This window comes from Amphiura filiformis, chromosome 5 (genome assembly GCF_039555335.1).
Source record: "Amphiura filiformis chromosome 5, Afil_fr2py, whole genome shotgun sequence".
Lineage (NCBI taxonomy): Eukaryota > Metazoa > Echinodermata > Ophiuroidea > Amphilepidida > Amphiuridae > Amphiura > Amphiura filiformis.
The window spans coordinates 34,734,551-34,856,446 of NC_092632.1; the positions used below are offsets into that span (position 1 = coordinate 34,734,551).

Sequence of the window (121,896 nt, forward strand, 5' to 3'; positions counted from 1 at the left end):
ATATAAACTACACATGACTGGTACAAAAGCAGAATAAAGCAGTAGCATACATGTGGAAACAACAGGCATCATACCACCAGCAAAATAATTAGAAAGAAGTGAAAAAAAAAGGTAATTATTTCAAGATTTTCAACCCTGATCCTAGGATTCATATGTAGTATAATTTAGAGTAAAATTAATATTTGGAGTAGTGTAAATTATTTAATAAATCATCCTACCCGGGGGGGCCACTCAAATATAATGATGTAAGCATGCATGACCAAAAAAACGTGTGAAAAGGGGTGTTTTTTCTTGGTTGAGCATGTTACGCGTTTGACGCGTTAAGGGGGCAAAAAACAGTGATTTTCATGAAAAGGGCTAGTTTTAAAATCGTTTGTAACAAATTTAGGGTACCATTTTAATCCGCTTTTCAAATCTGCTGAAATTCCGATTCCAAAAAAGTTTATTCCAGTGCAGCCGGATTGGCGCAAACCTATCCGCACTTAGATTGTAACATCCACCAATTATCTGTGCTGCTCCCCAAATTCCATTGGGTGAACGAAGCTTATGATAACCAAACAACTAATCACCGGTTTTTTGAAAGCAGGAGGAAACCAGAGATCCCGAAGAAAACCTTCGAGAGCGAGCATTGAATCAGGATAAACCAAGTGCACGTGAGTCCTTGGGCCACACAGGGGCTTGAACCCCGGGACCTCAGTGGTGCAAGGCGAGGGAACGACTGCTGTGCCAAATCGCTCTCCCGATACTACTGAGAATGGCCTGACTTTACACCAGTAAATCTTAAATGCATTTTTACATTGTTTGCAATACGCTGGTAGGAAAGGGAAGCTGGGTGTCCTTGGGTATCATTGTATTTTTAGGTGTGCGCCCTCATTTACAGGTCTTTACAAATGCACAAACACAACCCTCGCACAAACAAACACCCCTATATGTGACCATGTACACATATTCCACTAGTTCTTATACATGTATCATTCATTTACAATGTAGGTCTTGCACCGCTATCAAGATGACAGATGAACAAACCTGGAAAAGACGACCTGGCAAATATATGAGAAAGTCTGAATTACAAAACTTAAAACAGATTGACTTCAAAGGTACTGGTGGTGGTGAGTACACTAGCGGTCACCCGTCTTTCGCGGTTCATAAACAAATGCAATTTGCAAATGCATCATCACCCTCCAAGGTTTTTATTAAAAATAATTTTACCAACTTCCTAATTTATTTTACACGATTGATGAGCCTTTTTATTAAATTTACTTTAATCAAATTCCTCTTCATTGTCACCTATAGGCAAAATATTTCATTCTCGATCATGAGAGCCAACTTGGGTACGCACAGGTATTTACGTCAAGCGTACTATGCAAAGACTGGCATTTACGCCGCATACACAGCTTTTGAGAATTGACCAATCACACTGTCGTTGCTAGGCAAGGTCAAGGTTTGGTTATGTAGGTCGTGTGATTGTGTTATTCTATGAAAAGTATGCTGACGCAGAAGGTACATCCCCTCATGATCGAGAATTAGTTATTTTGCCTATAGCATGCCTGCCCTAGCCTCTCCTTCTTTCCTCTGTTCTCCCTAAACCTTCACATCCCTCTTATCCTTTCTCCCTCTTTTATCTGTCCCTGTAGTTCTAGTACCTTTTCCCCATCAACTGTTAACAAATATGTGAATGTAAAAACATTAAATGTACATTTTTTTTGTGGCTGTTAAACAATATCGCCAACCCATGGCACCATGCACTCTCCTCATTCGTTTTGATATTCCATGTTTATTCTTCCCGCTTTCTTTACTCAATTTTCATTTGATTATGGTATGGATTATGGTGCAATTAATGCAGACAATCACGTAAATATGTGTGAAAAACAGTGCAACTAGCGGTCATCATGTAAATGCACGCGCAAACAACGATGCTTATATTTTGGACCCTGGATAATGTATTTTAGGCTGTTTTTGCTCATTTTTAGACTTTAATCGCTAAGAATTAAAAAAATGAGGTGAATATGCAGCGTACCTCGGTGTATGCTTAGCATTGCAAAAATGCAATTTGCAAATGCATCACCACCGTTCGAGTTTTTATCACGAAAAGTTTTCCAACTCTGTAATTTATTATAGATAATGAAGTTGAATATCAGTCTTAAATTGATCTTTCAAATGATTTTGTGCTGAAAGGCACGCAAATTTTTTGACTTTCATAGCTAGAAGGGGTCGCAAAATCGATGCTGAATTGGCCAATTCCCCTCCCGACCAGATGATGGGTTAAAGTTGTTGTGTTAAAGTTTAATCACTATATGATTGTTATTCCTTTCAGGAAAGGAGAGCCCATTAGAATGTGATAGCTTCGATTTAAGTAGTACCTGCAAAGCTACCATCTACCTGTGTGACCTACAGACACAAGTATTACCATATGCTGACATATGGGTCACAACATTTCTAGATCCAGATTTGCAAGTGTTTTGGGATGAAATAAGTAGACTACTTTTCCACTCAGGTAGGTTTGCTTCCATCACCATTTTTGGTTTTGTTTGTTTGGGGAACAAAAAAAAACTTCTGCTCTTAAGCAAATGAGTTTAAAAGTTCTTTAGTTCTTATAAAATAGTTTTGCTAGGAACATCCCAATTGGAAAAAATATTGTGTGCCTAATAAACACTCCCATTCTAATACACATTCCTGTCAATATTTTCAAGGAATGTTTATCAATAAAATGATGAAAATACCACTCAAAATTCTAGACAATTTTGTAACATCAAAATCCCTCCTCAATAAGCAAGTTCATTTGACCAGTAAAAATCTTGAGATATATCAACTACTAAACTCTTTGTTGGTTGATGTGGTAGTTTCTGATACAAAATCAATGCTAATTAATGCCTTCAAACGACTGCTAATTAACAACCCATTTTCATAAAAAGCAAAACCCATGAGTTAGTTCAACTTACATGCTGCAGTAGATTCTTTAACCAGCTTGAAAGAGGTTGAGTCAGGCTGGTGACCCGGCACCCAGGCCAGTCACACAGTAGTAAATGACTACAGACCTGCTGATAGATTAGAAGAATAATATCACTGAATTAAATGGGAACATGTTCACATACTGATGCTTTATTCAGTATATAAAAATACTTGTTTCATGCACAAACATTGTATTGTTACCATGAAAACTTTTTCTAAATGCCTGATAAATACCTATCCACCACATTCAAAAATCTTCACATAGGTATAATTATAAAACCACAGATTAATTAATAAACAGATTAGAATTTTCCATGCCTGTGCCATCTAAGCGTATTCAAATTCAGCTGATGCCGGTACAGCATCAGACATGGTTTCTTTCGTGTACGCTCACACTATTTTTGAGTTTGCCCACGCTGTACCTGACTTAGCGTTGATCCCCATGGGCTATGTTTCCACGGTATGTATAAAACAAACTTTTACTTTCATATATTCTTTGTAAGATGCAGGGGGGGGTCAGATGCAATATTGCCATTTTTGATGCTGTCATTGTATTAAAACATAATCACTGATGAAGTCTTCGCAAACAATTCTAAATTTTGTTATCTTAGCAACATTATGTTATCCATTGGGAGCTTGAATACAAACTTCACTGCAAGTAAGTTGTTTATCAATTTGTACTTGATAACCATCAGCCTTGTATGTCACATGACACATGTTCTGTACCGCCTGGTAAGATGTTTTGCTCATTGTCTAAGTATAAGAATACATTATTTATGAACTTATGTCCAAGTCTACTATAATGGCAAGCATATAAAAGGTACTTACCATACCGTAAAAACTCGATAGTTAGCATATGGGCTTACTATCGAGCGCTTTTAAAAACATGAAATTGAACCGAAGTCCGGCGCTTTACCAACTGAGCTAGAGACACACATTTGCAGGTTTACTTGTTCGTATATAACTGTGTGTATCGATGATTTGCTCAAAACCGTTTACACTTTTGTGGATGGGGCTCTTCATTTTGCAAGTTTTAAAAGCGCTCGATAGTAAGCACATATGCTAACTATCGAGTTTTTACAGTATTTTACGTACCATCAGATTTTGTTGTTTCAATCAACAGGTGATGATCTCCAAAAGCGAATCAAGGCTTCTTCCAAAAAAACACTGACAGTTGGCTCACTCATAAAAACAGCACCAGGAGACTTTCCATGCCAACAACTCTACCATGTTGTCCTCAATCAAGCAGCTCTCCCTTCAAAAACTGAACTGAGAAAACCCTTTACTTCATGCATGGATCAGGCTGGGGCTTCAGAAGCAAAGTCAATAGCATTCTCAGTATTCACTTGTCAGCAAATGTTCAATTATGACTATATAATTGATACAATGGTAGAAGTGGTTACAGCTTATTATGGACAGATAGAGCAAGTATTGTTTGTTACTCATAGGCCTGGCGTGGTACGACAAGTGTCAACCGAACTGCATAAACAAATCACTATGAAAGGTACATCTAACTCACAAAACATTTTCCTACCTGAATGCTTTAATATAGCATCACAATTTTTTTCATATGACTTAAACTGTTTTTAACCTAAAGTATTAGTCTAGAAATCAACAGGTTTTGTTAAGTGTCCTTTGTGGTCATAGAAATCAACTTATCCAACATGTAGGCTATCTAGTTTCTTCACAAGTTGTAGGTCTAAAAAGTAACAAAAAACAAAACAAACATATTTAAATACCAAAGTTAAGTGGAGCTGAGATTCTACAACAAAAAAAGTACACTCTTGAAGATGTTCAGGACTGTTTGTTATATTGTCATCAAACAAGGCTAAAGAAATTCAATATCACATTTTTGATAATCTGTTAGAGAAAAATTATCTGGCAACATTGTTGCTAAGCAGCAGTCAACAGCAGACTCTGTAGTTTGATGAAATTTCAACAAACAAATGTGCACTCATTTAATATAGATCCCTGATTTGTGCCCTTTTAAAGTGTATTTTACAAACTTTGGTTTACTTTTGATATTGTACAGTACGAGCAGCCTCCCACAGGTTTATACACATAGATTCATATACAATAACAGATGGTCCAAAAGTGGAACTTAGCGGTGGAGACATCCTCTATGCATACACAGATGCTATGATAATCTCAACTCACAATAGTTTGAGGGACATGGATTATGTGGTCATATCTATGGCCATGGTAAGTAAATATTGCACTTTCTCTTACACCTGGCTCTTACCCAAATCAAAAGCTTTGGTATTCTTTATTTCATGGAGTCAGTGACATAAATGCAGGAGTCCTGTGCAGTAACTAAAGGCGTGTTTCTATTGGGACCGTTTACGGTAAAAAAGACGGTAAAGGATTAATTCTGCTCAATAGAAACTGAGTTTTTTTCGTAACGCGTTTTCCTTCTTGAGGAAGGAAAATAGCGGGGGACGCTTACTGTAAACGTCAATAGAAACTCACTCCGTTCCGATTGAATGCGCATACAGGGAAGAAAACGGAAGTTGAGTCGCGAAATTGACCTATGCATCATCAATGAGCTCGCTTGTTTATACCATGATTAATATACCATTCCGTTCGCCAAAATTGTGAGGCCTAATCACATACAAATATTTAACTCACTTGTTATAAATAAAGTAAATGGAAGAAATATTCATAATGCATTATCCTTGCATTATACATATTATGCTAAATATTTAACATGAGTTATGATTTATGACCCTAGTAAAAGCCATGAAATAAAACAACAACAACAACAACAACATCACTAGCGGATGAATCCAGCTGTGCATGCGAAATAAATAGAAATCAACTCGGATCCGCGGCGGTGTGTGCTTCAGAAAATTAGAAAGATTTCATGAATTTAATATTATGTTGTTGATGTTAAATTACTATTCGCTAAAAAGAATATTAACCGAAATTAATATCACATTTTTGATAATCTGTTAGAGAAAAATTATCTGGCAACATTGTTGCTAAGCAGCAGTCAACAGCAGACTCTGTAGTTTGATGAAATTTCAACAAACAAATGTGCACTCATTTAATATAGATCCCTGATTTGTGCCCTTTTTAAAGTGTATTTTACAAACTTTGGTTTACTTTTGATATTGTACAGTACGAGCAGCCTCCCACAGGTTTATACACATAGATTCATATACAATAACAGATGGTCCAAAAGTGGAACTTAGCGGTGGAGACATCCTCTATGCATACACAGATGCTATGATAATCTCAACTCACAATAGTTTGAGGGGACATGGATTATGTGGTCATATCTATGGCCATGGTAAGTAAATATTGCACTTTCTCTTACACCTGGCTCTTACCCAAATCAAAAGCTTTGGTATTCTTTATTTCATGGAGTCAGTGACATAAATGCAGGAGTCCTGTGCAGTAACTAAAGGCGTGTTTCTATTGGGACCGTTTACCGGTAAAAAGACGGTAAAGGGATTAATTCTGCTCAATAGAAACTGAGTTTTTACCGGGAACGTTTTCCTTCTTGAGGAAGGAAAATAGCGGGACGCTACCGTAAACGTCAATAGAAACTCACTCCGTTCGATTGAATGCGCATACAGGGAAGAAAACGGAAGTTGAGTCGCGAAATTGACCTATGCATCATCAATGAGCTCGCTTGTTTATACCATGATTAATATACCATTCCGTTCGCCAAAATTCGTAGGCCTAATCACATACAAATATTTAATTCACGTGCTATAAATAAAGTAAATGGAAGAAATATTCATAATGCATTATCCTTGCATTATACATATTATGCTAAATATTTAACATGAGTTATGATTTATGACCCTAGTAAAAGCCATGAAATAAAACAACAACAACAACAACAACATCACTAGCGGATGAATCCAGCTGTGCATGCGAAATAAATAGAAATCAACTCGGATCCGCGGCGGTGTGTGCTTCAGAAAATTAGAAAGATTTCATGAATTTAATATTATGTTGTTGATGTTAAATTACTATTCGCTAAAAAGAATATTAACCGAAATTAACTGTGAAAGATTAAATTCTAAGACCTATTTTTTTGCGCGCAACAATACTGAGTACTCACGTCGATATCACTGAGGGGGATTTCCCAATGGCGTAATTTGATGTCACGAGAACGAATGAAAACGCAAAATAAAAAAACATTATTCTTCAGTCTTCTTTTCTCGTGTTTGCTACCTCATTTTTAGCCAAACAATTAAGAAAATAGTACAATATTAAAATCCACAATGCTTTGCGATTGACCCGAGGATTGACCCCAGTGCACGACCTTTCGCCGCAAACTTTTAAAGTGTGTCAATTGGCGCTGTTCATCGAAAGTGTTTACCGGTAAACAACATGCAATGGAAAATGACAGTTATCCGCCTTTCGCCGCTATTTGACGGCGAACAGTTTTACCGGTAAAATGCAGGGGACTCAATAGAAACACGCTATATGTGTATCATAGAATCATCATGTTAATATAAATATTATTAGTTAGTATGAGATGAGGTTGGGGGTGATACGGACTTTATAGTCAAACCTCATCCAGAATTGCCGCTTCATAGCCTGGAATCGAAAAACCATGATTTTGATTAAACAAATGCCGGTGATACTGATTCAGAGACTAGATGTAATCCATATCACCCCCTAAACCAAGCCTAATGATTTATCATACCATATAAACATCACACAACCTTCCCCGACGGCCTAACCAATGCGTATTATTCTTTTTGACCTTCTTGTTTTCTGCTTTTCCCCAAAGACACATTATTTTGGAATATTTACAGGTTTATTTTGTAGATCACTGAAACACCATGATTGTGATTAAACAATCTTTGCTATACTAGGCCGGTTGCTAAGATACACACAGTGCTGTGCATGCGCATGTCCTACTAATCAAATAAAATCAAAAACTTATTTATTTGTACATACCATGCAGCTGGGTCTACCTTTCGTAATGTGTACAACAATCTACCATTAAAGCGCAATAACATTGGTTCAGCATTTACACTACCTGGAGATGGATTAAACTGTACGATTGTTATAGTGACAGTAGTGCCAGACATGGACTCATCAGATCAAGAAACCTTCATGAAAACAGCTTTACTCAACAGTTTGGCTTGTGCAGAGAAAGTCAAGGCAAAATCAATAGCATTACCGGCCATAGGACGCAACTTTTCAGGTTTCCGTGCCCATCATCACTGTGACCTTCTGGTTGGTGCACTTGTTGGATATTTTCAGCAGAATCCCTCTAGTTGTATCAAGAAAGTCAAATTTGTGGAGCAATCAGAAGTTACTAGGCTGGCATTGAAAGCAATCCTAGAAAATCACACAGACATTGAACTTCTACCTCATGGTATGTTAATACTAAATACATAAAAATAAGTTAAATATGTGTTTATAATAACACTGTGTATACTTTCAGTCATCTGGGATTTGATCAATTAGTGGATAATTAAATCTGGTCAACCAGAAAAACTCACTTTTGGTCAGATGGAACCATCGACGTTTCGGCCAAAACCTTTGGCCTTCAGCTGGGTGGATGATTAAATTGTGGGTCATCGATTGACCTTGGATGACCCTAAATCATCCACCCAGCTGAAGGCCAAAGGTTTTGGCCGAAAACGGCAGTGAGTTTTTCTGGTTGACCAGATTTAATTATCCACTAATTGTGTTTATAATAAGTTCTAAAGAGAGTTTTTGATTCTTGATTAAGCTGCAATGCTCCTTCATATACTGCCTTATGAAGACATCAAGAAATATAATGTACCACATGTTTGTAAAATGCACAAGATTGAAGCCTCAGATGCAATCTCAAATTGTATCCCTTACTGACATAATTGATTAGGAATCTAATAATTGTGCTTAAACATTCCTGCATATTTTGAATATCATTTACAATTAGGTGTTATTTGATGTTCTATCACTTTTAAGTATAAATCAATATAAAAGTTTCTCCTGTTTATCAGATACACCGTCTGAAATCTTAGCTCGTGGGCCAGCGGCTCTTGAGGCTTACCTGAAGGCATCACAAGATGGTACCAAATCTGTGTACAGAACTCGACTCATGCTTGTTGGTCAAGAAAGAGTTGGAAAGACAAGTCTCATGAAAACCATCACTGGACAAAGGTATGTGATGTAACGATGTAAGATTGGGTCAAAGTTTACAGTTTTTTTGAAACACAAAATCAGATTAATTGATATCCATTACACTTCTCTAGTGCAACACTTATTATACATATATTCGTAACATACATAAATACACACATAAAAGTGTTTATAACATGCTTATGCCAAAAAAATATTATCTAAATTCAAACACCAATGGCAAAGCTTGAAAAAGAAGAGATAACATTTAACAAAGCAAAAATTACACAAAGAATCAACAAATCCACCAGTTTATTCAAAGAGTTTTTCATTTGTCAAAACCAATTTAAAAAAACTTACTAGTTTTTTTCTTGCTGACAGTTCCGTCAGTGAACCACCAAAATTATCAAAGCTTGACGTTGTTGTGATTATGATGGCGGGAAGTTATGTCACTTCCGGTAGCAATGTTAGTCTGGCTTGCAGCCTCCAAAAGGGGATCGTACATGTGACTGTGACATAGGTTGTAGATTCCCTTGTCTCTGTTCATATACTCCTCGCCTCCTCTTCCAGATCTGAATTACCTAGCTGGGGGGGGGGGTTTACACCCCCAGCTAGGTACTGTAATGCTATCCGATCTTTCTTCTTTCTTCTTTCTGGCAATAAATTTCAAAATGCTTCTCCACCTACATGTTACACCCTACAGTTACGTAACTTGCACATATGGATCGGCTATATCCAGTGCCCATAGGGTATTTAACAGAATTGGGGTAAATAGTCATTAAGGGGGCATTTCCCGTATTTAACCAAATACCTTCAAAATGCTTCTCCTGCCACATATTATATAGTACAATGATGTCATTTGCATATATGCATCGGCTATACCCCACGCCTAGAACTTGCTTACAGAATTGGGGTCAAAGGTCATTAAAGGGGCAAAATCTTACAATTGCATTATCTTGACATCTGTAAGGGGTATGGGGCTCAAACTCGGTGACAACAAATCTCATGACCAGGGGAACAATTTGCATGGGTCAGGTCAAAGGTCATGCAGAGGTCAAATTTTAGAAATGAATTTCCTGGACATCTGTAAGGGGTACGGGGCTCAGACTTGGTGACAACAAACTTAATGATCAGGGGGACATTTTGGAACACTTTGCAAGGGTCAGGTCAAAGGTTATCTGGGGTCAAATCTTATAATTTCATTTTCTGGATATCTGTAAGGGGTATTTGGCCCAAACTCTGTGACAACAAATCTCATGATCAGGGGAACATTTTGCAGGGGTCAGGTCAAAGGTCATGCAGAGGTCAAATCTTATAAATGTATTTTTTGGACATCTGTAAGGAATACGGGACTCAAACTCGGTGACAACAAACCTCATGACCAGGGGAACATTTTTGGAACATTTTGCAGGTGTCAAATACCTCCACAACACCAACACGCCCCAGCTAGGTTTGTGGTCTATGACCACCATTTGCCACTAGTTGATTCTTTAATCCATCTTGCTTTTCTATCGCTCTCGCTAAGATTTTTCCATTATCTCTAAGATAACTTCCCACCAGTCATAAGCTGTTGGATCATCACAATCATTAAGCTTTGATAAAGGAGGTTCACTGACAGAACTACTGTCAGCAAGAAAAAACTATTAAGTTTTCTTCAAATTGGTTTTGACAAATGAAAAACTCTTTCAATTTGTTAATTACCAAACCTGATGAATTTGTTCCAAAACCACACAGCTAATAAAATGAAGATGAAGACAAAAATGCATAAAAAATGTCAGTGTAAATTACAAAATAAGCAGAATTCTTCTTGAAAAGAATGGCAAATGTGGCTTCCCATATGCTCAAGGGGTAGGCTGTTCCAGATGAATGGTGCAGCAACAGCAAAAGTCTTATACCCAATGGTATTAACAAAAAGGAATGCTTAAATAAAGGGTTTTGTCCAAGGCAGATCTTGTGGGAGTTTATTTCAAACTATTTGTATCCATGAGGTATGGTGGAGCAAAGTCATTCAGACACTTGTTAGTTAAACTTCAGCTCAAGTAAAACAACATAAATAAATTGGGGTATGACCTTATTTTATTTCAGTTTCAAAGAATCTGAAGAAATTACTGATGGTGTAGATGCTGGAACATTTGTGCAGGTCTCACCAGACAAAGGCAATCCATGGACAGTACAAGAGAGAGCCAGCACAGGTAATTTCTTTGAAAACACCAACTGACATTGAAAAGTTGATCAGGGCTCAGAATTAAGGACTTAAAAAGAATGAGGCTGCTTTTCATTATTCATAAAAATTTATGAGGTCATTTAAATATTAATTTCTCAGGCTTGCATCGTTTATTTCCAATCCTCGCATATATTAATTTGTGTCTCGCATTGTCTTACACCCTGCTAGACTGAAGCATATATATATATATATATATATTCATTAAATAACTATGAGATTAAATCAAACTATCATGAGATGTAATTTAGTTATTGAACAATACCCAGCTAGGTGTAGAGTGTTTTAAGGCAAGGCTGTAGTCTGTTGTCTTTGTGAGTGATTTTCTGTTGCGACAGACGTTACAATTTCAATTCTCTGCAGCAACATTCAGTTCTCAGTTATGATTTTCATTTCAGTGATTGGCTAATTTAAGTGATTAGCTTTGTTCAGATTTTTGTTCTCCTTCTCGAAATTTTTAGCAATTTATTTAGCCGCTACGGTAGATGCAGAAAACTAGCTGCTGCGTCCGTTGCAACATAAAAAATGTCTGCAAAACATTGGACTATGCTTTAATAACCATAACCTTCAAGAAGGCATGCAAAATTCATCATCCCCATATACAATACCGGTATTGACAAGAAACTGTGTAGAAAATATCACGCTCTCTAGCAATCATGTGAGTGCCAAGTAACATTAGTCTGTTTACTAGAATGTACCCAATATGTCTCTTCAATACTAAATAGTAATAATTTGTCTCCATCATATCATATGTCCAGATTTTGCCAAACATGTGGATGATCAATACACAGAAACAATCTGTGCCTTAATGGCAACTCGACTTAAGAACTTGGAAGATGAACTTGGTAGCAATGAAGAGCCATCAGAAAGTGACCAGAAAGTAGAGCAACAGAAAATGCCAACAGAGAGCTTGATGCAAGATTTTGGTGAAGATCAAACAAAACAAGTGTTCAATTTGGCAGATGAAAGTGACTCAAGACAACTATCTGATGACACCAAAGCTGAAGCAGAATTTCAAAGTAAGGTGTTATTCTGGGGTACTATTACATTTGTGCTGAGCTCTGGTGTAACCTACAAGTGCAAATGTCACTTTCTTACTAATTAATCCATTAATGACTTGTGTTTTGGTCTTGAAAATGTCATATCCTGGCATGGAACCCACTGTCTTGGGTAATTTTCACTGTATAGTCTTTTTCACCATTTGTTTTGATGCTTTTATGAACTGCACATCGCAAATGTATTATGTATAGCAGCCTCAAGCTCCATGATCCAGCTTTAGTGGTTCGAGAACTGCTCTTGTTACTTAAGCAATGTACTATATCCATGTTATAATTTCATAATATAAGGTATAATATACAATCCCTTTCAACCTGCTTAGTCTTAATTAAAACTCTCTACAGAAAACCCACCAACTCTTGTGCCAGAGACCATATCACAGAAATTACTGCAGCAATTGGAACTGAGTCAGGATATTTCTACTGACCACCAGGGTGTTTCAGAGTTTCAGATTTGGGATTTTGCCGGCCAAGATGTGTACTATACGACACATCAGGTAAATATTCAGTTAAGTAACTTGGTTTATTAAGTGAAGGTGAGTGGTTCAATTCCAACACTCACATGGTGTTTTCAATCCCATGTCAATATTCAAAGTTTCAAATCAAATTGGTTCAGCGGTGGCTCCAGGGGCTACCTTGCTATCACTTTTTTAAACATACTTTCTAAACACAATCTATCCCAGATCTAGACAGGTAATGGGGATATAAAAAACTTTCAATTTTGATACTTTAGTAGGGATGGGTGAGGCTGTCAATTGAGTCTTCCACTTTTAAGCAACAACAAAAAGACTGCCTTTTGGTAGCTTTGGTGTGTGTATGTCATGACAGTAGAAGAAAAATGGAACATATATCAATTCAAGGTGAACAAGGTCTTCAGGATTTGAATCTTTAGACCTGTTTCTGCAGTCATCAGTGCTATTATACAGATATTTTGACAGAAAGTGCTGATCAAATATACTTTCATATCACTTTATTTTATGTACATGTAGGATACTATTTGCATACCCCAACAAGGCAAAGGCAGTTCCATGGAAAAACAGTGGCATGATCAACGGGAATTATATAAAGAAACATAAATTTTCACCAGGTTCGCCATCGCAAATAATAAAGGAGACAAGTAGAAAAAGTGATCCGCTTGGGAATCGAACCCAGGACCTCAGGTTTACGAGACCTGCGCCTTAACCACTGGGCCACGATTAGGCTGGTTGAAATTCGAACCCATAAGCGGTCACTTTAAACTTATCTCCTCCCCGCAAATAGCCCATAGTAGCTAGGGCCGTAAATGCAAGAAATAAATTGCCATTCTCCCTGTGAGGTAATATTACATAGAAAAACAGTGGCATGATCGACAGGAATTATATAAATAAAGGCAGTTCCATTATATTATGAGGATGGTGTGACTTTCTTACTTTGCAGGTTTTCCTAACCAACCGAGCCGTCTACATCCTTGTATTTGATCTTTGTCTTGATCTTAATAAGCCTGTCAAAGTTTATACTCCACAAAACGAAAAGGTATGTGAAGGATATGCGTTAAACCATAACTCGCTAATCAGGTCATTTTGGATTGATCAATTTAGAGTAAGCAACATAATTAACCATTTTTCAGAGATGAATTTTGTGTGGTTCAAAATGTCTTATTTATAGTTATAGAAAATCTTTGTAGTTAAGTCAAATACAGCATTTCTTAATTTTCTTAAACATACACTTTTCTCCCAGGTGGAATCTCGATTCCATGAGTTAACAGGCCTTGGGTTCTTGGATTTCTGGATGCAGTCTATCTTTGCGTATGCTACGACCAACAAGCAAATCTATGATGCAAACAAGCCTCAGCTATCACCTCCAATATTTATTGTGGGAACTCACAGAGATAGTTCTGATATCAGTATTGATCCACAAGAAAGGAAAAGACTGGTAAGTGTATAATATATAATTTCTTAATCCTATTCACATCACAAATTGTTGAGACAAAAAGGAATTTGTCTTGATTCATGGCATTTTTCAACATCTTATTTTTTCAGATAGCAGCAAAGTTCCAGAGCGTAAGTGACATGGTTTCTGGTAAGCCGTATGAACAGCATGTAGTCAGCAGATTTTATGCTGTAGAAAACAGCTTAATGACCAGGCAGATACAGAGGTAAGCAGCATTTAACTTTAGACCAATCCAGGAGACATATGTCTACAGTAAAAGACAGTCAGCTGATGTTATGTGATCGACACCAGCTCCAATAATAGCCAAATGCAGAGATAAACACCAAGCAACATATGTGAGAGATTGTGAACTCCGTGTCAACACCCGGTAATTCATTTAGCACCAGGGATTGAACCCATGACCTCATGCACCAGAAGAGAGTAGTATCCTAACCACTGTGCCACACTTTCACATAAAAATAACAGTTTCATAGCCATTCAACAATAGTTTACCCTACAGATTCAGCAACAGTATTATTCCCATCCAATTTTAATCTTTGTTTGTTTCAGTTGGCTTCACTGAGGGACCATATCATTTCTGCTGCAAGCCAGGAGCCATACATGGGAGAAGTCATTCCACTTAGATGGCTCAAATTTGAGAAGTCTGTAGCAAAGGCCATAAAAGGAGGTCAACACTACATGAAATTGACAGAGGTGAATTAGTAACAGAAACTAAACAATTTTCAATAAAATCAAATCTTAAAGACTACATCAATTTACTCTGTTGCTGGTATGACCAATGAATATTACTTGGAGCAAAAGTGAAATGGCTGGGCATGACTACAAGAAATTGATATAGCTGCTTCTAAGTACACCGCAGCAATATAACAAAACAAATGATACTTTAGCTAAAGAGTCTGTGTTGAGCAGCAGCATAGCATCCAACACCACTATGGCACCTTCATTCAGCATTACTACTGAAAAGGTTTAACTCTTTAGCTAACGTCAAACCGACAGTCCCATATCAGTCTACACACTGCTGAAAGTTACTTTGTTAGGTCTGCTTTAATTGTCTTTAAACTTATTTAATATCTCTATATAAACAGATACAAGCTATGAGCAGAGACCTTGGAATCCAATCAGACACAGAAGTATTCACAATGCTGCATTTCTACCATGATCTTGGCACCATCATATACTTTGGAGGAGATGATAATACCAATAGATATTTGCAAGACATGGTCATCTTGGACCCACAGTGGCTTATTGATATCTTCAAGAGAATCATTACAGTCATACCATGTCAGCAACAGGTAACCAAGTTATAAAGTCTATACTAATGTTTAATTTCAATGGCAAATAATCAACATTTATACAAAAAATGTTTATCTCAAGATCCAGGGACTGCCTTTTGAGGAGAGCGAGAGCGATCACTTTCTACTGTTCTCATTAAATCTGATATAGGAGAGTGATTTTAGCTCTCCTTAGTTGACCAATCTCTCCTTTAAGGAGGGTCCTTACATTCTATTGTAAATGCTCTAAATAGCTATCCTTGAAGACTCCAGAAGAGCAATTTAATGCTCTCCTGCAAATTCCAAAAGACAGTCCCTGAATCTCTAAATATCATTCTTTCAGTGGGCTACACTGAAGACCAAATGGAGAAGATTGAAAGAAGAAGGCATCTTAGAAGATTGTCTTATTGATCACATGTGGCATGATCTCTTACCTCAGAAGCCTGCACTCTTATCTCTCATGGAGATGTTTGATCTGCTCTGTCCAAGAATAGATGCTACAGAGGTTAGTGGAACAAGATATCTTAAATTTTGCTGTGTCTTTATTTAAAGGCATGCGACCCAATCAACAGCCTCATCCCCCAATTTCCTCACCAAAACGTTTGATATCAAAGAAAGCTAACATTATGCTCATTACCCTAGTCAAATTTAATGCCTAAGGTATGTTTTGTTTAGATGGTGTAAATGGTAAAAGGTGGTAAGCACCACCAGAAGTATGTAATATCCTATGGGGCATTGTTATACACATTTCCTCTTCTCATATCCAAACCACTGGAGTAATAAATGCAAAATTTGTTTCAATGGTAGGCCTTATAACACAATATGAAAAATTCAGGACCACCCACATTTAACTACAACTGGAAATATAATTCATGTATGGTATATTCACTCTGAAATCTGAATGAAATTTTATGAAAACAATTGGTTTATAATATGTTATCATTTTCAGGGCAATGCTAGTCAGGCCTACTATGTACCAGCTTGCTTACAACCTTGTACTGATGAGAGAATGAACCAGACACTCACAGGCAACAGAAAAAACACCACATTCTACATAGATTTCCTAGGATTCCTGCCAGGTAATTAAACCCATTAAAGGACAATAAGAGATTTTGCCTAACTGCTCCACTAACAAAATCGAAAACACCAAAGGTCTAGCATACTTGCTTCTAAAGCTATGACATTTTTTGATGTCTATTTTCTTATATATTTTATTGCTTTTTTACTCCATATTTTTGCCTTGATCTCAATTTCAAATTTGCCGCCTTTGGCCCCCATGGACCAGATTGTGTCACATATGTGCCTGATTATTACCTTTTTCCCCCATTTCAAAACTGTAATCTAATATTCACATCTTCATGTCTATTCATAAACTTTTTCCTTCAGATGGGCTATTCTATCGTTTGCTTGTGCATGCTGCCAGATGGTCCCAGCAACAGAGTGGAGAGGAACCAAAACTGTTCTATCGCTATGGTAACTTCTGTCTTGATGATGAGCACAATTTCCAACTGAAGATGGAAACTACAAAGCCAGTTTGTATCAAGGTAAATTTAGGGTTCTATTTTCAACCTAATTAGCACCCTTTCTCTGATATGCACCTACTGAACATTTCCAGTGACAACTGTGTAAGCACACCCTCAATGCACCTGTACCAACTAATTTCTGTCAAATGTCTGTATAATATTACCATCTATACCTTTTGGCTTAGGATTATGATAATTGTGACTTCAGATACACCTTATGCTTACATGTAAAAAATTTATAAATGTAGACTTTCATTTCATCTTTTTTAGTAAGTGCCCCTGACAGTGAGAGTGTCTGTGGCTCTAATTATGTTGAATCATAGACAGTGGAAAAGAACACTGTCTTTGGTTGAATACAATTCATCTGTCCTGTAGACAATGATATGTATGCTACATTTTGGCAATGATGTCAACCCTCCCGCAATTGCATCACAAACCAATACATGAAAATATATAGACTGAGCTTTAGTGTGGTTCCATATGTATATTTCAGGTGACAATAAGCAAGACTCCTGTGATATCTCCAGTAGGTATGCGAGACAGAGGAAACATCAGGGATGCTCAACCAGATCCCAAGGCATCCACTTCTGTAAGTACAAGAAACCTTGGGTGCACTCAATTTTGGTTGGGTGTGTTTGAAGCCCTATTCATAAAAGATGAAAAACAGTATATGATAAAGGCTAAAATTTTGAGATACAACCCGTTACACAGGATAGGTGTTTTGTAGTTGCCCACATCTGAATCCACATTACTATATTATTGAGCTAATTTGTATCTCTATAAAGCCTAAAAATGTTCCTGAAAAATTAAAGAAAGAAGGTAATTTCAACTCAAATAGTCCTGTAATAGCTAGACCCTTATTTATAATTTGATAACAAATTTGCACCAAAATACTCATTTTCATAGAATATTTATTTTTCTCAATTTGACCATGGCAACTGCTGCCAGTTTCAACAGGCTCGATTGCTCTCACATCATTTGCTTCTTGTACAAGGCATCTTGTAATTAAACCCAGTACCCTATCTCTCTGCAGGTGCAAACATTTCTTGCTGATGCTCTCAATGAGCTGACCGAAACCTGGATTCATGGAATCAGGTTTGAGTTCTCCATAGCTTGTCCCTGCAATGCTTTGCATCCTCCATCAGAAGTCTCCAGATGCTACCATCTAATTCCACTAGAAGAATGCCTCAACAAGACAAAGATCAGATGCAATGAGCAACAGGTGTGGGTCACGACGGAGGTTTTCAAATCATGGTTTCAGGAAACTGCAGTGGATGATTCCTTGGAAGGTAGGGCTACCAACTGGCTGAAAATGCCATGTTGGGATTTCACACAGAAACATGAAATATAAACAGGTATACATGACTGTTCTCAAATTTATGAGCCATAGATGATTTCATAATATTTCATAATGTAACATGATCTGATCTACTCAGACCAATGTCGGAAAGTTTGAAAATGACCATTTCTAACTTGCTCAGCACCTACACTTACTGATACTGAAATCCCCCTATCTCTGGCATACTTGGTTGCAAAGTTGTGAACTTCTTGTGCAATGCATGTCATTTTTTGATGTTTTATTGCATTTTTGCTTCTTATTTTTGCCTACAATTATCTCAATTTTATCATTGCCAACTTTTCCAATGGTGAACCATCAGCTAATTTTGTCAGTAAGGGCCCTGGTATTGAAACATTAAAATTGTTGAGAGTGAAAAATTAACAACTTTTAGCACAATTCATCTTCATATCATAATACCAACATAATTGTTTAATACATTTATGTATTAACAGACACCAGAACAATATCAGATGTGGAGCTCCTACAACTTGCTGAAGAGGTCGGGATACAGTGGAAGAATGTTGGTGTGTACCTTGGACTCAAAGCTTGCCATATATTTGCAATAAATTCTGACTATGCCATGACTGAAGACAAAGCATTTAATATGCTGATACAATGGCGTCAGAGGTTATCCAGGGTGGCCAATGCAAGACATTTACTTGGGAAAGCATTGATGAAATGTAATCTTGTTAGTTTAGCAGAAAAAATTCAGGACTCTGTATGGGCAGTGACCTAATTTTACTTGCTAATTGGCATACAACTTGACATTACTGGTACCAGTAGAATTAAATCTTCAGCAACTGCACTCCATCAGTAATAAGCAAGTTCGGTAATTCAGAACAGAGTGCATTGTGGGTAAAAATCTGGTGGTATATCACAGCCGGGCTCACACAGTATTTCAATGGTGACGTACTTTGCACTTTTAAAAGAACATTTAAAAAAAACAAACACCAATTGTTGGGTCTGATTGTCCCCACAGAACTTTCATACGACAAACAAAGATAGTTTGAACCTACCTTGGAAGTGTCAACTGCAGATCCGTTGGATAACGCTTTTTCAATGGGAAATGAACTTTGCTGCTTGGATGATATCACGATGAGGTTAGCATTTATTTTGTACTGAAAAGCGTGTTCCGACGGATCTGCACTCGACCGGCCTCCCAGTGTTGTAAATGAAAAACAAAATCACAGGAATTTCCGATCAAAATTCTTCACCCCAGTCGTCTATGGAAGGATTGTGTTATTATAATATCCCATTTCACGTCTACAAATTTTACCCACAATGCACTCTGTTCTGAATTATCGAATTAACTTATTGGCAAAACAGAGTGTGCAGTGAGATAACATCGTTAAAAATAATCAAGACCTCACCAGACACATTAACCACTCCCCCAGTACAATTTCTTAAATCATTGCATCCAATGCATCCTGTTTCAAATCAAAGTACCCATTTTGCACACATCAGGCAAAGGGTAAACTGGGTAATTAGTAAATCTGCTACTTGTCCACTATTTTGCTAATTCACACAAATTTTACATGCAAAACCTCTATGAAAACCTAAAAAATATGGAAAACAGCAATATTTTTTTTTTCATGCAAGCAGCTCTTCTGAAGATAAATATATAATTCAAATGGCCCATGATGTAAATTGTATTGGAATACAAAAATTTGCTTGCATATTGCATCAAGTACTACAACATACTGTGTAATTAAGTCTTAAAATCATCATAAACCATCAAACAATTTGTATTTTAGTGGTTGGACTCATGGTGGGTTCAAGTATTTACGCTGCATCACAATTATTAGCGAAATAAAGCCTGGGACCTCAATTTGTCATTTATACACTCAACTTGTGCTGAAGAAATGGAACAGTGGTCTCAATATAGAGTAGGCCATGGTCATATACAAAGTAAGCCTACCATATAAAGTATAACACCAACAGGTGGTACTGGTTGATGGGAATGTGACATTCACTTTAACAGAAAATGTAGGGTTACCTTTTTTTACCTAAAAATTGGACTATTCCAGTTGAAATCCATACACACCCTATGGAAGATGTGACCATAATCTCCCACACAAGGAGTGTAGATTGCAAATGGAGTCACCCAATCAAGTAACCCTACTTGAAATTCATATTTAGAATAGCCCATTGTAAGTATGCTTGACCTCTGAACCTGATACGAGTTGCAGGATAGAGCATCTCATTACTAATAAATAGCCGTGTTCAGACGGGCTTAGGGGTAAGTTCGTGTTAAGCTAACACGAAACTACCTCTGAGGTAGCTTCGTGTTAGCGACCGTCTGAACAAGTATCGTGTTAACTACCTCGAAGCTTAACACAGAAGATTTACCACAGAGAAATCTCTGTGGTAGCGCGCTAACACGAAGCGGTCGTTCCGTGTTAGTGTCCGTATGAACAAGATTCTGGGGTAAGCTTGACGTTATGGATACAACACTTACAATTTCGCAGTATTTTGAATTTCTTTAGCATAAATTCACAATAATTTATCTCCGTTTCTCACCGAGAATGAACATGATAAAAGAAGCACCACAAAAGCGAAAAAAAAAAAAAAAAAAAAAAAAACCTAACAAAACAAAACATTAAACTGGTCAAAAGAAGAAACGGAAGAGCTGATATTAGTGTCTTGAAAGACAAAGAAATTGAATGGAGAAGAAAATAACAGCTAAAAAACACGTGTAGGACATAATTGCCCTGAAACTAAGAGACATCGGCTTCCACAGTGTACTTGCAGTATAGCAAACGGCCCTAAAATAAAACTTCCAGGAAATTCCTATATTTACCACGAAGTAAAGACCGAGCCGTGCAGCTAACACGGAGTGCTTAGAGTTAAAGACCACGAGGAAGGACCGTGTGGACAAGTGTCCGTGTTAAGTCATGACCTTGCACTACCTCCGTATTACGGTAACACGGAGGTAAGCTCCCGTGTGATCATGCCTAATGTGACAAAATCTGGTCCATGGAGGCCAAAGCGGCAAATTTGAATTGAGATAATGGCAAACATATATTAAAAAAACAATAAAATACATAGGAAAATACACATCACAAAACTTCAAAACTTCAGAACCAGGTATGCTAAACCTTTGGTTTTTCCAGTATATGATAGCTTAATGCTTGAATAAGGTACATATAAAAAGTTACAATTACAAACTATAACAATATGTCAAATTCTTGTTTTATTTTCATCTGCTGCAATTAAGTTATCAATACAAGCTGCAAGTTTAAATAAATACCGGAAATCGCTCTTACTTTAAACATTTAACCCAAAATGTGTCATATAAAAACATTGTAAACAAAATCAATCTTTCTTGTGAGGAATTGAAATGAATGAATGGCCAAGTGAGAGACTGAAAAGATATATTTTTGACAATATTTCAAACAGTTCATGAAAATGTACTGTATTAGTGCTACAGCATTACATATTTACATGATATTGAAATGTTATTAAAGCAATTAATTACTCTTAGGCCATGGAAAAACAATTGTTTAGTTAAGGTTTCCTACCTGATGGTACCCCCGACCCCAAAAATTTTGAGGCCTCTGTGAAAAAAGTCGCCACATCTGTCACAACTTCCTACCACAAAGACTAGCAATGTTTAAATTTCAGATAGCTAGCATTGTTTATCACTCAAAATAAATCACTAAAATAATATATTTTTGTGACCAACCAACTTTTCGAGCGGCATGTAACCTTAAGGGAACTGGAATGAGCGTTTCGACAGCATTTTTTGTGGGACATGAAGAGCACATCAGACCTATCGAATTGCATTCTGAATACGAAGAATGTCTTTCTGATATCAAATAATTTTCATTTTATGAAATTCATGATATAATACAATTTTATGACAAATTATTAAAATTTGATATTTTTCACATTTTAGAGATATAACAGTCCTCGAAGTAAATTTTATAAATTTAATGATATAGTCTTAAAGTGTATGTAGCTGGGAGGAAAAAGCCGACGATCAATTGAAAATTTTGACCTTTCATATTGAAGATATGGATTTTTTTCCCAAAAAGACCTTATTTTTGTTGGTGTTTTGGGAAAAAAATCCATATCTTCAATACGAAAGGTCAAAATTTTCAATTGATCGTCGGCTTTTCATCCAACCTACATACACTTTAGGTAGAAATCATCAGATTTATAAAGTTTACTTCGAGTACTGTTAAATATCAAAAATATGAATTTTTAATGATTTGCCATAAAATGTGTATTACATTGCGAATTTAAAAAAATCAAAATTATTTGATATCAGGCCGCCATTCTTCGTAATCAGAATGCAATTCGATATGTCTGATGTGCTCTAATGTCCCACAATAAATACTGTCCAAACGTTCATACCCCTTCCCTTAACTAAACAATTATATTTCCACAGGAGAATATGCTTGTACCCTATTGGTGGGTAACCATCAAGTTACAGAATGCTCTGCAAGACCACAAACAGATGTAATGGTCTTGAATTAGAGGAATACACACTATAGGACTACAAAAAAATTAACTCAAATGAGTAACTACTGATTATCTTGCTGACAACTGGCCTAACATATCAGTATTCAGAAGTACTTTTCTATGAGTTTCCATTGCAATAGATGCGTTTCATTATGTTATTAATAATGTGACTTGCTCTCACACCATGAGCATTAAGTTGACAAAATAATTTTACAAAACATTCTAGATTTGAATTCTTTATATTACCAAACATTCTGGCAACTTAACATTCATTTTGTAGGAGCATGTCACCATTATTATCTTAGTCCACAGAGAGAGAAAGAGAGTAAAATTTGTTAATTCTATATTGAATTCCCAAAAATTACTCCCACTGCATAACACAATTGTGTAATTTTTCAATGAATTTCACACTTTGCTGGCCCCAACTACAATTTTTTATATCTCCCCTCCCAATTTGGCAAGTATTATTTAAGGCTAGTGTATATCACAGGCTAAAGGAACATTTGGGCTTTCCCAATGCTAGCTTCTGCATGGTGTATAGCCATATTCTAATTACAAAGCTTAGTTATGTTGTAATTATATACAATTTACGTATTGCATCTTTTTAATACATATAGTGATATGTACTTTGCACATTATTGATATGTTCCTTTTCAAGATGTAAAAACATTTTACCATACTGTATTATACATCGTACATCATTCAAAAACATTTTTTAAACAAACTCGACTTCCGCCATCTGCTGATAATACGTTGTCGAAGTGATGTAATAATCGGATTAACTACCATAGCAATAGGTGAAAACAATTTTTGAATATACCGCGCTGCACTGAGATGTTCACACGGTACCTTTCCATTGAACCATATCATGCTGATCACTTGCACCTGTTAAGATTAGTATCTTTGAAAAGACCAGTATTGTATTCAATCTATGATTGCAGACATACACAGGTGATTAGTGGAACCTGCTTATAGTGCAGTACGATGTATTCAAAAATTGTTTTCACCTATTGCTATGGTAGTTAATCCGATTATTACATAGCGTATAGTTTCAAATCATAGAAACAAAGTTAGCCGAGTAGATGAAACGTCTTGATAAACAGTACAAAGTCCGAGTACAGACACTACTTACAGTACATGACATTTTTACTAAATAACAATGCTGCTTCTGCATTGTTTATTCCTATATTTGAGGTGATTGCAATGCTACATGTGCAGCATCATTATTTGATTGTATCATTTTATACCTTTGTATCTTGAGGTCACTTTTATGCAGGTTTCTATTAAATTGAATAATCTACTCTAATCAGTAGTATAAGTGATTCCACTCTTTCATTATCATCATCTATAAACATTGTACAATTTAGAATAGCACTACTTATCAATGCATTATGATGGTGGGTCCTTAGATGTGGAAAATTATGTTATTCCCAAATTTCTCCTCAAATTAGCTTATTTGGAAGAGTAGCCTGAGTCAGTAAACTCTTGAAACAGAGTGCCACTTTTGAAGGGTCTGTTGTATGGTGCACATCAGTGTGGATTGATTTATGGGTGGAGACCTGGAGTTTGGAGGAAATACTGTAGTCACTGAAACTCCTTGGTTAATTCCATTATTATCATTTGTTCATGCACTATAGCTAGAACCAATTTGATCAAACGTTAGAAAAATTTGAACCATGCATGGATTGTGTAGATGCACGGGCGAGCAATCCGCGTATTACGCACAGTGCTTTCGGACACGTTCATTTTTCTTGTGGGTTGATGCATTTATATTTGCTTTTATTTTCTAACAGTTTTAGTGATAATTTTGTTATAAAAATAGCAAAAATCATGGAATTTTTTCTTGTGTATGAAATAGGTTAATAAATGTGAGTCACTTGTTGAGAGAAATAATGCACTTGTACTGAGATGTTGAGGCACGTAATGCACTCCCCCCCCCCTCTCAGGCTTGAGCATTAGATGCATCAACATCTCTGTACACATGCATTATTTTGTACAATATTTCACTCAGTGACTTATTGTTCAAAATAATAGCAAGTATTCACAAAGGAAAGCTAACTTAAGGGTTAGACAATTTCTTTTCATATGTTTAGGAGCACATAAGATAAAGGAGATTGACTTGTTAAAAAGTGATTACTAGTAGTAGTTTGCAAAGCATATTTTTGTTATACCGTATACTTAGTTTATGGCAAAATATTGTTGATTTAAAAGGGGAGAAAGTCACTACCTTGTTGAACTAAGCTCACTTTGGTCAATGAATACAATTTTTATAAATACTGACCAATTCCTTTCTAAGTCTACAAGATCTGTTAGCACTCCTTAAAATACCTAGTATATGACAATTATCCAGTAACAGCTCTCAGTCTAACAAATCCAATTGTGAACACTATCACTGTCAAATAACCAGTTTTAGCTCAAATACAGAACAGGTAGTTTGTGTACTTTGCATCCGATGCACGGGATATGTGTCATTATATAAAACAATTGCATTGTCCTAAAATGTGAGGTAAAACAGAAAGTAAAGTGGAATAAATATCTTGACCATTAACATGTACAGTTTTAATAAAACACTTGAAAATAAACAATCAAACAAAATATCACTGCAATTTGATCACTGATGATTTTCATCATTCTCTGAATACTTTGAGGATTTGTGGTTATCATTTTGAGGCATTACACCTAAATGCAACTTGATCTTGCAATACCATAAAGATTGGCCTAATTGCGCACTTGGGCTCCTTTGCCTTGGGTATAATTTCAAGTACAAATAGAGAGCTCCTTCCTCTGAAATCCCAACAAGAATTAAGGTTTGATTCTGTGTCCTTATTTGCTGGAGGGAATTTTACAGGAAGGCACTTTTAGGTTGTGTCTAAAATTCCACTTATGTCAAGTGAACCCATAGCGCCATTAGGTGAATCTTTACGGTAGTATACTCCATCCAGTCCAGAGCATACAACATACCTATAGTAGTAAGGTCATGTATGTTTTTACAGAAACTGAAAACTTTCTTTTACAGCTTCTGTGTAAATTCTTAGTGGAAATATTTGTCAACAACTATGCACATCTTTCAAAGTTTTGAATTAAATCAAATACTGGAACTTAAATTTTTTGCAACTTGCTACATTGCGTCTGAAACCATCAGACTTCATCAGGCAACTGACCTGCTGGGCTGGTCATGTGACACTTTGAGACGGCTAGAGATCAAAGTGTCACATGACCAGCCCAGCGGGTCAGTTGCCTGATGAAGTCTGATGGTTTCAGACGCAACGTAGCAAGTTGCAACAAAAAAATGTAAGTTCCAGTATTTGATTTAATTCAAAACTTTGTGATTCTAACGACTGGATGACTGAAAATATTCACTCTTATGCACATCATGGGGAGATTCTTGACTTAACACAACATATGTGCCACATTGTAGCCCACAACCACATGGCCTGTTGAACTGGGAATACAATATTTGAATATGTTATATTATCCACTATATATCCTTACATTACCTTTCACACTGCTGCTGTGGATTCTGAAAGCACTCATAAATCCTGACTTGCACACCAAATGACTTGAATAAATAAATATCTGCTAAGTCAAAAGTGTTTTTGTCATACACACCAAGATTTGTAAGGTTTTTCCTGTAGGTGATCTGAAAACCTAAATGTGAAATTTATTTTTTTATTTAAATATTTTTTATTTTTAGAATCATGATGTATGGTAACATATGACTCAAATCAGTGCAAGGTAATGTACAAATTGATACGTTTAGGAAAATTAGAAATTGATTTCATAGGATATTTAGTGATTTCATATCGCTTGTAAACAAAATGTGAGGAGAAATAATCTTATCACTTTTTGCTTGAAAATGTAATTTTTTTTCTCTTTAAAAAAAAATTGAAATAAGATCAAAAACAAAATTAACCCATCCTACATGAAACAAACTTCTGTTTTTTAACCTAATATGCTATCTACAATGTTGTCATTGTGCAAATTAGTCTTTCGAAATAAATTGTGGCCATCATGGAACACTTGTTACGCATGCAGCTCTGCCACAACAATACATGGGCATACAATTGCAACATACACTATGGTGTATGCTTATAATATGCTACATGTACACTTCTTACGTATGTAGCATCTTCTCTGCACTGAGACAACAATACATGGGCATACAACTGCGTTACTGCGACATACACTATGGTGTATTATGCTTATAGTATGCTACATATATGCGACAGGCACATTCCATAATGCCTACAATTTAATTTGAAATTACTGTAGGTAAACCAAATCACTGTTAACCTTTGACGAGCATATACTACCATGAAGTCGGAGCTAACAACATGTATGGCTCAAAGTTCATTCATGAATGTCCACTTGGCAACATCAGTTCACATTAGCAGCCAATCGGAGACAAGTGCATTCAACGCAGTAAATATGAGATGTAGGCTAAAAATAAGTCAACTATCCATATCAATTCAAATGACTAATGATTAAATTGTGACTAATTTACATTTGAATCAGGTTTCATCCTATGTAAATAGGATCAAATTTAACATTGAACTTGAACCCTACATGTACAGGCACTGTTACATCTTATCATCATCATTGATTTGCTTGACACATACATAACACAATCATCACTACTGAAAGGAAATGAACAAAGAGTTCAGAGGTAATAGTATAAACTTTAACAACAGGCATTTGATATGTTTTTAATATTCTACAGATGTGACAAGATTCTGACAAAAGAAGTGTTCATATTTCTGGTATTTTTCTCAGCAACATAATATACCAAGTATTATATCTTTGAATATTTTTATTACTACAAATCCATTTTTGATGGAATTTTCAATATACACATGATGTATCATGTTAATGGGCAAAAAAAACCGCCACCAAGATTAAATGATGGAAATTTATTTGCTCAATAAATTAATCCTTTGTTTGATCATATCACAGACCTCCATTGAGAACTGGAGTGCTAAAAGAGAAAGACAAAACTCAACTACATGTATTAATTTTGGAATGATAGAACTGCTAGTCCTGAAATGAATTCCTAGCCAAGATTATTATTATTTGTAAATGTAATACCAAACCAAATATAAAAAGGCAATTTAAGTTCAGTTTTAATCTGTAGTACTACCCTTATAGTACCACTAATGTTTGCATAATATTCATTAAAATTAGGTTTTGCATTTTTTGAAAATACTTTTTGCAACTTCCACTGCATGCCAGCATAGACTTTAAGATGCATGTGATACCATGTGCAGATTGAACCACCACACTAAAATATATCAATTATCTGCATACCACAAGTTTCATTGCATTTCTTGAAAAGGGATATACATTAATATTTTTACCGCATTTGCATATTAATGACACTCATATGTATGTCCTTCTAACATCTTGGTCTTCAACTGGTGACATTTCTCCTCTCCTGACAGATTGCAGACTTGTACCTTTGCAGTTTCTGTTGATATGACATACTGATGGTTGTTGCAGCTCTAGGACTAGGAGAAACTCTTATCTATTTTCACTATTTTGAAGCATGTCTGGATTCAATTGCTGTATTACCATCATCTCAGCTACCCTTAGACACAAATGTGTTGGTGTATATTAAATGTCTGTTTCTGTCTTGTCTGTCAGATCCACTTGCATTAGTTTTGTTACCAAAACTGTTTTCAATGTCTGTGCTTGATCATTGTGTGGCACCATCAAGTGCACTCCACTTGACATATTTTATTAAGTAGGAACCATCAATCATTTGATTGAACAAGATAAAAAAGATTTATAGCATAGTTATTTCTTTTTGACGAATCCACAGCTATTTTGAAATCATTTTCAACATACTGACGCACAAAACATGAAAAAGAGTCCATTCACAAAACTCATCTTTGCATGATCAGCGAATGAGATGTTCATATATCATGAAATGATTCAATTACTGAAGCTCCCCTTCTAAAAATGCTTACATGTATACAGGGTGTATCAAAATGATTGGTACCCATCAGTTTCCAGTAATTATGGATAAGATTATCACATCAACAAAATGCATCATAGTAGCTACCTTATTTATAGATGAATGTTATGAAAGGTCATAAAACTATAAATCATGGACATTTCAAGAGGATCCAATGTTGCATATTGAAGAGAAGAACATGTTTATCAATAAACACCAAAAACTGATGGGTACCAAACATTTTAATACAGCCAGTAGCTCTGCAAAATGTTGCATTTTCTTAGTTCTATGGCAGGCCTAGGCTTTTCTGTATCCATATTTTATAGTTTAAGATTTTTTCTTAGCCAATCATCTTCCTTATGCATTATATCGAATAACATTACAAGTATCTGTCCAAATATGACCTAACAGCCAAAGCATAAAATACAAAATCTCTACACAGTACTGACTCGTGAAAGTCTCTTTTACACAACCTTAGCAATGTACAAGCAGCAGAATATATTACACAAAGCCTTGACCAATCACACACCTAAATACCATTACCAGGTCATTGTACACTTACTGTTGATCAGTAAATTGTCCTATACTGTTCTTTGTATAAGAGTTATCATCAACAGCAGGACCTTTGCAAGTACCAATTTCTTATCCTTGCTCACCAAGCATTCTAATCCTACAGCAGTTAAATTACACAATAGTGTTTAACACATGAAGAATTCTTTAAAACCTATACATAAATATAATATAAAGGTAGCAATAGTTGTAGCTAAATATGAATTGTAGTGGTATTCCCACGATCAATTACAAGAAAACAATTTCATATGCTTATACATGCACATATGCTATTTTTAGAGGTCAAGTAGCCCCCTCAATTTATTCACACACATTCAGCCATGAATATTTTGAATATTCTATAGCTACACAATTCTTAAGCACCATAAAATCTGTTACAATCTACAGACGAAATAAGACATTAATGTGTCTACTGACGTTTAGCCCGTTTGTATACACTATGATTAAATAATGTGATATGTGTTGTTCATAAGACAAGCACTTCAATTGTGTGTCTTTTAATATGTGGTTGATGAGGTACTGGTTTATTGCAGCATACAGTTCTGACATGCATAACTAGCACTAGAATTATGTGGGAACAAAACCCTCACAAATGTTACTCTAAAGAGATTTTGTCTAGCATCAAATCTCCAAATTGCCTTTTCATCACTGCCAGTACACAAAAGATGTACTTAAAATGTACATTGTACATGTACCAATGGTTCGGAAGTGCACATACATGTAAGCCATTTGTTTCTAAATGGACAATACACATATATGCATACATTCTACCTTTCTATATTTTTGTGATGCACAGCACAGGTAAACAGGTATGTTTGTTAATGCTACGCAATTTAATTTTGGTAATTAGCTCTGTGCCTGTGGGTTACTTACATCTATTGTAAATATATATATGCAAATTACTGTTTGACAGCATATTCAACTATGTTGGATTTACACATGACATACATACAATTCAGATGTTGCAACATAAGAATTGCACTTTGAAAGAGATATCGAATTCTTCAAATATTTTACTTTAACATTACATTAAAACACTGACAAATGTCCGATTAACGCTACAATAAACTGTGTTCATGTTATCTAGTATTTGAGTTGGTGAAATTAAGGTTCTATCCAATGAGAGGCATAATAATTTGTGGCTCAGAGGTTTATTCCATTGACAAGCACCTCTTTAATCCTCTTTCAGACAATCTATCCAGTGTGTAGCCTTCCTTCACAGCAGGTTCACTGTCGGAAAACTTGTTAGACAACGGTTCTCATCATGTTCGATGGCGAACCAACTAAAAACTTACTAATTTTGTCAGTTCTAAACTTGTCCGATGGCGAACCCACTAAAAACTTACTAATAACAACCATCTTAAATTACAACATATGATTTTCATTTTTTTTTTAATATTGAGGTATTGAGATGATATCTATATACAAATTAACAATAGATCAGACAATAGGTAATATTGTTTGCATGACAAATATATCAACATAAACATATTTTCATATCATTGCGTGAAACTGTACACATCTTTGAGAAAAGTCAATCTTTGTAACCAATGCACATGTATAAATGACTGCATCACCACAGATGCATACTTCAAATTAATGTGCATTAATGGATGCCACAATATTAAACACAGGTAATCCACATCTTCAATAACCAAAACTGCTAAACCTCGGGTTTTTATAATATCAATAATTCTGACATGCATCAAATACACAGGCCTTATAACACAGCAAATTGATGTATAATAATGAAGAGTGCAACAGACTGCAATGCAACCATATCAGACCCAATGCCCACATAAAAACCAATATTGTCGCCATTTATAATTAGACTACCTGGACTCTCAAAATTCTAGCTTACCCCCATGATGACAATGATTATTATGATAATAATGATGATGAAGATTATGATGATGATGACAAGAACATCACCAATGAACAATAATTATGAATGGTTTCAAAAATTGTAAATTATAGAACAATCAAAATCATACTGTCATGTCGTTTTGTACAATGTATTATCTTTAAATATATCCAATTGAAACAACTCAACTAGATTATCTATTTGGCACTTCTTGTGGTCCGGTAATCGTAATAGTAAACCAGATAGGCAAGTTTTCCGTTTTCTAAAAGTCAAATTCTGTGTTCTTTTCTCTTTTCTAAAACTTGGGAGTTTCTAGGAAAATCTAAGCATTAAAAGTTAGGTTCTAGAAACACGATGCAAACATCCAGTAGGGCAAATATCATTTCTATTGTGAGATTGTGGTACTGAAAAGTGAATAAAACAACAAACTTATGACCAGTATGGCTCTAAAAGCAAGTGAATATAAAAGGAACGGAAGAAATTATTGGTAAAAGATGGGCCTTTCACTGACTGTACATTTCAAAATAGCTAATATTTTAGGTGGAAATAAGTTTAATTTTGCAATTATGTTTGATATCCCCATTTGTGTGTTTTCCGTTTTCTACTCCAATTCCATGATTTTTTTCCTGTTTTTTGTAAAACGGAAACCTTGCCACTCTCCAGTAAACGCATCATCAGCTGCAAATATTTCTTGACCACACTTGACAAGGGTCAATGCATATAAAAATAAATTCCCACAAGTCACATATAAACTTTGATCAAACAAATCATTAAACATTGAACCAACTTCTCTTAAATTTCACCTTGAACATCTGGAGTTGCAGACAACCTAATCCTTTCTAGTACCTTGCTTCTTTTTGGTGACTTTTGAGGTGACGAAGCGCACATCTTGCAGCCGTTGCCTTGGCAATTCGATAATTGCGACCAATTCCTTTGAAGTGTCCTTTCCTACCACATTGACTGTTACCCTGGTTTTGCCATCCATGGTTCTCTCCGGTGGCCTAAAATGAGTAAGCAAATTCAAAGATTAAACTGATTTGAAAACTAGGCATGAGCCTACACCACTTTTGTTAGCGAAGCCCCTTCATACTTGGTCAAGCTTTTACAAAATCATACTCATTCTGAAATACAAATTATCTTCAATCACATGCTGACAATAACCTTCTTGTTTGTAATAGGACCTACACATCTTTTAGTAGACTTGTTACAGTAGTGCGAGTATTTTTTCATGAGTACAAGTATGAGTACTTGGTTGTGAGTACAAGTATGAGTACTTAGCCATGAGTATAAGTACAGTAACATCACAAATTATGAGTATGAGGACTTTGGTACTATGGTCTTAAAACTTCAACCCACTCCGACCATATAATGGTGCATCCATAATTGATTTTAGGTTTAATCTCTTGCTGTAATTTTAAAATGTGTAGCATAAGATTTTTGGTTCTATTTATCATATAAAAATATTTATAATAAGTCCTCTTGTTCAACTGACAAACCATCTAAAAGTAAAAAGAAAAGTAAATGCATACACTAGCAAATCATTTGTCCTTCCCTACTACAATCACTCAAATCAATTTGTGTTGTTTAAATATCTTTATAGAAAACCAGAGAAACATTGTTAACATTTAGATTTACCTTTAAATTAAAAAAAAAGACCAGGAAATATAACTTACCCAAATTTGGCTGTTTCTGGCTCCATTTCCAGGAGTTCTCTGACTGGTGAAATGGGCAAATTAGCAGCGTATTGCTCTGAAATTTAAATAAATACAAACTTAGAATTGACATGGCAGGACCAATTCAGACAACTGAAGAGTACTGACGAGCCTTTTGACCCAACCGCCATCATAAAGCGACAAGGATGGAAACCCCTCACAGACAGCTGCTGAAATCACCAACAGATGGGGAGAATATCAAGATTTGCTCAACCCAAGCGGTGATGGTGACAGACAACAGCAGCAGCCCTTCCATCCTCGGTTCCAAGAGGAAGTTGATCCACCCATACTCCAGGAGGAAGTCAGAAATGCCATTAAAACCAGTCCCAAAAACAAGGCAGCTGGAATTGATGACATCACAACAGAAGCCATACGTGCTTGTGGAGATACAGGAGTCAAATGGTTGACAAGAGTGTTCAACAGGGCTTGGGAGGAGCGAGCTGTACCCGATGACTGGCAACGTGCAATAATTGTCCCCATCTGGAAGAAAAAAGGGAGTAAAAGAGATTGTAGCAAATATAGAGGAATCTCTCTGCTCAGCCATACTGGGAAGATTTATGGAAAGATCTTAGAGAAACAAATACGACCAGTTGTTAAACATCAGCTGAGCGAAGCGCAGTTTGGGTTCAGGAAGAACAGAGGGTGCACTGATGCCATATTTGCTCTGAGACAGCTGTGTGAAAGGAGTATTGAGTACAACCAAGATCTGTACACTATATTCATAGACCAAGAAAAGGCGTTTGATCGAGTAAACAGAGATCTACTCTGGACTGTGCTAGAAGACTACGGTGTAAAAGGGCAACTGCTGGACAGTGTGAGAGCCATCTACAGGGACAGCCTCTGTACTGTCAGGACAAGGACAGGACTCACCAAGTGGTTTCCTGTGAAGTCAGGTGTCCGACAAGGATGTGTCCTCTCGCCTCTCCTGTTCCTCATTTTTATGGACAGGATCACCCAAGAAGCATATCTAGATGAAGAAGCTCTCAATGAACTACTGTTTGCAGATGATCAATGTCTCATCCACCAAGACAGCCTTAGCTTACAAAACCACACCAACAGACTGCACGCAACCTGCCAGAAGTATGGCATGAGCATAAGCATCCCAAAGACAGAAACCATGCTGATCAGCCGATCCCAAAAGACCTTGGACATCAAGATTGACAACACAACCCTCCAGCAATCAAAGGAGTTTAAGTACCTGGGCAGCATCTTTACTGGAGACGGGAAGATAGACCGAGAAATTGAAACCAGATGCCAGAAAGCAAACAACATCACCTTCATAATTGGGCCTATACTTTCCCACCCAGCTGTGCCAATGGATGCAAAAAAGAACAATCATCAACGCAATCTATACTCCGACTCTCTGCTACCAGGCACAAACATGGGCTATGAACAAAAAGACTGAACGGAAGATCACCACCTGTGAAATGAAATGCCTACGAAAAGCTGTAAACAAGACACGACGGGACAAAATTAGAAATGAAGTCATCAGAGACATGGTTGGCACCAAGCCTATGCTAGACCAGATTGAAAGCGCATGCCCACAAATCAACCAGCCCTGCGGACCTACAACAGCAAACTGTCCGGTACCAAGCCTGTAGGAAGACCAAGAAGAAGATGGATTGAGGGGTCAAGAAAATCCTGACAAGGCACAATACCAACCTGACAGATGCTACCCATGCAGCCCAAGACAGACGTCCCATCATTTCCCCGCGACTCTGAGAGGAACAAGCGGAGGACAAAAAGTAAGTAAGGTAAAGTAAGAAGAGTACTGAAGAATTATATTTTATTTCACTTTCTGTCTGGTAGTGGCGTCATTACTCAGACACAGTTGCACTGCAAGCGTGCCGCTCTTGTACGCATGCACGTATAACCACTGCCAGACTAGATTGGCGTGCACGATTTCGATACTGCAACCAGCAAACTATTCATTCCCTAAGACACAACCACACTATAGGCGAAACAAAGTATAGAACAGATCAGATAACAAAATATATGTGGTTTCATCATATGGTACTACAAACCAAAAGTTCAATGATGTCCTAGAAGGGGGAGGGGGTCAAAATCAAAATATTGGTCAAAGTTTATCTTTTGGGTTTGGACTTTCAACATTTCACACTTACATTAGGAGGGAGGGGGTCAGCCTCCTAACAAAAGGACTTTCGTTTATCGGACGTCATCCAACTTTTGGTTTGTTCCCTTGCACCTGACACAAATTTGAAGATACCAACAAAGTTTTCAAGTCTATTTGGTTCTACCTACCTATTTGGGGTCTCATCATTGGGTAGTACACAGCCCACACAGTATCCAATGACATGCCACTATCTAGATAGATAGCTCCTGACACAGATTCGAAAATATCACCGAGAGCTTTAGGTACCTCAATGTCTTCAGACTCATCACCATCATCTTCAACATCCAGCATCTTCAACTGCAACAAACATGAAAGAAATGGGATATATTTGCTATTACCTTGAAATATATTTGTTTTCAATAAGTAAATTAATCAATATCAGACGACATCATAGGCTATATAATTTTGAGAAGCCAGAAGTATGTCCTGCCACGGATACTCCCACCTTTTTCTTGGTTATTGTGGTATATGAAAAACTAATTCCAAGTTTTGAAATTCCAGTAGTTAATAGTTATCTTGTTGCATGGCTTTTAATCATCATCATCATTATTATAAGTAATCACTTTGTACAATCGACCACCAACTTCAGTATATTCCTCTTAAAACAACATCAACTTAGGATGCACAAGTTTCAATTTGTTTGCTTCACTGGTGTTGCTATAGACCATTTCAGCAGCTAATCTGAAGCTTCAAAAATTATTTCAGAAAGATGTCGCCTGCCAAAACATATTCAACCAATCAATTTCTGGCGATTTGAATATGTATTCAACCTCACAGTGGACATACATACACTGCGCAAATAAACGTAATGCGATACGTGATTGGTGAGAACAATCATACCACACCACACGCTCATTAAACGCTGTGTCACCAGTGTGTGATTGGGTTAAATGTTTTTGTGCACATGATTGGTGTTTTTCGTAAACAGTCCTCCTGAAAAGATCTATTGTTCTTATTGTTGTTGTTCCTATTGCAATTGGTTAGCACCAACAATTTATCTACCTGTGAGTCCATCCCAAGAGCTTCCTTCTTCTCCTTAACAAATGTGACAAAGTTATTGATGACATTGAACAGTTCTGGACTGAGTGCCTTGAAGTACTTGTGATAACCAAACTTAACAGCCAGCGATGCAAAGATAGTGTTATTGACTAGAGCTGATCTCAGATCTGTCAACGCTCCAGGAGACAGGTGCTGATGATGATCAAACAGGTGCCTTGTGATCAGATAATCCAGGATAGCATCACCTAAGAACTCAAGTCTGCATGGAGCAAAAGTTTACAATTTCATGGTCAGTTTTCATGGATTCAAATTGGTCAGTACTTTCTAAAGCTACATTTTGTGCTATCTCTAATTTTGTAAACTTTATCATAAGGTATAATTTGACTCACAACATCATGAATTAATATACAATGGTGTGGATGTACTTTGGTCACAACACATACACCAAGTGAGCTTTTTAAGGATTCAAAACACTTTTATGAAGTTGTGTGAGTTTATTGACATGTGAATAGGTAAATATTGGTCACAATATGCTGAACAAAGAATACAAAAACTTTTTATACATATCTTGAATTTCTTAATTTATCTTTGATGTTTACAAGACACTTTACAAATGTTCACATACCTTTGATAGCAATCAGTCACTGTGTTGTAGTGGTAGGAAGCATGAGTGAAAGCTTGTAGAAGGTATGCCTTATCCTTGAATTGGTAATTGATAGCCTTCTCAAATTGATCGTATCCAAGCAATAGCTGATGCAGCTTGGTCTGTGCTCCTGGAACACCTGTTAATAGTGGTGACAATGGCTGCTGGAGATGGCCATATTTGCAATCATAATATGTTGTCTTCTTACTCTTCTCATCCTCTGAGGTAGGTACATTTTGGAATAAAGTCTCGTCCACTTTAGGTAACACTGTAAGGCCTACCCAAGACATGAATAGCAAGGCGCTTCTGTAACCGCATGTGACGAGGTAACAACCTAGTAGAGCTTCTGTGCAATCAGCTATGCTCTTATCTGATATGCTGTGTTGGGTGTGGATTTCATACGGCAGTGGCGGTAAATCTCCTGCATCATCTGGTTTCTTGCCTGTGTATGTCAAACCTGGTATATCATCAGGATCTTCTAGTGAGAATGACCACTGCTCTGTGTGGGCAAAAAACTGGTCCGGAGTTTCTGCATAGGATTCAGTAATCTCGACAAAATCCTCCTCGGCATCGACATCTTGATCATCAAAGAAATCACTATAATCTTCATCATCTGAGTCACAATCTGAGTCTAGATCAGCCATGCTAGGATCCCATGTGTCTATGGTGAAATCGCCTCCATCACTAGGTGTCACAATTGAAGTAATGTCTACTGGGGTAACTAATGCAGGTTTTTGCACCGCTTCCTTGACACAAAATCCAGGTGGTAGCCAGTTGATGGCAGGGTCAAATAGTACCACCTGCATCTTTGACGGAAGGTCTTTGTCTTTACCAAGACGATAGAGGTTGTAGTTGCTGACTTGCTTGCTGCGCATGTATGACAACTTGCCTTCATGTAGATTCGGGTAAGTACAATAGAGGTAGATAGTTACTGCTTGTTTCAGAAAAGAATCACCGAGCATTTCTAAACGTTCCAAGTTAAAGCCGTCGCTGGCGTGAGACATTGTAAGGGATTGCAGGATGGTTGTTGGACTTGGTCCAGGAATGGAGGAAGGACACTCACCAGTGTCATCAAGGGACACATTGTCACTTTTGGGTGGAATATAATACCCTGCAGACTTGCGGTTGACACCACCATTCACTTGTTTGGAGGCAGTTTGTGTTGTGTGATTTACGAGGTTAACTGTTGGATTGCCATTATCTTGTACCATGTCATTATTGCACTTTTCTGGACTTATTGCACTCGTAGCTTCGTCGTCTTCTTGTTCAGCACCAGTTAAATCTAATCCTTCCCAACCGAAACTCAGATCTGGATATGGATACTCCTGCGGCAAAGTGGCTGATCCAACACCAGCTTCCTCTCCGATCTGGACTCTCAACTCTTCTGCAATTAGGAGCGAATTGAGTCGGTAGAGAATGCTTGGTAAACACACAGCTTTCCTCCACACAGAGGCGGGTATAGGGTAGACGTAACACAACTCGGGCACCAAGTACTGTTTCTTTTGGAGGTAGTTCTTCTTATTCTGGACATTACTAATAGGCAAGGCTTTTCCTTTGTGATTGAGGTACCGGGGCGTAAGGAGATTCAATCTTGAAGACATACAATCTACATCAATCATCGGCTGCTGGAAATTGGACACTTGGATATCATATCTCTCAAAGTAGTAATCCACAAATTTCTCATACTTCTCCGATGGGAATGGACTGGTCACGATAAGGTCATCAAGAATTTCAGCCACATAGTAGCGTTGAGGTTGATCGATATTCCTATAGATGGGTGTCACTACAGCATCAGAGAAAATTTCTGAAGAGAACTGGTACTGTGTGGTACTGTAGTCAGGTAGTACTGGTGGTCTGTCAAGGTTTCCAGAGCAGGCACTCACTGTCTTCACAAAGTGCCAATCAATTTGAAGCTTACTGCTTCCTTCAACTGAAAAGGAACATAAAATTGAATAATATCAGGAAGATGTGACATTATAAGAAAATAAGAGAGATTGGGTTATTCCATTTGAAAATTACCCAAGATTGAACATTATGGTTCAACTGGCATTGAGGTAGCATTGCTATTGTCCACAGGGGTGTGTTGACTTCAAACAGAATAGCCCATTGCATAATAGTGGATGTATCCCATTATCCTAACAGCTTATAGTCCACACTCCATCATGTTTACTTGTTATGCATTGAGGGCAAAACAGTAGGCCTATACCTCAGGATTCTTTAACCAAACCAAACATATGGCAAACATTGTCAATTTTTTGTGCATGCTTGTTGGCATTCTGCATGCAATGCATCTTGGCAATGGTGAGCACTCTACAGGAGCACGTCTTTAGCACTCAAGTTTAATGTGACTATCAGTGATTTGGCTGACAACCCAATATGTGGGGATTTAACATAGCATTACATATAGAGCTATTTGGAGTCTGGACTCTGATACTTAACCTCTTTGGATTCATTATATGTGACGTGTCATGTCAAAAGGAGATACTTTTGGGCAGGATCGTAAATGGAGATATAGCCAAAAATCTGCCAGGGGTAATTTTTTCACAATTTGGGTTTGTTGCGATTTTGTGATGTTATTAATGTTTAAAATATTGTCTGATAGTTTCAGACCAGAATATAACTGGCATCATGTATTTTTCGAGACATTTTTCAAGGTAATTCCTACTCTCAACATTGTCAATATTATTTTTAAAGGCCGATATCTCAATTTCCAATTTTATAATATAATAACTTACAAACTCAATATCTTCACTTAGGAATGTCTGATTTTATTTGGAAAAACAGCAATGTGGAGCAAAATATCTCTATATTTAAGATATGTAAAAACCTCAAAATTGATAACCTGCCCAAAAGTGTCTCCTTTTGACATGACACGTCACATATGTAGTCTTACAATGATCTCAGAAGTAGTTGGATGTATCACATAGTGGCATATCGTGAACAAATGAAGAATTATAATCAAGAGAAAAATGTGTTTGAACGACACACCGATTTGTAATGAGCTGATTTAATGTTTTAATGCATATTAGGCATCAGTAATAAAAATTAAAAACTTTCTTTGCTGAAAGCACCACGTGAACGAAGCATAGAGAAAGCGTTTTTCCTAAAAAAAAAGTACAGACATCGTCTGCCATCGGATACCTTTTCTCTGATGAAATCGCTAGATGAATGCTTCCGTTTTACACTCTACTAACCAATCACTGGCCATGGAGAGTTTGATCGACAGATGACATCAGACGTGAACTTTTTTTAATTATTTCCAACTTTTATTATAGTGCTAATTTTATCATAAAATACCTCATTATTATGGGTGGCAAATGACTACAAAGTTATCTGTTAGTATGTGAACACAACAAAATGTCGCTTCTAATACCATCTGTACGATACATTAATTATCCTTCACTTCACTATATGCACACATTAATCCTTGGTAACAACAGGATTTGGGTCTAAAAAAATTTTTACAGTGTGGTGGCTCTGGAGAGAGCAGTAGATTGGTCATTATCAGCATTGAAAACCTGTGCTGCCTGATTTTGAACAGAGCTGCCAAGTATGAAATCCCCAATGTTTACAAAATTAATGATCTTTAATAAGAAGGTGATAATCACTTTTGCAAGAAAAGCTAAATTACCTTTGTTGAGAGGAAGAATGAGGTAGTTGGCTTCTGCCTTGGATGGATCAAATTCTAGGTTTGGTTTCTCCAACCGCAACACTTCTGCCAATATGCAACTATGGAACTGCTTGATTTGTTTCTGCTGAGCTCCAGTGATCTCCAAGCCAGAAGTCAAGGACTCAATAGATACAAGCATCTCTCCCGCTCTTGTGTAAACAGGAAATCCAGGGATCTGTAAAGAAAAAAGAATTGGAGAATAAAACATATCAACAATACTGCGATCATGTGTGTGTATCATGCACTATGCATACACCTAAATGTGCTTCCTACGCATGTCTCGACAAGCTTGTTCCACATTAATACTTGTGAAGATGCAAGGTCATCTACGCACCGATAGACGACAACCAAAATCATGCGGTTTTCTAATCAGATTTTGTGTTTACAAACTAGACCACATCCAATGAATAAGAATAGATTGCATAAATATTGTATAGTAATATGAATCAGTACTGTCAGTACTATATATATAATAAACAATACCTTTAGGGTCATTTAACTCAATACCTTATCGTACAAATGGCATAAAACCAAGAAAAACTCAAAACCGCACACAATTTTGAACCCAATGTTTTCAGTATCTACCATCTACTGACCCACTCATTTATAACAAATTTGCAAGCAAATTGTGAGAAAACAAATTGCAGTAAAATATCTGGGGGAACAAGTATTGTTTCACTGTGTCATCAAATGACCCCTCTTCTGCCACTGATAATCCTAGATTCATGTTCTGATGAAATATGCATAGCCACAGCACTATACTGATGAGCTACACTATTCAAACAATTGAATGGATCAGAAACTGACAATTTACTGATTTTAATTCTTTCTTTTCCATTCTCATCTCATGGTGCTGACCACAATGTTTTCAGTGTCATGGGGCTTAAGTACTCAATAGTACCAAGTCTTATCATACCACTAAGGTAAACATCAAAGAACACCGCTAACCTGATATATTTTCAGTATCTAGTCAGTGAGGCGTATTTCGCAAGGCCGATCGTGTGTCGGCGAAGAGAAGCGTATAAAGGCGAATCGCGTAAACCGGGCGCGTAAGATGCACGCAATCTGTAATACGCGGAACAGTCATCTATTTTTTGTAATATTTTTTCCTATTTAGCAGGAATTAAAATGTTTAAAAACGTAATTATTTCAATATTTAGAATGACTTAGTGGTATGTTCGTTATTAGGTTCAGCGTCGGTATAGTGCGGGAAATTATCCTGCGCTCAGTGTCATACTGGGTTCAGCCTTCGGCTTCACCCAGTATGACACTTCGCGCGCGATAATTTCCCATACCATACCGACGCTTAACCTAATAACTAATAATATGCTGCCAGAACATTACTGAATGAAATGAAACTCATCTGATTTCAACTTTAAGGTGGTACTACACCCCTGGCCAATTTTGTGCCTATTTTTGCATTTTTCTCAAAAATTATAGTGCATTGGTGACAAGTAAGATATGTATATTATAGGGGCAAGGACTGCAATTACTGCACTGGAAATGTTATTTCAGCACAGACAACAGTTGTGGAGTTGAGGGAAAACCAATATTTGATCAAAAAATCAATAACTACTTGTCTTGAGGCACTGAAATTCCAGCGTAGTAACTGGATTCCTTGCCCCTATAATATACATAACTTTTGTTACCAGTGTGTTATTAGTTTTTGAGAAAAATGCAAAAATAATCACAAATTTATCAAGGGGTATAGTACCACCTTAAAGTTATATTTGAAAATTGCTCATATGTCTGATCATTCAATTTGCAGTATATATTTGATTCCAGTATTCATCCTTTGCACGGATCTGCCATCTGTTATGAAAACCAGGTTTTCCCTGCAAATCCATGTGCAAAAAGTGCATTTTTATTTATCATGATTTTCTAAAACAACGCACCAGAAGGCTTTTGCAAAGCGTCTGGGGTAATTAAAGCACACGTTTGACAGGCGTACCGTACACACACACACAACACACACTTTGCGGGTAGAACCTCATTTTGAGATGACCATGCAAAGGGTCAATAGAGGTCTAAATCTTGTGTCTGAACTTACAAATCGAAGGGTTAAGATAAGGTCACATCTGCAATAGCTGCCAGGTTTCATATTTTTAGATGTGTACAAAAATAGAGAGAATGTAGACATTATCAATTGTTCATACATACTCACGATATAACGACTTTCCGATTGGATTTGCGCCCATTTTTGCTGGTCATAAATACCGTTTATGACCAGTACGCAGGGCATAAACAAGCTGCGTCACGCAGCGTTGGAACCCAATTAACGCGATCCACGATTTGCTAGTGTTGCGTACACGCGCATGTCACCGCGCCCATCACACGCGGAGCGCAAGAGATAAACATGTTGACTCCCAGCCGTTGACCTCACGAGCTGCTTCCTGCAAGTAGGCCTACTCATTTTCTCCCAATTTTTGAAGGAAAACGGTATGAAAATGTTATTTAAACTTATAAACCTTATTATTTTCATTTGTTTTGGATTGCTAACAATGTTCAGAATGTTGGGTATGTATGAACGGGGTTCATTCATAGGATTTCGGGCATGATCGTTGATTTATGCCCTCGGCTCACGCCTCGGGCATAAACAGCTCAATCCTATGAATGAACCCCTAATTTATAGCCTTCTTGCACTAACCCATCAATATTTAAAAGTGTTACTCAATTTACCATGACAGTGAATAACATATAAAAGATATAACAAGGAAGTTCTCAACTAATAAATAGAATTAGGGAAATTGTACAAGGGAATTAGGGAAATTTGCAAATGTGATTCAATATACCTTTGGTATAGGATTCCTTGTCAAGATGCCAAAACATCGTGCTGTCTCATCTGGTCCATGGAGTTTGCGCTCTCGTATGTTGAGTACTTCAGGCAAGGGTGAGGCTAAGGTCATGTTGATAATGTATAGATGATAGCAACTGTTCTCAGTTGGTTCAGTAGTGACACACTCTTGTAGACATCTTGCAATCTAAAAGAATGTTTGTACAAATGAAGTGTATAAATGAAAGTTTAAAGAGATGTGGCCCGCTAGACAGGCTCTTTCCCTATTTTTCGACATCAAAACTGAGATTGTGGTATCAGAAGAAACCTTTTAATTTTTTTCATTACCCCAGTAGAATGATGACCATGATGTTTGGTTTGGATGGTGTGAACAAAAACATGGGGCATTGTTATATATGTTTTTGCTTCACATGGTAAAAATCGCTGGAGCAATACAACTCTTCTACTATTTTTAAAAACAAATGCTCAGTATTATGATGGATGCTTGAAGCGGCTTTTACCTTTGGGGTAATATCAGATCAAACAAAGATGATTTTAAAAACACCTACATCCCACAATACCAATTTTTTTTTATTTATTCACACCAATGCATGCTTATTTGAGTCTAAAATATGTTAGGACACTACGTTTTCAATGTTATTGGTTCATGATATAATTATATTGAAATAACAAAATGACAGTCAAAATTAAATTACACAATAAAAATATGGAAGTTATAATCATTGTAATCTTAGCCAGTCAAGGTTTTGATGGTAATCTTATTTAGATGATTGACTGCATTTAGGTGTATATGTACCAGTCTATTAAAGGGTACTTGGATAGCTGTTCCTGGGAAAATTCTGTACCACAGGCTAATTGCTGCTAATTAGGTCAAAATAGGATAATACTTTACCATATACTCCAGATTTTGAATGATTAGACCTGTGCCAAGTCTTTGAATTTAATGACTGTTGTTGTCAAAACAACATGCAAAAATTAAAGTTTTCCCCCTTTTCCGAAAAAACCTTCACATTGAAATTAAAATTTTATTCCTAATAGGGATAGGATTCCTGACATATTACAAAATAGTACCTTCTTTGTTTTAATCTTTAAAATTGTGTACTGTATTATTTATTATAGGAACAGAAATATAACTAATGTTCAATTCAGCACAAAGGTCTACAGAGCAGATAGTGTACATGTTCATATATGTGCAACTCACTCACCCTGTACTAATGATTTCCTGTAACATTACTTGGCAGCTCTATCTAGTCATGTTTGTGTGACATTGTTTTCCTGTTTGTACTAGTCTAGTCCAAACAGAGGAAGCAGTCTATGCTTTTCTGTATAACAATCAGTTTTGGTTCTTATCTAGTCTCAAATTTACTGAAGGTCAGAATTATAATTTACCATCTCTAAAAAAACATTTACTTCACATTGCAAATTCTAAAAAAAAAATTGTAAAGATATTTTGTGATTTGAAGCAACAGTGTTACCGTACTGACGCGAGTATAGTCCCACCTTCGAGTAAAGTGAAGTCCCACCCCCCAAATTTTCGAAAAATTTCTGAAATTTAAAAAAAAAAAAATTTCGGCTTTGGAGTGTCCCTGGATCTAAACCTAAATGATTAAAAAAAAAATTGTAGGCCTATGTGTTTTGAATAAATTTGTACTCATGTCATACTCTATTAATGATTTCAAAATGCATACAAAATTTGAATGCATGAATGAAGGATCCTAGCATTTAGGTTTAGGTCCAGGGACACTCCAAAGCCGAAAAATAAATAACTTAAAAAAATAAATTAAAAAATTCAATGCATTTTGAAATCATTAATAGAGTATCGCATGAGTACAAATTTATTCAAAACACATAGGCCTACATTATTATATTTTTTTTTTTAATCAACCATGAATGATCCTAGCATTTATAGGTCTAGGTCCAGGGACACTCCAAAGCCGAAAAAATAAATAACTTCAAATTTTTTTATTTTTTTGAAATTGAGTATAGTCCCCTCCCCCCAATTGTGATTGGAAGTGTGAAATTTGTAAAAATAAACCACTGCACAAACTTTAACAGTAGTTTTTGAATAGCAATGCAAGTTTCAGTTGATGCAATACACACAGCTGGTGATTTGCCTGATCTGTTTGGAAACGACTCAATGAATGCTTCAAAAGTACCCAAGTTCAACATCCAACAAATGGAGATGTTGCTATACTGTGTCTCGTCTCATATTGAGACAGAGAGTAACACTGTATGTGTATTTTTCAGTAACTGTTTCAAATTTGTGTACGCCTACCTAATCTCTCAGGGCTGAAGGCAGTATTTGCAACATTTTATAAAAAAATAAAACATTAACATGAGCTAAAAAAATTAATTTAATTAATATATTTGTTCTCTCTCATTGATCAATTTGTCAAGGAGGGGGAGGGCAAAATATTTTGTACACACTGTGTACCTTTAATTTTTTATTAGGAAGTTCCAGGGTTGATATTAGATAACTGCCAACTTACAGCTTTATCATAGTACTGTCTGCGTTTAGTTGTACCAGGTCTTCCCTGTCCTTCCCCTGTTATTTCCTGTATATAACCACACTCTGCTAACACTGCTATTTCCTTACCAATTGGCAGCAGATTATCATCAAGCTCACCTAAATTAACATACATTAATTCAAAATTGAGAAATATCAATTTGGCCAATTTGTAGATGTTTTTTTTTCACAACATGGTTTATCTATTGCTACTAAAGTTTGTTTGGCTTATATAAGGCAAAAATTATTAGGCTTTTGTTAACGGTGCTTGTCAATAAAGCCCCAACTCACGCTCTCGTAGATTCACATTTAAGCGTGCGCCAGTCTCGCATTACGCAGCGCACAACTAGCATAAGCACTGCACCCAACTGCGTCGAATGCCATTCTAAATCAACACATAGTGTTACAAGTCTTATTTTTTTCACCTTATATAAGCCGCACAAAATTACTACATAAAACAAACATATAGCCTAACTACTACATAACTACTTTGTAAAACAAACTTATATAATGTCAAGGTTTACTCCCAATTCCAGAAAATACAGCACTATTTTGGAGGAATTAAAATAAGTATCATCCTGTTTTACCTAATGAAACATAGCATAATCATCATCTTTTTAATGGACCTAACTGGCAACAGAAGTTCTATTTTATTATTTGGTCCCTATTTAGAAATTAAGGGCCACAACATGCATTTTTTAGGTTGTTCTTTTTTATGCTGGGACAATCAAGCCAAAAGACTTTGACATACACTAACATTTCAGACTATGCATTCCAATTTTAGGCAAATAAAAATTAACTTAAAACAGCAAAATTAAAATTAATATCTTGTCAAGATTCTGAATGTTTAGACTTGTGCCAAGTCTTTGCATTATGTGATTGCAATATTAAGAAAACATACAAAATATTTCCAAATATTAAAATAAAAAACTTTTATTGCCAGGTTTAAATGGAAAAACTAAAAAAATTGGGCTATATTGCATTTGGTAAAATGCTGTGTTTTTTTAAAATCTAAAATCTGAGAGCTATATTTATTGGGAATTGTGAGTTGTTGGTATTTTCCACACAGTTATAATATAATAGAGGCCGTCAGCCTTTCACCATCTTGTGGGTACAAATGATCTGTGTGTTCATGCGTTGGACACAACGCGCAGGGCGCAGCTAGCCATGCAGCTGTTATCGCGCATCAACACGTTGATTTTGCTGTTCACGCATGGAGATCGAACGACCATCACAGCATGTACCCACAAGATGGCGGCATATGACGTCACGCTGACGGCCTCTATAAAAATATGTAAACGTAGGAAAAATGCCACAGCTATTGCAACTTTTATGCCAAGATGATTTTGCTGTGATTCAACTGGTATATTTAATCCTTGTTCAGGCTAAGGGGGCACTTAAACAGGTGCGAGTTAGAACAGATGTGCTAATTACGGGAGGGTGCTTATATTAGGTGAAATAAAGTATGTTTAATTTACCTGCTTTGTACAGAACTTCACATGTCTTCAGTGCACCAGCCATCTGTGCAAACTTTTTACCAGGCATTGGATCACCCTGAATGACAAAATAATATTCAATCATCAAAAATTCAATGTTCAAAAGTCGCAGATAAACTTACTATAGCAGATCCTGTTCTACACAGCAAAGGAAATTGGCCCACAAGGTTAGTTTACCAAATGACAGTCCACAGAATCACAATTTAGAGTGATCCACGAATGTCTACTGATGAGATTATTTCCAAACAGTTTTATTGGCACAATATTTTTTCACAGAGGAGGGGGAAGAGCAGCAGTAAAACAAGTCTCTACCCAACAACTTACGGCAACAAGCATTAACTAAAATTACACAGTGACATAATGCGGCCCACAACAAATGTTTGAAAATGCACAGAATATGCAAAGAAGGTCATTCATGAATGTCCAAATAACATGAGTGTGTTAACATAGTTTTCAATATTTTTTAAGATTTTAAACATGCACTAAATTATGTTACACACATGTGACCCAAAAACATGTGAAAATGGGTGTTTTTCTTATTGGGCGCGTCATACACATGACACGCAGAATTTCATGAATACGGAGTTATCAAAATACCTCTATAGGTTCTCTGACTGGCGAGTTGATTGGTAAATACACGGTAGATTTAAACAAACCATCTGGCATTTGGTAGGTGTCGCATCTTGGTGTCAGATGTGTGAAAGTATCACTAGGAAGTTTGGAACAATATCTGCAAAAAGACAAGTAAATTGAGATTAGAAAAAGGCAATGTTATTGTTAAACCAAAATCATTTCAGAGTAAATTTTGAATAGGCAATTTAGCTTCACACAAGTCAGTAGGAAAGGCTATTTGAAGCAACTTATTATCACTGCCACCATCATAATAATCATAATCATAACCCTAATATTTTAATCCTACCCTAACCCTTATCCTAACCCCTAACTCTATCCCTAAAGCCTAGCCCTAATCCTCATCGCATGGACTGGAGGCAGTGACAACAAATTCCGGATGTCCCAAAAAGATAATGATTATACAATATTTTGATGTTTAGTCACTCTTGACACCTGTCATCTTGAGCTCACAAATTTAAGTTGTTTTTAGATACTGAGTTGAAACTTAGCAGACAGTTACACGAAGGATGAATAAATAATATCCGAAAAGTTTTATTGTACCATCACAAAATGCAGTTTATTTTCTACTTCTTTATGGGACACCTCCAGAGTCTTAGCCAGAAATCAGAAACCACCCGTCTAATCTATACCAAAATTTGACCCTCAAATATAAAACAACTTGTCTATACCCATGGAAGGGTCACTTCAAATCATCCCCAAGTCACATAGTTTAGAAATACAGAGAACATTTCTTAACCATGTGACTTGGGGATGATTTGAAGTGACCTCCATTTGAGGTGAGTCTGGTATTTATTCATAGCTATTGAGTGAAATGAGAAACATGTTGCAGCCGACAAGTGCATCGTTTTGATATGGATGTACACATATGTCCTGATTTGGCCTTTACATGTCACTTTGAATTAGTCCCAAGTTCATACACCCTTAAAATCATCTGTTTTAGAGCTATCACATCTGTAAAATCCATTAAATCTACCCGTCTAAAATTAAATTAGCCTGTCTTAAAGATGGGCAGACGTATGGCTGGCTAAGACCTTGGACACCTCATTATTATTTCCATACACTCTCACCTGTTGACTAATGCAATAGCTGTCACCATAGACACCATTGCTTTCCCATCATTTCCACCAGGTCTGAATGATGGCATTAAGGATTCGGCTACCTTCAAATCAATCTGCTCATCATATGACTGCTTATCAGGGTCATCTTCACATCTCCTTTGTAAGATCTATAAATTGTAAATATTTCAATTATGGTTGATTATACACTGACCACAGAACAAGATGCTCAATCCAAATTTAAATTCTTTGTGGTAAACCTTTTTCAGCTTAAGGTGGTTATGGAGGCATTATAAAAGTGCTTTAAGCATGATTAATTGAGTAGAGCAAAGTACACTAGCATTTATACAAATTAGCTCATTAATTATGCAAATATGCAAATTAGAGGGCGGCTCCACAAAAAAATACATTAGAACATATTAGAAACACTTTGACCAAGTTTCAGGGCAAAAGTATGCAAAATAAAAGTACCCTGAACATTTATGCATTGATTTTTAGCAAAATTTGGCAAATATTACATATTAATGAGCCTTTCCCGTCGTTTTAGCTCATTAACTATATTGATTATTGACAAAAACAATAGGATACAAAGAAAATATAAATTGATGTATTATGGAAACCGTATGTCCGATTTGCTCCAAACAAAAGGCATATTGATCAGTGTACTTTACCCTACTCAATTAATATGTTTAAAACATGCTCAAAGCATTTTCTAATTTCTAGAAAATGCATCCAATACCACCTTAACCCTAGATTATGCAATTACAGTTACCAAAATACATGGTCAATAAAAGCCCCTCTCACTAAATACAATGGTATGTTGTCCTTTAAGAAATGAGAATTTGTAAATGTTGGCCAAAAACAAACTGCTTTTGTAATATGGTGCATGGACTTGTCTTTAAAATGACAAAGTATAATTACCTTTATATTATTAGTATCCCTCTCCCAAACTTGATATCCCAAATGTTTGCTATTTAGCCACATGATTATGTTAATGTATAAACAGTTCAATGATGTCAATTCATACCGACCTTGTCAATAGTTTGAAAGTTCTTCAATTCCAGTAAGAATTTGTCTACTGTGTTCTCTTCAATCAGCATAACATAATGAGATGATGGAGCTCTAGCCCGTCCTTTGGACTGCACATAAGACTGGTAATCCTTGGGATTATCAAAGCGTACCACTAGATTACATTTGGGAACATCCACACCTGTAATACAATTAAAATAATCACAGAAAAAAAATTGAAAAAGAACAATTGAGACATTGAGTATATTGAGTGTATTATGTATATAATACCAGATTAGAAAAATTATACCACATTCTTGTATTGTGGTTTACTGTGTGAGCACTAAATTTGATTTGTTCCAATTTGATTTGTTCCAAGCTTGTTTCAACACACAATGGATGATAGAAAATATAGTGCCAACAAGCAGCATGCTGTTTTATACCTTCTGAACTCGGATCATGCTTTGACATAAGTTGTTGGTGTTTATATGCATGATCAGAACAACTGATTTACTCTGATACATAAACTTCATGTTCTATTCAAATTCCGCACAACACTAATACTGGGGTCTGTTTCACTAAACTTTTAACCCTTCGTAATTCAAGTAATCGTTTATAAAGTTACGAATACCAAATACTAGACGTAACTTTACGAAGGGTCCCTGTAATAAATTCCTATTACTTACGAAGGGTACTGTTTGTAAGTAAGCTTAGTGAATTGGAACTTACGACTCATCGTAAGTTACGAACGATTTTGAGACTTACGAAGCTTCGTAAGTTTAGTAAAATGGACCCCTGATGCAATAAAATTCTTGCAACAACAAATATACATTATCATGTGACACCTTACCTTCTTCAAGAACACTTGTCGTAAACAGAAGATTGGTCTCCCGCCGTCTAAACCGCCGCAACATCTCCTCTTGTTTGCGAGACTGGACCTCAGCATGTACTGATTTGTTGTTGCTGCTCAACCCAGGCCAACCAGGACCCATAATACAACTGCTGGAAATAAAACCTAGACTGGAATCCTTCCGCTGCAATTTCCGCAACAGCTTGTCCAAAATAGCTGCAATGTAACGATGTTCAACAAAGACTATACCACAGAGGTTTGTGTCATTGGTGATGTCTGGTTTTTCTTCCTCCTCTTCTTCTCCCTCACTGTCTTCATCATCCTCATCATATACTTGAAACTGTTGCTGTTGTCTCTGCATAAGTAGACGCGTCGGTTGTTGGTACTGGCTCTCAAAGCTCTTCTATTTTTCATCTGTACAGCATTTCTGGAATGAAAAGAGTCTGTATTCTTGGTGTTCTCATCTGGTTTAAAGTTCCGTAATACTTCAAAAAGCCGCCTGACTTTTGGGGTCACAAACTTCAAATCCAGCAAAGCCTTATCTGCTTTCAAGGCATTGTCACATACTTTCTTGGCGAGACGTAGCTGAGATGCTGCATACTGCAACATCAGACAGTTAATTTCAACTGGTTCATGCTTTTCAAGCTTCTGCAGGTCTTTGAGCAACAATGGTACGATAATCCTGATACCCAATGGTCCAATGATTGACAAAGCAGATCTACACTCATTCAACACTTGAATGACAGGCTGGCATGGGTTACTCTGTCCAGTATTACATATTGTGTGAAAATTGTCGACAAATCTGAAAGTGTTATCAAGGACTTCAGTAACAGCGCAACATAGAACCTTGCCATCACTATATTTCTCACACACAACTATGGCTTCAGCAGGTTTATTGCCAAATTTACCAGCACTACTATTCAATGCTGTCTCCGGTCTACTCTTGAGGATCCTTTCTAAATCTGCCAAGTTTGCTTCTAAATCACAAGGATCTTGTTTACCAAGAAGGATAGATGATGTCATACCAAGCACTCTTGGTTGTGTACTATGTCCACTGTTCTCCTCAATCTTTTGCATAATAGTTTGATATACATTGTGGTTTGACTGGTCTAATGCTAGGTGACATTCATCCAATATAAGCAGGTTGATTTGATGAAGGCTTAAGGTGTCGGTCTCCAAATACTTCACAAAGCTCTCTCCAGTCATCAGCAGGACGTGATGTTGATGTAATGAGGAGTTGGCATAATCTTGAGATGTATCAACATGAATTGCCACCTCCAGGTTGGTGTGTTCCTGGATGATGGATGCATTCTTGGTGGCTGATGAAGCTGCAGAATATAACACACACACACACAAATGAAATTAATACATCATTACCACAAAATGGCTAAACTCAATATGTAAAATATTAAAAATTCAAAGAACAGACCTTCCAGAATAGGTGGTCGTTACTCTGAGTTTCATGCCTAAAAGGCAATCGTCAGACGACACGTAAAATATTATGTAAAATATATTATGTATATTATATATATAGCAAACCAACTTTTAATTACTTAAAGGAGTATTTCGTGATCCTAGCATCCTCTTTTTATGACATTTTTCAGTACATATCCACGAAAAAAGCATATTCCCAAAATTTCAGTTGATTCCGATTTTGCGTTTGCGAGTTATGCATGATTATGTGTATTACACTGCTCCATAGACAATACGTTGTAATTTCGTTCTGGTGCACCAGAACGAAATTCAAATTTCACGATATCTTTGCAAAACGAATTAATCTGCAAGAAATATTTTGTACATAAACATAATGTAGCCAGAGTATTCCAGTGATATAAAAATCTCAACTTTTTTTGAGAAAAGTGGGGGATAAGGCTGTGGATCACGAAATGCCCCTTTAAACAGTGTACACATCAATAGAGGCCATCAACCTTTCGCCATACTGTGGATAAAAGCTAGTAAATCAATACGGCTGCATTTCCCTTTATTGTCATGGGTGCAAATCCATGTTCTCATAGGTTATCACATGATTTCTGTTATAATAAGTAATTACATTGATTTACCCACAAGATGGCCAAAAATGACATCAAACTTGATCTCTTCATCTTGAAAATGAAACACTCAATTTGGTTTAAGCTTGAGTGTGAACTTACCATCAAAATATGACTGCTTAGTGCACAAAAACTTAAGTGCTATTTGTTAAACCTTAGCAGTTAACTTTTTTTGCGCTCCAAGCAATGGACATATAACATATTTGTCCACATAAAACGCTAATAGGCTATCTTCTTGGTTTGCCTTATTAATTACAACACATCTCAATTTATTTCCCTACCTACCATCTTTTGCTATGAATACAGTGGCTTTGATCTCTTCACCATGGTTTCTTCTGTTCATCTGTTCAGCCAGTTCTTTGATGAGCATGACAGATATGAAGGGTTTACCCAGGTCTGTCTGCAAACAGATGATTGTGTTGTGATCAATAGAAGCCTCCAACAGTTCCACCTGCAAGTTTATAACAAAGCAAACATGATCAAATTTGAAAGAACTTTGTGATCCAAAACCAAAGTTTTCTTCCACTTACAATATATAAAGCTAAGTACAATGGGTTTAAGATTGTAAATTTTAGGCATGTTTGAGGTTTTTTGTCTTACTTTGTAACTAATTTTCTGATTTACACAATTTTGCAGCAACATGTTGCAGAACAGCTAGCTATTTTTTTACACTGTTCAGTGTTCACAACATATTTATCACATGTGCACACTGTTCACTATCACTGATTCAGCAGCACAACACAATGTGAAGCACTCAAGTTTGAATACAAACGTTTGAAACCAGACTTGGTTGTCAAGCTATATGAATAATAAGTAATACAGGAAATAGTTACCGGTGCAATGTACAATGTACATGGATGGTACATGAGTACAATACTATTCCATTGTATCAAAATGGATTTGTTTCACCTTCCTTTAATCAAGTGATCTCATTTTTCACTGAACTCAAAAAGTGTTTTTCCGTCACAAAATGTTTATTCTTACAAAATCAAGAATTCCATGACAGATTACTTACCTGGTACTGTCTGGGAGTAAAAGTAATAACTGGTCCACCATCTTGGATGCTAGGTTTGTACACACTACCGGTGATGGCTGGCCGAATAACTTTAACATCAGCTACAGAATTATCCATCTGTGTCTTGTCAGGCAAACGGTTCCATAGTGCTGAATGTACAGAAAAATGATTATAATATCACTTGGAGCCAATGAGGAGCAACATATACCCCCCAAAACAACCCCTTCTATTTTTGTGATGTAAACCATTTTATCTTTTACAGAGTGCAAGAAATGTTCTTTTCCCCTAAGAAGATAATTATGATGGATATATACCGTATTTGCTCGAATAAACGCCCCCGGGGACATTGCATTTTCCAAACAGGGGGCGTTTATTAGAGGTCATTTTTAGCACAACAATTCCCGTTAAAATCATTAGGTAAGCTTAAAAGTCATGCTAAAATGACGACCTATGAACTAGAAACACTGACTTTTGGTTCACTTCCGGGTTCCCGATGCAGATTTTATTTTATTATCGACCATGTGAGCAACTTGGTAAGCTTACTACACAAGATAGCATGGAAATACCGGCATTTTTGAAACAACTTGGTTGAAAAAAGTGATTTATTTGAGGGGGGACGACTATTCGAGGAAATACGGTATATAATATTTATTCTCCAGAAGATACAATCAATGTAAGTGAAAAAACAGCAGCGTAAACAGAGTGGCATGCACCACCCCAAAAAATATATTGGGATGGCAGCACCACCTCAATATTCGGCCAAGGGTGAAAAGAACCAAGTTAAAGTAACACAATTCAAAACCGAAACACAATATTTGTTTCTCTTTAAAGCACTTGAAATGACTGGAAATAGCTAAGAGAGCATAAAGAAACCCGGGTAAAGAAATCAGAATTTTTTCTTTCCAGGCCCACCAAGTTCCATGTTGTGCAAAGGTCCACAAGACTTTTACCGCAAATCTATATGAGATCTCCATCACCCCGAGATTGTTAGACAGAAGCTTCAGAAGTTGCATCCTAACAAAGCATGTGGTACAGATGGTTGGCATGTAAATGTGATGAGGAATGTTCCTGATTTTGACGTTCCCTTGAGTATCCTCTTCACGAAATCACTGCAGACAGGTGTGGTGCCACAGGATTGGAGAGATGCGAACATTACGCCGCTTTTTAAGAAGAGGTCTAGGTTAAGTCCCAACAACTACAGACCTGTTTCAGCTGACAGTTGTGAAGATTTTTGAGAAAATTATCTATGACCAGCTCATGGATTTCATTGTCAACCACCAGATTATCTCCTGTGAGCAGCATGGCTTCCAAAAACAGTGCTCCTGCCTCACCCAACTCCTCGAGTGTCTTTATGATTGGACCAGAGCCTACGATAAAAGAACTGGTGTCAATGCTATTTACCTCGACTTCAGTAAAGCATTCGACTCGGTGCCTCACAAGCGTTTGCTCTACAAACTCCGTCACCTGGGTATTCGTGGCCATGTTCTTTCATGGATTGAAAGTTTTCTGAGTCATAGGAGACAAAGAGTTGTTCTGAGAAATGGTGTGTCATCTTGGAAGAGTGTCACCAGTGGAGTGCCTCAAGGCTCTATCTTGGGACCAGTGTTATTCCTTCTCTATGTCAATGACATTTCAGACTCAGTTGCTACTACTGCAAAAATGTTTGCAGATGACACTAAATTATATCATGAGATTTCAAACATTGCCGATTGTGACACCCTGCAACGGGACCTTAATTCACTTGCCTCGTGGTCAAAGTTATGGCTGCTTGATTTTAATGTGGAGAAATGTGTAGTGCTTCGCATCAGATCATCTTTAAGGTACCACTACTCGTTGAATGGAGTCTACTTGCAGGAAGTTGATAGCCAAAAGGACCTTGGTGTTACTGTTAGTAACACACTTACATTTGTACCCCAACCAAACACATCCAAGATATTGTGAAAAAGGCTCATCAGAAGATAGCAATGTTCCGCAGGTGCTTTACCGGTTTCAATGTTCAAAGACAAAGTTTCCATCTTATACAAGTCTCTCATCCGTCCAGCCCTGGAATACGCATCTTCAGCTTGGAGTCCGTTTACCAAAGAAAATATTTTAGCTTTAGTTTAGAGAAGGTGCAGAAGAGGTGTTTACGCCTGTGCAAGGAAGATATTCAGATGGAATCACTTCAGGAGAGGAGGTTGAAAACCGAACTTGTCGACACCTACAAGTATGTTCATGGGTTGTACAAGACTCCAGCTGATAAGTTTTTCTCCCTCTCCCACTTAGAGTTAAGAGGTTATTCCAAAAAACTCTTTGTCAGGCGCACAAGAACTAAGTTGGCAGGCCACTTCTTCGCAAACAGAGTGGTCAAGAATTGGAACAATTTGCCTGATAATCTTGTCTCTGCACCAACCGTGGCATCCTTTAAGAAACTTTTGAGAGTCCTGCCCATCGGCGAAGAGGACTAAACTACCAAGTATACCAAGTAAGTACGGTATCAGGTTTTCGCTAGCTAGTAAATCAACTTGAACTCGGAAACACAATGACGCAATCGAAGATCATGTGACCGATCCAAAAGGGCACTAATACCATCCATTTCCAGTACGGGTCACCTGGGGGTCGGTTTAGATTAAATTTTAAAATAGATGATCGATATAAATATATTGTAACAATCATAAACATCAAAGCCAAAGGCCGTGTTTGAGGGACTGCACTAGTTCACCACGTAAACTTGTATGGCTCAAAATTCGGACCGCTCGCCATTAAGTTTACTGCTTTCTGTGTTTTGAAATTTGTTGACGCGTTTTTAACGATCCCGATTCCCGGTCGATTATTTTAGCTGTGTCACGTCACATGTATGCATGACGCTGGTGGGTACCAACCAAACTTCAGAAGAAAAAAAACCTCGATCGCCGATAACGATGTGATAACTGATATGGGACTTTAATACATAGGATTACACAGAGATATTTCTTACCAAAATTTGACCATTTCTAGGCAAGTTGGCCCTACTTTGTCAGCGTTATGTGAAAAAGGACAGTCTTAAGTAAGTATAAGTGCAACGCTTTTGATGTTTTGATGTTTCGGGAGACTGGGAGGGATCATAATAAAAAAATGATGGAGCCTTCCTTCACCACATTGCCGTACGGTAAAAGACTTAAGGTCCGTTCATACTACCACCACCGCATTTTTGCGATGCGTTGCTTTGCAATGCCGATATATCGATTACTTTTGCCGCAAGTCAACGCAACTCGTCGCATTTCCAAGTTAAAATGTATTTAACTTCATTGCGATATCGCAATGCAGTATTTTGCAGTACGATGCAGTGCGACAACGCACGCGCATCGCAAATGCGATGGTAGTATGAACGAACCTTTATACGATGGACAGATAGTATCAGTTTGTGAATGAGGACATCGCATTAATGATAAGTTCCTTGACTCTGTACCGGTACTAGGCTAGGTCGGACTGCACTGATAGCTGATTAAATTAAATCCATTCAAGTGATGACTTGCGTTGAATAGCGTAATCGGCTTAAGAGTGGATTAGGATTTTTCTGTGGAATCTCCTTCTATAATACCTACCAAAAACCATGCTACAACTATGAAAAAGTATGTTATGTGTGTCATGAAATTGAAATGCTGCCAAATTCAGCAGTCAGCACATGAGCATGGTCAGTGCATCGCATGATCGAGTGTCATAAGTGCGATTGAAGGACTTTTTCAGCCCAACATAACTCAGTATTTGATCCTCCTAAATATACGTACATCTAACATTGAATAAAGACAGTCACTTAAGTCATAAAAGTTCAATTATTTTACAATTAGCACTGAAATTTACCATTAAAACACAGCGGACAGCTGTTGATATCATTCGCAGACAGACGACCTGGGATGACCTTTTGATGACCTAAGTTCAGACAGCGCTTTTGATTGTTACGGAAAGCAGAATGGGACAACAGCCAACATTAACGACATATTTCTGGGAACTTTTTTAAATCATGGGTTCATCGCAAAGTTTAAACTTTGGTTCTAAAAAATCGTTTTCTTGGCTAAAGAAACCTTTTTTTCTGGTTTACTGAGAACCCTTGAAGGGTTTTCTTTTTGAAGGGCTCCTATCACCGGCTCTTCAAGCTCATTTTCTATTTTCCTAGTTAAAGAAACTTTTTGGTCAAGTTCTATACAAAGAACCAGTCTCCATTGGGTTCTTTAGAACCAAAAAAGGTTCTTCAAACTATTCTTTGTATTGGCCTAACCTTAAGCCTTAAGAACCTTTAAAAACTCCTTAATAAAGAAACCTTCAAGGGTTCTTTGTAGAAAAGGGAAAAAATCTCAGCCAAGAAAATGGTTACAGTTCACAGTGCTTCTCACTTTTCTTAACGTTGTGATGACTCCTTGAATTATTCAATTAGAAAGTTCCTATAGACCTACTTAGATATATTTAAGGTTCTTTACAGAACTTTTTTTAGGTTCTCCTTGGCATTGCTTAGGGTTCTAAACGGGATTTTCCACGAAAATTGGACCTGCGGTCCCTGACCCAGGGTGGGGGTCTTTTTTGTTTGTTTTCTGGTTAAAAATTGCCTTAAAAAACCCAGAAATATGAGGAAAGAGCAATTTTGGAGTCTTAGAGCTGAAATTGTCAAAATCAAGGGTCTTTCGGAGCTCTATTTTGGTCAAATAATTATGATGGTCTTTCGGAGCTGCGAAGTCCAAAAAGGGAGGTATTTCCGGAGGAACATACCCGTTTGAGGGGTACCTGATATAGGGTCATTCAAAAAAAATGCTACTAAAGCAAGTAAGTTCAGTAAAATATGGATTTCGACGACCACCGTCGAGGTTTTTTCTTTTCTGCAATTTTGGGTTATCTCTGTTTTTTAAACCTTAAGCTCCCAAATTGAAGTTTTGCCAACTTAGGTTTACATGATTTTACTAAAAATTAAAATGTTTGTAGTATGCAAATTTGCAGAACCATGCAAAATCTTAATGTTCCTTTTTGATCATATTTATTGTCAATCTCCGGAAATTATTTCGATAGAGATTTAATTACAAAATAAGCCGTCATATACGTCAATTGACATAATAATATGCGCGAGTTATTATATGTATGGTGACAACAACAACAACAACAACCACAACATAATAATAATAATAATAATAATAATAATAATAATAATAATAATAATAATAATAATAATAATAATAATAATAATAATAATGATTCGAAACTTTAAAAATGTTGGCTTAATCTGTATTGCATTTGTTTAACGTTTTGCTTGCTTGTTTTGGTTTTGCTTCATTTCGTTGTCTTTTTTAAAACTTATTTAAGTTTCTTTCATTTTCTTGCATTTCTCTCATTTTGAAATCAAGACAGTGTCCTTTTGTCGTTGTTACAAAAATATATTGAGGCATAACATAAATTACCGACGTCCTCTTTATTGTTTGAGCCTTTGCGTGTAGTCTGTTTTAAGGGAAGTCTTAATTAGCTCGAACCTTTGAATATGTCGATAGCAACCAATGACTTATCATTCTTAACCACGCTTTGCATGTGAGCAGGTTGGTTAGAATATTATTTGAAAATCATGAAACATTGGAATTACTAGCAATTTACGACATACGCGTTGTACATTCTTCAATTGCAGATTGTTTAGTTTTGATATATATATACGAGGTGGCGGGACTGTTGACATAGTTGAAGATGTTCAGTTGGTTAAGAAAAGAAGGCGGCAATGAGGCTCCACAAGTCTTTCGAACAGTTGCAGAAGGTCTATCCAACCTGTACAAAGAAGTGCTACTACCTTTAGAAGAAGAATATCTCTTTCATGAATTCAACTCTCCGCGTCTCGATGATTCTGACTTTATTGCGAAGCCAATGATACTTCTCATAGGGCAATATTCTACTGGTAAGACGTCTTTCATACGATACCTTCTGGAAAATGACTTTCCCGGCATGAGAATTGGACCCGAACCGACCACAGATAGATTCATTGCGGTAATGCACGGGGATAGAGATGCAGTCATTCCCGGTAATGCCTTAATCGTCGACCCAAAGCGTCAGTTCAGAGCCTTGTCAAAGTTTGGCAATGCCTTCCTGAACAGATTTCAATGTTCCGTCTCACCAAACTCTGTTATTGAAAACATAACCATAATTGACACTCCTGGAATCCTTTCTGGACAAAAGCAACGTCAAGACAGAGGCTACGACTTTGTAGGAGTTTTAGAATGGTTTGCAGAACGAGTTGATAGAATAGTCTTACTCTTTGATGCTCATAAATTGGACATATCAGATGAATTCCGTAAATGTATAGAAGCTCTGAGAGGACAGGATGACAAAATAAGAATAGTCCTCAATAAATCTGATATGGTAGATAATCAACAATTGATGAGAGTGTATGGAGCTCTGATGTGGTCACTTGGGAAGGTCATTCGGACACCAGAGACTGCCAGAGTATACATTGGATCCTTCTGGGACCAACCCCTCAAATACGTCTTTAATCGAAGACTTTTTGAAGCTGAAGAACAAGATCTCTTTGCTGAAATCCAGAGTTTACCTAAGAATGCTGCCTTGAGGAAGCTTAATGACCTCATCAAAAGAGCAAGACATGCATTGGTAAGTGAATAGTTTTGAAAGCCCATTAAGTCTGTTAGGTAAAGAGAAATTGGCCAAAAAGTCAAGTGCTCTAAAAAGGTTAGGATCTTTGGTTGAAGTGGCAACTATCGTGTTATTTTTAGGATCTTTGGTCTATGTGACTAAAACGTCATGTGTGTGCAGAAATGCATGCAGCTTCTTAGTCATAGTTTTGCGTGCATGCCAGTGTTAAAAGAAGAAACTGAAAAGGAGGGAGAAGTATTTATGAACTAGATGGAATATTTATTTTTTTAAATAAATTTGCGTTTTGTTTGAAAAGTTACTGAGAGCCCGGGCTGAGAGCATTCGGCACAAGCTGGTTGATAAAAGCCGATAAGAAAAAACGTCTTGTTAAACCTGAGATATTCGATAACTATAGTTATATTTGGCGCAGGTTAAACTACAATGGATTTACTTTAATTTTAATGGCGATTGTTCTCATTTATAGTAGTATGGTGAAATTGTGAAGGAAAATTACAATACGGATCGTGTATGTTTCACTGATCTTTGAGTTTGATATATTGGCAATATGAATTTGTTTTATAATGTTACATAAATTCTTACGGAAATTAATGTTACCACATGAGTAACAAACCATTTTAAGGGATCGCCGGCCGGCCGGCCGGCTATATTGAATTATCCCTGATGAATAAGCAGGTCGATCGGAAGCTCATATTTGTAATAGTTCCGATAATTCGGTGCTAAACCGTTTTAACTTTAATACTCAAAATAGAAATAAAAGGACATTGCATCACTAAACGGTAAAAACTTGCTTTAATTAACAGTAAAAAAGAAAGTAAATAGCTATACTTATGTTTTCTTGAAAAGGTGAACACAGAAGCAACACTTTGATATTTACTTTTTTTATCTGAAGAAAGAGCAATGTTTAAAACTTATTAGAAGATATAAATACAAAACATAAATGACGTACTTCTGGCCAATGAATGAAGTATACAAGAATACACAAACAAAATGTTAAAACCATAAGGAGGCGATTTTCGACAAATTATATATTTTTTTCGCTGAATGCTGAAATAACTTCAGTATAAGCCATAACCATCGGAAAGGATTTCTGTCCATTTTAAATCGAAATAACAAGGTAAAGTGAAAGAACCCCGATTGTCTATTTTGGCTATGGAGTTCTGGCGGATTTAAAATCATAATAAATATCATATCTACACTGTAAATTGGCCAGAACACATGGAACGCGTTCATTAATGTAACAGTTTTTTAACACATGACACGTGTTCAACTTATTTAGAGAACACTAGTGTTAATGTAGAGAACACAGGTGTTATTATATCAGAACACTAGTGTAACATGTTCTAATCCTTTAAACTCTGGTGTTCAAAATTACTATATATGAACACCTCGGACACATGAAAGAAATGTAACAGTTTTTTAACACATGACACGTGTTCAAACATTGATTTTCAGAATGCTGGTGTTCAACCTTTATTTATACATTTTCAAAATCTCATTACTCGACAATAAACAAATGCATGGTACAAGATAATGGCGGTGTTCCGAAGAATTCCGATGAAATCAGGGAGTTTTCACCTAAGGCAAGCCCAAGGCTCGAACCCTCGCCGATCGTATCTCCCGGCTGACAGCGCAACGCATTTTAATGCGATTAAAATTGCTCGGCCATAGTCACCCTCTTGTGTCTCTCCTATGCTTGTTCATCGCTGTCAACAGATATACGGGCTCCGAGTCGCTCCCAAAGTTGCCCTGAATTTCATTCTTCTCTAAATCCTTCGAATTTACTCTCACTATCATCCCATTTGTCTTGGAAAAGACAGTTTGTTATAGCATTTCCCGGAAGCGTTTGCACGTTGCATCGCCATTGTTGTTGTTGTTGTTACTTATATCCCTCCTTCAAAGGAGCACCGTGTATTTCTCGCTGACACGTCGCAGCTCTCCAACGCCTCTATCTGCTCATGCGTTCCATTTTGAACACCAGTATTCAATATAATCATTCAGAACACTTGTGACACGTCTGATCAATACTATGTGTTCTACATTATACTAAAAGAACACTAATGTGCAAGGCTTATCATATTTTCAAATACACTAGTGTTCTAAAGAGACAATTATGAACACCTCGGACGCGTCTGAGAGGCGTCACGTGTTCGGGAACATTTGCAGTGTATGTCAAAATTGCACTATTGATCTATACAAACACAACAAATTTGGCCGATTCCATTTAATAGGTGTAAGTTGGGACATAATTATGTAAACGTCACAAATATGCCTAAAAATCAGGTTACAAAAATATAATAAGATTGTATACATTATGGCTTTAAGAGTATACGATGTATTGCTGGTCGAAGCAGCAGAAAAAAAGTAGTTCAAAGCATCTTGCGAATGGTAGTGAGCTTTAGCAAAAATTGCATAACTCAATTCATAGCGAGCGTGTAGCAGAATTCAAATATCACAGATATACTTTTGTAGGTCCTGTGGTTCTTGAGTTATGTTGTAAAAAGGGCTGAAACAACAACACTTTTGTAAAACGTACATAACTCATTACCAACAATAAATTATTAAGCAATTTTTCAAATTATATGATTTGTAGAATGAACTTTTGCAAAACACCAAAGTGTTATTTTTCAATAATATATTGATTCAGATGATGAAAATACCTCGTATACCCTTAAAGGAGAATAGGGTGAGCTGTAGAACTTTCAGGCAGAATCTATGAAGTTGTGCAGTGCACGTGCAAGTATAATACGCTGGATACTGCAAACAAAAATAATACCACTATAAAATTGAATCGTTTTCTGATAATCGGTTGTATTATTTTGTACATAAATATATGCCAGGTCGCTTTTAATATCACCATTGCGTCACAAATATGGCTAAAGTTTAATAAGGAAGTATTTCACTTTAATATGTTAATTAATCAACTTGCTCTAATTCCATATCCCATAAATTTAAACATGATAATAACCTGGTAAATCTTGTATTCAAAAAATTCCCACCACCGCGCCGGCCCAACTCGAGTATTTATTCAAACGTTATCACAACTCAACATGGTAAAAATTCTTCTTACCCCCATGAACACACAACTATTTGTATTCTAATAGTCAACTCATCCTTTGCAGTGATTTTGCAGGCCGACTCTGTTGACAGTTGTTACCTTGGTTACGACTATAAACTGGTATTCACATTGGTATAATATGTTTGTTTGTTTATCGATCATTGCACTGAGATTTTGTCTTTTAATTTTCAATGTTTTCTTTATATAAGTATCCTTACATTTGGAAAAATGATCACAATTTCCAAACTGAACAATATTGGGGTAAATTTTTTTTTTTTTAAGATGCACTATCTAATCCTGCATATTATGGCACCACATTGAATCCAATGTGACTTCAAGAAGCAAAGTTACAAGCATTTGATTAGCGAAGGTCCAGTTTTAAAAGTGACAAACTGGCCTATTAAAAACTCCACATCTGGTTTGAGCATGTTGAGAGTGGTGAATGGCTGATTTATGCGTTTGGCTTTAATTCAAAACAAAAGGAACAAAAGAAAACAGCATCAAAAGAACTGACAAATAAAATAAAAGTTATAAAAAGGACAGAGAAGTAAAAACTTAAATAATAAAAATTCCCTTTAAAAGGGAAGGCCAGCCTCAATGCAGAAGAGGTCTTGTAAATAGTTTGGGTCACCGTGAAAGGCATTTTTAGGATCACGCTTACATCCATGTTACATGACAGTCCACCAAACCATCAATGGTGAGAACATGCACACTGAAACAGCAAAAAACATTAACTCCTATAACTCCTGTCAACTCTTTAATTCATTACTCCAAATTGTTCTGTATTTTTGTCTTTACTGCTTTTTACCCATTAAAATCAAGAAATACACTGCAGTTGTTAGTTAATTCGCTATGTAAACTCAACTTACATGCACATTTTATTTTAAAATGATTTTATATTATTTCGCAATGTATAGTTTACTATAAAGTAGATAGTGGCAAGCACATGATAAAGGACTGATCATTCACTACAATCTTCACTTTTAAACTGTATTTTTGAATGTGTTGATTGTTAGTCCGAAACTCCTGCAAAGCTATGGACATGGCATCTTACCTACTCCATTCTGTAATAGTCTGCATTGTGTGTTTTCTCAGTCTTCAATCATTTTGTTGAATGTAATTTTATGAATCAAATAAAATAACGCTTCATTGAAGAAACTGTGTTGTCTCTTTGTTGCGGCTTGTTGGAATCTTTTTGCGCCTTAGTTTTATAGACCAGTTTGTCACTTTTAAAACTGGACCTTCGTCTATTCAATTGCTTGTAACTTTACTTCTTGAGGTCACATATTGGATTCAATGTGGTGTCATAATGTGCATCAGGATTAGATAGTGCATCTATTGAATAAAAAAATTTACCCCAATATTGTTTAGTTTTTAAATTTTGACTCAACTCTCATATTTAAGGAGATGGTGGTGATAGCTTTATTAATATTTGACCATTTTGACCTTTAACCATTAACCAGGTGCTGTAGGCCAAACTCAGTGGTATAGAATTACTTTGGTATAGAATGCTGATTCAAAGGAGGATTAATATTCACTATTTCTTCTAGTGAACTTCCTTACATTGGCCAATACAGTGCCTAATTTAGGATTATTTGAATCCCCTGTTACCCCATAACGGTTTCGATCATCGAGAGCAGACCCCCCCTCCCCCCCGAGGATGATTTAAGGAAGCACCATCATGCACTGTAAAAGTGTTATCACTAGAGTTTCAACTGCCACTTTATTTTTCAAATCCCATTGAACTCTGTGCAAAAGATGTTGTTTTAGAATTGTCCGTGTGTCATTATTACTTGGTCGATTTCAGATCTAAAGTGATGTATGCATGAAGGATAAGTCACACCTTCTGTAGATAACATAAAATGTGAAATCGACCAACTTTTAGAAGGTGTTTTTATTGTAAATATATCTGTCCAAATTCAAATTTAACCATGCACGTGTGTATGCAGTGGGCGGGCAGTGGTGTCATGTTGAATGTTCACTCACACAGCTATGCTAACCGCAAGACTTGCTGGGAAGTGCTTAAATCATCCTCTGCCCCCCCCAGCTAGGTAAATATGCCGTCATAAACGTCAATCGACATGATAATTAGCGTGAGTTATTACATGTATGTGACAACAACAACAAAAATAATAAATAACGATGATTCGAAGCTTTAATAATGTTGGCTTAATTTTGCATTTGCTTGCTTGTTTTTTTTTCATTTGCTTCATTTCGTTGACTTTTTTAAAACTTATTTAAGTTTCTTTAATTTTTTTTCATTTCTCTCATTTTGAAATCAAGACAGTGTCCTTTTGTCGTTGTTACAAAACATATTGAGGCATAACATAAATTACCGACGTCCTTTTTTTTTTGAGCCTTTGCGTGTAGTCTGTCTTTAAGGGAAGTCTTAATTATCTCGAACCTTTGGATATGTCGCTAGCAACCAATGACTTATCATTCTTAACCACGCTTTGCATGTGAGCAGGTTGGCTGAAATATTATTTGAAAACCTGAAATATTGGAATTACTAGCAATTTACGACATACGCGTTGTACATTCTTCAATTATTCCAGATTGTTTAGTTTTGATATATATATATGAGGTGGCGGGACTGTTGACATAGTTGAAGATGTTCAGTTGGTTAAGAAAAGAAGGCGGCAATGGGGCTCCACAAGTCTTCCGAACAGTTGCAGAAGGTCTATCCAGCCTGTACAAAGAAGTGCTACTACCTTTAGAAGAAGAATATTTCTTTCATGAATTCAACTCTCCACGTCTCGATGATTCAGATTTTTTTGCGAAGCCGATGATACTTCTCATAGGGCAATATTCTACTGGTAAGACGTCTTTCATACGATACCTTCTGGAAAATGACTTTCCCGGCATGAGAATTGGACCCGAACCGACCACAGATAGATTCATTGCGGTAATGTACGGGGATAGAGATGCAGTCATTCCCGGTAATGCCTTAATCGTCGACCCAAAGCGTCAGTTCAGAGCATTGTCCAAGTTTGGCAATGCCTTCCTCAACAGATTTCAATGTTCCGTCTCACCAAACTCTGTTATTGAAAACATAACCATAATTGACACTCCTGGAATCCTTTCTGGAGAAAAGCAACGTAAAGACAGAGGCTACGACTTTGTAGGAGTTTTAGAATGGTTTGCAGAACGAGCTGATAGAATAGTGTTACTCTTTGATGCTCACAAATTGGACATATCAGATGAATTCCGTAAATGTATAGAAGCTCTGAGAGGACAGGATGACAAGATAAGAATAGTCCTCAATAAATCTGATATGGTAGATCATCAGCAATTGATGAGAGTGTATGGAGCTCTGATGTGGTCACTTGGGAAGGTCATTAGGACACCTGAGACTGCCAGAGTATACATTGGATCCTTCTGGGACAAACCCCTCAAATACGACATTAATCGAAGACTTTTTGAAGCTGAAGAACAAGATCTCTTTGCTGAAATCCAGAGTTTACCTAAGAATGCTGCCTTGAGGAAGCTTAATGACCTCATCAAAAGAGCAAGACATGCATTGGTAAGTGAATAGTTTAATAGCCCATTATGTGTTAGGTGACGAGAAATCGGCCAAAAAATGCTCTAAAAAGGTTATGATCTTTGGTTGAAGTGGCAACTATCGTGTTATCTTTAGGATCTTTGGTCTATGACTAAAACGTCATGTGTGTGCATAATGCATGCAGCTTCTTAGTCATGTTAGTTTTGCGTGCATGCCAGTGTCAAAAGAAGAAACTGAGGGAGAAGTGTTTATGAGCTATGGGATATATTTTTTTCAAATAAATTTGCGTCTTGTTTGAAAAGTTACTGAGAGCATTCGGCACAAGCTGGTTGATAAGAGCTGATAAGAAAAACCATACTTGTTAAACCTGAGACGAATATATTAATAAACTAGTTATATTTGGCTCAGGTTAAACTACAATGGATTTACTCTAATTTTAATGGTGATTGTTCTTATTGATAGCAGTAATTAAGGTGAAATTGTGAAGGAAAGAATGAAAATACTAAATACAAGGATGTATGTTACACCGATCTTTGAGTTTGACATGGTATATGAATTTGTTTTATAATGTTACATAAATTCATACGGAAATTAATGTTACCACATGAGTAACAAACCATTTTAAGGGATCGCCGGCCGGCCGGCCGGCTATATTGAATTATCCCTGATGAATAAGCAGGTCGATCGGAAGCTCATTATTTGTAATAGTTCCGATAATTCGGTGCTAAACCGTTTTAACTTTAACACTCAAAATAGAAATAAAAGGACATTGCATCACTAAACGGTAAAAACTTGCTTTAATTAACAGTAAAAAGAAAGTAAATAGCTATACTTATGTTTTCTTGAAAAGGAGAACACAGAAGTAGCACTTAACTTTGTTTATCTAAAGAAAGAGCATGTTTAAAACTTTTTTCGTAACATAAAGTACGATTTTCGACAAATCTATTTATTTAATCCTTTATACCCCTGAATGCTGAAATAAACCGTCGGGAAGGGCTTCTGTCCATTTTAAATCGAAACAAGGTAAAGTGAAAGAAACCCGACTGTGCTGTTGTTTAACATGAAGTTCTATGGCGGATTTAAAGTCATGATGATACTATAACTTCGTGTCAAAATTGCACTGTTGACCTATACAGACACAACAAATTTGGCCGATTCCATAGGTGTAAGTTGGGACATAATTGTGTAAACGTTACAAATAGGCCTATGCCTAAATTCAATTGATCGTCGGCTTTTCATCACACCTACATACACTTTAAGTATAAATCATTAGATTTGTAAAGTTTATTTCGAGTACTATTAAGTATCAAAAATATCAATTTTTAATCATTTGCCATAAAATGTGTATTACATTGAGAATTTCAAAAAATCAAAATTATTTGATATCATCAGGACATTCTTCGTATTCAGAATGCAATTCGATATGTCTGATCAGGGAAGTGCCACTAGGTCTGATGTGCTCTAATAGCTTCTAATGTCCCACAATAAATACTGTCCAAACGTTCATACCCCGCCCCTTATGGGGGTACTACACCCATTGATTTTTTTTTTGCATTTATTTGCGTTTTGTGAAGAAATTACAAAAAGAAATTGGACAAAGTGGTATGCAAAATGCCGGGGCAAAATGAAGGGGCAAATCTTCTCGTTTTATTGGTGGCATCGGTATCAATGTAGCTTACATGCTTTTGAAGATAGAAGCCAAAAGGAGGTACATCACTGATGATTTAAATTCACTTCATTTTGGAAAGCTTACTATCAACGGATTTCGTTAAAATTTTGGATATGTGTTGCTAACACATTAGGGAAATAATGTTGATATGTAAAATGGGAATAAGTGGTCCCTGATTTCTTTTATGACTTCATGAACTTGGTGCTCCACAGCTATCAAAAAACGAACCGGTTAAAATGCTTCTATTTTCAATGTCGAGCTATATTTTGTATTTTGAACTTGCAACACTATGTCACTGAAACTTAATTAAGCCATAGGTAACAGGTTACCACAACCACACTACAGCAATGTTGAAAAAGATTGTATTTTTTGTCCCCTATACCACCATATTAGGTAGTTTTCCGTAAGCTTCATTTTTGTGATTTTGGTACCTATTTTATATCTATTTGCCCAATCCAACTCAACTAGGCAATCTAAGTTGTACTCACCATTTACATCCCAAGGAAAATTAGAATATCCACCTCACACATTTCCATTATATATCCAGTAACAGACAAAATATCAAAATTGATGCCTCATTATGACATGTATGATATCACAGACTATCACATGTATTCAAAATTGATGCCTGAATTTGACCTGAACCAATTGACCTATAACCTGACCTTTGATGACCTTATAGCCTTTTTTAATCTCTTTTCCTAACAACATATTATAGAAGATACATACATGGTGTAGTATTAAATTGTCTATGTGGAAGAGATTATTTAGGCCTATTTAATTTATTCAGTGTTATAATCAGTGAGTATATTTCTATAGATAGTATAACAAAGGATTTAATGTATTCTATTCATGTATTCTACTTGGACATGTTCAATAGAATAAATTATGGTTTGTTATGAAACACACATCTCAGTTACCAGGATACAGTAAACAAAGAAATATATAGGGCTAAAATGATTTTCTAAAATGGTTTAAAACCACTTTTTATGTAGAGATATTTTACAAGTTCAGGACATGAGATGATGAACATATTTATATACTTTATAAATTTGCAACAAAAAAAAGAAGATGGGTACAGATGAAAATCAGGGTATTTTAGTATATCCACCTCACACATTTCCATTATATATCCAGTAACAGACAAAATATCAAAATTGATGCCTCATTATGACATGTATGATATCACAGACTATCACATGTATTCAAAATTGATGCCTGAATTTGACCTGAACCAATTGACCTATAACCTGACCTTTGATGACCTTATAGCCTTTTTTAATCTCTTTTCCTAACAACATATTATAGAAGATACATACATTGTGTAGTATTAAATTGTCTTTGTGGAAGAGATTATTTAGGCCTATTTAATTTATTCAGTGTTATAATCAGTGAGTATATTTCTATAGATAGTATAACAAAGGATTTAATGTATTCTATTCATGTATTCTACTTGGACATGTTCAATAGAATAAATTATGGTTTGTTATGAAACACACATCTCAGTTACCAGGATACAGTAAACAAAAAAAAATATATAGGGCTAAAATGATTTTCTAAAATGGTTTAAAACCACTTTTTATGTAGAGATATTTTACAAGTTCAGGACATGAGATGATGAACATATTTATATACTTTATAAATTTGCAACAAAAAAAAGAAGATGGGTACAGATGAAAATCAGGGTATTAAATCGCCTTAAAGGGGAATAGAGTGAAAGCTGCAAAGTTGTGCACGTGCAATGCATAATACGCTGGATACTGCAAACAAAAATAATTAATACCACTATAAAATTGAATATATTCTGATAATCGGTTGTATTCTTCTGTATTCATGTGAATATAAATTATGTCAGGTCACTTTCAATATCACCATTGCGTCACAAATATGGCTAAAGTTCAATAAGGAAGTATTTCACTTATGTTTAATCAACTTGCTCTAATTCCATATCCCTAAGTTCAACATGGCAATAACCTGGTAAGAATAAATAAATCTTGTATTAAAAAAAGTCCCACCACCGCCAACTCGAGTATTTATTCAAACGTTATCGCAGCTCAACATGGTAAAAATTCTTCTTACCCCCAATGAGCACACAACTATTTGCAATAATCATTCTAAGATTCAACTCATCCTTAGCAGTGATTTTGCAGGCCGACTCTGTTGACAGTTATTACCTTGGTTACCACAATAAAACTGGTATCCGCATGTTTGTTTGTTTATCGATCATTGCACTGAGATTTTGTCTTTTAATTTTCAATGTTTTCTTTATATATCAGCTTTCATTTGATTTGACTCAACTCTTAAGCTCTCATATTTAAGGAGATGATGGTGATAGCTTTATTAATATTTGACCATTTTGACCTTTAACCAGTTGCTGCAGGCCAAACTCAGTGGTATAGAATTACTTTGGTATAGAATGCTGATTCAAAGGAGGATAATATTCACTATTTCTTCTCGTGAACTTCCTTACATTGGCCAATACAGTGCCTAATTTAGGATTATTTGACTCTCCTGTTACCCCAAAACGGTTTCGATCATCGAGAGCAGCAATTCCGGTGTTTAGTGACATTTCCTCATCCTTTGAGCATGGAATAGCGCAAAGTTCGCAAACTTTATAGTGTGTATTTAAACTCAGTATTAGTACCAGCACCAACAGCACCAGACAGATCAAGTTGACTACAACAACAATATACACTCGTACTAGTACACCACTGTATATCTTTTACATGCAGAACACTAACTAAATGTGATCAAAATGTTCAAAAAGAAGAAAGCCGATGGACATGTTTTTACTTCTGTTGCTGGAGGCCTTCAGCAGCTATACAAGGAGGTACTGCTGCCATTAGAAGAGAGGCATTTATTCCATGATTTCCATTCACCACGTATTGATGATCCCGTGTTCCTTGCTAAACCAATGATACTTCTTCTTGGACAATATTCAACCGGTAAGACAACCTTCATTCGGTACCTGATTGAAAGTGACTTTCCTGGAATGCGAATAGGACCAGAGCCAACCACAGATGGTTTTGTTGCTCTCATGCATGGAGAACAAGATTCCACCATCCCTGGTAATGCCCTGGTGGTGGATCCAAAGAGACAATTTAGAGCCTTGTCACAATTTGGAAACAATTTCCTTAATCATTTTCAGTGTTCTTTAGCTAAGAATAGTGTTATTGAGAATCTATCCATTATTGACACACCCGGTATCTTGTCTGGTGAAAAACAACGCACTGAGAGAGGCTACGACTTTATAGGTGTGGTCAAATGGTTTGCAGAACGAGCAGACAGGATTATCCTTCTATTCGATGCTCATAAACTTGACATCTCGGATGAATTTAGTAAGTGTATCCAGACCGCTCTTCTAGGTCAGGATGACAAAGTCCGAGTTGTTCTCAACAAATCTGACATGGTGGATCATCAGCAATTGATGAGAGTGTATGGTGCACTGATGTGGCAGCTGGGTAAGGTACTGAGTGCTCCTGAAGTCTGCAGAGTCTACATTGGATCATTCTGGGATAAGCCCCTGCACTTTGACATCAATCGTCGTCTATTTGAAGCTGAAGAACAGGATCTTTTCGATGACATTCAGAGCTTACCGCAGAATTCGGCAGTCAGGAAACTTAATGAAATTATCAAAAGGGCACGGTTAGCAATGGTAAGAGTAAAAAGTTATACCTGAAAGCTGTAAGCTGTTTCTAAGGTATCAGTTTTCATGGATTTAAGTTTTAAGAAATGTTATTACTTGACCAATATTAATAATATTTGTTTGTTTTAGTTTTGCTGCTGATGTTGTTGTTTTGCGTTGTGGAGACTGGACAGTCATGAACATAGGCTGTAGCTCTAAAAGTAAAAGTAGAGCATTACCGGTACCATTAAGTTTAGATTTGGTTATTGCGTTCACCACGGTGTTGGCGACTTATTTGCAACATGATAAACGAAAGGAGAACACGGAAGTATGTTTCAAAACACTATCTCCCATCCTATCAAAGCTTATCAAGATATGATCAAACTTGTACATGTACATGTACATGTATATATTGGTGGCATTATAGCGCCCTTCAGGATGTTCAGGTCACCTCATCCGGTTAAATAGGCCTACACTGAATTTTACTGATGAATTTTCCTGATGTAAAATTGAGACGGCCTTTAAAGTGTTGTGGATCTATTTGCTGCACATCACAATTTTTCAGTTTTCAAATTTTTTATGCGGTTTTCGCCTTATGACTTTTTTTTCAAAAAATAATGTAAAGCGATGGATGATGCCACACAAATCATCACATGCCGAGTTCATAACAAATACAATTGCCATTGCCATATTTGAGACACAAAGAAATGCATGTCACCCCCCTATTTTCTGAAAGGCTGCATGGAAACTCTCTACAAAGAAAAACAAAGACACAAGGACCTTCATTTTGCCATTTTACGTTTCCTCAAAAGATGTGACCTATAAAATGTAAAAATTAAATTAATGAGAAAGTGGTCGTTCTCAAAGATTGAATACAACGATCCAAATTGTTCCAATTCGAGTTCTGACACCTCTGTCTGGCTATCGTGGTTATCTTAATTGCAAGACCTACATTTTAAAGTCTAACTCAAAAGCAACAAAAAAAACCCAACGTTCCTCATTATAGGAAATGAATTTGGAGAAAACCTTCTGACAATAAAATACTATGCTGAGCCATCAGCCTGGGTGGCTCACGCTCCAGTAATTTCAGATGATTGAGCTCAGTAATACATCAAAGAATGTCTTCATGAAAGCAAATAGATAATCAGCTTATCGGATTAAAAGCTTAGAGGGAAGGTCTTGCTGCTCAGCGAGTATTTGTAATTATCAGAGGGTTTTCTCCAAATTGAAATTCATTCTCTAATGTATATACGTTTTTCTTTCTTTAAACACATTTGGGTGAGCAGTTGACATAAGTCATGTTTTTGAGCACTGTTTTGTACAAGCATGATATGGATCAGCTTTACTTTCTGTTTTTATGTAGCCATAGTTAGCAATGTTTTACTTGGGACCGATTCAATTATACAACGCGATATGATCATAATTTGGCGTTGCTGCTGGTCAGTGTTGTAAAACTTGTTTTACTCTTATCGCTCCTGCTGATTACAATTCTCCAACATATTCTATTTTTGCATTCTTATTAATGGTCTCACTTGGAGCTGATATAAAATAACTTCAAACGTGTGGAACGTGTTAACTTGAGCTTTTACTGTAACGGCAAAATGTGTCATTGAACTTATCAGGAACAAATGTACGAGTATAATCCTAGGAGGATGTAGGATTGGAAATATCAGATACGAAATTTATCATTATATTATTCGTGCTCAATGATATGAGAAAATTAGGTCATTCTTTATAATTGTGTGGTAATTGTGCCAATAATTCGTACAAACTGAACTACTGCACCTTGATGGATACCAATCTGGCATTGTAATTATGCAACCAATTATGCATCTCATTATAGCTCTCATTAATTAATGTGTATGCTGGAATCTGCTGAAGACTGTCAAATCACCAGATGTAGCCCATCAACTCATGTTTATGTTTATCATTTTTTATCTTAATTTCATCTTATCTTGAAGTTGGGAATGCCGCAGTTGGACACAAGAGCATATCCAATTTTGTAATCATTGGATTTCTGCATGCATGGTATAGACATCAGAGGGTTATTAAGAATCGTTCTTGATTTCTATTACACTTGGTGCATAGGTTAGGCCTACTGTATTATAGTTCAGTAACTGAAAAGTTCAGGTCAAACCATTCGTGAAACACGGTCTACCAAACTTTGGCAATATGTCATTGCCTATTGTTTACGACTTATAGTTTTGTCAAAATCTTTTAATCGTGGTTCACGGATTCGCACTTCAATGACACGTTTTGGCTCATTAATAAACTAGAACCTTCATCACTAACAAGCGTTTATACTGTTGTTGTTATTGCATTGGACATAGAGCAAAAACAGGACAGGAACTATTATAGATGGACTCTGTAACAGTATTGCTATGACCTCTGTGGATTTTCACACATGAAATACATCGCGCCTCGTGTTACTCTTGATATCAGCTATCGATAACTTTCTCAGTCATTTCCTAACTTCGAGTCCATGTGATCCGGTACCAGTTAACACCACAACCTCCAACCCATCAACTTCCCGGAGCAAGATCTTTAGTGCTTTTACCATTGGGGTGTCAGCGTTCAGCTACTGGAATCAAGATGTTTCGGAACAATTCCAAGAAGAATGCAAATAAAGTCTTCGAATCTGTTGCAGAAGGTTTGAAGCATGTATACAACGAGGTATTACTTCCATTGGAAGAGCGACACTTATTTCACGAATTCCACTCGGAAAAAATTGACGACGCGTTCTTTACCGCTAAACCGATGATACTTCTTATCGGGCAGTACTCAACGGGTAAGACTACTTTCATCAAGTACCTACTGGAAAGTGACTTTCCTGGAATGCGTATTGGTCCAGAGCCTACAACCGATGGCTTTGTCGTGTTGATGCATGCGGATCAGGAAACCATCGTACCAGGCAATGCGTTGGTTGTCGATCCTAAGCGACCATTTCGACCGTTATCCAAGTTCGGCAACAATTTTCTTACTCGATTCCAGTGTTCAATGACAAATAATTCAGTTGTCGAAAATCTGACCATAATTGATACTCCTGGCATCCTATCAGGGGAGAAACAACGTACCGAAAGAGGGTATGACTTTGTCGAGGTTATGCAGTGGTTTGCTGAACGTGTCGACAGAATAATCCTCCTCTTTGACGCGCATAAACTGGACATCTCCGATGAATTCAGAAAATGCATCGATGTTGTACGAATACATAATGATAAGATTCGTGTTGTTCTCAACAAAGCAGACGGTGTGGATCACCAGCAACTGATGAAGGTTTATGGAGCTCTGATGTGGCAGCTTAGTCGGGTACTTGCTCCAACGGATGGTATCAATGCATCGCCAGAGGTCCCCCGAGTTTACGTGGGTTCATTTTGGAACAATCCTCTCCAGATAGATATGTGTCGCAAGTTGTTCGAAGCAGAGCAGCATGATCTTTTTTCAGATCTCCAGGCTTTACCACAACGTACTGCAGTGAGGCGACTTAATGAGATGATTAAGAGAGCACGTCTAGCAATAGTAGGTATTTTTGTGTAAAAGTAGGGTCATGAAAAACGATTGATTTGTAATTATATTTGGTAAAAAACTGTTTGAAACCGATTAACTGATGCATACTATGCGCGTTATGTGAGAGACAGTCTGGTCTTTGTGCAAATCCTTGGGGAGAGGGTCCACATACATGTTCAGTGGTGCATCAGGATCAGTTGTCGGAGAAGTGGGGAAAAGATGAAAAAGTCCGAGTGGGGGGGTGGCAAAGATGAACAAGTCACGGTGGGTATCATTTTGGTTCTGTGTAATTTCAATGTGGACGTGGTTCAAAAAGTGGTGTTGGTGGGGGAGGGGTTAAATTTGAGTCACACCAAATCATTTGGGAGTTTATATCCCCCTCCCCACATGAGAGAATACAAATCTCGCCGCGGCTTTATACCGTACTTCCTTATTATATGGACAAACTATTTTTCATTCTTACTTTGTATAAAATTACCCAGTTTTTAAGAAACTTTTTTTACAGTTCTGGCAAACTTTGCGACCGGATATCCGTAAAATTACTGCGCATCGAAGGAACTTGTACTATCCCAGCAAACGTTTTAAATAGGTTATATTTTGGCTTTTGGTTTAGGTAAAAACGTTTTAATAACATTAAAATGTCGGGTTATATATAAAGGGCATGATAACGTTTTAAAACGTTTTGTATGAAAACACACTACAGCAATATTCTGAAATGTTTTCAAAAAAATGTTATTGTAAACTATTTTTGCAAACATTTTTGCCAAATATTGTGTCAATACTTAAATAACAGTATTATGTTGAAATATTTGAACCCAGCAAACACAGAAATGTTCTTAAAATGTTTTTTTTTTCAAAATCATTTAATAACATTTAAATGTCGGGTTATATAAAGGTCATGAAAACGTTTTTAAAACGTTATTGAAAATATTTTGGGCAAACATTTTCACAAAATATTTTTTCAACCCAAAAATAACATTCTGTTTAGAAAGTTTTGTATCAAGTTTTCAAGAATGTTTTTGGAATGTTATTAAAACGATTTTACACCATTTATATAACCCGACATTTAAATGTTTTCTGTAAAACATTTTTGTTTGCTGAGCAGTAGATTATCAAAAAATGTTTTTTAAGGTTATGAAAACTCTTAATATACCCTTTATATAACCCGACATTTAAACGTTTTCTGACAACCTTTTATTTTTGCGAATGATGTCGAAAACGTTTTGTGTTTGCTGGGATCTTATATTCGTGGAGGTATATTCAGTTCTATGATCAAAGTGATGACCTTATCGCAATTAGGCTTTCAAAAATTAGTTATCACACTGATATGCCTTCCTGAGCTGACATCTTTATCTCTAGCGAAAGAATTTCGGTCTCGCCCATATCTTGTTTTGTGGTTGATCATTTTGGCATGAGGGTCATTCAAAATGTTCTGCTCGCAACACTCATACATCTCTGCTTCTGTTTCGGCCCTCTTGGTAAACTTGGTATTTATATAGCTGGCTGCTTTCTAGACGTCTAGACGAAGTAAAAAGAAAACCAAGATAATCAGTAGGCCTACATCTGATCCGGAAATCTGAAAAAGAAGATTACAGGTAGACCAAATTGAAATGACCTTAAAATACCATTCAGTCAACTATAGACGAATCCAACGAGCCAAGTCATGGTCAGGATTTGGTCGGCCATCTTTGGTTTCCCTCTAGCACCAACCTGGTGTTTTGAGCGCCCGATTGTGCAAATAAAAGCCGCCTAACACCTAGAGAAGATGCAAAGACGATAATACAACAGAGGTCCTTTTAGTCCTTTTGTTCATCCACAGGGCTGGATTTACCATAGGGCCAGATGGACCCGGGCCCAGGGCCCCTCAAATTTGCCCTGTGCAGTGTGCATCTTCCATTTTAGCCGAAGAACACCATGTTTTTGACCAAAATAGGGTACAAAAAATGCAAAATGGCCCATTATCACTGATTATATAGCAAATTTCAGCTTTAATTTGGGTAAAATATAGTCTAAAATTGAAATTTTTTGCGCACTTCGCGCGCAATTATCCTAGTAAAATCTAAACACTTGGCAACTTGAGAGCACATGCCTTCTTCTAGTCTCCACAGCAGCCAGTTTGGTTCCGCTCCCTCCACACAAACAGTCTTCCAATGATCACGAACTGGTCCTTTTTGATTCGCTAACGGTTTTCTGCCGACGTCATCCAGCTTGACGTCAAACAAAGCTTTCAATTGGTCGATCGGGTAGACGGCTACTTTATTATTCATGAGCAATTTTGACCTGCCATCTCGCCAGCTGAGTGAGGTCAATCAAGTTCCCGTATGTACAGCTCTACGGCTACAATCGTGTAGCCAATCAGAAACGGCGTTATAAGTGGCAATTGGCAGACTGTTTGTGTGGAGGGAGCGTAACCAAACTGGCTGCGGAGGAGACTAGCCTTCTTCACGATACGTTTGGGGCCTCCAAATTTTGGCCTGGCCCAGGGCCCCAAAAAAGGTAAATCCGGCCCTGTTCATCCATTTGTACATCTATGAATAGATGCGACGGGATTTATACCTGCGGAATTATCTCTATTGTATTATTCTATTAACCCTCTTCGACCTTCTCTAGGTGTAAGGCGGCTTTTATTTGCACAACTGTTGGAACTGTATACTTTAATCATTCTTTTGTCTACCTGTGTTTTCGCGGAAGGTGTAAAACGGGTGATGGAATGCAGTTTAAAATTTCCGCCAAGGCCGAATCATTTCACATTTTGGATGCATTGTAGCCGACGGGGACCCAACTAAAGGCTGCTAGTCAGGTGTAGGAATGCGTGTATTTGGATTCGTCTATAGGGTGGTTTAAATTGAAGCAAACATAGAGAAAAGTACTAAGAATTCACAGAAAATTACTTAATCCCACCCAAAAACACCGCTCTGTAGCAAAGAGAAGATACAAGCCGATAAAAAAGACTGTTCTAAAACATATTCCAAAATGCTCCTCAACTTCTTCAACTTCAATTTTTAATTTAGGCACAAGTAACACCAACAAAAAGGCTGCGCCAATGAAGTCATTAAATTTATAGTCTTTCCCTTTGACAAAATCAAAATAGCTAACTGTCAAGACAAAGGACAGCTGCTTTATATTTAAAAAAAGAAAAGCTTTATGGTATATTGAGAGTGAGAGATAATTTTTTTGTTTAAATGGATTGCGGAAGTTTTTCACTGAATATTATATAGTATTGAAGTCTATTTTTCACAGGGAGTTCCGAAGAATTTGACCAGAATCTGGTGTAGGCCTACTGGGCGCACAACACTAAATAAATTATTTTTCTACCCCATGTTAAACCATTTTTATGGCCAATGTCGATTAAAATTTAATTTAAAATTGGTTTTTTGAAACAAGTTAACACTATATATATAGAATTTCAGATCATACGTAGTGGTAATAAAATCATAAAGTAATTCAATTAAACTTCAACATTACAAGAACAAAAAACAAACTAACAAAAAAATATGCCATTTCTGCTCAAATTGTGAAAAAAAGTAACTCGGTGACCCCCATTTTTTATTAGCTTTAATGAAATATCCTATCAGTGCGCATATTATATCAAAAAATCAGCAAAATTGTTGGGGTAGATTTTTTTGTTATAATCGAAAATATGTCTACATTTTCCCATAGACGCCTGTACTAATTTCCCCCAAAAAACAACCTTTTTAAAATGGTTATTTCTCAAAAACGAGCTCGGTGACCCCTCTTTTTTATTTTAGATATTCGAAGTATGAAAGTTAATTGTACGAAGTTTAAGAAAAATTGTTGGACGGGATCTTGTATGCATGAAAACAGTGACAAAATACACAATTTTGACTATGATATAAAAAAAATCAGACCTGGGAGTCAGACGTCCATTTTCTGAAGTTACATTGTATATTAATTATGTCAAATATTTGCTATTGCACCCTTTAGCGATACAAACATTTCCTGAATTAGTTATCGAATTTCCTTTTGAATATTCTTCCCCTATACACCCCTTGCTATTGTTTTTGCTGAACCATGAAATGGTATCAGCCTGTAGGATATAAGTGTGTGTGACTTGCTTACTTGCTTACGGTATATATTTATTTACTAACTCACTAAAATTTTGGTCTGAAATGGACGTATCTCGAAATGCCACGAAGTATGCCCCTGTGTCAATTATAATAAAACTATTTCCCACCCGGGTGACACTACATGTACTCATAAGACACGGGTCAATTTTCATATGGGTTCTTTTCATATCTCCAAATGCCAAGAAGGTATATATGACTACCCGAGTGGTGTCAAATGAAAGAGAACAAAGTAAAGAATATTCCCCCACCGGGGTGACACTCCTCAAGCCCTGGATCAGTATATTTTGGGTCCCTTTCACATCTCGAGATATCAAGAAGGTGCGGCCCCCTGAGTGGTGTCAAATGAAAGATAACAAAATATAATCAAATTATACAAAGCCTATGTAGGGCCTATATATTCAACATGTATACGAAAATATTGGACCCAATATCGATCCTTGAGGAGCACGGTCACAAATAGGCCTATGTCTTTAAATTCTGATTATATGTGACGCTTTTACTTAAAACATGGAAGTAATACACATGGAAGCTGGTCAAATACTACATCAAAGTGAGTATCATACTTGCCGCGATACTGAACAAAAACAGTACAGTTGAAAGTGGAACAATTGAGTCATCGCATGGTCAACGTGTACCATGTCTAAAATCAAAGTTCCCGCTTAAAAATCAATAGCAGTACGAGGTCGTGTACTAAGTCCTGACAATGGGCTGTGTTATATTACCGCAGTGCATGACTAGTTTTATGAACACAAACCGATTTTATAAAATCCCTACGTAATGGTCAGAATGCTATCAGTTTAATTTATACAATTTTATTAAAAGTATGTAATTATGTGAAAACCTACCGATTAAATGTATATATATGCTAGACTTTCATATAGCAGTTTTAAAACAGAAAATGAAATGAAATACAATTTATTTTACGCAAAATGTAAAGATAATACCCGACTCTGGAACATTCTGGTCAACAGCAATTTCGGGCAGACCCGGGCACACAAATAGATGCGGGATTCATTTTATAATGTAAAGCATGTGCCAAGTGCGCATATCAATTATTACCGCTAATTAGCGGTTTAGACGTAAATGCATGATTTCCAATATTTTGAAGTTTAAGAAAATCTGTAAGTACAGGGTAGAAATCGATATTTTGAATGGATTTCTGTAATTATGGATTACAAATCTAACATCCCTGTCACTTTTTTCCGAATAAAACAACATACTTGAAACATAATCAAGAAAAACACGATTTTTGCTCAAAATAATAAACCTGTAAATAAACGAACTGGCAATAAAGGCGGCAAGTCTGATCCACATCAAAGACACGATGACTACATTGTTATCACAATAGCTTGATACGTACCCTCTATAGAATGTTACGTAAATAATTCAATAGGTGTTGGATCGACCAGCTTCCATGTCTCTTACTTCCATGCTTAAAATAACTCATGAAACCAGAAAATTACAGGTGATCTGCCAACCTGTTTTTAATTGCAGTTCCTCTCTTTTTTTTTTTTTTTTTTTTTTTTTTTTTTTTTCTCATTCTGCAGCTGGTGATGGGAAATTTGTCCTCTTGTCTTTGTCACTGTTGTTTTGTGTTCGTTCTGCTTTGTCCTTTTGGTTTACAAAAAAAATCATAAAATCAGCCCTCTTTCTTTTGTGTGAAAATGTTTAATAAATCATAGACAGTAACACCATGGCTGTCGAAAGATGAAAAACATAAAACACCAATTACCACGAAATGTTCGTATTCAGTTAGGCCTATGTAAATGTAAATTATAATCAAAAGTGTTTGATACTGGCAATCCTAATATTATTACGATTGATAGTATCAAAAACTTTTGATATTGAAGACTAAAAATATTAGGCCTATTGTTCTCTCTATTTCTCCTGTTTATGGTAAATAAATGGCCATGGTCACTTTTTTATAGAAGAAAATAAAAAAATGAGAAGAAGCAACTCTGCTTGGCCTATATATTTCACATTTTGATATTGATATGTTATTGATAAACGTGATTATGATCATATTGATAAAATGCCTTCAAAATTAGTCATTGAACAATACCAATTCTGTCACTGAATTGATTGTATTCATGAATTGTTTTCATGGTTTTCATGGCTGTAACGTAACACGCCCCCTTTTTCCAAAAACTTGTGCATGAACTTGTGAACCCTTTTACGCAAGCGTACAAGCCGGCATGACGTCATTGATGACTACTCCTCTCGCGATGCTGATGGCTTCAACGTGTGTATCTCACCGAGTATAGAGTCATAATATTGTTGATTTTCCCCATTATAGACGTGATTTCAATCATCCAAGATGTTTAGCTGGTTGAACAAAGATGAGAACCGCAGAAAGAATCCACAGGTCTTCAACTCCTGCGTTGAAGGCTTGAAAGAAATGTACAAAAATACGATTCTACCGCTGGAAGAGCACTACAGATATCATGACTTCCATTCACCTCCATTGGAAGAGGCCGATTTCCTCGCCAAACCTATGATACTTCTCGTTGGACAGTACTCTACTGGTAAGACAACATTCATCAGATATTTGTTGGAGAAAGACTTTCCTGGTATACGAGTCGGACCAGAGCCAACAACAGACCGTTTTATCGCGGTTATGCATGGTGACAATGATTCCGTCGTACCCGGTAATGCTTTGGTCGTCGATCCTAAACGACAATTCAGGGCGTTGTCAAAGTTCGGAAATGCTTTCCTCAACCGATTTCAATGCTCAATAACCAACAACAGTGTTATAGAAAGTCTAACTATAGTTGATACTCCAGGTATTTTGTCTGGTGAGAAACAACGAACGGACAGAGGATATGACTTTGTTGGTGTTTTAGAATGGTTTGCAGAACGTGCTGACAGAATCATTCTTCTATTTGATGCCCACAAGTTGGACATATCTGATGAATTCCAGAGATGTATTGAAGCACTAAAAGGGAATGATGATAAGATCCGTATAGTCCTCAACAAATCTGACATGGTAGATCATCAACAGCTGATGAGAGTGTACGGTGCTCTCATGTGGTCCCTTGGTAAGGTGCTTAACACTCCAGAAGTAGCCCGTGTTTACATTGGTTCATTCTGGGATAAGCCTCTTCAGTATGACATGAATCGTAAACTTTTTGAAGTGGAAGAACAGGATTTGTTCGCTGACATACAAAGTTTACCAAGGAATGCGGCTTTGAGGAAACTCAACGATCTTATCAAACGAGCAAGGCTTGCTATGGTGAGAGAGTGCATGTCAGTAGGCCTACTGATGCTGTTCCTATTTAATTCTCTGACTGGATGTATTTCAAATGTGTCCACAAGCATATGTTGTAAATGAACAAATTATGCCACACACAATGATGTAAAAACTTACTAAAAGGCAAAATATCCAATTCTTGACCATGAGGGCCAACAATCATGGTCTTTGGTCGCGCGATCGACGATTGTGTTGTGAAGTGTGCTGACGCAACAGTTGTAACAGAATGCAGAAAGTACATCCTCATGATCGAGAATTTTATTTGCCTATCAACAAATTAAGCATGCATTGACTCAATGCCAGGTACTTACGTCAGTGTCAGAGAATTATAAAAGCAACATACAGTACTTACTATACTATTTTGCAGTAAACCTTTGACGAGCGCTACTACCGTGATGTTGCAAATTTGGAGCTACCAATGCGTACGGCGCACAGTTCATTCATAAATTTCCACTCGGCAACAGCAGATCGCCTCGGCAGCCAATCAGAGACTGGTGCGTCCAATGCAGTAAATATGCGATGTATGCTTAAAATACGCGCTCGTCAAAGGTTTACTGCCATTGATTATACTACTACAGTACCGGCAACTCATAACAATACAAACTCTGTTAACATTCATGAAATTGTTAAATGTAACCTGATATCATGAATTCCTGAAAACTAATCTTGAGGCCCAGACAAGTTTGTGTTAGTGAGCCAAAGTATTTGTATACAACTATACATACTACATGTATACTAATACTACATTTTAGTGATTATAACTTTTGTTGTTTGCTTCAAATCCACTGGCCCAGATTTGTTCAGCATTTTTTGTGGATCAACTTATATTTGGCTTCTATAAAGTTCAAACAAGCCTGTTAACGTAGTTCTTTGGGTATTATTCACCTTAATATTAGAGGTTCCGCTGTTGCTCAATTGCAAATCACAATTGATAAATGCTAAATTTTGATCATGAAAATTGGTGAAAATGTTTCATAAATTTACAAAATAAAAAGTAGCAGAACATCATTTATCTACCGTACTTCATCATCTTTTTAATGATATTGTAACATGTCATAAATTCATAATTACGCCAAAATCCCAACGGGCCTACTGGGCCATCCAGACAGAAAATCTCCTAGCCTTGTGAATTAGACAACTTTAGCTATTGTTTTTGTTGTTGAACTTAGGGATTCAATCATGTTACCCAGCACATGGTCATCCGAAATTTTAAAACAACTCTGCACCCGACACCTCTTCATAGTTTAGATGTGCTAAAGTTTTTCTGGGAGTCTGTATGGATGGATAGATGACCTACCCAGTTTAGTCATCTTCTATGAATGGTTTTGTTCCATGGTGCAGTATTTTGTTGTTTGTATCAGTAATTTGTCATTTTGTCTAATTTTGTGATGGATATTGTTCTTCGTAGCAGAGTTCTTTAAAAAAACGTTTATTTTGTGTTCTAACTTCTAGTTTCGCAGGTGCCCATAATTCACTGTTGAATTGATCCCTACATTTTAAATAAAATTCTCATTTTTATTGTAATGGTTGTTCTTTTGCTTTGGGGAAATTGTTTGAGTAGCCTAGAATGTTACTATTGCTGGACATTTTCTCCTTTTTATATCAACACATATACAATTTATTTGCAAGTTGACATTTTCTTTTCGTACATGTTGTGTCATCTCCAGGGTTCGCCAACATATCACCTATGTATGCTGCTCAGCTGCTCTAAAAATAAACAGTTTAATTTGATGAGGAGTAGGACTATACAGGTGTTGTTAATTACATGTATGTTGCATTGAAGTGTAGATGAGTCTGTACTGTGCAGTAAACCATAGTAAACATGGCAAATCTCCAGGTATAGAATTAAAAGTCACAGTTGGATTCAAGAAAATTACATTACATGTACAGCAATTCTTTACTAGAGTTATAATACATGTAGAATGTAAAATATTAAAAATACTGACCACTGAACAATACATTGTAAACACGATCCAGAAAGATGAATTAGGGTTCATTAATATTATAAGTATTATGATTGATTGTTCATGCCCTCAAGCCTCAATTCTATAATGAATCCCGTTCATACATTCTCCAACGTTCGGTGATTTATTTTATCAACATATAACAATATTATAACATTCTTAAGGGGGTACTACACCCATTGCATTTTTTTGCATTTTGTGAAGAAATGAGAAAAAGAAATTGGACAAAGTGGTATGCAAAATGAAGTTCAATTGGTGGCATCAGTATCAATGACGCGTACATGCTTCTAATGGTATAAGCCAAAAAGTGGTACATCACTGATGTTTTAAATTCACTTCATTTTGGAAAGCTTACTATCAACGGATTTCGTTAAAATTTTGGATATGTGTTGCTAACACATTAGGGAAATAATGTTGATATGTAAAATGGGAATAAGTGGTCCCTGATTTCTTTTATGACTTCATGAACTTGGTGCTCCACAACTATCAAAAAATGAACCGGTTAAAATGCTTCTATTTTCAATGTTGAGCTATATTTTGTATTTTGAACTATGCGACACTACATGTATGTCACTGAAACTTAATTAAGCCATAGGTAACAGGTTACCACAACCACACTACAGCAATGTTGAAAAAGATTGTATTTTTTGTCACCTACATGTATACCACCATATTAGGTAGTTTTCCGTAAGCTTCATTTTTGTGATTTTGGTAACTATTTTATATTTATTTGCCCAATTCATCTCAACTAGGCAATCTAAATTGTACTCACCATTTACATCCCAAGGTATTTTAGTATATCCACCTCACACATTTCCATTATATATCCAGTAACAGACAAAATATCAAAATTGATGCCTCATTATGACATGTATGATATCACAGACTATCACATGTATTCAAAATTGATGCCTGAATTTGACCTGAACCAATTGACCTATAACCTGACCTTTGATGACCTTATAGCCTTTTTTTAATCTCTTTTCCTAACAACACATTATAGAAGATACATACATGGGGTAGTATTAAATTGTCTATGTGGAAGAGATTAGGCCTATTTAATTTATTCAGTGTTATAATCAGTGAGTACATTTCTATAGATAGTATAACAAAGGATTTAATGTATTCTATTCATGTATTCTACTTGGACATGTACAATAGAATAAATTATGGTTTGTTATGAAACACACATCTCAGTTACCAGGATACAATAAACAAAAAAATATATAGGGCTAAAATGATTTTCTAAAATGGTTTTAAAAACCACTTTGTATGTAGAGATATTTTATAAGTTCAGGACATGAGATGATGAACATATTTATATAGGCCTACATGTACTTCATAAATTTGCAACAAAAAAAAAGAAGATGGGTACTGATGAAAATCAGGGTATTATATCGCCTTAAAAATTTGATTTTCTTCAATTTTGTCTATATTGCGATAGTCACACTAAGCAGCTGGGTCTCAACCAATGTGTGCCGTTAGATATGAACTCTGGTTATGGGCATTGGCTGTCATCAGAGAGTGCATGTTATCATGACCTTGAGTTGTTCATAGGCCTGTATACCGTACTGACGCGAGTATAGTCCCACCTTCGAGTAAAGTCCCACCCCAAATTTTTTTTATTTTTTAAAGTTATTTATTTTTTCGGCTTTGGAGTTTTTTGCACAGTGTTTTTTGTTTTTAATTCAATGCATTTTGATAGAGTATGACATGAAAACAAAGTATCAATTTTCATATTAAAAACACAAAACACCGTGCAAAATTCAAATTTTTTTTTTAGGTCAACCATGAATGATCCTAGCATTTATTTCTAGGTCCAGGGACACTACAAAACCGAAAAAATAAAAAACTTTAAAAAAAAAACTTAAAAAAATTTTGTTAATGAAATTCGAGTACTAATTCAGTACGGTAATTAAAAACTCTACGATTTCCATGGTCTCAAATTATATGGATTTTGATACCAATTCAAATAAAAATAGTTTGCGCCATCTAGGAGGTCTCGCTACATAAGTAACCGGGTGAGAGAGTACATGACCTTTAAATATTATACGTAGAAGATACAATGTAGGCTAATCTACTGTAGGAAGGATGAGAAGGAGAAAAAACCCAATAATCATAAATGCGGGCATAAATATAATGTAGAATGGCCTCTTGCACGCACAGGCATACAATGTACGGTACCTGTTCTACCCACCGCACATTTGAACCTTGCAAAAAAACAAGTATTAAATTTTTAAAAGCAAAAAAAAAAAAAAAAAGCAGGGGCCCTTTGACAGCTATATCCGCCTCTGAGTCCAACCTCTAAAATTATCTGGCCAAGTTGGGACCAAGCATTACAGAATAAGTGAAAAATATAGGTGACTAGGAAAAAGTTGTAGATTTATATTTTATGATTTACATGTTGAGTAATTCTTTCTCCTTTTCATCAGGGGTGCCCCCCCTAGTACATGTGTACACATCACTGAGGTGAATTATGATTTCTGCATTGGATGTCTCAAGTGCTTAAATTCAATGGGACAACATAACTCAATGGGTTAATGATTAATTATACTTTGTTCTGCAACTATATCCTTTTAAATGCTTCAGAACATGAAATAAGACCTGTGTCAAAGGCTCAAAAATATTAAAACATGTTTTCCTATGAAGATAACATAGAGAGTCTGCATAAAAGAGGTCTAGATAAAGGGGGGGGCTGGACTGTATTGGGAAATCTACAATGTACAAAATGTACAAGTTGATGGGCGTGGATACCCGTGGATAAAGAGATCAGAGCACTGTTTGTTTGGTTACCCTTCTCAAAATAATTTTCTTTAATAAATGCGTTATGAAGATGAGGGTGTAGGCACATTCCCTGCATAATTGAGTTATTACCATGCATGCATGTGAACTCTAGCTCCACAGTAGCATAAGCATATTCTAAAAGAATTCCCATTTTGCTTTTAAAGTTAAGCACCTTGATCATGGCCGGATTTAGGACAATTTTGATGAGGATAAACTAAAAGCTAAAAAATGAGCACAGGCACAACGCCTTGACGTTGATCCACAAGCCTCAGCACACTTTACAGGTGATTGCATAAATGTACAGTACTTTAATGCTTATGCTTTAATAACCCACCAAGTCTATTTTAAATGCATTCCAGCTCCCTCCTTCTTGGTTGAGCACTTTACTGTGGATGATTTACCTTACTTGGATTTATTTATAAATCTACAGTACATGTAGCCCTTAATTGAAAATTCCAATATAGATAAATCTCTTTCAAAATTGTGAAAAATTAAAGAGTCGCTCTCTACATATAAAATAAAACTTGGGCAACATTGGTATCCATTACATGTATTGCATTGGTATAATTTAATTTACATCGAGTACTTTTTGGTGGTTCAAATGATTAAATACCAAATTCTCACGTGTGTGGTACATGGCAATTGTGCAGCATTTTTTCCTAAAATGTACCATCTGATATTTTCTGCACAAAATATTTTGTCTAACTGCAACACCAAATGATCAACATTAATCACTTTGATCATAATATCCCATGTCTAAATCAGGAAGCATTGCAAATAACTGGCTATGTAAGTAACGTTTACTATCATTGTCGAGTGAACTTACAATAACCATGGCTTCCAAATTCAGCAGCCTATTCACATACAGGTATTCTTTTTATCAGATTGCTGTCAGTTTTGCCATTTGTCTGCTATATTTCACATTTTATGCTTTTCAAAATATTCATTGGCTGCATTTAGATGATTTTTTAGGGTGTTTTGGTTAGCAAGTCAATTGATTAAATTCTGTCCTTCAAAATCAATTCCATGTTTTTGCTCTCATTGTGTTTTCATTGATCATTTCTGCATGATATTGCATCAAAGTTTTGAGTACTCCTTGGTTTGAAAATGAACATATGCGCATACATATAGTATGACTAACAAAATTTCCATTTTTGTTTTTCTTTGCTTCGTTTGTTTACATGCAGGTCCACGCATACATCATAAGCACCCTTCGACGTGACATGCCATCCATGTTTGGAAAGGAGAACAAGAAGATGCAACTCATCAATAATCTACACGAAGTATACCGCGAGATCGAGCGCACCTACCACATCTCTCCCGGTGATTTCCCACCGATGGGTCGCATGAAAGAGGTGCTGAAGGATCAAGACTTCTCCAAATTCCACGCGCTCAAACCCAAGATGATCGAGAAAGTGGAGAACATGTTAGCGAATGATATGACCAATCTCATGCAGATGCTGCCTGCAGAAGAAGCCCAAAGCGCCCCTGAAAAGGTCGTACGCGGAGGAGCTTTTGCAGGAACGGAACAAGGGCCGTTTGCAGCAGGACAAGGAGAAGGTGCTGATTATGGAGCAGGAGAGCTGCAGGAATGGGTGGTGGAAGAGCACAAGACTAAGTACGACAAACTCTTCTTTGAATTAGGGCCCATTGATGGTAAGGTCTCTGGTGCTACTGCTAAGAAGCAGATGGTACAGAGCAAGCTTCCAAACACTGTATTGGGACGTATATGGAAGCTTTCTGATGTAGATAGGGACGGTATGTTAGATCAGGATGAGTTTGCGCTAGCACAACATCTGATGCAAGTCAAACTTGATGGGCATGAGTTACCAGCCAATCTACCCCCACATTTGATACCCCCATCAAAACGAGGTTTCTCAAGTTAGGATGTAAATAAATGGAAATGCTCAAATGACTTCAAATCTAATAGTAATACACACATTCACCATGCAGCGAATGAGTATGAATGTAATTGTGTAGCTTATTATGTACGGTACAGTTATTTTTTTAGGAAATGTGAATTTCCTATCACATTTCCTATTTGATTGACAAGATTGGCTTAAAACTAAAATGGCGCAGTTCCATTCCCCCTGTACACTATTAAGGTCCCATAGTGCCAAGGGTCTCTCATGTAGTGCATGATGTATCATGTACAATGTATTGGCTCCCCAAAATACATTTTATCAAGTTGCTGTAATATATCTGAAGCTGAGCACAAAAAGTGGCACTTCCTACATTCCAAAAGAAATGCTAACACTTGAGGATTGTGCATTCTAGTCCTGGCTGTCCTCTATATTGACCCTTCCTCCCCCCATAGGTCCACATTTGGAAGACCTCCCTTCAAAATAGTAAATCCTGTCAGGCTCCTCCTGCTGTGAGTGAAATAACACTACTTGACAGCCATACTTCAAATTTAGGAGGTATAATACATTTACATGAAGATAAACATGTATATCACAGTACATGTACATGTGTGAAGCATTTGCCATGACAGGCCAATTTGATTTGTATCAAAAGTGCATGTGTCAAGTAAGACAGCTGCTACTACAGAGAGAGAACTTACTGAAGCTCTAAAGTTCATGAAGATAGCATCAGTCAGATATAGGGCAATCTAGTGCAGGTCTATGGAAAGCTTTAAGCATTGTTAAAGGGCACTTAAGGGTGATATTTATATTATTATGGTCAGATTTAAGGCAATCCATTGCAGACCTGCTTAAATGGAAAACTTCAATCATTCTTTAAAGGGCAATTAAGGGTGATTGATATTTATATTATTATGGTTAGCTTACTGAACTTTAAAAGTATGATTGATAAAATCAAACTACAGGTACCATTATTAATATTTTTTGTGGAAGAACTTCATTATGTATGCCTGGGTATGTATGCACATCACATCTTTCTGCATTGTAAAACATTTAATATACATACATGTACATACCCAATTGATTTTTTAGCTTAATGGGTAGTAACAATTTGTGAAAAAACAAAGAAGTATCTGAATCAGTGTCAATTGATGAATGTGTGGAAATTGCAATACTAAATTTTGTGTTAAATTGTGGTATGTGATTCGTGTTTGGGGATTTGTGAAATAAAATTGGGTATTATGTGAATACATTGTATGCACAGGTTTATGTTGGTAGACATCTTTATTGGTTGCAGCAAAACGCACATGTAAACCTGTTGAACCCAGCTGATAACATAGACATTAGACTTTGGTACTGTATTCTTAACCCTTGGAAAGTATTTAAATTGTTACTCTAACATTGGGATTGAGCACATCAGCGTGAAGTTTATTACAAGACTTGATGAATATAACACCATAAAAATATGAAAAGGGTGTATGTTGGAATTATAATACAAAGTTTTGTTTTGGTATAGAGACCTCAACCTTTATGTCAAAACCTGAAACAATTTAATTGTGTGCCAAACTTTATTTTAATTTTATATTGTTTACGTAATATTAGTTTAATTATTTATTTCTATTTGCAGTTTTTTATGTAATCATATACATGTAAGTAGAAGCCAGGGACTATATACAGTGCACAATGTGAAAAAGCCTCTGGAATCCATACACTAGCCAGGGGCTATTTTATCTGAATTAAAGCCCTAGCTATACTTGTTCACCTGTCATTGGCAAGATTCATCATTGTGGATGGCCATGGCGTGCACACTGTTGGTTGCAACACCTACATGTATGCCAAGATGTGCACTTTTTGTGATGTGTGCCAGCCAGGCACTTGCATGTATGTGAATTTACGCAAGCATAAGTTGGGACTTTATTGAGAAAAAGCTAATATTTAAAGCTTTGTTCGTTAAGTTGAACAAAGGCAAGCTTAGTTGGATTTCAACACCTAAATTTAGTGGGTTTTTTTGTGTTTTTTTAAAGCACTTTTTGTGTTTCATGAAGCCATGAAGATGATGGGACATATTATCATAATCAATTCAAGAAAGCTCTGACATGATTTGGAGCTAAATTGTGTGAACCAAGGGAGCTTTTGTATTTTAAAAATCTGTACATGTAGTACTGATCCCCAATATTTCCTACGCTGTTTTATATGTAAAAAAACCCATATCATTCTGCTGACAAGGTTATTGCCATATGTACAAGGAATTTCATATATTTTAATACCACACAATTCATCATTGTTCTAAAATGGGATGAGGAGTCAAGTGATGAATTACTAAGCTATGTCATATAATAGGAATTTGCATTATGTTTGTTTTTGTTTTGAAGAGCGCTTTAGGTTTATTTATTTTAATTAATGAATAAATGACAAGATCAGACATATTTCATATCAGTTTGATAAGTGCCATACATGAAGGGCAAGTTAGCTCAATCGATAAGGCAAGTTAGCTCAATTGATGTGGGGCCGTAGTGGTCAGCCACAACTTGTAAAGTGTGCTGAGGCTTGTGGATCAACGTCTAGGCATTGTGCCTGTGCGTAGCGCACTATAAATCACTGCTCTTTTTTAAATACATGTAATACATGTGATATATATTGATTTTTGTACCAATGCTATACATTGTACTCTATGAATTCCATACACTGCTTCTCAGGATCAACAAATGCCACCAAAGGTGATGTCCAGAACTGGAAAAGAATAAGCCAAATTTCTTTGTAAGATAACAACATTTCCCATAATTTATGTATTTTTTACATGGGGAGGCAAAGTTGCTCTCCAAATCCTGAAATTACCTGGAATTAGCTTGCTGGTATTCCACATTAATTCTTTCCAGACCTGGCTGATGCCTGTGCTATAGTCCATTTGTCTCATTCATATCCCTTCTCATCTCAAGTTGAGAGTAACGTCCTGTTGGATTTCACACACAGTGGCAAATTTGAATCATGTAATTACTTCATCCTGCGGGGCGTATGGTGTGCTTTTGACCCAACCGCATAAACGCACTGATTTGAATCTGCCACTGCGAACTCCAACATGGCATTACTCTCAACATAAGACAAGAGGCACTATAATTTTCACAATGCATACAAAATAGACTTGTCACAAAGCATGTTATAGCATATCACTTAATAATTGTCATAAGGCTTCCTGATGAACTACCATACTGTAAAAGTGGTATTTTTTTGCTGCCGTAATTATTAAAAAAACAACGTTAACTTTCAGGCTTAATATGTGTATACATGTAAAATTGTACATGTACATTGTAAGCCTTAGAAGAGAATGATAAGTGTCAATTTTCTTGCAGCTTAAAATTTCCACTTAATACAGTACTTCAGTACATGATTGATTGTTTGGTGCCACACCCATATAATATATTATAAAATGCAGTATACATGTACAATGTAGTCTGTAATGCTTGTTTTATCTAAGCAATAATGACCAGCATAGAGCATTTTGCATCAGTCTAAAAAGGAACTTATTGTCAATGAATATCATGTACATGACATGTATGAAGATGAAGATGATCATTAGTGCGTATGCAGGAAGTTATGTAGAAAATCAAATGCATTATTTGCATGTATAATGGGTATTGTCAGCCTTTTCAGGAAATGGATCTAGGTGCAGATTTGAGCGTGATACAAGTACCTGAAGACTGTACTGAGCTTTAGTTTTTATCAACAAATGAGTTTTACCATTACCACGCTGTTGAAAACAGCTCATTCTTTGCAAAATTTCACAACTACCATTGACATGTGATGGGTTCCTGTAGGTGTTGGTGTATAATGGATTTAAATACTCTTGTTACTTTCATCTTACTTTCATTTGTGTAATTTCCTGTTTTGATATTAATTGTATGTAATAATACAAATCATGTACAATGTATTCTATTATTTCCTTGTTCATACATTGTACACAAATGTGTAGATCTATACCATATCATCAATACAATACAATTATATAAATTTCACTTTGTGATTTCATTTTTGTAATTATAATTTTAACCTTTCACCAATCATAAACTTGTATTGTATATTTAATTTCAAGCATTACTATAAAATGGTTGTTATTCCTTACTAATATTAATTAGGGAAGGAATGGCACTATATTTACAAGTAGGTCAATAGGATACATTCTATTCTGTATGTTGATTGCATGATTATACAGTGATTAGCAGCATATTACCTGTGATCATTATCATTATATTATGTGTGGGGGTCTACATGATAATTGATATGTTGCATAAACAACTGCAAGGTAATGATCCATGGTTATACTAATATCAGGGCTGCAAATTCGGTGAGAATCCGGTGAAAATTGAATGTGGCAATGTTCAATTCTCCTACATGTATGTAAACATAGTTTGTTAGAATCAAAATTGATTCTTCTAAAAAATATTCCACAGACATTAAAAGTTTTAACTTGATTTTTTTTGATTCTCGCAAGATCATGAGTTTATCAATTTTGATTTATGCGCAGTTGAGTTTGACAACATTGCACGCCTGCCTTGGTTGTGAATTATTTGTACATGGATTCCTTTGGAAGTTGAAATATCATGTTGTAATCGTTGATATTTAAAAAACACACACATGTGATGAGGATAAGTTGCTCAGTTCTATTTTGGTTCACACACACTGTACATAAAAAAACCCATTCATGTTAAATACATTGTATGTACTGATATTAAACAAAAACTGGTGTAGGTTACTCATCTATATAACATCTTGATGCAGTTCAACTAATTATGTCCTGATTGGATCATTTTAAGATTTGAAAATTTGATACATTAAAAAAAAAAAAAAAAAAGGTTCGTCTCAAAGCTGACGCTGCGTTAGTAAAATCCCACGATTTGACAAAAACAAATGCGGACATTTTTTTATTTCAAAAAAATATTTTTCCGCTTTTTTCCAGAAAAAATCGGCGAAAATCAGACTTTTTCTCAAAATTTTCTCGCCGTGATTCTAAACCAACTATCTCGCTTTTTAAGAAAGTTTCCAAGCAGTGCACTTACTATAAAAATGTTGCTTTATGCCATAAAAGTTAGCGAATTCAATAAAATGCAGTTCCAACATCGCCAAAGTGCAGAATTCAACAGCATTGCAAGCACATGCAAGTGTAAAAACTCAATAAAAACTGACATTTCATTTCAAATGAGTTCAAGTTTAGGCCAAATATCAGTATATTAATCGAATTAGTGGAATATTTTGACTATAAAACATAATTCATGGTCAAATTTTTGTCACTTTTTCTTCGACTCACGCCGCCGGGCCGGCAGTTCAGTGAGTTGTTCACAAATTACATGACAATCTAAACTGACCTAATCTGATCAACAGAGGGCCAGGTAGGCAATATTTTTTTAAATATTTTTTTTAAATATTATTTTCGTATTTTCGGGCGTTTTTAAAGCTTCTTGTGCCATTTTTCGGGGCCTACAAAATACCATGAAAAAAAGTCGGGAATAAAAAAATAAATAAAAAAAAAATCGCATTTCGCATTTGTTTTAAATTTCTCGTCAGCTTTGAGACAAACCTTTTTTTTTCTTTTTTTTTTTGCCTTATACAAATGTATGTCATATGTACATTTAAAATGTGGATTGGTAATTTAGGCTTATTCACATCTTTCATAATTTAAACAATTCCGTTCAGCATTTTATGCAAGAATATGGATTGGAGCATTCTGCTATTGAAGTGTAAACACACTGAAATCCTGTAGTACATGTATGATAATTCACATTTACAAGCTAAAATTATCTACATGTATAATACAATGTAACATAATGATGTCCTTTAAATCATTGTAATATTACGAGTGGTTTGAACATTAAAAGGTGTTTATCAAAAGTGTGTACGTAATTTAATGAACAAAACCTTTTAAATTTTATGTACTGTAGAAAAATGTCACATAGATGTTGTTATATAAGTGCTAAGAGTAGCCATCTTGGAATAAATATGACTATACCGTGTCATGTCTCAACTTGATGCAACCACGTAAACGCAGATTTGAGTATCATGGCGTTACTTGAGATGAGACACAGAATAGGTTGAACTTGTCTAAGAGCTCTGGAAGTGTGTAATCTATATAACCTCTTTCAAAGTGTGACCTTGAACCCTGATGCAACATCCATGTGGCATACAGTGTAGTTCATGTCCCGTTGAAAAGCGTTATCTGTGTAGCACGCACTCCTCTACGGTGCTAAGCATACATTTAAGTGTATGACTTGGTAATTTATACATGTATCTTAGTAACTAGTGCTGATTTAAGTGCCATTATGAAGACTTTAAACCCAAAGTTTGACTTCATTTGTAAAGATTTTTTTAAAGTGTACATTTATTATATTCCACTAAGAAATGGGCGATTAAGCAGTCCTTGATAATCAAACAATGTTACTACATGTACATGTGGTAAATGTATAAAGAAATGAAACGGAAAGTGATTGTCAGTGGGAATGTACAGTTTCCTACATGTAGCAATGATGTTTCATTTGTGATTATTGACATCATTTTAATGATCAATCCCGATGCGAGATGCTTTCTATTCATGTTAGTTATTGCATTTATTGTGAAATATAAATGTTCACACTATTCAGTATCGAAGTTACTATGTCAATGGAATCACACGCTTGAGTAATGAACCACGACCGAAACAATCACCACCACAAATGCCACTCAAAGGCATACCAAAATAGTGTGATCCGGTAACCAAGAGAATTACGTAACCACTTCGATGCTGAATAGCCAGTTAGCCACTCTCATGAAGAAAATTGACCTGTATTGATTATTTTTGCCAAGTATTGATTTTTTTAAAGATTTTTTTTCTGTTCACAATTATTATCAACCCGGGTGCTACCCAGAGCAAAACAGGCATAGTGTGAATACGCCCTAATTGTATGAAGATTGTAAAAGCTTGACTGCTCTTTATTTGGACTTGTTATAATTTGCTTCTACATGTATTTGTTAATTACTTATTACAAAGCAATATAATGTTTGAAATTTTCTAGTTGTATGTTTTAATTATTCTATTCTTTGTTTGATGATGGTCATTCAGGTAATCTCATCAAGTGTACCAGAAAGCTACGCACAATGTAATATCACATTATATCGTAAAGTCAGCTATTCCATTCACAAAATGTCATTCATCAGACCAGAATTCTGAGACACATAGATGAAGTTGTCAATATTCTCTTTCAATGACCAATAAGTGAAGCCCTTTTACAATAACAGTGGAGTACCCCTCACACCATGTGTTGTAATGTACTTTATCCCATAAAAATAGTCATGTTGGTAGTAGACATTAAGCAGAAATTTAAAACTGGTCGACAACACTCATTTTTGATCTGAATATTTCGGAGAAACCAATCTCCATCGGAAAGGACAGAAAGTAACAATATCCAGAAGCAGTAGAGGGTTGTTAGTTAGTGGCATTACACTGATGATGATGTAGAACAATGTCTCTGAAATATTGGGATCAAAATGTGTTGCTGACCAGTTTTAAGTTTCCCTTTAATTGTCACAAGCATGTATATATATTTGAGCCTTTTCAAGCTTTTGGTTCTACATAAAATTTAAAGCAAACAGCAAATCATGAAATGACCTACATCAATACTAATTACATAATTTGTATTATTCAAGCAGGACAATAGTAAAGGAAGCTGGGAAAACTAGAAACTTGAAAAGGTCCATTGTGTCATTGTGTCACCAAATTGTACAGTATAATAGTGACCCTAAACCTATTTTTATTATTAACATTGTGTTTTGTTTATTCTCATGGTTTATGTTTAAGGATCAGATACCTTTGTAATTACACATTAGACACATGATTGACATGAAGTGGTGACGGTTTAGAGTCATAGCATTGTAGATATAAAATTATATACATAAAGAGAGTGTATACACATAGTTTCGGTAAAAGGGATATGTGTGAATTCAACCTTTGGTTGACTGCAAAAATATCTACTCTCCATGAAAGTGAAATAGACTGTTTTGTTGGGTGCACAAAACCAGTGGTTCTATGAAATGTTTTTTCATATATTGTTATTTTCAAAACTAAAGTAATGTAAAATTGGACAGTGGATACCCATTGGTGGTTAAACTTCAAATATACATGTATAGTACAATGTCTAAAATGATGTAGTGGTGTACTGATGTTTTGTACAAGTAATGAAAGAGGTAATTACAGCTGTGAAAATCATGAATTGCTGTAACTTTCCCATTTTACAGGGGCAAGGGTAAAATAACAACCTTTCACATAGAATTCAGTTTGAAATCCCTTACTTGCTTTTTTGCATTGATTTTATTTCTGAAAAGTATGTACAGATTGTACACAATATGTAGTGATGCAATGAGGAAAGTGTGAATCAAAAGGTTTTATACCGGTAATAATTATGAGCTGTTTATTGCCAAAAAGGCACTTATTCAGTTATTAAATACGGAATTGTGTCTGCGTTATTTGAACGAATCATCACTATTCTGAAGCTATGCTCAATTAATGGGGTGTCTGCACTAGGGAAAAAGCAGAATATTCACCCCTGTGCCATGTGCACATATGTAAACCCTGACATTATTTCACAGAAAAAAATGACAATCTTTCCAGATTCCTATTTGAACCAGTTGAATTGCCTTGGAACTCAAGACTGATTGTATTGTAAAGTAAAGCAATTTATAATATTAAGTAGTTGATAGTGCAGTATACATAATTTATAGATACATACTAGCTAAGACGACTAATACAGTAAGTGTAATTATGAGGCTTGCAAGTGTGGCTGCGCATAGATGGCACATGCTTCAGTTTTATTCACTCCTTCCACCGTCATTGATTTTATAGGTAGAGCCACGAACGGACAGCAACATGCATGGGAAGTGGGGAAACAAGTTACGGAACATTGCCCAATATTATAACACTAGTACTTCTATTCATGATGTTGCCAGTTCGAGGCTGACCCTGTTTATGATGGGTGTGAAGGGGCAAATTGTAATGCTCCCCCTAAATATTTAAGAAAGGGCAGGGCTAAATACTTTGTACGGTAATATGGAGTGAAGTATGTTCTCAGTACTAATTGATAGATGGAGTGACTGAATGGTTATGAAAGCAAAGCAATGATGTACAATTACATAATTATTCATGATAGTGGGAAACACCATTAATTCAACTCACTGGTTTTAAAAGATATTTTGAAAATGAATATAATTACTCAAGAAGCACAGTGTCATAGAATTACAGGCATTGTTAGAAATTAGCCAACATCTTCAAGAGCCATTTGGGTCCTTAGGTCAGAAAATTCATGTCACCTTGTTGATTTTTCAGCCCTGACCTCTATGAATTTAGTGTGATTATTCATGGGTAGTGTTTGAAATAAGCCAAAATTTTCTGTGTCATTCAAGCTCATTGGTCTTAAACTCTATGAGCCTTCATCATCCTTTGTCAAAGGAATTTGGCCTAAGAGCTTGCCTAATTTTTCTAACAATTATTACAGGGCTCCATCATCACTTTTTACCATTCTCTTGTAACTCTCTCACCCACATTTATAGACACCAATGATGGCTGTCTAAAAGCTCTATTTTCAAGCAGTTTTGGCACCTCACTTTGCATGTACATGTATCTCTAATAATCCCAGGACCAAATTTATACCAAAGAGTGTATTATGGTCTTATAAGCCAAGAGTCAGGATGTAGAAAACCAAATCAGTAATAGTTATTTGTTCATGGTCAAAAAAAGGGATTTAATATGAAAAAGGTTCATTAGTTTCTGGTTTACATTTTGTTTTAAAACAAGACTGAAATGTTTTATTGGTTTTGATTTAAATTTAAATTTGAAAAATGGCTTCTTGCAAGCCTGTGTCTAGAAATGCTTTTATTTTGCCTGTAGTATTTGAATAGGAGTTTATTTTTACCAACTCTTTGATTTTCATGGAAAAAACAGTGGCATGATTCACATTTTAAGCTATAATGTAGTTACCATTTTATTATTTTCAAGTATAGACAATATGATGTTGTTGACCATTGTTAAAAATATATCATCGGCTATTAATTTTTCTTGAGGTTGATAAATACAACAAAGAGCAATGCTCAAGGAAGTAGGGATAGATTGCTAAAGATAATAGGGAACACTGTATTGGTCTGTTTCTGTTTTTAAGTGAAATACATGTATAATGTGTATACAATATCTGTGTAAACAATTCATAATACCCAGTGAATGAGTATATTAATTAGCATTATTAAAATATATCACAATGCTTATAAAAAAATGGTAGTCATGTGCATCTGTTGTTGTCTCTTGTGTCTTCTATGTTAGTTTCCTGATCATATTTTATTTCAGGTTTTTCTAGAAAGTGATACACACTATAAAAATTGTTGGTAAATTTTGATGAAAACCCTGCTCCTTCCAAGTGATCCTCTTGAAATGACCAGAATTTATAGTTTTATGATCTTTTATTGATTTTCAAATCAGGTTGGTCTTATGCTGCAGAATTACTGGAAACTAGGGTAACAATCATTTTAATACAGTCCAGATAATTGTTAGGTGACCTGGTTAGTTCTTAACAAACAATAAATACTCAAAACTTAAAGAAAGGTGCTGTTGAAAACTCCTCATCAACCATTTAGTATTCCAGCCCACAAAAAGTTGGTCCGCACAAAAGTTGCTTATTTCTAGCACGGAGGTTGCTTATTTCTAGCACTGAGGTGGTTATTCTATCAACTCTCCCAAACAGAAATGCCACTATCCTCTGAAAATTATACCAGCGTTCTCGGTGGAGGTCCAGTGGAAGCACCTGCACCTAGGTAGGCATGAGGAGAAGAAGATCCCAATGTTTGGGGGGGATTTTGAGCTATTTTTTTGACAAATATGGTGCTATTATGAGCCCTTAGGAGACTACAGACTACCATTGGAGGGGGAGCAAGAGTTTTTTGGCAAGGGGGCGGCAGTAATGTTTGGTAGATCAAAAGTGGAGGGGCAAGCAATTTTTGGCACACATTTACGGGGCACCCTTTATAAACCCTCTGCCTGCCAAAATCTTGCCTCCCAAGCCAGCCAAAAATATAGGCCTATCTTTGCCCCCCCCCTTTGCACATGCCAAATTTTTGGGATCCCAATTTGGCTTTGCAAACTATTATAATTGGAAGATGATATTTTGATTAAAACTGACCACATGGTTATATTTGTCTTGTTTTTTGTTACCTTTTTAGGGGCTGTACAATAATTATGGGGGGGTAACATTTCCAACAGTGTCAAAAATGCTTTCCCCATCCCCCACCTGCCAAAATTTGCTTGACCCCCCTCCCCTCTTTGCACATGCCAAATGCAAATTGCCTATATATATTGCGAGAGCAGCGAGCAGGAAAAATTTGCATATTTAACCATTTCCATACTTTTTTCCTAAGCCTTAGAGCATTTTATTTAAAAGGTGGCCCATGAATGTGCCAAAAATCGCTTGCCCCTCCTCGATCTCGGCATGCCAATACTTGCTCCCCCCCCCCCCATTTTTTGGCTGGCCAAAAAAATTCTTCCTCTACCCATTTTACCCACCTCCAAGCAGGGGCTCATAATTATTGAGCCCCTTGCCCACCTTGCTTCATAATGATTCGGAAGAGGTATACAGTGTGTAATTAAAGGGGCATTTTGTGATCCACTTCTTCATCCCCCACTTTTCACAAAACTTCAAAATAAGATTTTTTTCCACTGGAAACCTCTGGCTACATAAACATAACACAGGATTTCTTGCAGATTAATTCGTTTAACAAAAATATTGTCTCACATACCCTGGTCGTAAACGCAAAACTGGAATTAACTGAAATTTTGGATAAAGCTTTCTACGTGGATATCTACTCCCCATTCCAGAAAAAAAATGTGATCTTGTTTTACCAAATGAAACACAGCTAAATCCTAATCCTTTAGTTAGTCCTAACTGGCAATAGATTATGCCATAGTCGAATTTTATTAAAAATATGTTATTATTAGTCATGATGAACCCATTTTGTTGAACTCAAAATTATACTGATGTTTATTAAAATTAAAGTATTCAATAGTAAAATGGTCATAAAGAATTAAGAATATCAGATGATTAGTGACAATAAAAGTAATTGAATGCAACATTATCTTGCATAATTATAATGGCTCACTTTAATACTGAACAATTCTGATTTTGGAATCTACCAGTTTATTGATAGCGAACCACAAAAATCCGACTATGGGCTTTGAATTTTAAGCAGAACTTTGCCCCGGGACTTTGCTCTCTAAAAGCACACTGTCAAGCATACTTGTTTATCAGTCCATTAACCACAAGTACTAAGCATGGTATAGTATACAAGATGCGCTAGATGTTTGATGAGAGATTAACTTTCGCGTCAACACAAAAGCGCCGCAAATACCACAGATAGTTGTGTACGGTGTAGTTAATGGTAATGGCGCGGGCCCGGAAGATTTAAACCATAGCGAGATATGGGCGACCAATCACAAGGAAGATCCATTTAAAGATGCATTACATCATGGCCAATTTTAGTTAGGCCAGAAATTGGCCTAACTCTCCATAGAGTCCCGTGTTAAAAATCTTAACCGCAAGGCAAAGTCAGTAGTCCACTTGGGAAGCTAACAAACAGAGGGAGTGCGGTGACTGAAAAGATCAGATACAGATGTGAAAATCTATCAGTTGCACACAAATCAATATAAATCAGAGTTTTATGCTTAAATGTAATAGCCAAAAAACAATAAAATACATAAGAAAATAGACATACCATTTTAGGGTGTTTTTCATGTGCTGTGACAATCAAGTCTAAAGTCTTTTACAAATTCTAATTTCAATTTCCACATTCTAATATTTGGAAAAGACATGTTTCATTCTTATAACCAATCATTTAATTAAAGTAACACCCTACCGGATCTCTAAAGTCTAATACCATCAACAATAAAAACAAGATGTCATAACTTTCTTATCATTTTTATATTTAAAGGAGGATTTCGTGATCCTAGCATCCTCTTTTTATGACTTTTATGACAAACACAAAATTTTGTGTTTGTGAGTTATGCATGATTAGGGACCGTTCACAAACACTTGTTAGGGGGGCCTGATGCAAAAAAATTTCATCACAAAAAATTTTCAGGGCCCCCCTTTTGAGACCTTAACAATTTCAGGGCCCCCTTTTTGACATGAAAATTATGGGTCAACCCCATAGAAAAGCATATAAACTCAATTTTCGCAGGAGAATTTGTGGTCATTTTTTTCAGGGCCCCCTTTAATAGGAGGGTCAAAAAATTTAAGGGCCCCCCTTTTTGCATCAGGCCCCCCTAACAAGTGTTTGTGAACGGTCCCTTAGGTTTCCAGTGGTATAAAAATCTCAACTTTTTTCAAGTTGAGAAAACGGTGGGGGGATGATGAGGGTGTGGATCACGAAATGCCCTTTAAAATTACCACCAACTACATTTATTTTTATATGTCGACTAATAAAACGCCATGAGAATATATAGTATTTGATTCCTGATTCTTCAAGTCTGTTTCCATGCCCACAACGTAGGCCTACACGTACATCCAATCTCCTCTCTGGACCAGACGCATCCCTTTTTAAAGGGATTTTTATCAGCAGGTACGAAAAGTAATTAACCTTTGACATGGCCTTTAATTCCGACTTCCGTTTCCGGTTACCGGTACATGCTGTTTCGAGAAATTTCGGCCGGTGAAAACCGCTCGAAGATACACTTTATCCACAACTTTGATTTATTTAGAATTGTTAACGGAGTTAAAACCCAATTATACGCATATCTTTAAACAGACCGATTGCTATTTAGTATCCCGTTTTTCTGTAAAACATGGCGAAATGGGGCGAGGGTGATCCACGATGGATTGTTGAAGAAAGAGCCGATGCAACCAATGTAAACAACTGGCACTGGTAAGTTTACTTGCATGTTTTCATGTTTTGTTTAAACATGTGCCCTACTTTCTCTAGTGTCTGTGGTCAAAGTTAGACACTGACATGACAATGATCAAGTCGTAAACCATGATGAGAAGAGGAATGGATTCTCTCATAATAAAAGTAAATTTATATAAATTAAAATTAAAATTAAAATATTTAAATTTTGCTGTTCTGTCGATGTCTGTCCAGTCATTGCCAGTTCATACATACTCGCTATGTAGCAGTGTCCATGATTGGTCGAGAGCCAGGCATAAACATTTATTAATGCCCGGTAGCCAAGATGTGCGATTGCGGTAGTACAACAAGTCAGAATATTTTCTCAATTTGAATTTTATCCTTCTAGGTTAGGTACCCTGAGTAAAGATAGTCACTTGTGCTGAGCATGAAATTGGTCACTTATCGCTCACTGTTCAAAATGTGACATCTACACCAATTACAGTCCCCGAAACTGTCTACTTTTTAGCCGACCTCAATTCGAAACATTTAGTGATAGTTAAAAATGCGATCCCCAACCCTTTGGTTACCTTTGCCTTGGGCGAATTGTTCGAAATCTCCATGAGTCTCCGTGTCTGAAATTCCCGGTACAAACATCGAAAATGTCGCAATTCTCAGTTCTCGGTGATGATACTATATCCGCATCGCTGTTTTCATACATGAATATGCATATCTCTGACCCCTGTAAGGTCAAAAACGTGGCGTTGATTTCAACCAATCCGATCCACCGTTTAATAAGCAGCTTGTAGGTATCACAGGGAAACCTCAGTTAACACATTTGTTAGTCAGTCAAAATGGCCTAAACCGGCAATACAAATTTACATTGAAATTAATAATAAGCTTTTTAAGAAGGAAACCTTCATAAATATGTTGTCTATACTTCAATTGACCCAAATATATGATTTTTTTTGGTGATGAGAGACTCGCACATGGAATTTCAGAGAGATTTTGATAGCAGTTCCATTAAAAAAAAGGTGCTATCGTCATGAGACTAAGATCTAGAAACACCCCGTAATGCTGTTTTGGGGAATTTTGCTAGCAGAATCTTTTGATGAAAGTCAATCTTTGACAAGATGTAACTTTACTTTCTACGGAAAGTGCTATGACAAAAAGGTTTTCAGTGTTGGCTTTCTTTACTCAAGGGCTTTAATTTGATATATAAAATGATGCAGTTTGATGGCAAATTTGAATTCACCTGGGATACCTACAGCTTGATACTGACGTGAGTGACGTCATATCTGAGGTGACCAGGAGGCAGGAGCTACCATTTTGGTAAACTGAACTCGACTCGTGCGTTCTTTTGGTTCACATAAATCGAACAAAATTTTCAATAACGGGTAATAGTATGATTTCAATTTTTTTTTTATTAAGTTACTTGAAGTTTTGAGGAATGACAAAGTTGTTTTTGGAAACTTAGATGTTTGTTTCAACTGATGATGTAGGATCGCAAGGTGAGTGAATTCGTGAAGAGATTTGCTTGTTTGAGTGATAGTAGGATACGGGATGTAGGCTAGTCCTCTGTGTTTGACCGGCTCCGACGTCTCAATTCACAACGTCTCAATTCGTACCTGCTTACCAGACAGCAATACTGCGTATTGCTGTATGGAACCAGATATATAGGTTAGGCATGTTCACAAAATTTTCAAGTAGGATATTTCACATGGAAATTATTTTGTTTAAAAAGGTGATTATTTAACTTAAAAAATGAGGGGTCAACCATGTCTGTAGGTCAAAAACTAGCGAAGTTATGGGCAAATGTCTGTTTTTAAAAAACTGCACTTTTCTGCGACCATCATTGACAATGCCTTCCAATGACTTACTGTACAAAAAAAGCATGTAATGCATCATTTTTTACCACGATGATCCATTTTAAACAAAGGCGATTTTATTTTATGAAATCTAATTTTCACTGCATGCTGACTTCTGTATCAAGGATAAAGTACCAGCACTTTTTAGTCTTCGTTTTTTTGTTTCTGGTGTCGAAATTTCAAATTTTTGTATTTCCCTATGGGGATTACACAGTTAAGCCATTGACTGTGAGCTACTGTGGTCCAAAACTCCAAACTTTTTGGATTGAATGTCGCCCTCCATAATAATCAATGTGGACATGTCTATCTAGGTATGACTGCTTTTACCGTAAAATTTTCGTCAATTCCTGATGATTTTTGATGTTATGATACATGTATGTGCGCCACGTTTTTAGGCTCCGCGATTGCCGATTACATAGACGAGAGCAACTGATAATCAGCGAACCTGTGTGCAGTATCGCTCTGCTATTCAATTGCGTGGTGCATGGGTGACATATTTTCAATGTAAAATCAAAAATGCCTGTACGGTGATCCACCCAAAATAAAACAATCACTGTATAGATCCCTGTACTACGATTGCGGGGTAGGGAAAATGAAAGAAATTCTTGTTGTTAGGCCAAGTAAAAAAACTTGTTTCACATCACATACGGAATTGTTAATTGAATGTTAGCTAATGTTTATTGACTCTTGTAATAACCCATGTGTAGGCCTATAAACCTGTATAATATTGGTGTTCGTATATCCCTGACCCTGATAAAAGCTAGCAAGAGCAAGCTGTGTAATTATTTTGTTTACTTGTGATAAGATACAATTTTCTTTGTAGTTATAGCCACATTTGTTTCCTAGTAGGTGACTTAATAAAATTCCTTTAAAAAGGAATGGGTGCCCAATGTGAGCTTGGTCGTGATGTGGTAAATTTCATGGTATTTAGATTTGGTATTATTATCTCTTGCAAACCCGGTGACACCTCATTATAGAAATCAGACCTGTCGATAGGTTGTAAGAGGGATACCCTTTTCCAGGCACTAATTGGGCATACATGTATAAAAGAAAGTTTTGCTACTTTGCAACATAATAAAAACCTAAATGCAAAAGCGAGATCCTGTAGGTGGCTCCCGAGGTGGCTTAAAAAACTAAATGCAAAATGAGGTTTTAAAAAAATAATGTTTTCCAGAGTCAAGACACAGGTATCATTATTATTATTAAGCCTCATATCACTTATTTATTGTCGAATAAGTGCAGAGTAGGTTAGATATGAATATTGAATGTTAGACCAAAGTAGCTCAAAGTACATGTACTATACACCTGATCCGTGAACTTGTCTTTTATGGCCTTCAAAAAGGAAGTGGGCGAATACATGAAACATGTTTTGTTTTGTTTTACTTGGCCTTACTTGTTATTTTTTGTTATTTTGATGAAATAAGAAATGTTCTGGTAATGCATGAACAGGGTTCATTTGTATATTTTCATGACTAAATCATTGTTTATGCCCTTGGGTCGCAATCGTCCCCGCAGTTAATCAACCGTTTAGTCATGAAAATATATGAATGAGTCCCTAATTACAGTTGGACATCCGGGCTTGCTTGCTTTTGCTCCAGTAATTCTTACTCCCTGGATCTGGAGTGCTTTTGGATTAATTTAGTGTAAGAGATTTCAGTTCATAGGCATTGCAATCGTGGAAATCATATGTTAAGGGGGTACTACACCCCTCAATAAATTTGTGCCTAATTTTGCATTTTCTCAAAAACTAATAACACACTGGTAACAAAAGTTATGTATATTTTTGGGGCAAGGAATCCAATTACTACACTGGAATTTCAGTGACCCAAGCCAAGCGGTTCGTTATTTATGGTGAGAAATAAGGTACCGCTAGGATGTACCTCATTTCCTATCATATATACCGAACTGCTTGTCTTGAGTCACTGAAATTTCAGTGTTGTAATTGGACTCCTTGCCCCAATAATATACATAACTTTTGTTACCAGTGTGTTATTATTTTTTGAGAAAAATGCCAAAATAGTCACAAATTTACCACAGGGGTGTAGTACCCCCTTAAAGTTGCTGTAATTGGTTTTAGAGTAATATACCTATCGACTATCGAGCTGATTGATTTAAGGTATGGAGCCATTTCATCAACATCTCCCATATTTAGTCGAAAGGGTCATTTAACTTTTCACAGGGATCAAGTTCTAGTTACCGTACTCAAACTTGCTCAAGACTCACACCATCGTCATCCTCTGGCCATATAGGATTCAGAAAAAATATACTTATATACCTATATATGATGTTAAGTTGTGGATTATGGGCAAAAATGTAACCAAGGATTCTCGAGTAATAATATACTATTATAGGATAAGCCACACGTTTGCACAAATGAAGTCAGTCACAAACTTAATGCGCCATACATGTGGTGGTATGTCTTGTGTAAGATATTGACCTGTGGAAGAGCTGATGCATATTTTTTTTGTAAAAAAAAAAAAAAAATCTTAATGACGAACATTTGGCCGTTTCTTTCCATTTCCAAAACCCAGTAGCTGAGGTGTTAGCTCAATATGCTAGGAATATATTATAACCGATGAGTTTTTTTTACTAGTCGGCAGCAAATAGTCAAGACTATGACTATAGTCGGGACTATCTGTGATATAAAATTGGATCGGTTGAGCCCATATTTATTGGTTGCGCTATGAGTTTTAAAATATTGGCCGAGACGTTGTCGAGTCCAATATTTTACAACTCATAGCGAGACCAATAAATATTAGCGTAAAGCATCAATTTTATCATTATTATGTTTTGGATCCATATTATCACAACTTGGATCCATCAAAACATAATAATGGTCAAAATTGGACCGAAAATTCAGGTGAAATATTGAAATAAAAAAATTTGTGATTTCATGTTTATTATGAATGAGGTTAATGGCTGATATGATATATAGGCCTACGATTTTGTTGAAGTGCAAACGACAAAAATCAGTGCACTTGTGAAACAAAGCACTCTTTCTTTTGGGTTGTGCACTGCTCTGATGAAATAATTGATTTGCACTATCATATTCAGTCATTAACCTAGAATCAAGGCATCATCACATAACCGACATATTGCTTGGAGAACCACAAACTGACTTTCAGACCCAAAGACTTGACTCACTCAACTTGAAACTCATGCCCCCATGACTCTAATTGAGACACAGGCCCTAGATGACTCGACTTGCCTAAAAGTCTGGTATCTAAATACATGTACATACAGGACTGATTTTGTTCAGTGAGGCAGTTCCTGTCTATGTTTATGGTAACCCGACTGCAACTAATGCTGCTGCGGCTACTATTAACTATTCTGTAATTTTATGTTCTGTAATTTTTAGGACTGAAAGAGATGCATCAACTTGGTCCAAGGACAGGTTAAAAGAGCTTTTCATGCAAGTGAAAGTGGAAGATGATATAGGTAGGTTATATGTCTTGTTGTAGTTTACCTAATTTATAGCATCCCAGGCACTTAACTAGGGGGCACTTATTAATGTCCACCAACTCTACTCTAAGGTCACATGATGGTAAGATTATAATAACATTTAATTAAAAACACTTTTACAACTCAGAAATGGACAAGATTGTAACCACTTGTTGTTATTTTATTTGGTCAAATCCAAATCCACACAAAAGTATTTTCTTGCTCTCTTAGTGTAATATGTATGGTTCCAGAGCCTCTTTACGGAAGCTCCCTTTCAATATCTGTGCACTATTTGAATTGTTGTTGTTGTTGTTGTTGTTGTTGTTGTTGTTGTTGTTGTTGTTGTTGTTGTTGTTGTAAATTCTGTATCATTTGATTTCAAGGTGAATGTGAAGTTACAGAGGTGAGCACTCTAACAGGTGAAGCCACAGCCAATAACCGCAAAGGAAAGCTGATCTTCTTTTATGAATGGGATGTCAAATTAGAATGGAAAGGTAAGTAATAAGATCCTTTCATTTGATTGGTTGAATTCATGTTACAGAATGTGTGAGAATAATATGATAGTTTGATTATTCTGACCCCGGTTCCACAACATTGGTCAAACTGAAACGGTTGATTACATTTTCCATTCAATGGTTAGTCTCTATTTTATCCCAGCGTACTCAATGCATTGGGTTCACCTTAGTGTGGAGATGAGACTATGCAGTACTATGCACTGCTTATAAATGTGTGTGATGACCACCTGGACTCGCCAATTACAGCTACATGTATATTTGTGCTGCTTCTACAATGAACAGATTTGTGATATTTTCAATTAATTTTGTTGACCTGGTGAATTATTAAATTAAGTGGAAGAAGAACAATTTATGGTTGAATATATTAAACAAATATTGAATGTTTTTATTTGTACACCGGAAAGAATATTATTAATTATAGTGGGAATTCCAATTGAATGAGCGCAGCTTTCAATAGCGTGGCAATTTTTTGCGTACACTGCGCGATATGCACGCCAGCGTGTGCGACTGTGCGTGAGTAACGCGAAGTGAATCAACCATGCCAGCGCACTCGTGATTGGATAGCATTGTATCCAAGGTCGATGCGTTCGCGTTGTTGTTTGAAATACGCAATATACGATCGCGGTTGGATCGAGTGCAGCTGTTAAAAGCTGCGTTCATTCAATTGGAATTCTTACTATAGTTGCCTATAGGGTCTATGTTCCGTCAGACTTGGCAAAGCCTTGTAACATGGAACAGCCCATATTTCACCTAGACATGAAAATATTCTTTCCATCATACCTTTTATTAACGTATACCGTACGTATAATGGCTCTTTGTATATTTGCTAATTTTCATTAGGAGCAGGTGATATGGGAGGCGCTGGTCGCTGCACATGTGCTAAGTTCACAGCAGCATCCATCCCCTGGCCTAATTCAGGCCCAGCGTTGCAGCGCCGCTTCTGCTTCAGCACCTTGTCATTTACCCTTTCCTCACCTAATCTCACAAAGTCTTACACCCAAGATGCAAACCCTGGGACAAGGTGGGAGTAGGTAACACACAAAGCTACCCTGCTCAAACCATGTTTGTGAGATTAGTTAGGGTTATTTCACCAATATGGTGGTTTAGTTGAAGATGACCCATGTGTTGCTGACCCATGTCCTGACCCATGTTATCCACCACCCATGTCTCAGGCGGAGACACCCATGTTATACATGTAGTTATCAGGTCCATTATGATTAGCGGTTGACTTTTTGGAAATAATGGATGCAAGTTTTGCTCAATATGTGACAAGTTTCATGAAGTACCTGTGACTGTGTCTTTGATCATACAGGAATAATGAAAGATGGCAGCAGTGATGTGAAAGGCAAAGTTCATATACCCAACCTTAGTGATGAGAATGGAGCTGATGATATTGATGTAAGTAGTAATAAATAATTATCAATATATTGATAGTTCATACTGTTATTGTGTGCTTTGAGAAGTAACCCTCCCCCCTTGTACCTCAAAGCACCCACACAAATAAATTTCAAATCATTTTCAGTTAAATATAATTTCCATTGTTTGGTCAGATTTTTGTATTACTGTGTTTCTACATTACATGAAGGCTTGCCACCAAACAATAATGATTCAAAATTTTGAGTAAAATTGCTCCAGCAGTTTGGATGTTAAAATTTAAAAGCAAAAACTTTCAGACAGGCGCATCAAACAGTATGGGTGGTATACCACTATGTGGGGATGAGGCTACTTCATTTTTGTTTGTACCGTCTAAAAGAAATATCTCTGTGATAAAAAAATACTGGTGTCATGAGAACCTTTAAGGGGGTACTACACCTCTGGCCAATTTTGTGCTTATTTTTGCATTTTTCATAAACATTTTAGCAAATTGGTGACAATTCAGCAACTCAAGGCAAGTAGTTATTGATTTATTGGTCAAATATTGGTTTTCCCTAATTTTTGACTGTAACTCCACAACAGTTGTCTGTGTTGACATAAAATTTCCAGTGCAGTAGTTGTAGTCCTTGCCCCTATAATATACATATCTTACCTGTCACCAATGCGCTATGATTTTTGAGAAAAATGCAAAATAGGCACAAAATTGGGCAGGGGTGTAGTACCCCCTTAAAGGTCCGTAACCCGATCGACAGCATCATCCCCGATTTTTTTCATTGTTGATGAGGTTTTGGTATCACATAATAGATACTATTTTTCTCATTACTATCCTGAAATTTGACGCTCCAAGTCGATGTATTTCGGAGAAATCATGAATCACAGCGGTTTTTACAGGTATACCAGTTTGTAAACAATGGTAAATACTTTGGAATTCTGGGAGGAATTATGAACGAAATATCAGTCACACGCAAGGCGGTGCGCCGTATATAGTTATGAAAGCGGCTACGGTAAGCGTGGTGTGCTAAGTAGCTCAATTGACTCGCGCGTTTGTTTTTTACCCGGGGGGTACCCGGTTCAAAACCCGGTCTCGGAAGGGTTTTTTTCCTCTCCATTTTACCCAAACTTTTTTATATTCATTTGAAATGTACATATTGCAAGGGAAATATATTTTGTTTCCTTTTTTCTGAAACGGTACGAAAAAAAACCATTTTCCGTTCAATACGGGCCGGGCATTGTACAGCATGTCAGCATTCGTCATTGCCTGCCCAGAATGCAATTCACGTATACCAAGGTATTGGATTGCAAATTTGGCTATTTATTCACATTTACGCTGAAAATGCTCTCGTTTTTTCACAAAGCAGCATAAAGGAGGCGATATTTGATATTATTATGTAATTTTAAAGACAATCCATATCCAAAACCAATAGGGTTACCCCCCTTTAAATGTGCTGTCAATTGTATTAAAATTGGGCTATTCCAGTAGAAATTCATACACCCTAGACATGACCCTAATCTTCCATCTGAATGAGTGAGTGACTCCATTTGAAATCTACACTACTTGAAGTACTTGTGTGGAAGATTAAGGTCATGTCTTCCATAGGTGTATGGATTTCAAATGAAATAACCAATTCAAATTGAGATTCTGGTAAAGTTGATGTTGCTGAAAGCGATACGATACAAATCAATTGAAGTCTTCATTTGGCTGCATCTCAAATCTAGAATACACTATTCTTAGTGTCAACTGACCCATTTGGCTTGGATCATGATGATACATGTTGTGTGATTTAGCTCAATACTCAAATTGCAACATGTAATTGAATAGATTCAATAAGGTTTCTTCTGGGTAATGGTATCATCCATGGTCATGTGATGCTCCTTCCAGTGCAGAATGATATTGTTTATTGCCAATTAATAGAATTGAGATGTGTAAAATATTTCTAATAACATTTTGAAATATTTTTTCTGTTTTTCATGTAATTTACAGATTAATGTTACTATGAAAAAAGAGACAAAGGAAACGAGATTACTTAAAGATTTAATGCGTTCCAAGGGGGCAGCACTTATTAGAGACCAATTACAACAGTACATAGATGGATTAAAGAAAGGTAAGAAATTGCAACTAAAGAGCCAGATAAAAAAAGACTAGAGTAAAAGACTGTGTTTGGATGCATGGTGGTGACAGAAAATAAGTATCTGAAGACATATTGTGGTCAACTATTTTACTAGTATAAAGGCCATACTGAAGGGATGCTGCAGCCAAACAAAATTGTTTCGCTTGCCCAAGATCGCATTAGTCGCAGCCGACTGATGATGATGAAAGGCCATTTTGTGGTGGGTATATGTCATTGAAACTACACAAACTAGATACACATTCCATTTGGGGTGCACAACGAAATGGCTCTTTAAAGTTGTCTTGACTTCTTCACATTAGCAGGGTGTAAACCACTCCCTACAGTTTGTCCACTTTGAAGTACAAAGTGACAACGCCCGCGTATACAGCGCGTAAACAGTGCGCAGTGCTGCATCTCTGCTGAGGTATGTGTGCCTTTAAAGTTGGCACAATGTGTGCGTCCACGTCGGTACTTTGTACTTCAGTGTAGACTGACTGTGCAAATTATAATTGATAGTCACTGAGAACAAAACTGCTGTGACTAGCCAAGATGTGAATTGAAGACCTTCTCTTTGCTACAATGTAATTTGATCAAGGATTCTGGAATACTATATTTTTTTGTCTCGCCGAAGGTTAGAGACTATCATAGCAGCACTATGGGTCCATTTCATGTATTGGTTGTATCAAAAGTCAAATACAGAGGTCAAAAATCATTTGAGGTCAACTTGTAAGTAGACTGATAATGAAAATTCTGGTATCATATGAACAATTCCAAACCAATTGCAACCATTATTATGTTTTATTGGATTCAAAAATTAATAATGATAAAATTGGATGCTTTACACCCAATATTTACTGGTCTCCCTATTAGTTTTAAAATATTGTATGTCTCGTCCAATATTTCAAAACTCATAGCTCGACCAATAAATATGGGCTCAAGCTATCCAATTTTATATCAAACTTGGTCATAGCTGAACTATGTTTGGTGTTTACTACCCATATCTTCAGACAACCTATTTGGGACAGCTGTCCATATTTGAATGTATGCACAAAGAGTTATGAAAGTAACAAAACCTTCATTTTCTCTACAGAGTTTTCACAAGGCATGATTTTACCACCGAAGGATAAAACCGATTCACCAGTGACACCTGTTAACAAAGTAAAGGTAGGTGTGCAAGATTATGTTTACAATCGAATAACTGAGTGGAAGAAGGGCCCAACTCCAATTTTTTACAAAAATGAGTTAGACCCAGCATTTTATTGCCAGTTTTTTCTTCCTTGTGTGTGAATGATGAGACAAAATCCACTCTCTAAATAGTCTTCCATGTACGCTTAATCGTGGGTTTCGTGGAAGAAATATTGGGTTAAAGAGGAATTTTGTTCATCCACGAAATCTGCTTTTCACTGCAATAAACTTTCTTGCTAACATATAACATGCTTCTACTTGTGCAATTAATGGATATTTACCAAATTTCTGTAGCTATTTATAACACCTCTGTGAATACGGAACTGACATTTGTAGTATATTAGTGGAAGAAGGGCCCAACTCCAGCTTGTATTAAGACCTGCACCGTTGTCATGGAAACAACTTATATATTATTTCACATGTATTTTATACTGTATGTTCATGTATTAAAGGTCCCCCTGAAGATGAAAATGTTCTGTCTATAAAACTTTTCCAAATATTAAGTTTTTTCTTGATATCTCAAAAACAGTTTTGATGGAGTTGGGCCTTTCTTCCACTCAGGTATTCAATTATTTTGCATGTTTTTCTGGTGAGGATGTATGCACAAGATTGAATTCCATTAACCACTCAGGGCATTTTTAACTTGATTTCTTTGACAAAATGTGCAAATTCTTGTTTCCCATCTAGAGTCCTCCAGACAACAAAGATGTTAAACCTGTACCAAGTGCACAAAAGGACCTGACTGCTGCACAGAATATGAAGAATCTGAGTCTTGGAGTGAAGCTTGAAACACAGAAGTTGGTGATTAAGGAGGAATTCAAGTGTTCAGTAGATGATCTATTTGAAACATTTACAGATCCACAGGTAGGTTTGGGATCCCGAAGAGGGGCCATACGAGTAGGTGGTGCTTGAACTGCTGATCTTGGTGGTTGTTTGCTTAGTCTTTTCTTGTAGTACTGTTGTAATGCCTCATTAAGTTGATCCATGCTTGATCTTCATATACTTCATGTGCTTTGTCACACACCACAGACAGATGATGGGAGATATTTCAATCACCACAAATTGCCAATTTTGTTGGTGTCTTCGTGCCAAGGAGAATTCACAGTATTGAAGTCACTACACAAATTGATCTGAGGACAGTGACGTCATACTTTGAACATAAGTCTTGATATCAATATGCTTCATTTCACATAGCCTATGATGGCAGCAGCTCCAAATTTCTGTTAATTTGCTAAATTGCTGTTAATTATTCATGAGGTCGGCCATGTTGTCAAGTGATGTCATTTTAACTAAGTCTTCATAGCAATATGCTGAATTTTATGAAGGCCGGTATGTAGCCTGTGTGGCAGCAGCAAGTTCCTGCTTCAAATGCTCTGCTAGCCCTGTGTTATTTACTCAAAGTATGTATTTTGCTGTCCACACACTGTTGTATTACACTGGTATAGGAGTTACCAGGGCCTTGTTTTGGTGTTATGAAGTACACATGACCCCTGCATTTACTATTCATTCCAGATATTAACTTTTTTTCTGTGATTATTTGACCTTGTTTCCCCTTTATTGTTTTATAGTGTATGTACATGTTTTGAATAATTGTTTTCTTTTTTTCTCTTCCAGAGAGTACGAGCATTTACAAGATCCGATGCTCAAATGGAAGTAGAAATTGGTGGTAAATTCACATTATTTAATGGCAATGTCAGTGGAGAGTTTGTGTCATTGGTAAGTCAGAAAGTTTTTCTGTAGAGCTGTATCTAGAGAATGAAAGACAGGGTTAGAAGTTTGAGGATTGTGATGTATCTTGTTAGCTAATCAAGGGCTCTACTACAAGAGACATGAAACTCAAAATTAAACTTCGTTCAACAAAATAATAGAGCTCTCATATAATGCGCAGGTTGTAAGGAATTTAAGGAGTAAGTAGTTCAGTTGGTCAAATTAGCTCTTTAAATTTCCAAAATATGCTAAGGATTATATTTTTGATCCTCTGTTGAACTTAATGACCAGAATTACCAGACCTATCTTTTTTTTGTTTTTTTGTTTGTTTATTTAGAACTAAACGTTGATGAGTGTCTGACTCTCATTAATAGAGATTTGAGTCCCTGCACAGGCAGATATATAATTTTTTTTTAAATGTTTGCTGTGTGTTTGGCTGTGCATGTACTATGTTATGAGGGTAGTAAATGTTTTAGTCCAGAGGGGTGATTTGCATAACAATGTCATAAGTAACATTGTAAATGCAAATCTAACATATCTAACAGAGTGTATCACCCTCCGTGTACTGTGTAGCTGCATTACTATTGTGTGGAACTGTACTATACCGCGACCAAAGCCACTCGACAAATGCAAATCCATCATAATCTAGAGCTAGTGAGGTGTCGCAGACTTACCTGGATTTAAGAAAAAGCATCTGCTACCTCCTGCTAGTGCAACTAATCACCTCCTAGGTGATATGGTGATATGGTCATAGCCTTATGGTGTGCACACAATGGCAAATCAGCAGCTCAGTACAGGGAGTTGATGCCACCTGTTTAAGATATCTTAGCCCCAGAACTACAAATGGCAGCTCTTGGTTCATGTGTGTTGTGTAGCTGGCCCTGAAGTGGATGCAGTTTGTAATTTATGCAAAAAATCTTACGATAAAATAAATCTAAATCTTCTTCTCACATTTCATACAGGATCGGGGCAAGCAAATCATTCAGAGATGGAGATATAAATCTTGGCCTGATGGTGAGTTGTCTTTGAGCGTAAGAATCTGTAATGCAATCAAGTGGAAATGAGGACAAAGTTTATGAAAAGTCAACTTATGTAAGGGCTCATATTGAAATTCCCTTACACAGGAAGGTATGCGCCATCCTGCAGCTTTCCTGTGCTAGCCTTCTTTTGTTAAAATCCTGGGCAGGGTGTATCATTGATGCATATAATCCATCCGTTTTATGACCGAGCTTTCCTGAGGCGCGCGCTTAGCGAGGGGAATCCTGCCTTCTTTCTGTGTGAAAACGTGGTAGGGTATTTCAATATGAGCCCTAAACACCATCCAAATGTGATATTAGAAAGTCAAGTTATATTTGAACACATTGGATTTGAAGTCATTTAAAAAATCATTGAGTCCAGTTGAAAAAAATTAGTGTGGATGATTGACAACATTTGCAAATGTTATCACATAATTTAAGTAAGGGGAAGGAGAAAATTCACCATATTGGAATGTAATGAGAGGCTGCTGATTGGCTCATCATGTGATCTGCCGATAAGTGGCAACAGTATTAAGCCTCATGTACTTGGCAAATTTACTACTTGTAAATTTTCTAAAGATTGTTAAAGGTGTCAACTATAAGCACTTGTTTAAGAATGTACTACTTTTGTTAAACTATCATTGTTGTGAGCATGTGTTTTGTGATTGTAGGAAAATTTATTATCAAAATTATTACCTTACTAATTTTTCTACCCATAATCCTTAACTTTAACCTTAATAATAAGGTTTGAAGTAATCATAATGGACTTCCAATGGTACGAGCACAAAGACAGGATAGCATGGTAAAGACGAAAATCATTTTATGAAGGCAGGGCTTTATAATTGATGTTAAATTTATGTTGAGCAAGATTACTACACCCCTACATATAGGTAAACACTAGCTTGTATGAGCAAATACAAATAATTTTTACAGCAAAATTGCACATTGTTAATTGTATATCAATGTTTTGATAACTGTTTTTTGTTTAACCCCAACAGCACATTTTTCCACGGTGACAATGGACTTCACACAGAAACCAGATTGTACAGAATTGAAACTCACACAAACGGGTGTTCCGAAATCAGATTATGAGAGAACGAAAGAAGGATGGAAGAACTACTACTGGAGAGGTATCAATATGACCTTCGGATTTGGAGCGAGACTTTTCTGATGTCGGTAGGGTTTGCATTGACATGATGCAACACCCTGAATGATAAACTATGACTATTTATTGAATTGACTTTTATTATGCTTGTTAATTATTGGTGATCACAAAGGCTGGCATTCTCTGACTGACTTCCATCCTGTGCTAAACTGTGGGTTTATCCAAGTATGTAGGACAACTTTATTTTACTCATAAATTTTGATTTATAGAAGATGGAAAAGTGAAAGGTTTTAGCATTGTTGTAAAAACTAACAAGAGAATACACATGAATTATGAAAATAATACACATGAATTCAGGGCCCATCAATTTTCATGGTGCGATGAAATCCTGCAATCCTGTGCAATTTGATTTTTTGTTGGGAGATATAAACAAAACATGCATGTTAGAATGAGAAATTTATGATAAAAAATAGTGAGGTACTTGTTAATTTTGTGTTGAGATCATAGGTTAAAATATTAAACTAGTTATATAACACAAACACATCCCTGAGAGAACCTAGCTGTTTGTTCTTACTTGGAATGACATACCATGTTAGTCCAGGATTGAAAGAAGACATAGTTTGTGAATATCAGCTGTTAAAGCTACTCGCAATGAATCCAGGACTGGTAGATATCATCATGAAAGTTGATTTTTTTAAATACTTCTGTGGTCTGGGTTGTGCATCTAGCATACCATGCATAAACACAGAAGTGATAAATAATCACACAGATTGGCTGATCAACGGTTTTGACAACAAGACGGTTGACCCATTGGTCTTCGGCGTGTAGAAGGGGAGGAGACACTGCCTCTACACAATCGCCAATCACCAGCGTATACTCGGACCACGGATGTACTAAGAATTTTACTTTAGATGTTTATACCATGATACTGTATAAATACTTTGATATTGAATAAAATGTTGGACATGAGGTTTGCAATTTATTCATCTCAATGCATTAAACCTTCTTTAGGGTGTGATTAATGCTGTGTAAGGCAGAGGAGCAGAACTTTGGGCAATATTCTCATATAGATTGGTAAATTACTGCTTGCATTTATGGAAAAAACACACTATATTTCGCTGTCACCGTGTCCGCCGACCTATACGAGGAGATGGCTGAACTATGGAAACTTGTACCATTGCAGAATATGGCCTGAAGCTACTTTGTTATGTTACGGTCATAGATGCATACTGCGGTCATAGATGCATACTGCCCTCTATCAGGCTAGTGGTATCTGGATTAGTTGATTCCATAGAAGAACACTACTGGCTGCATTGTTCTGTATGGTGGTGTTTGTTTCCCATTATACCGGCTGGATTCAAAATTCTTCTTTTGATTACAAGAGTTACTGGAGCAAATTCTGCAAAGAGAAGCCTTGGTGTATACTGCAAGATATTTTTATGAATTTATCAAATTTTCTTTGTTTGCCTCTTGCATCTACATGTAGATACCACTAGCCTTACAGAGGGCAGTATGCATATATGGCCGTATATTTGCATTGATTTTGTGAAGCTAATGGTAAATTCACAAATGTGTATGCATACAAACATACTTTAATAGCAATAGTATATTCACATGAAGTAAGAGGTGCACCATTAGATTTCTGGGGGGTGGAAGTTTGGGTCAGGCTGATTTTTTGTTTGTTTGCTTCCAAAGGCAGTGTTTTTTTCTTGGTGAAGTTTTTTCCAACCTCACAAGTACAGATTTGTTTTCTTATTTTAGTATCATGTTTTGCTTCTCAATTTTTTTCCCAAGCTCAAGGGGGAATTTGTTTTTGTTTGCTTTGCAAGTGGGCAAAGTTCTTTTTTCTTCAAAAAACTTCATGCCTCCCTGGAAATCAAATGGAGCATCCCTAAATATTAAGATTCCTTTGATGCCAACAAATTTGCTCTCACTGTCAACATTTGTCAACTAGGAAGGTTTCATACTGTTGCAGACTGTTGGCAGATAGCGTGAGCATGCCTAAAAGACATGTATCATGTAGAAAGATAATAATTGATATGTTGTCTGATATCAGCCTTGGGCATAATGTGAGTAGCCCTGTATGTTTTGTATGTAAATGTGCAGTAATATTTTGTTTGGATATGAGTTTTTAATTCATTGCAATTATTGTAAATTTGAGTTTTACCAAATGTCATAAATAAGGTTCACTCATGAAATGTGTAAATTTTAATGATTGTTCATTTTTATTGGGTCCAAGATAAGATGTGAATTCATCGGGTGCATCACATACAGATATATCTCAAAAGGCTGCTTTGTGTGACTTTTTATGGAAGCCATAATTTGATATTTTAAAATGAGTACGGTAAATTTGTTTGAAACTTGATTTTTTAGCATATTTGTAATATTTACATATGTCACAACTTACACATAATTGGATGGGTTTTTAAGACAACAGAGCGAGTTTAAATTAAAATCGTATTATGACTTTAAATCCCCCATAACACCATTTTTGGTGGTTAACAGGTTAAGATAGTGAGTTTTCTTTCATCAATCATTTTACCTCATTTGTTTGGCTTAAAATGACCAGAAAACATTACTGATAGTTGTTAGTAATGATATTTGATAACATTTGATAAAGAATAACTTTATTTAATGTCTTTAATGTGTTAAGCAGCGTTAATTGTAGTAGAGTTTAAACACAACTAAATTTGTTCACTTACGTGAGCTTTTGACACAACGACGCTGTGTCTTTATCAAACTTATGGTGACTGGTTTATTGATCTGGGATGTCACATGAGCTGGCGATGTCATGTGACAGAACAGGATCATAGCGTTAATTGTGTTGAGATGCACTGTAAACTTAACTTGATATTAATTTTGCGGTATTATCACAATATTACAATTCCATGTCCATTCATACATTATGAAATACTATAATGATAATAAAAATCACAAAAGGCAACCTTTTGAGATGGATCAGTATGTGATGCACCCGACAAATTGTACAAATATGACTTGGAGGTAGCTGCTGAGTATGGACTACATGTTGTCGTACAAACCATATTGATGTCTTCAAAGTGCTGCATATTTGGCAGTAAATTATTTTTGCATACAAAAAATGTTTTTTCTTCAATTTTGCAAGGTAGCATTTTTGCAAAATCTATTAAAGATTTCATGCTATATGTGACCATCCATCCCAAATGAACTGTAATGTTGGCATTTTAACTTGATGAGATATTGGCTAGGCAAATTCTCAAAATGAGCTTTATATTACATGTCCATATTACTTGTTTGCAAGATAGTAAAAATCAGTAAATTGATTGTGAAATTATTTGTTTCAATGAACCATATCTCAAAACTAACTCTGCCGACATTACAGCCCATTTTTGGTGGATGTTTACATATTAGTGTGACTGTTTTACAGAATTTTTTTCTAATTTATGTCTTTATATTTGTGTTTTATCGTAATGATTAGTCAACCACAAACCAGCTCCCACAATACCAGTTGGGTCTAATTCCTCCAAAATTATTTTCAGCACAAGCAAATGAGACTGTCATTGAATTACAAAATAGAGGTTTTGTTATAGTCGCAATGTCCATATTACATACGGAGTAATGCTGAATCACATCTATTTCTTAAACGGTTACATTATGGCACAAAGAAGGAAACAGTACTCTGACATTATAAATAGAAATAATGAAAAAATGGGAGCACGTGTGGCCGAGTGGATAAGGCGCCCGACTCATAATACATAGGTTGTGAGTTCGAGCCCCGCTCGTGCCAACGTGTTGTGTCCTTGGGCAAGGCACTTTATCCTCATTGCCTACTTGGGAATGGGTTTGGTTGGATTGGATGTTTGTATAGTTGTTTGTTTCAATGTTGCAATATTGGCGCTGATTAAGCTGCTGCCTGCAAATTGCATTGTGTCTGTTTAGGTGTCTTTAATGTACAATTCTAGCAATTTGACCTGCGGGTCACGATTAGAGTTTGAAATAAAAACCTTCCTTTTTTTTTTATTTTTATGGAGAAATGAGCAAGTAAAGTTTCTG

The 121,896-nt window shown here is 36.3% G+C and overlaps 4 protein-coding genes and 1 pseudogene across 8 annotated transcripts; 4 read left to right on the forward strand and 1 right to left on the reverse strand.

The window, feature by feature from the left end:
* Positions 1 to 974: 974 nt before the first annotated feature.
* On the forward strand, positions 975 to 22,210 carry LOC140153030 (uncharacterized). Of its 2 annotated transcripts, XM_072175621.1 has the most exons (12): positions 975 to 1,109; positions 4,982 to 5,151; positions 6,071 to 6,241; positions 7,880 to 8,296; positions 8,910 to 9,069; positions 11,113 to 11,219; positions 12,007 to 12,267; positions 12,649 to 12,800; positions 13,720 to 13,815; positions 14,020 to 14,214; positions 14,322 to 14,437; positions 14,782 to 14,921. In XM_072175621.1, exons 3-12 carry the CDS (start codon positions 6,178 to 6,180, stop codon positions 14,792 to 14,794), a joined length of 1,581 nt encoding a protein of 526 aa, XP_072031722.1. In that variant the 5' UTR covers positions 975 to 1,109; positions 4,982 to 5,151; positions 6,071 to 6,177; the 3' UTR covers positions 14,795 to 14,921. The 2 variants fall into 2 exon arrangements, with proteins under 2 accessions (XP_072031722.1, XP_072031723.1); XM_072175622.1 differs by lacking the exons at positions 975 to 1,109; positions 4,982 to 5,151; positions 6,071 to 6,241; ... (5 more) ...; positions 13,720 to 13,815; positions 14,020 to 14,214 and adding exons at positions 15,318 to 15,524; positions 15,847 to 16,008; positions 16,453 to 16,582; ... (2 more) ...; positions 18,060 to 18,315; positions 18,818 to 22,210 and having other exon boundaries at positions 14,326 to 14,437; positions 14,782 to 14,925.
* An 8,966-nt stretch (positions 22,211 to 31,176) lies between these two features.
* On the reverse strand, positions 31,177 to 57,653 carry LOC140153031 (endoribonuclease Dicer-like). The gene is given in 17 exon segments (XM_072175623.1): positions 31,177 to 32,220; positions 32,893 to 32,968; positions 35,194 to 35,362; positions 36,068 to 36,323; positions 36,690 to 38,637; positions 40,339 to 40,552; positions 43,170 to 43,358; positions 45,661 to 45,797; positions 47,156 to 47,231; positions 47,771 to 47,903; positions 48,874 to 49,031; positions 49,893 to 50,071; positions 50,720 to 51,089; positions 51,092 to 52,047; positions 53,053 to 53,218; positions 53,783 to 53,931; positions 57,602 to 57,653. Coding segments are annotated over 16 exon segments (5,316 nt in total). The 5' UTR covers positions 53,900 to 53,931; positions 57,602 to 57,653; the 3' UTR covers positions 31,177 to 32,048.
* Positions 57,654 to 59,301: 1,648 nt separating this feature from the next.
* On the forward strand, positions 59,302 to 60,391 carry LOC140153032 (EH domain-containing protein 1 pseudogene; annotated as a pseudogene).
* Positions 60,392 to 66,036: 5,645 nt separating this feature from the next.
* On the forward strand, positions 66,037 to 93,585 carry LOC140153033 (EH domain-containing protein 1-like). 4 transcript variants are annotated; one of them, XM_072175626.1, is made up of 2 exons: positions 66,037 to 66,948; positions 88,999 to 93,585. In XM_072175626.1, exons 1-2 carry the CDS (start codon positions 66,037 to 66,039, stop codon positions 89,695 to 89,697), a joined length of 1,611 nt encoding a protein of 536 aa, XP_072031727.1. In that variant the 3' UTR covers positions 89,698 to 93,585. The 4 variants fall into 4 exon arrangements, with proteins under 4 accessions (XP_072031727.1, XP_072031728.1, XP_072031725.1 ...); XM_072175627.1 differs by lacking the exon at positions 66,037 to 66,948 and adding an exon at positions 71,090 to 72,251; XM_072175624.1 differs by lacking the exon at positions 66,037 to 66,948 and adding an exon at positions 74,592 to 75,737.
* Positions 93,586 to 103,318: 9,733 nt separating this feature from the next.
* On the forward strand, positions 103,319 to 121,272 carry LOC140153035 (activator of 90 kDa heat shock protein ATPase homolog 1-like). Its single transcript, XM_072175628.1, has 10 exons — positions 103,319 to 103,587; positions 108,772 to 108,851; positions 109,238 to 109,348; positions 110,682 to 110,767; positions 112,725 to 112,845; positions 113,942 to 114,015; positions 114,724 to 114,900; positions 115,651 to 115,752; positions 116,706 to 116,757; positions 117,758 to 121,272. Exons 1-10 carry the CDS (start codon positions 103,508 to 103,510, stop codon positions 117,928 to 117,930), a joined length of 1,056 nt encoding a protein of 351 aa, XP_072031729.1. The 5' UTR covers positions 103,319 to 103,507; the 3' UTR covers positions 117,931 to 121,272.
* The last annotated feature ends 624 nt before the right edge of the window (positions 121,273 to 121,896 follow it).

What these genes read in the sequence shown, in the direction of transcription:
- LOC140153033 (XM_072175624.1), top strand. Translation starts at nt 74,814, where the DNA reads ATGTTTCGGAACAATTCCAAGAAGAATGCAAATAAAGTCTTCGAATCT. An exon ending in AGAGAGCACGTCTAGCAATA is followed by an intron (nt 75,738 to 88,998) that starts GTAGGTATTTTT and finishes GTTTACATGCAG; the next exon opens with GTCCACGCATACATCATAAG.
- LOC140153030 (XM_072175621.1), top strand. Translation starts at nt 6,178, where the DNA reads ATGATAATCTCAACTCACAATAGTTTGAGGGGACATGGATTATGTGGT. An exon ending in AGCTGAAGCAGAATTTCAAA is followed by an intron (nt 12,268 to 12,648) that starts GTAAGGTGTTAT and finishes AACTCTCTACAG; the next exon opens with AAAACCCACCAACTCTTGTG. An exon ending in CACAAGAAAGGAAAAGACTG is followed by an intron (nt 14,215 to 14,321) that starts GTAAGTGTATAA and finishes TTATTTTTTCAG; the next exon opens with ATAGCAGCAAAGTTCCAGAG.
- LOC140153035 (XM_072175628.1), top strand. Translation starts at nt 103,508, where the DNA reads ATGGCGAAATGGGGCGAGGGTGATCCACGATGGATTGTTGAAGAAAGA. An exon ending in CATAGATGGATTAAAGAAAG is followed by an intron (nt 112,846 to 113,941) that starts GTAAGAAATTGC and finishes TTTTCTCTACAG; the next exon opens with AGTTTTCACAAGGCATGATT. An exon ending in ATATAAATCTTGGCCTGATG is followed by an intron (nt 116,758 to 117,757) that starts GTGAGTTGTCTT and finishes TAACCCCAACAG; the next exon opens with CACATTTTTCCACGGTGACA.